The 144,179-nt window shown below is 44.7% G+C and overlaps 1 protein-coding gene across 1 annotated transcript; it reads right to left on the bottom strand.

Annotated features, from left to right (window-relative positions):
* Positions 1-111,425: 111,425 nt before the first annotated feature.
* On the bottom strand, positions 111,426-112,858 carry LOC142503238 (uncharacterized). The gene is made up of 2 exons (XM_075615397.1): positions 112,787-112,858; positions 111,426-112,423 (listed from the first exon to the last, which is right to left on the bottom strand). Exons 1-2 carry the CDS (start codon positions 112,833-112,835, stop codon positions 111,426-111,428), a joined length of 1,047 nt encoding a protein of 348 aa, XP_075471512.1. The 5' UTR covers positions 112,836-112,858.
* Between the last annotated feature and the right edge of the window lie 31,321 nt (positions 112,859-144,179).

The raw sequence follows: 144,179 nt of genomic DNA, 5'->3' as shown, positions 1-144,179 counted from the left end.
ACAGGGAAATCAAATTGTTCTAAAGCTTAATTACATCGATAATTTACAACATTTTACTTCATGCTTGAAAAATGCTATTTTAGTTGTAGTGTAACTATAAAAAGACACATTTGCATTACTAAGTGTTGTACGAATACACTTTTGCTTGGTTAGCGGACACGCACCCTTGGAATGTCCAAGCCAAGTGAGGTGAGTATACAACCTATCTCATCTGTGGGCTTAGTAACTTTGGTGGAGTGATAACTACATGTATCACCATTTAGTAATGCCCCAGGTATGTGTTTTAATTATTCTAATTATGATTAAAACAGCATTCAATCCATTTATTACTGGAGCGCCCAGCACCAGGAATTGCACAAAATGTACCCCTGTAGCCTAGTGATATTGTATATGGTTTTATTTCTTTTTGAATAGCAGTAACTAAATGCCCAGATAATCTAAGTGGTGCTAAGATTCTTTACTGCAATTTTTGGCCCATTCGACCAGATCTAAACGATGCTAAACCTTAGCACGTACTTTGCACATTCACTTGATTAGGCTCCAGATAGCATTAGTGCCGGTACTGGGCAGTAATCTTGTGCTTTGGTTGACATTTCCTTAGTGGCCCAGTGTGTAGCTTCATTGTCAAGGTCATTGTACTTTGTTGCCCATTAAGTGGGCTGTGGTTGATCTGGTCCTTAGCATAGGGATTAATGTAATATACAATACATAGTGCGGGGAAATGTGGATTATTAAGAAGAATGAAAACCTGCTAGAACCTTCTGCAAGATGAATCTCATGTAACATTATGGGATTTCAGTCTGCCATCTAGTGGATAAATTCACTATTTGAAAGTTTGCCCTTTGATACCCAGACTTGAGCGTTATTCATTGAGCTGTGCTAGTACTAATCAGGGCACTGTCACACAGAATTCCCTTTGACCCCAATCTCTCCTATAAATACCGCTGACCGACACGTATCACAGGCGCCTGTTGAAACTACGTGAACTATTTGATGGATATTCCCATTTTTGGGGGGATTATATGTAGGGTCTGGGACCTGAGACTCGGCTCTTTGTGCCTCATTCCTCAAACATTGGAGTGTAAGTTACTGTCGGTATAAATCATCTCCCGTCCATCGAGGCCATACATACGCTGTAATGATGCCGTGCTACCACTTTCCGTGGTGGTTCTTCCACGCAGAGTGCTGGCCTGGTCTGACGTTGTCGTTACACTCCCTCTGGGCCTGTCTGTGTCACTGCTACACATTTCTCTTTCTTGCTGTGTTGGAAGTTGTTTACTTGATAAAAATATTAAAATCCAGTGCTGCAGAACCCCTGAGAGCATGTCCGCCGTGCCCAGGGCAGAGCCGCAGCTCTGCGGGTCCTTTATCTTGGCCTTTTTATACATTTGGCAAATACTACACATGAAGAGTGCAAGGTTTCTCGCTGTAAATAGAACATGAAAGGCAGATATTTACATCATGTTACATAACAGCAATCCCCGACGATGTGCGTCTTCTATTGCAAAGTTTCTTATTGGCTAAGTCAGGGGTTCTCAACTCCAATCCTCAAGATCCCCGAACAGGTCAGGTTTTCAGGATATCCCTGCTTCAGCACAGGTGGCTCAATCTTTGACTGAGCCCCTTCATTGAGCCACCTGTGCTGAAGCAGGCATACCCTGAAAACCTGACCTGTCGGGGGGTGTTGATGAATGAGTTGAGAACAATGGGCTACATTATTGGCTAGGTTATCTCATATTCATCTCCAGCTTTACACACATTCACTACTACCTGAATCTGGATCTTCCATAATTCACTGTTTATTGTGTCTGTTTATAAGCGTGAGGTCCAATAAACAAGTGCAGATGCAAATATCGATGACAATGACGATCACTGCATAGTTCTTTATAATTGTCCCCATCTTCATTTCCCTCCATAAGAAACCAATTTCATCTAAGAAACGTGATACACACAGCATTGTTCATCGCAGGAGTTTAATGGTCTGCCTTTCAATAAATTGCATTTCATCTCTTTTATGCTGCAATGATTCTTAAGAAGGAGCAAAGGATAATAAGACCATGAAACAGAGAGGCACTGGCAGATCACAGCTATTGAAACATAACACAATGGTTAATTATACCTTTTGAATAATACTCACCTACAGTACATTCATTTACCCTGTGCATTCCCTAGAATACCTATCCCTATATTGCTGCTCAAGCATTATAATTACATAGTTTACATGAAAGATGATACATTGCTATACGTTTAGAAACCTGCATTGTCGGCGTAGCCAACTCCAGTCCTCAAGGGCTACCAACAGGTCAGGTTTTCAGGATATCTCTGCAGTCTTTGACTGAGCCACTTGTGCTGAAGCAGGGATATTCTTAAAACCTGACCTGTTGGTGGCCCGTGAGGACTGGAGTTGCCCACCCCTGCCCTAAAGGGAATAAAAAAATAAAAATTCTCACATATGCAAATACAACATCCAATGTCAGTGTGCAACCTTAAAAAAAATCTGAAACGTGTTTATAATTCATTCTGTTACAATCTTCTATATCTAAAATGAGGTTCGAGTCACACGCGTGTGTTTGCCATCCGCTCACTGCCAGACAGCAATTCTTTCTGGACAATGCTAAGATGATCACGGCCAAGTCTCGGTCACGACCTTGTAGTGTAAGTTTGCTGCCACCTATAGATGATGATAAACAATAACCTCAGCTCACTGCATGCACAGGAAAAGATAGAGGGGCAAACGCACAGGTGCGCCAGTTATAACGCCTCATTCTCCAAAATAGGCAGCTGCCAAAAGAAGGATGCACAGCCAGCACTCATTCTGCAAGTGTACCCGGTCTGCGGGCACCAGATCAGTACTCAAACAATGAACAAAAGCTTTCTGTGCAAGACAGGGGTAGCCAACTCCACTCCTCAAGGGCCACCAACCGGGCAGGTTTTTAGGATACCCCTGCTTCAGCACAGGTGACTCAGTTGAAGACTGAACCACTGATTGAGCCACCTCTGCTGAAGTAGGGATATCCTGCAAATTGACCTGTTGGTAGCTCTTGAGGACAAGAGTTGGCCGCCCCTGCTCTAGAGCCAACATACAATTTTCCTTTCGTTCGTCACTTGATAATAGTCTGGTTATGTTATTAAATCAGTGGCTCGGTCCTAACGACTCTGATAATGATACACTCAAGGGAACTTCAGTAAGATACCATCACTGTTTTTAGTTTCTTGACAAAGGTCTAACTTGAGGACCGAAACGTTGAGCACACTTCAACAAATGAGTTTGAATATTTTTCCACCATGTCCTCTGGAGCTCCATCTCTTTCCCATAACTCGGAGCGCCATCTCTTTCCCATAACTCGGAGCGCCATCTCTTTCCCATAACTCGGAGATCATATTGCCCATAAATGCTACTTTCCCTAACGCTATCCTACACTCATGCTGCATTACATTTATAAATCATACTTTATTTGACATTGCATTATTGGTTAACATACAATGTATTTGCATACAATGTATTATACTATTAGTATCTTGGATGCTTTAAAAAAAACGGCATGACTCAATTTAAGCAAAACTATACTCTAAAGTGGGTGAAGAAAAGTTACTGCATTTTTAAGTGTGAACACGTCTAAGGCATTACTCACAGGGGATATATCTTTGTTCTTTGTTTTTTTACAATTCTATTGTTTGTTGTGCTTATTACCATGAATAAATTGTCTTAATTAGAGTTTCATGAAAAGGCCTTATTGCTGGGAATTATACAAAGAAAAGTAATTCCACAATCACAACTACAAAACCAATCAGATTAAGAAAAGCAGAATTTCAAAGCATAATAATAATTAGAAAAATCTCCGGAGGACGTGTGGAGCTAATGAAAACCGAAGAAATCGCCAATAAAGTGTGGATGACACAGATCATTTGGGCTTAATTTACCAAAGTTTGTAACCGCCAGCAAATGAATGGTTAAGGCTGAGACATAAAACTTTTTGAGCGTGTTATCTTCGCGGCATTAGAGGGGATTGCAAAATAAGGATTGGCACATTTTCGGGTTCAAAATCCATCTGGGGAGACACTTGAGGTCTGGTTTAACCAGGACTGTCAGTTTGCATCTAGGATCTGAATCACGGACTGAAACTAAGCAACACACATTGTGCCTGATATTCGGATTCACCCTGGGAGGGGAGGCGAGGTCAAGTGGTTGGAGGAGGGACCCTCTGCTTGAAACACTGCCCTCTCTGGTGCCCTCTCTGGTGCAGTAACCTCAGTTCTGTTGGAGGCTTCCTGTATGGGGCTGGGGCTTCCTGTATGGGGCTGGGGCTTCCTGTATGGGGTGGGGCTGACGATGGGGCTGGCGCTGCCTCATCTATATCGTGGTATCAATCAGTAGAGAAGGTGAGCCGGCATGGCACGCCGGAAGCATTGGAGCTGCAATTAACCCCAGCAGACCCTACAGCTGCACTGGAGGAGGTAGGGAACCCTTCTCCTCATGTCACAGTCCCCCCATGTGATTTTATTGTTCACACATGTCAACCTCTAACATCCCCATGCAACTCTCTCCCATACTATGCCTCTATCTGTGTGTGTGTGTGTGTGTGTGTGTCTGTGTGTGTGTGTGTGTGTGTGTGTGTCTGTGTGTGTGTGTGTCTGTGTGTGTGTGTGTGTGTGTGTGTCTGTGTGTGTGTGTGTCTGTGTGTGCGTGTGTGTGTGTGTCTGTGTGTGTGTGTGTGTCTGTGTGTGTGTGTGTGTGTCTGTGTGTGTGTGTGTGCGTGTGTGTGCGTGTGTGTGCGTGTGTGTGCGTGTGTGTGCGTGTGTGTGCGTGTGTGTGCGTGCGTGTGCGTGCGTGTGCGTGCGTGTGCGTGCGTGTGCGTGCGTGTCTGTGCGTGTCTGTGCGTGTCTGTGCGTGTGTGTGCGTGTGTGTGCGTGTGTGTGCGTGTGATGCCCGGTGGGGATGGGAGGGGGGTGAGAGAACGAAAATCTGCACGCGGAGAGAGCATGAGATCCGTACGCGGAGAGAGCATGAGATCCACACCCGGAGAGAGCATGAGATCCACACGCGGAGAGAGCATGAGATCCACACCCGGAGAGAGCATGAGATCCACACCCGGAGAGAGCATGAGATCCGCACGCGGAGAGAGCATGAGATCCACACCCGGAGAGAGCATGAGATCCACACCCGGAGAGAGCATGAGATCCGCACCTGGAGAGAGCATGAGATCCGCACGCGGAGAGAGCATGAAATCTGCACCCGGAGAGAGCATGAGATCCGCACCCGGAGAGAGCATGAGATCCGCACCCGGAGAGAGCATGAAATCTGCACGTGCAGAGAGCATGAAATCCGCACCCGGAGAGAGCATGAGATCCGCACCCGGAGAGAGCATGAGATCCGCACCTGGAGAGAGCATGAGATCCTCACGTGGAGAGAGCATGAAATCCGCACGTGGAGAGAGCATGAAATCCGCACGTGGAGAGAGCATGAAATCCACACGCGGAGAGAGCATGAGATCCGCACCCGGAGAGAGCATGAGATCCGCAACGGGGAGAGCATGAAATCCACACGCGGAGAGAGCATGAGATCCGCAACGGGGAGAGCATGAAATCCGCATGGGAGAGAGCATGAAATCCGCAATGGGGAGAGCATGAGATCCGCACCCGGAGAGAGCATGAAATCCGCAACGGGGAGAGCATGAGATCCGCATGGGAGAGAGCATGAAATCCGCAACGGGGAGAGCATGAGATCCGCATGGGAGAGTGCATGAGATCCGCACTCGGAGAGAGCATGAGATCCGCACTCGGAGAGAGCATGAGATCCGCACGTGGAGAGAGCATGAGATCCGCACTCGGAGAGAGCATGAGATCCGCACCCGGAGAGAGCATGAGATCCGCACCCAGAGAGGGCATGAGATCCGCACCCGGAGAGTGCATGAGATCCGCATGTGGAGAGAGCATGAAATCCGCAGTGGAGAGAGCATGAGATCTGCATGGGAGAGAGCATGAGGTCCGCATGGGAGAGAGAATGAGATCCGCATGGGAGAGAGCATGAAATCTGAACGTGGAGAGAGCATGAGATCCGCACGTGGAGAGAGCATGAGATCCGCATGGGAGAGAGCATGAGATCCGCATGGGACAGAGCATGAAATCCGCACGTGGAGAGAGCATGAGATCCGCATGGGAGAGAGCATGAGAACCGCATGGGAGAGAGCATGAGATCCGCACCCGGAGAGAGCATGAGATCCGCACCCGGAGAGAGCATGAAATCCGCATGGGAGAGAGCATGAGTTCCGCATGGGAGAAAGCATGAAATCCGCACGTGGAGAGAGCATGAGATCCGCATGGGAGAGAGCATGAGATCCGCACCTGGAGAGAGCATGAGATCCGCACGCGGAGAGAGCATGAAATCTGCACCCGGAGAGAGCATGAGATCCGCACCCGGAGAGAGCATGAGATCCGCACCCGGAGAGAGCATGAAATCTGCTCTTCACTTCACATTTGGTGGTGTGGGGATCTCCACTGTAAGGGAGCACGGGCGCCGTTCGCTCGTATCTCATACCAGGAAGCGGATAGGCGGTGATGTCACGGAGGGGCGTGATTAGGGAGGGACATGAAGTTCTTAGATTTACATACCATAGGCATATGCCGAGTCGCTCTGATGACATCAATTTCATGCGTTTTTGGCACGAAATTCGACATTCATTTTATACTATTACTTATTAAAAGTTACTTTTTCATTATTATCACTACTTCATAACACATTTGAGCAACTGAATGCTGCATACAGTGTTTTCCTTTTTTTACCTATTACTAATGTCTCTTTGCTGCAACATTAGTGCAAAAGATCGGCACCACGTGTATCAAACAAAAAGGAAATACCATTAAAAGCAATAGGAGCGTTTAGCTGGTATATCTAGCGCACTACTTTTGTAAAGGTCTTGCACCAGTTTTGCAGCCAAGAGACTTCTGCAATTGACCCCTTTACGTTCATCCAACAGGAGTGAGCGAAACGCATTAAAAAAGCAGTCACGCTCCATTTTAGCGTCATTGGTTTGGGGTAGAGATTTCTCTTAAATTCTGCGTTTTTGCGAATATTTCATAGATGGTCAAATAGCTGGAAAAAAAATCTCAACAATGTTGCAATATATTAAAAGTCACATGACCCGCATAATACTTTTCATGCAAATGTGTGTGACTTTCTGCAGGAAAAGTGGAGAATTGCGCACATCGCCGGGTTCATATACTTTTATGGCATCTCTTAAAAATGTATATATTTCCACTAAAATGTTATGTCGTCAATTCCCAAATCTCACTCATTGGGGATCCTATTTGCTGCATAATAATAATAATAAAAAACTAAAAAGATATATATTCAGTGTTTACCAGGCTAACAGGCTCATTAAATACACTATAATTATAATAAATATACACTTATTGGCAAGAGTGTTAATGGTAAGTGACAGCCAAATAGTCTGCAAAACATGTTTCATTGAAATGTAGTAAAGTAATAAACACATCATGTTTGCAAAATATTAATTGATATATTATTCCTTCTGATATTTATTCCTCCCTACATTCCAAGCAATCAGTGTAAAGTATGTCAACTTATAATTAGTGAGGAAAAGACTAACCAGTCCTAGTTGCCTGTTTTTTTTTAATTAATTGTTTCCCTTTTAATATGTGCATCAATACAATCCACACAATGATAAGTAATGAGCTAAATTGCCGATCGATCCGTTCTCCTGTGACCGATCGGTAAAGATTCGGCTCAGGGGTTCACCAAATGGCCGTGGGTGCAACAGAAGAGGACCAAAGATGCAAAGTTCTGTGAGGAAGATCATGTGACCAGGCAGTCACTAGATACAATTGGTGCACTGCTAGAGAGAGGGCAGGGCTCAAAAAGGGATGTGCTAGAGCCTGTTTCACAAGAGGAAGGGGATGTGACCTTGTAAATGGTTGATATAGAAACAAAAATGCTTGTTACATTATAATAAATTAAAAATGTCATTCAGAGCTGTTTTTAAAAAAAATGCTACAAGTATTTTCTCAGAACTTATTTATTTAAAAAAAATAAACACATGTAGGATATCACTTGGTCTGCAGCTTTAAAAGGAATCCTACATCTCCCTTCTTTGATTTCACACAAACATCTGCAAATAAATAACCCACAAAATAACAGAAATCTCCTAGAACTCAGAAACCCAGATAAAAGCCCTTTGTTTTTATTTACAAATTCACTGGCAAATTCATAATTTTCTGTTGAACATTTACAAATAAAATTGAAAACAGTCTTACGCCATAAAGCTCCACTGTAAAAGCAGAAATGATGCCAAAATGTAAGGAATATTAACATCCCGGGGCAGTTTCGCAGATTGGCACATTTTCACCTTCAGACATAGAAAAGACGGGGAGATATGTAAGAACCTTTCAAATACCTTGTGATCCAGACAGAACTGCCAGAGGCAAATTACAAATTACACAATGGATTCAAATGCTTCAGGAATCCAGCAGTTTCTAAAAACAGAAAGAAAAGTTAAGTACGGTGCATGAGAGGCTAGGTGGGAAGAACTGGGTTTGCTGTCACTTAATTCGATGTATTGTCCTTTATTTTAGCATTGAGGATATATAGGGCGCACAGCTGTGTTATACCCAGGAGCGTAGCTATAGTCCCGGGGCCGGCGCATTTCTAGCTGCGCCACTGGTCAGACCTACAAGATTTGGATCGCTTTTTTTTAATAAAAATGGAATCACTCAATTTACTAAAATCTCTTAAATATGACGCAAATATGCACATAAATAAGCAAATTGGTGCATTATTATAAAGTTAGTGTCCTGCGGAGAACATGGAAATACCGCTGACACTGTGTCAATGGAAAGAAGAAAAATAATTAGCATTGACGGTAAAGGTATTCAGGCGCTATTCATAATAGGATACCAGGCAGTATAAGGCCGCGCTTACAGTAGCGGCGATGGCGCGCAGCGCCGTCACAAGTACTTGAAGTCTGTTGTGGGTGCCCATAATGGCCGTGACCACGATTGCGCTGCGTAGCAACCTGAAGCTCTGAAGAGAAGGGATTTTATCTTTGGAGAGTGACGGCCGCGTGATGTCAGCATCACGTGAGCGGTTCAGCCAATGAGGACTAATAGCTCACGGCCACGCCTCCGCCATGCCCCCTGTCGCCTCCCAAGTTCTTCTGAAACAAAGTTCAACTATTGCTATAGCGACAGCGACGTGTGATGTCACCGTCGCCGCTAGCATACGCGCGGCCTAATACCACAAAGGCTAATTTCACTGGAAGTAACATCTACTACACACACTAATAATGGTAATTCTCCTGATGCGCACGGTGTTGGCGATGCATCGCTGTATTGGCAGCGGCACTGATAAATGAACCCAGCAATTAACCAATTTGATTAAGAAAAAGCACAACTTCTTCTACCAGCTAAATGATGTGCATAATTGTTAATTTTATTAGGGGATTCATGTTATCTAATGAAAGTCAGCATTTTAAGAGGGCACCGTTAAAAATAATAATGCGAGCGCAGATAAAGACCCGAGGAGATTGTTGCTTCGTTCGGTGAATTTATATTGGGTGTTTTTCATCTATACGTAAAGGTCAATTAACTCCAGCAGCGAAGGGCACGGTAAGTACCAGAGAGATTCTGTATTTTCCAATGTTCCCTGACCCAGTCTCAACTTTTACAGAGAAAAAATACTCAAATCAGAGAGTGTTCTGTTGTGAAACGAATCACGAATTTGGTCGGTCGCTATTTTGATTAAAAATAAATATCAAGTCCGATTAGAAAAAGAAATGAAGCTATAAAGTTAGCTGAGCTGCATATGAAAAAATAGCAGAACCGTCTGTCGATGGGGGGGGGGAGGGTGTCTTTTGGGATTTCCTGTAATATTCTTTGAAAGACGCCATCTTTTCCTGTTCTTATTCATCTTTGCAAAATAGAATTATAAAATATAAAAAAAGCAGCATTCTGCAAATTAGGAAGATGGCTTCAGCACATGGCATCGTAACTAATGTTACTCGCCAATCTATTTACACTACTGTACATGCTAAAAGTGTTTCAAGGATGATTATCTATTACAAAGAGCTCTGTTCTGGGAACGAGCCTTGTGCAGTGTTTAAAGATAAGCCAGGTGGGGAGGTCAGGTTTTTTTACATGACAATATTTCTGCTGTTTTCATCTATTGCCTTGTTCCAGTCTATAAATGACCGTGTTTGTTTTGCCATTTATAAACTGTAATACTTGATGTTTTAAACACACAAATCAGCTGCAGTCGTCCTCAGCTGACCTTCAGCAAAGAAAAGTGGGAATCCATTTCTGAGGAAAGCAAATCAGATAAAGTTAGCCGTTTTCTGGTAGCTGAATAAAACTGCAAATACCTCATCTGTGATTGTGTCTTGAATAAGGTCAGTATAGCGCAAATCATCACATTTCTCCATTATCGTAATCCCACTTTTATAAGAGAAATATTGACATTTATCACCAGAAACAGACAATCAAATGCTTACTGATTTTATTCTTGACTTGGCACTTTTTCTATTCACATTGTGGACTCCCAGTGATTGGATCAAATATAGAACTTACTGGCGCTGTTCTGTTGCTGTTTAGAAGCTATTGGTGCATGTAAAGGTTGGACACTTTCATGTGAGTTTTGGTTTTAATTTAAAAAAAAAATCTGTGTTGTGGTTCTGCCAGAACTCGATTGATTTTGACTTTGGAAAAAAAAGCTGGGGAAAAAACTCAAAATGAGCTTGAATTATTATATTTTTAATTTGAGGTTTTGTGCAAAAGGTCACACATTTTCTGTTCGCACTCCCCAACGTTTGTGCAGTTTATTTGCGAAGTACAGATTTCAAATCCAGCTCCATAAACGCCATTAATCAACATACATTATTTCATTAATGTAGTGGAGACACTCAAGACAAGTTAAATCTGTGATTAGAATGGCCTCTCATTCCTCAAATGTATTAAGAGTGAATACAGTCAATATCAGACTTAGAAATGGTTCCAACCATGTAAATTCTACATATGGTTGGAGTCGTAATCCGTAAGCAGCTATACACAGGCTAGTATCGTACTTTTGGAATATAGAGAATATCACTCAGTATACAGAAGATTATAAGACTTCAGCAGAATCTTGCATGCCAAGGGTGTCAAACTGTAGTCCTCAAGGGCCACCCACAGGCCAGGTTTTATGGATATCCCTGCTTCAGCACAGGTGGCTCAATCACTGGTTGTGCCACTGATTGAGCCACCTGTGCTGACGCAGGGATATCCATAAAACCTGGCCTGTTGGTGGCCCTTGAGGACTGGAGTTTGACACCCCTGTTATATGCTATCCAAACTGATGGGGCTTTTATCTAATACTTGTTTCCACTTTTACCCATTGGATGATTAATTAGGCTGTTAAATTCTTATCTAACTAACGAGTGCTCCCAGGATTTGTAAAGATCTGCACACGGCTCACTATTAATAATATATAACTGCACAAATCCAATTTGTTTTTTTCGTTGTATTGCCTTTAACTGCAGTGATAGAGAATAACCTGTTTGCCTGGAGCTTGAATTACATATCAGATATTTAGCAGGGCCATGTTTCATTAAACCTTCTCACATGTGCGAATTAACCTTTTCTCCAAGTTAGTGATCCAGGTATTACTGGCTCTTGGCATCGTTCGTTCTCCGTCAGCAGTAGTGATATCTGTGCTACTTGTTATACATAAGTGCTAACTGTGTTATTCCTGCCCAGAGGGATCTCATCAACTAAAATCCATCTGCTTATTCACAGGCCCCACATTGGTTATTCATGAAACAAATGCCTATGAAATGTAGTTATAGCCGGTTTCCTCCCTAGTATGTATGGGAGGCCAGAAAGAGGGCCACTTCTGCTGCAAAAGCACAATATGGGTCATTACTTTTGTCAATGTAGACAGTGCAGAGCAGGGGTGGCTAACTCCAGTCCACAAGGGCCACCAACAGGTCAGGTTTTAAGGATATACCTGCTTCAGCACAGGTGGCTCAGTCAACGATATCCTCAAGGATATCCTGAAAACCTGACCTGTTGGTAGCCCTTGAGGACTGGAGCTGGCCACTCCTGGTAGTGGGACCTTCTCATGAAACTTAAGTTTGAGCAGTAAAGTGTCTGAGTTCAAATCATCTTTACTAAAAATGAAACAACAAGCTGTAGTACGTGCCAGAAATTCTGACAGTAACTTGCTCGAGGTCACAGAGGAGCTGACATGGGAAGGGATCTTAAATCAGATTCGTGCCATTGCCCCATGCCCTCTGTTTCTCCTTTATACAATAAGCACATTAGGCAGAAGCCTACAAGTGAAAGTCCTTTGCAGTGGGAAGACGTGGTTGAGCTCAATACCATATCTTCATGCTTTATTATGTTGCGCAAGTCACCGGCGGATGAGAAGGCCAGGGACCTGGAAACCTTATGTACAACACTGTAGATTTATCTGCTTTTAAATATAGGTTAAGCCCGCCATTACCCCTACCTGCCAATGGTATGATGTATTTATGTATGTACAGTTTATTGTACCTGTCCTATATATGTTATGTGTTTAGTATGTAAAACAGTGATGCACAGCTCTGTTCAAGGTGTTGGACGTGCAGGGGTTAACTCTCTCTTGCAAGAGGAGCTGTAATCACATCAGAGTTTGGTATTGTAGGCCTGGACACTGTGATGGATGGATGGATTAGGCCCATTGTTGAGGAACCAGGAAGAAGAAAGCTGTACGCCCTGGGGCTTTATCTGTATTGTATGATTTTGAAGGGGAATGGTGTGGACATTGTCCTGTACCTGCCTACATCCTGTGGACTATGCTAAGGATAGGCATGGCCATATTTGGGCATGCCATTTAGGGTTTCCCGGCCCACCTTCACCCCCTGTAATCTCATGAACCGGGTCTGGGGCCGTGTGCAGAGATCAGGCTATTGTTTTTACCCAGACTGGCTGGCATCACCATGATTGGGACAGGGGTATAAATACTTCTTCTCCCCTGCCTCAAGAGAGTAATTCTGGACTGGATATTCTTGGTGAGGCTGTGTGCTGACAGGGGACTGGCAGAGCCTCTGTAAAGGAAGTTCTGACAGTGAGTCAGCAGAAGGGAACTGAGGAGACCCAATGCTGGGGTTTGGAGCATCCAGTGGAGCTGCGGTCTATGTGTGCAGCGTTAGCCAGAGCTGTTTGGAGTGATGCAACGGCAGGGAAGTTAAAACTGCTAGCTAGTGGAGAGCAAGGCAGTGCTGCCCATACTACCAAGGACAGCGGCACAAGTGGGGAATGCGTATCGGGGTAAGCTTGCGGACTGAGGTCCCCACACCTAGGACATTAGGTTGTTCCCCCAGTTCGATGAGTTTGTTTGTTTGTGTGTTTGTGTGTTTTATGTACTGGAAGTTTGTGGGAACTTTTTCCAATAAATTCATTTTTGATCAACTCTGCAGTTCAGCCTCGTGTAGGGATCCCCGGTGTAATGTCCTGGTCTCCTGGGACAGTATTCTATAGGAGTGTGTCCTTTTTTGTTCTATGTCACTATGTAAATATATCCGAATCTTCTAGTATTTCCATTTTTCTGCAGGCAGACAGGTTGTGGCACATTGCTTTTCTATGCCTCGAAGGTTTTTGAAGTATACAAAGGTTTAATGCAGGGAGATGTCTTATCGCAATGTTATTATGAGCGCTAGGCCAAGAAAAGAAACACAGATTGGGTTTAGAAAAGTCAGTAATTGCAATAACAAAAAAAAAAAAAAACCTCTGTCCAAACCGTTCAAATATTTTTATTATAAAAATGTTTAATATTGCATGATCCAATTATAAAATAAAACAAAACAGATCAATATGTTTTGACTAGAGGGAGAAAATCCGTTTTTAGGTTTTACTGTAAACATATAATTCAGAGACTGTTAAACTTGTTGGTTACATCGTTACATAGAAGATGAGGTTGAAAAAAGAGATGTCCATCAAGTTCAACCTATGCTACATTTAGATGGCAGATACTTATCCTGTATCCGTACTTACAGTATTTTGATCCAGAGGAAGGCAAACAGAAAACCCCAGTGTCACATCATTCAATGATATCTCATAAGGGGAAAAATAAATTCCTTCCTGACTCCAAATATTGGCAATGTGATTTCTCCCTGGATCAACATCCTTCCCATATTTACTTATTTGGTGTATCCCTTTAACCTTTACCTTTCTAAAAAATATGTCCCACTTTTTTTGAAGATATCTATTGTATCTGCCATCACAGTCTCTATGGGTAATGAGTCCCAGATTATAACTGCCCTTACTGTAAAGAACCCTTTTCTTTGTTGCTGGTGAAATCTCCTTTCCTCCAACCTAAAGGGATGACCCTGAGTCCTTTGTACTGCCCGTGGGATGAATAGTTCTTTTGAAAGCTCCTTGTACTGTCCCCAAATATATCTGTATACAGTTATCATATCCCCTCTTAGACTCATCTTTTATAATGTAAACAAATCTAATTTCACTAGCCTCTCCTCATAAATCAGATTATCCATCCCTTTATTAATTTTGTGGCTCTTCGCTGCGCTTTCTCTAGTTCTATAATGTCTTTTTTATGGAGAGGTGCCCAAAACTGTACTCCATATGGTGATCAAAGGTATGAAAGAAAACTGAAAGCACAAGGACAAAGAGAGTCAAATGATGGAAAGGCTCAGAGCCCGATACATTCAAACATGGGCATTAGGTCAAATGAAATGTCCTATATCAGGGGCGGCTAACGCCAGTCCTCAAGGACAACCAACAGGTCAGGTTTTAAGGATATCCCTGCTTCAGCACAGGTGGCTCAATCATTGACTGAGCCACTGATTGAGCGATTTGTGCTGAAGCGGAGGTATCCTTAAATCCCAACCTGTTGGTGGCCCTTGAGGACTGGAGTTGGCTGCCCCTGTCCTACATTAATCACTCCCCAAATCACCAACCACCTCTAGCAGAGTAACACAGGCACAAAACACCCTGGCAGACAAACACGCCCTTAAAATTGCTCTCTTGGTGTTAATTTAAAACAAAGGTGCAAAGACAGTGTATTAGGAATAAAATGCACCCTCCTGATAACGGTGTTGGGCACAGAAAGTCCTGCTGTTGGTACAAGATTAATACAGATTATATTTAATGCACTTGCCAGACTTTATTTATTTCTTAAATGTTTGAAAAGTTTTGTTCAAATAAACCGAACTTTTTTTTATTGATTAGTTTTCAAGGATGACATTTTCGTGTATGAAGTTTCCCACCCGCCCCCCCTTCTAACTTAAAGAGCACAAACCATTTGAAAATCGCCCGTTTTCTTTCTTCCTTTTGCCGCAGTTTCAAATTATAATTGTACATACTGTACACTGTACTGTCGCTGACCGTAAAGATCTGTTGATAAAGTGATTAGGAGGAGAAATAGATTTAGCGTGCATGTGTTTTGCCCACTCCCAGGGACCGCAGACGCTCGCATATCCCCGGTGCAGGATAACAGGTGCTGTTCCTTGGGACACTAGGAGAACCGTGTAATGAAAGCAAAATAAAGTCACGGACCTCTAAATTATCTTCGCTGCTCATGTGCGGGGGGACGGGGAGGATGGGGGGGGCTGGGGGGACGGGGACTGGGAGGATGGGGGGGGCGGGGACTGGGGGGGACGGGGACGATGGACGCCAGGCTTGGATTGAACGCATTTGAGCAGTTTCTATCAAATACAACAACACCGCAAAGAGAAAACAAACAAATAAAATACCCCGCGGGTCTCTGATATGCAGCAGTATGAAGGTTCCGGGGAGCAGGGGAAATAACTAGCAACACAGTATTCAGGTCAATGCGGGTCAGCAGGTTACTCCACACAGCAGGGGGAAGGCTAATAGGCATCTAGAGCCTTGGTGGCCAACTCCAGTCCTCAAAGGCCACCAAGTTTTAAAGATATCCCTGCTTCAGCACAGGTGACTGTCAATTGAGCCACTTGTGCTGAAGCATGGATATCCTTGAAACCTGACCTGTTGGTGGCCCTTGAGGACCGGAGTTGGCCACCCCTTTATTACAGACAAGCAGGGTGCAGCTCTCCTAAAAGCCGAATACTGACCACTTCCTTACACAGGGCTTTGTGTTCCAGTCAGGAGCATTCAGCTTACCTGAAGGCGATTGAACCCATTAGGCTACATACCTGGACTGGAGGATACTCCTAGAATCAGATGGTCTAAGGTCTAATTTCCGACCAGGACCACCTACATTTGCCTGGACCATCTGAGGTGGTTGTTGGTGGCAGGTTCCCATTCCCTGTAGCATTGTGTTCTTTACTATAATTGTTTCCAGCACAGGGTTCTCCCAGAAGACAACCTCCACCAGTCTTACCTACAGGACGTTCTTTTTGCCTCTGGCCCTGGGATTAGACTTCTCTTAGAAGCATAATAGGGCCAATGCCAACTAAAAAGGATGCGGTTATGCCATGCTTGGGTCCCTGTTACTGAATGGCTGGGGACAAAGGAACCTTTCCAACATGGAAGGCTAGGAGATGATCTGCAGGAGGTCCTTGATTCCGGTGCTGTATATTGCATTTTTAGGGGGATTGGTACTTTAATTTATTCAGCACCTTGGTTCCAGCCCCTCGCGGGGGCCAGCACAGTCACAAAGCAGCTTTTAGTAGGAATGTGTGCACCTTTTTCCTCCATCTTTAAACAGGACCTTTTCTTTCATGCTTGTGGAGGGAAAATTCCTCCAAACCTCCACAGGAAGGCCATTGCCATTAGCCTGGCTCAGTATAAAAGATTGAAGAAGGGCAGTTAGGGAGGCTGCATTACACAGAATGTAACTGGTAGCTCCTGCAAGACTGAATTAGTCAGCTTGGAAATGGTCTCCAATATTAAGACCAAGATTAATACATTGCAGGCCTCCAGCAGCAAAGGGGTTAAAAATACAAAAAATATATATTGTACTAGCTGAAATACCAGGCGTTGCCCGTGATTGCTGGGGCGGGGGGCGTGGAGGAGTGGGGAAGGGCAGGGAGGGGGGAGGGGGGAAAGGGCGGGGAGGGGGGAAGGACAGGGAGGGGGGAGGGGGCAAAGGGCAGGGAGGGGGGCGAGGGGGCGAAGGGCAGGGAGGGGGGCGAGGGGGCGAAGGGCAGGGAGGGGGCAAGGGGGCGAAGGGCAGGGAGGGGGGCGAGGGGGCGAAGGGCAGGGAGGGGGGCGAAGGGCAGGGAGGGGGGAGAGGGGGCAAAGGGCAGGGAGGGGAGAGAGGGGGCGAAGGGCAGGGAAGGGGGAGAGGGGGTGAAGGGGGGAGAGGGGTGAAGGGCAGGGAGGGGGGAGAGGGGGCAAAGGGCAGGGAGGGGGGAGAGGGGGCAAAGGGCAGGGACGGGGAGAGGCAGGGAGGGGGGAGAGGCAGGGAGGGGCAGAGAGGGGGCGAAGGGCAGGGAGGGGGCAAAAAGGCGAAAGGCAGGGAAGGGGCAAAGGGCAGGTGAGGGGGCGAAGGGCAGGGAGGGGGCGAAGAGCAGGGAGTGGGCGAAGGGAAGGGAGGGGGCGAAGAGCCGGGAGGGGGAGAAGGGCAGGGAGGGGGCGAAGGGCAGGGAGGGGCGAAGGGCCAAAGAGCAGGGAGGTGGCGAAGGGCAGGGAAGGGGCGAAGGGCCGAAGGGCAGGGAGGGGGTGAAGGGCAGGGAGGGGGCGAAGGGCAGGGAAGGGGCAAAGGGCAGGGAAAGGGCGAAGGGCCGAAGGGCAGGGAGGGGGCGAAGGGCAGGGAGGGGGCGAAGGGGCGAAGGGCAGGGAGGGGGCGAAGGTCAGGGCGAAGGGGCAAAGGGCAGGGAGAGGGCAAAGGGCAGGGAGGGGGCGAAGGGCAGGGAGGGGGCAAAGGGCAGAGAGGGGGCAAAGGGCAGGGAGGGGATGAAGGGCAGGGAGGGGGCAAAGGGCAGGGAGGGGGCGAAGGGCAGGAAAGGGGCAAAGGGCCGAAGGGCAGGGAGGGGGCTAAGGGCAGGGAGGGGGCAAAGGGCAGGGAGGGGGCGAAGGGCAGGGAGGGGGCGAAGGGCAGGGAGGGTGGGGGTGGGGGTGATGGGCAGGGCCAGAGGGGGTGAAGGGCAGGGCCGGGGGGGGTGAAGAGCAGGGCCGGGGGGGGGTGAAGGGCAGGGCCGGGGGGGGTGAAGGACAGGGCCGGGGGGGGGCTGAAGGGCAGGGCCAGGGGGGGGGTGAAGGGCAGGGCCAGGGGGGGTGAATAGCAGGGCCGCGGGGGGTGAAGGGCAGGGCCGGGGGGGGAGGTTGAAGGGCAGGGCCGGGATGTTGCGTGAAAGATCCCTTCTCCTGCGTTTACTTACCTCGCCCCGGGCCGCCCTCCTCCTCCTCGGGTTCCTCAGTGGTCTCCGTTCCCCCCGGTGAGGCAGAGCTGAGACGCTCAGATGAGGAGGTGGTGTGGGCAGCCGGCCCGTACAGCTCCCGACTGAGAGAGCCGGAGGAGCGCTCTCGGGATGGTGAGCTGGGGGCGCGGCCTCTAGGCCTGAAGGTGAGAGCGGAGAGAGCGTGCTCTTGGGAGGGTGGGGGGGAATGGGAGCAGTCTGTGGGAGGAAGCACCGGGGGAGAGGGTGAGTACCGGGGGACAGGGTGAGCGCCGGGGGAGAGGGTGAGCACCGGGGGAGAGGGTGAGCGCCGGGAGAGAGGGTGATATTTGTGAGGTCCCGCGGAGTGGTGATAGGGGGTGGTTCCGTTGTTGCGGGCCAGCACCGGGAAGGGCGGAGGGGTGAGAGGGTGGATGGGCGAAGGTGGGTGGGCAAGGGCGGACAGTCGCTGAAGAGGGCCAGAGGGGGTTTGTGTGTCTGTGTGTCTGTGTGTGACCAGCCAATGAGAGGTGTGCAGGGACGGGCGGGCCAAGGGAGCCATCTCATTGGCCTGAGGCGGAGTGACGAGCCAAAGGTCCAATGTGATTGCCCCTAGACACAGGGAGACACACTACAGACAGGCAGACATACATACAACGGTTTGAGAAATATATATATAGATAGATAAGACGGGCACACTTTATCTGTCTCATGGAGCATGCTATCATAACCTGCGACAACAATGGTTTCCATGATTTGTCTTTAGCGGAGATCTCATTTAAGGCCTGTGCCAGCCAGGCGATTATTTAATGCGATTATCTTGCTCCAGAAATCTGCTTCAGAACACCTGTATGATCCCCGGCTGTTCTGACTTCTCGTCTAAACAAGATAACAGCGAGAGCACATGCAAAAAATAAATATGCAGAGCAGTGTATTAGATGTCTGCTAATGGTACATCATAGAAGAAGTAAATAAATAACTGAATCACTCACATGGGCTTATGTGAGTGCCTCATATCATATAATGGATGATAGGCCTGAGGAAGGATTGTTATCCGAAACGCGTCGTTCAGATCGCAAGAAGTTTTTATCCAGTCCAGTCATTTGCCAGAAGACCCCTGCTTCAGACCTCCGGACGCGGAAGGAATATAAACTCTAAGCAGGAGCCTGACAGCACTATAGATGCAGGCCTATTTCGTTTTTAGTGTAAGTTTTACCCTTTATCATCTCTTAATCACCTGTTTGTGAATAAAGTTGTTACCCCTGACACCATCCCTTCTCCGTCTTCCACTTTATGACTGAGAGAAGCTGAGTGCGAAGTAACCCATCTTGGGCCTATCATCCATTATATGATATGAGGGCACTCACATAAGCCCATGTGAGTGATTCAGTTATTAATTTACTTATTATACTATTTATAAGTCACCCCCCATCACTAAGTTTTGTGACCAACCCCCATTGTTTTCACCCCTCTGTCTGAGGTACCACTGGACAAGATACGCAGCAGGAGTACCAGAGACTATCTGCATATCCTATCTATAAGGGCACTCACATATGCCCGTGTGAGTGAAAAATATATTTATATATACCCATACCCCTAATCAGTTACCCATTACCTGGTTATCTGGGACCAACCCCTGCTGCTCTTACCCTTTCTTTGAGTTATCATTGGAGGAGACGCACAGCAGGGATACCATAGAAGATCTATACACATTGTCTACATATAAGGGCATTCATATACAGGCAGTCCTCGGTTATCCGACACAATGCGTTACTCAAAATGGCGTTGTAAAGTGAAACGTTGTAAAGCGAAACACGCTTTCCCATAGGAACACTGTTTAAATGGAAGGTTCCGTTCCCGAAGGCATTTTTAACACTAAAATACACCAAATATTTTATGCAGGCAATAAGATACGCAGCACACACATCAATTATATAGTGTATATACTGTATTATATATATAATCTAACATAATAAATAATATATTATATAGTATAATATTATATATATACGCTCTTACGACGCTTTGCAACGTTGTTTATGTGAATGTGTATATATATATTATATACACATACACAACGTTGCAAAGCGTCGTAAGAGCGTTGGATAAGCCGTTTTGGCGTTGTAAAAATGAATATAGGTATGCATTGCATAGCGTTGGATAAGCCATTTGTTGTAAAGCGAAGCGTTGTAAAACGAGGACTGCCTGTATGCCTACACACCCTGGGAGGAAGACCTGACGATCAGGAGCTGTGAGTACAGTGGTGACCACATCAGAGATAACCAAACTCTGCAACAGATGTGACTGTCACTCACATTTGGTCGTGTGAGTGTTTGTTTATATGATCATTACTATTACTCCATCCCATTATCCTCACTTCTTCTAGAATGTACCATTAGCAGTGCGCTCGCTGTTATCTTGTTTGCATCTACTATCCGAGGATCCAGGGAGGGTCCTCCTTCAGCTTAGCAGCAACGACAGTTTTGGCCAGTATATTTTCCCACACTTCCGGCCTCTCACTATCGTTCACCTAAGCACTGTATGACTGTGATTTTCACCTTATTGTGCTATTCATTATTATATTTAGGTAGCGCCCCAGTGTCTCCATCTTTCTGACTTCTCATCTGTCTGCTGTTAGAGGATTCCTTCCCTAATTGTAAGCGACATTCTTAAGGTTATCCTTGCTACAGCACTGAGAGACAATCATGATCCCTAACTATCATTAAACCAAGGGATGCTGACACGTTATCCTTTACAGCGTGCATAGAATAAATAGTATTCAAATCCCATTAAATGTGCCATCTCAGAGTCCACACACTATGCAATGGGATATTAATCCTGTCATAACGTTACAACATTTTCCACTACATATATCCATAGAATCACAATGTGTTTATTCATTAAGATGTCGTGCTAAGACTCATATCCAGGATTCAGTGCACATATCATGCAGAGAGTAATTATATCGGACAAACCAATGACTACCAAATTAACACATTAAAAGGCAATTTGGTATTGATAGAATTAACTATAATCATCGCTTATTCCGAGACTGTGTCGTATAACCAAAGAAAAACAAGCAGGAGGCAATATGGTTATGTCTGATTAATCATTTGCAGTTATATTTTGGGGGAGAAAATAAACACACCGCATATATTGCAGTAACTGCAGTATTGGTAATTGGCTGCTAAGTAGTTAGTTGCATGAATGTAAGAAAGGCAGAATAACACAGTATGTGCAGGGTGAGCGCTGTATATGGAGGTGCAGGGTGAGCGCTGTATATGGAGGTGCAGGGTGAGCGCTGTATATGGAGGTGCAGGGTGAGCGCTGTATATGGAGGTGCAGGGTGAGCGCTATATATGGACATGAAGGGTGAGCGCTATATATGGACGTGCAGAGTGAGCGCTGTATATGGAGGTGCAGGGTGAGTGCTGTATATGGAGGTGCAGGGTGAGCGCTGAATATGGACGTGCAGGGTGAGCGCTGTATATGGAGGTGCCAGGTGAGCGCTGTTTGGTGGTGCAGGGTGAGCGCTGTATATGGTGATGCAGGATGAGCGCTGTATATGGTGGTGCAGGGTGAGCGCTGTATATGGTGGTGCAGGGTGAGCGCTGTATATGAACGTGCAGGGTGAGCGCTGTACATGGTGGACGTGCAGGGTGAGCGCTGTATATGGTGGACATGCAGGGTGAGCGCTGTATATGGTGGACGTGCAGGGTGAGCGCTGTATATGGTGGACATGCAGGGTGAGCGCTGTATATGGTGGACGTGCAGGATGAGCGTGTATATGGTGGATGTGCAGGGTGAGCACTGTATATGGTTGACATGCAGGGTGAGCACTGTATATGGTGGATGTGCAGGGTGAGCAGTGTATATGGTGGACGTGCAGGGTGAGCGCTGTATATGGTGGATGTGCAGGGTGAGCACTGTATATGGTGGACATGCAGGATGAGCGCTGTATATGGTGGATGTGCAGGGTGAGCACTGTATATGGTGGACATGCAGGGTGAGCACTGTATATGGTGGACGTGCAGGGTGAGCGCTGTATATGGTGGACGTGCAGGGTGAGCGCTGTATATGGTGGACATGCATGTCTCTACTTGTCAGGCTTCTCGCCTGTTTTCTTAAGGGGAAACTTTCTTATCTTTTTCTATTGACTTTAATATCTTCTCTCTTCTGGACAGGAAATGTCCCACTCTTAGGCTGAGCTTATAGTGCAGGCCACATTGATGGCGACGCGACCGGTGATGTCACCCGTCGCCGTCGCAGAAGTTGTAATTGAGTTTTTGCGATGTCGTTGGCTGCAAGGGGCAATTTTAATTTCATCTCTGGGGACCCCTGTCTGGAGATATTTACCTCTGTAAGGGCGGCTGGTATCTCTGTGAAGTTTAAATGTCCAGGTCATGTTGGCCAATAGGATGCCACTACAAATGATGTCATGGCTTCCTATTGGCTCGCGGGACATTTAAACGTCCCCAATTATGTTACTCACACAGTTCCCTATCTGCATAGATACCGGCACCACTACAGAGGTAAGTATCTCTGAACCCCCCCCCCCCATTAAAACACAATGCAGCTTGTTCTGCTGCCTTAAACCGTGTGCATAAATTCACCACCTTACTTTTTCCAACAGGATTATTAAGATTTAGAAAATATTGTGCTTTATGTTACTTCTGACTTTCCCAGTTCACAGAGAATCACTGTTAACATGCAGTGTTCGACAAACCTATACATTTGCACGCCCCGGGCGAGTGGATTTAACATCGTGGCGAGCTCCTATTGGCCCAAGCAGCACACGTGCGGTACTAGGTGGCAAGTAGATTTTTTTGTTCGGCGAGTAGATTTTTTGGTGATTTGTCGACCACTGTTAACATGAATCCGTTTTCATGTGCCGATGTTGACAATTTATACAGAAGAAGCAGAAGAGTGAGGAGCAAAGGCCAATCACCTGAACCACACAATCCCGTGACCGTACCAGCGTATTTTAAGTTAGCAGCATACAGCTGTTATCTGCAAATAAGGAGGTGCACTAGCAAGCAAACCAGAGGAGTTCTTTTTGTACAAAGAAAGCTTTTAGTTAAAACAACATGGATGTAACATGCTGTGTTTTCCCACCCGGCCGTCTCCAAGGTGTACACCATATTTCATTGTGTTCCTTGTAAGTCTCCTGGAGCAGCTGGGAGACCCAGTGAGAAATATCTGTGTGTGTCTCAATCTATATCACTAAAATATAAGATATATCTTAAAATATCCTGTACCAAGTGCCTGGGCCTCTCTCCATGGTGCTGTCTGTTAGTCGCTGTCTGTAATTACAACTGAATGCTATTTATTCAAATTAAATGCGTTGTTTGTGCTGTTTGTCATTACATTTGTATTGGCCTTTGAAGACGGAGAGGGTTATTCATTAAATGATGATAGTGACGATCAGGACACGACCACACAGAAACGCCCATTGAAGTCAATGTGTGTTTCTGTGCAATAGTGCCCCGATCAGCATCATCGTAGTTTAGTGAGAGCGAGTATAATATGACAGAGGGTGATATATCCCGCTGGTACATCCAGATATCTGACAGGGATGAAATATCACATACCCAGAAGTCCTGAAATAGTCGGTCACGCTCATTACCGAGCACAGAATGATATTTTACAGGCCTGTTTCCCATATGCTCCCGTCAGAAAGCAATGCTGTTTGTATGAAAATGTTTAATGTAAGAATCTTGTTTTGTTATAAATACAGTGACACAGATTTTTGGCATCCGTTTTCCCCCCTGTATTTCACTGGACCCTCCCTTATAATATTCCTGCTTCTCCATCATTCCTACCCCAGTTATCGACTCTTTTTTCCCAGCATGCAAAGAATGACAACTCCACCGCACAGATACCCTCAGGCTACCCACAGAGGGGAAGAAATAGCACAAGGTCAGCTCTAGAAAACAAGAACGAAAACACGAATGCCCTTTATCCTGCTATAATATTCTTCTCTGCAAGTTTCTTTAACCAGTTACACTATATTTATTTTATTGTTTTGCTAGTTATTGCTTCGTTTTGCCTGGTCTAATCTTTCTGTTATACATAATTGCACTGTTATAATTGCTGTTTTCACCTATTTATTATTTATTTAATGAATTCTTAATCAATTGAAAGCTAGTAATCAATATAAAATTATAGATTGCTCTGACAAACGGTGCTGTAGCAAAGTGAATGTGCGTTTTCCTGTTAGCAGTACCTAGCTGTCTTATCAATGCGGTAGCTTTTAATCTGTGCACAATCAGTTTGCTACAATGCAGTTATGGAAATGGCCCTGGTACAGACAACAGCCCCAGATGTATCAAAGGAAACAATCCAATTTCTTCCAGAAAAATTGAGTTAAGCTTTAAACGGGATAAAGAAGATCTTTATCCTGTCACCAATCTGGTGTAATTCCCAGTTGTTCAACCAGCAAACGTTGATAAATAATCTCTGTCTCCCAGGGGGACGTGCAGCTGTGTATAAGGGGTGTAATGGACCATTTTGCCTAAACGTGATGCTTAGTGAGGTGTATTAGACATACATCTTAAGACATTCATGTATTAAGGCCATTGTTGTTGCCATCCTTTTCGCTCCGTGTGCACCAGATGGCACCTGAGTTGGAGTAAACTTTTCTGACTAATGACCCATGTGAAGACATTTGTTTATTAAGATTCCTACCGTGTGTCTAGATGCATTTTTCACGACCTTTATACATAGCTTCACATGAAGACGTCTTAAAATCTCATAGAAACCCTTCTACGGTAGGATGCCTCCTCTCATCCGACTATTTTAATACACTGCACTGTGTGCTCATTTGCATGTCATTACCCAGAATCCTTGGCTCTAGTGGAAGCATTGTACACTAGGAGATAATGGTGAAAAGCTGGACCTGTCTGACACGTGAATTCGCTCACAAGTGATATTTTTATTTGCTGTATTTTATAACAAGAAGAGAGGGGGAAATGAAGGTCCATATCCCTTGCAGCAGTGGAAACACTGTATGCTGGGTGATAATGGTGAAAGGCGGGGTTGCAGACCTGTCTAAGACTTGAATGAGCACACAGTATTATTTTCATTTGCTATATGCTTTACTGTGGAGGTTTTTTTGTCACTTTTTTTTACCCACCATAACTAATGTGCGGTGAAACCTATCCCTGCTTTAAATTGCAGAGCCAGTATAACCAGCCTCACACTGATGAGACCCAAAAGGTTGAAAAGCTGTGCAATGCAGCAAGCATAAGCGTACAGGGGTCCATGTCAAAATGGATTTGAAGCAAAAGGTGGCACTGTGTGCTCATTTTCATGTCATTTCCCAGAATCCCTTGCTGCAGTGGAAGCACTGTATACTGGGTGATAATGGTGAAAGGCAGGGTTGCGGACATGCAAATGAGCACACTAATATTTCCATTTGAGATATATATATATATAAATATATGTATAGCTCAACCCCATTATAACGCGATCCGTTACAACACGACTCCACTTATAACGCGATGCAAGCGTGCCTCCCAATTTCCGTATTTATGAAAAATTTACAACATGATTACTTGTGTCTTAAATACTTTATTGTACAATGCATACAATTGTGCATTATTTCTAACGCGATCTGCTTATAACACGATGTGATACTTTGGACCCCAAGACCAGTGTTATAAGGGGGTTGCGCTGTATATTGTCATTCAAATAAGAAATACTAACTGGATACAACTGATCATATATAGTATGAGAATGGTTGCTATACAATAGTAAAATGTTGACTGTTAAAAAATGTTTTGCTTCTCTGTAGCGCTATTACCTTGATTTCTATGTATTCCCACATCTTAGTTGAATTTATTAAACTCTATATGCGTGCAATAATATAATATTTGCATTCATAGCGGTAGAACTTTAGGGCTTATGGAACTTCATGTCTAAGTTTTCTCTGCAGACAAAAAACAACTGTTGTGCTCCCTCCTGTCCTAAATAAGCCTAATTAAACCAAAATAAAATTTCAGACAATGCCCCCGCTGCCAGCTTACAGCTGAAGCCGTTAACAAGTTTGTGTATTGACCTATAATGGCTTAATAAATATCGAACCACTATGCAACAGAGAATAAGGCATTAGCTTTTCTAGGCAATGAAAAATGAGATGGGGTTTTTTTTGGGAGAAAGCTGCCATTCTGTGTTTTAGTAACACACTAAGAAAGTAAACAGCACAATTGCGGTTATTGCTTAATCAATATATATCTTGCACCTAATAGGGATTACTAGTAGAAATAGGTTTCATCTCCCTAGTACTCTTAGTAAATGGTTGACACAAAATCCACTGATATCAGCACTGACAGAGGAACATTTTAATATAGCCCACATAATTCTGGGTAAAGTACCCAAAACTAAGTCTATCTGTATCAACACAAAGAAACATGTGATGCAATGTATTCTACCAGTGTGAGATTAGTTAATAACGTTCCTTCCATCTGGGGAAGATTGCACAGTATAAGCAAAGAGTGAATACTGCAGCAGCACTTAGAACTTCATACATCCCACTATAATTCTAATGGGTAGCCCGCTGGCTGATACTTTACACCTCATACATCGACCGTGGTCCCTGCAGACGCACTTACCAGAACGCCCTCCTACTGTCTCTGTACGTTCCTCCTACTTACCACTTAGATCGTAAGCTCTTTGGGGCAGGGACTCCTTTTCCTAATGTTATTTTTATGTCTGAAACACTTATTCCCATATTATGTCCTATGTATTTATGCACATACATGGAGCTATATAAGTAAAGCTATACATACATACATACATACGTCATGTAACGTTTCCCTAACACCTCTTAGGCTGAGGCCCCTGTGTCGGCGCTGCACGCGTGTCTGCCAGGCGGCGCGTGCAGCTGTGATCCCTGGTCTGCGGTGAGCTGCAGGGGGAAAGACAGGGGGGGGTTGTGGCGGGAGGCGCGGCCCTGATGTCACCCGGCAAGTTTGCCCTCATTGGATGAACCGCCGGGGGGTGTGGCCACCGCTCCGTCGCAAGTCCTGAACACAGTTTTCCTGTCTTCAGACAAATCTGCTCGCGCAATGCGCGGCCGAGGCAGGTAGTGGGCCCGGCCCCATTGAGGGGCGGTTCTTGACCCTGCAGCGCCCACCATAGTGTGCGGTGCAGCAGGCGCCGGGGACCCGGCCTAATTGTTAGTCACTGAATTAGAAACTGGTGATCAAGGAACAAAGGTTGGAATAACTACAGTACCTTGTTAAATGAACATGAAAATACCCCGAATGATTTCGACACAGTGACGCATAAAGAGCAGGAAACCCTGCCCAGAGTACCGTTACACATTAGAGTGTGGGTTTATGTATGTAGTTATCTTCTAGGAGGCTATACACAGCATTGCGCCACAGATCCACTGAAGTTGGATTGAAGTAAATGTGTTGCTAATCCTGCAATTTGCATGTCCCCAAATAATTCCAGCAATGTAAGGCTGCGCTTATAGTGCTGGCCACGGCGACATTGCGTCAAATCAAATGCATTGACGCCATCGTCGGCGCTTATAGTGCACGCGATGGCGACGGAGCGACAGTGCTACCAAAAATCTGGTAGTCACTGATATTTGATTTTTTCGGCAACGGTCTCCCATTTTGGCCAATCAGGAGCTTCTCCATCCCTCTGCCCTCCCCCTTTATGACGTCACTTGCCTTGTAGCCAGTAACGTAGCCAGTAACGTCGCCTAAATTTGAAATATAACTATTACAATGGACTGTTTATTGATGTATCGAGCCGCACTGTTTATTGATGCATCTCAGTGCAGACACATCTTTCCTTCTGCGCTGTTATTTGACACAGTTTATTTCAGCTGTACAATAATGGTCTGCATCGATATCAGGGGTGGGCAACTCCAGTCCTCAAGGGCTTCCAACAGGCCAGGTTTTAGTTATATCCCTGCTTCAGCACAGGTGGCCCAATCAGTCTTCTACTGAGCCGCTGATTGAGCCACAAGAGCTGAAGCAGGGATATCCTCAAAACCTGACCTGCTGGTGGCCCTTGAGGATTGGAGGATTCCCACCCCATAGCTATATTATTAGACCATAACAGACCACTGTATTAATTAGAACTCTCTGTTACTGCCGTTGATTCATTGTTCCTGCATCCCATGGATGATTCATACAGAAGAACTCTGCCACATTTTCTTGCTGCACCTGCTCAACAGGAATCATCTACATACAATGTATGCAGCATGGCAACACCTTATAATCCCAGGTTGTAAATCTATCTGGAAAAGGCTGTTTTTCATTGTCACCATCCATTTTCTATATACCCCTGGGAATTCAGCCACACAGTAATATAGCTTTTATTGTTCATGAGAGAGGGCTGGAGCATGCTGGGACGGAAGCAAAGGGATCAGTTTCCTGTGCTGGGATTTCTTTGTCAGTTATATGATGCCCGAGTGTATTACACATTTGGCTGCAAAGTTAAACAATCTGACAGACATTTAACCGTGTGTGTATGTTCTTGTTTTGAAATCTTTCTGGGTGTTTTTTTTTTTTTTACATCTCTGCCTGTGGCTGGAATCACATAATCACTGATCGGGTTCCTTGTTAATTAAAGTGGTTCAAATGCAACTTAACTCTTCTGCTGCCCACTTGCGTTTCTGCTATGCAAGCTTATCCCTGAGTAAATACAGGTAAGTTATAGTATACAGGGATATACCATAATAGGTAAACATGGGAAGGATGTCGATCCAGGGTGAAATCTGATTGCTATTCTTTGGAGACAGGAAGAATTTAATTTTCGCCATATGAGAACTCATTAGATGAAATTTCACTGGGGTTTATTTCCCCTTCCTCTTGATCAATATACTGTAAGTACAAATATAGGATAAGTATCTGTCATCTACAATTAGCATAGGTTGAACTTAATGGACGTATGTCTTTTTTCAACTTCATCTACTATGTAATTATGTAACTATGTGTAACGGTATTTCTGGCCCGGCCTGACCCACCCAATCTCACATTGGCCCCTGTGGTCTAACCGGACCCCATTACAGTGTGAATATGCCTGATGGTGCACCTGCTGGCTACAGGACTCCTGAGTCTCCCGCATGATGGTGTGTGGGGAGGACCCGTCAGACAGGCAGCTGAGGTAGTGTGCTGAGTCTCACCTAGTTCCAGTGCAGCGCCTCCACCTCACCAGGGTCCCTGCGTCCGCAAGGGGATGATCCTGGCGAGGAACTCCTCCGTGGTGCTCCTCTCTGTACACTCATTCCAGATAGATACACGAGAGGGTTTCTGGCCGAACTCATCTTTATTGACACGGCAGGGCAACTGCCCTCCACAAGGAGTATCTTCAGCCGCTCATCTCGCCAGTGCTCCCTTTTGATAGGTATATCACCTAGATCAGGGATTCACTATTCCCGCAGGAATCACTGTCCTGTGCCAGGTCCCTGGACACAGCCTCCCATGGAGTTACTATAACATAACTGACACTCTGATATAACTTGAACTCCTTCCTCAGCTCTGACAAGAGCTGGAACTCCTTCCTCAGCAGAACAACTACTAACTTTAGAACACAGTGCTGTGCCTTATGTAAGCTTCTGAGGCTGACACATCTCTGACATCACTAACCATGGAGTCAGAGCATGTGACCAGTCCCAGCCATACACAGAGCACCCCACCAGGGTGTGAGGGAAAACCTCCATGATTACTGCTGGCATGCCCACACTTACCAGGCCTTACTGCCAGCAGGAGAGATGACTGTAGGCATTTTACATGACCGCTACATTCTCCCCCTGGTGAATCCCATCGTCCTCGCTGGGACCTAAATTTGTATACCTCTTTCCAGGAAGCACTGTAACGGAAAACATAATTAACATCACACAAATTTCCTCATAATACAGTACACATGAATACAGTCATCCGCCAGGCCCGCCCCGACCAGCAGCCACAGACCCGCAGGATGCGTCAGTACCCCCTAAAAATAGTGATCTGGGTCAGGTTTCCTCACCTCCCTGTTACCCATATCCAGGACCGTGACATAGTAATGCCTAGGTGACCCTCTCTCTGGCACATAGGTCACTCTATGTTTGTGAACATTTCTCCCTATGCTCCACACTCGCATCAGGGTGTCTATCCTTTCTTCTGCCTTCTTACCTACAATGTCACTCCCCCTATTGACTAAATACAGCTCTATAGTTTCTCGGAGCCACGTTTCCCTATTGTCCTCAATTTCATCCATCAGGGGCTCCGGAACATAGGGATACTCCAACCCATGGGATTTTTTATATTTGACTATTATAGCCCTCTCCGCCCTACTGACCCTGGTCAGATCAGCATTACCTGCCCTCCCAGGTAACACCCATGATAGGGGCTCATCAGGATCGACTGGATCTGACAGTGTGTCGGGACCCATGGGCGCTATGTCTCTACGCTCCAGCTGGAACCACCTCTCCTGTAATTCCCTGTCCCTCTGCTCGGGTGTAAACTCTCCCTCTCTCCACCAGAAATCTACCACGTCCTCCCGCCGGATGAGGAACCGAGTACGGTCCATCCATGCGGAGTACCCCTCAAATAGTGGAGCCCACCACCGGGTCTCCTTAAAGGGATTAGGCCCTGGTTCCCGGTCGTCATCAAATGAAAATACCCCTGACGACCTTGTGGATCGCGGTCTGGACCACCTTGAGGACCCCGGAGCCTTTACTGCCGGTTGGGGTACGGTATTCGCCACCCTCAATTCCCCTCCTCCCCGTGAATCACCTTCCGTAGCTCCACTGAGCTGCCTCTCCCCAGTCCGTTTTTCCTCCCCCCCCAAAGGTATGTCCACAAGTTCCAAGCTGGGCGGTGAACCCGGTGACCGTGTGATAGGGGTAGGGGCATTAGCTAGGGCATGGGGTTGGGTATAGGGGCATGGGACGGGACCCCACGGGGTTACGACCCGCTCCTGGCTGTCCGTAGACTGGTCCAAGGATGATGTCTCACCCTCCTCAGTCCTGAGATCGTCTCTCCATTTTCTGGGCAATACGAGCGGTCGGGGACCTTCCCCCAATCGCCGAAGCGTCGCGGCTTCCCCTTCCTGGGTTCCGCCGTCGCCACCGGAAGTGACGTCCTCCCCGGAACCGGAAGCGTCGCCATCTCGCGTTGGACCCCCATGCGGGATCTCTTCTTCCACGACGACATCCGGTTGCTCCGCCGTCGCCACCGGAAGTGATGCCGTTCCTCCACGTGCGCGTTGGGCCTGGCGCGGCCCTTCCAGCGCTTCGCCGTCTGTTGTGACCAGGTAAGAGATAGGGCTTTTTGGCTTACCCGTCCGCAGAGGTGTAGGCGTCTCTCTCCCATCTCCGCCAGGTCCTGGGATGGCGGGACTCCGTCGGTCGGATCGCCGATCTGCGGGGGACGTCCGGTCACTCACCCCACGGGGCGTCGTTCTTCCCGTCTGTCTTTTCCGCTCCGTTTTTGCTACCGCCAGCTCACGAAGGTCCTCATCAGAGTAGTCCCCTCGCCCCGACCTAGGGGTCGCGGGGCGGGGTGAAAGTCTCTTTGCCCCTGTCGCGGGGTTTAATCCAGCCGCCTCAATGGCTAGTGACCCAGCCGACTTGACCGGCTCCAGTCCCCTGTCTCCGGGACTCGCGCGGTTAATCCACAGCGCGCCCGGGGACTCGGCGGCGCGCCTTGTCACGTCCACCGGGGGGTCAGCAGGCTGTATAGGAATGAATGTGGGCATAGGCCACAGGTACAAAGTCCCGCAATGAGGGCAACGTGCCATCGTATTCACAGTACCTCCGGGCAGCCCGCATTGTAGGCAGAGCCCGACCACCGTCTCAGTATTGGCCACCCTCACCACCCGCACCCCGCCGGGCACTGAGTAGGGCTGGGTGGAGACCATAGTGCCCACAGTGGAGGAGCAGGCCATTCTTTGTACAGGAGTCACTTCCTGCACAGGTCTCTCCTTCTCGGTGGTTCCTCGCAACTGACTGGTGGAAGTTGCTGGATCCGCCACTCCCTGCTTCGGCTCCTCCCTCCTCTGACAGAGTTGGAACCCGCCCCCAGGGGTTGCAATAATGGGCGGGTCCCACAGGGGAATATCATGCCCCTTAATTAAGGCCGCACCTCTCTCAGTCCTGGTGGGCGTGGTCTGCGTTTTCGCGCCAATTTCCTCCCCAGAGCTGGAGTCCTCTCCCGCGGCTAGTTCTGTGCAAGTCCTGCAGCAGCCATTTTTTCTGCGCCTGGCCCATGCGGTTTCCCTAGCAAGCGGGAACCGCCATTTTGATTGGGTTTGGCGCCCAAAAAGTCCATTCGTTCGCTCTCCTCACGGGGTTCTCCCCCAATTATTGCAATGTCCTCACACTCTTCAAAGGTGGCCCCTCGCTGTCCCAAGCAGGATAAAAATGGGGCAGCCACGGCCTTTGCTCCGCTCCAGAGCAAACTCGTTAAGGACAATTCAGCGACAGTCTGCTCTTCAGTGGGTTGCACGCCACGGGTGCCCTCCCCATCAGCCTCTGTCCGCCATTTTACGTTCTCCGCGCCACGCGGATCCTCCACTCTCTCATAACAGTTGTCGTACATGAGGCTCCACTCTGCGGGGCAGCCACCACACCGGTACAATAAAGATTAGCTCAGATGCACCACCACATGTGTACCTTATCTAGGTGTGACCCAGTGTTGCACTACCTCAGGCTAGGCTCACTCTCTCAGTGTCTGCTGTGACTCCTTCCTCCCAGTCTGTGCTCCCTACGGTGAGTGTCTGGAATGGCTAGGTACTCTGGCTGGCTCTGCCATGCAGTACTTGGGGCGTCTACCTGTCTTGGTCAGCCTAGCGCAGACCCTCTCCAGGACTCCTGACCAAGTTAACAGGCTGTCCCTTCTGGCATCCTACCAACTAGCACTGCCTCAAGGTGACTCGGTCAGCTATAGCCCGCTCCAGACCCCTCACTCCCTTCAGGCCCCTAGGTTGTCCCTGCGAACTGACAATATCCCGTCAGCCCCCTGACTACCCCTAGGTCCGTCCCTACTCAGCACAAAGTGGCAGCAGACACTCTCAATGTTTCCAAGTGACCTAGCTAAAAGCCTGTCCTGTTGACGGATCTGATCTCAGCAGCGCCTCCAAATGTAACGGTATTTCTGGCCCGGCCTGACCCACCCAATCTCACATTGGCCCCTGTGGTCTAACCGGACCCCATTACAGTGTGAATATGCCTGATGGTGCACCTGCTGGCTACAGGACTCCTGAGTCTCCCGCATGATGGTGTGTGGGGAGGACCCGTCAGACAGGCAGCTGAGGTAGTGTGCTGAGTCTCACCTAGTTCCAGTGCAGCGCCTCCACCTCACCAGGGTCCCTGCGTCCGCAAGGGGATGATCCTGGCGAGGAACTCCTCCGTGGTGCTCCTCTCTGTACACTCATTCCAGATAGATACACGAGAGGGTTTCTGGCCGAACTCATCTTTATTGACACGGCAGGGCAACTGCCCTCCACAAGGAGTATCTTCAGCCGCTCATCTCGCCAGTGCTCCCTTTTGATAGGTATATCACCTAGATCAGGGATTCACTATTCCCGCAGGAATCACTGTCCTGTGCCAGGTCCCTGGACACAGCCTCCCATGGAGTTACTATAACATAACTGACACTCTGATATAACTTGAACTCCTTCCTCAGCTCTGACAAGAGCTGGAACTCCTTCCTCAGCAGAACAACTACTAACTTTAGAACACAGTGCTGTGCCTTATGTAAGCTTCTGAGGCTGACACATCTCTGACATCACTAACCATGGAGTCAGAGCATGTGACCAGTCCCAGCCATACACAGAGCACCCCACCAGGGTGTGAGGGAAAACCTCCATGATTACTGCTGGCATGCCCACACTTACCAGGCCTTACTGCCAGCAGGAGAGATGACTGTAGGCATTTTACATGACCGCTACATATGTAACTAGGTTACCAATCGAGTACCATAATTAAGAGCATCAGTAATAATGTCATGTCATTTGTTACTTCGTGCTAGTAGGGAACACAATGCTGAACATGGCACGGTATCTTACAGGTACATGCCCTAAAGAGCTTACAATCTAATGACATGTACATTCATGATCTGATCCTCTTTTCTTCCTAATGGAATCTACACATTGGGGATTTACAATGTGTGTCACACACGTCTTCTGTTAACAAGCCAGTGACATCACAAACTGCAGCCAGTGACATCACAAACTGCAGCCAGTGACATCACAACATGCAGCCATTGTGTTAATTCCTTTCCATTATCGTGTGGCATATGGAGATCTATAAAGGGGCCTTCTGATTGGTTGTGCATTGGGGGATCTGCAAAAGACACACAGAAGAAAAGGGGGGAATGACGAGAGACAAAACGCAGAACAAAGAATAGACGAGAAAAGGGGAGTCAGAACATATAGGGGAGGGTGGTGGAGTTGGCAGATACCATGTCATGATATTTGCATATATGATCTTCAAAAAGCTATCCAACTACCTGAGCAGCCTGTTCACTCCTACACTAAGGCTAAGGCCCCGTTGCACGCGTCCGCACGGCTGTCTTGCTTGCCGGCGGCGCGTGCAACTCACTGCACCGCGATCTGCGGTCTGCAGGAAACTTTTTTCGGCGCAGGGGGGGCGTGACCAAACGGGTCGGGTGGGCGGGGCCATGACGAGGGGGGCGCGGCCATGACGTGTGTCCATGTGCTGGAGTGACATATCTCCAGTTTAATCGGGTGCTGTAAAGTCCCGTCCCGTCCACTGGCCCCCCCTCTCCCCTCTCCCCTCTCCCCTCTCAGTTTGCCCTGAAGCGGGGCCCCGTCCCCCAGGCCCTGCATGTAAATGAGTGTGAGGACAGTGTAAATACATGTGTCCCGCTCCCCTCCTCCTCCCTGCTCCCCGAAGCCTCCCCTCCTCCTCCTCTCCTCATTGCCAGGGGTTCCCCCGTGCATCTGCTTACACTGCAGAGAGTCAAAAAAGCCGGCAAAAAAAAAAAACCAGGCCGCCTCCCTACGAGCTCCTTCCCTGCTCACCTCCTCATTGGCTCATACGCGCACCACGTGACGCTCTTCCCCCCCTCTCTCATCCACCCCCCTCTTTCTCTCCCGCCATCCCTCTCTCTTTGCTCTGCTCCCAACCTCTGCTGCTGACCCCCAGCATATGCCGCCTAGTGGTTGCACCGGCTCTGCCCCCCAGCAGTCTGCTTACTCTATCCCATATTGTATTAAAGAAGCTGGAGCCTTACTCCCCTCCCCCTCGTCTGGAAAGATTTAACTGACTCCTTCAATGTCCCTGTAAACATCAGATAATTCAAAACTACAACACTGACCTACTCCGCTTCTTTATTTCATTATTAATAGTAAAGCAAATGGCTGTGTCTTTTTGTGTATTGTTATTTAGAAATAGTCGTGTTAGTCCAGTAATGATAGTGCAGAGTAACTGAGTACTTCAGTATTAAGGGATACCTTTTTATTTGGACTAACCATAGATACTGTATTATAAAACAAGTCTCTCTCTCTCTCTCTCTCTCTCTCTCTCTCTCTCTCTCTCTCTCTCTCTCTCTCTCTCTCTCTCTCTCTCTCTCTCTCTCTCTCTCTCTCTCTCTCTCTCTCTCTCTCTCTCTCTCTCTCTCTCTCCTCAGTTGCTCTGTATTGTTATTGTAATACATAAAAACAATATATTCCCGGTTTCTTCAGTAGTAAAGGGTTTTTTTAAAGAAGGAAAATCAGTAATGGGATTAGTTCTTTACCTAGAAATAATGAACCCTGAAAATGTCTTTGGTTTCCCTCCTGTCCCTGTGGAACTTTGACAAACCTCTAGATGAAATGTTTCTGATTTGGTCTCACTCAACCTATTCATTATAGTGAGTCTTTCCAACACACTTATCCCCCAGTGTTATATATTTTATGGCTTCTATGTTCTCGTTAGCAGTGTGCCTTGATGCCTCAGTATTTATGCTTTACATATTTCCAATATAAATATTTATGTGGAATATTAAGTGCAGTCAATATCAGTCTTCTCCAAACCCAATAAATGTATGATTTACAACAAAATGCTTGTCGTAATGACATAACAAAGTGCTCATTTTTCAGGCCAGGGATGGAAAGCGTAAAAGGCTTGACTAAAATGTCAGGGTAATTCACATATTTACATGAGCATTTTTTGTGCGCTTTTGAGGAGTTTGATAAATGTTTGTGTTTTTGTGACAAAATAAAATATTTAATAATACTTTGTCTATCAATTTGGAGAGAAACTCTAAATTATAAAGTAAATTATAAAGCTATAGGGTGTTTCAGTTCCCTTCGGAGCCATAAAGATACAAACGCAAACTTGTTCTAACTTTAATTTTGGTCAAATTATGTAGATGTTTGCAAGCTACGTTACTTTTTATTGGACAGCATGAAAAATCAGTATTATTATGGTTAGGGGTATTTGTACAGGTCAGTTATGCAAATAATCTGATTTAAACGCCTTGGAATGAAAGGAAACACATTTATATAAACATTATAAGCTTTCTATACTATGAATATTGTGTTGATCCAATGAAATTCTGCAAACAATCTACAATTTTGGCCAGAACCAATAGAGGTAAAATATTACAAAACTAAAAATGTGGAGATGGGGTAACCTTGGTGTCCAACATTAAAAATGCATGATTACCCTGAAGAGTAAATACGTAAAGTTGTCTATAGTTCAGAGCAGTACAACAATAGTCATCATTCATCTGAGATCTTTACCTCAAAGTAAATAAACCTTTATCAGTCATCCGTTGCCAACTGGCTGATAGGCAAGCATGGGAAGCTAGGTCTGATTGGTCAATGCTGTAACAGAGAAAGGATAAGCCACATATGAAAGCCAGTGTTTTCCACCCACCATGGTTCATGGAAACCAACCTGGTGTATCTGAGAAAAAAACCAATAGAGGATTTATTCTGCTTGTTTCAGACATTTTACCCAAAAGTCAAATCAGGATGCAGCATTTACAAGAGACATAAACTTGCTAATATATAATCATTAACTTGTACGGAAAAAAAGCCAGGATAGAAAATATTACAGAGCTAATGTTCCTGCCAACAGAGAAATATCAAGAAGTTGTTAAAAAAAAACACACCATAAAATTATCAGAAGAGATTGTCGCACTCTGGGGAAATTTAGCAAACATAAAGCCAATACCAAGCATTTTGCTTTATCGCTAGGAACACATTCAATTAGAATCAAATCTGAAAAAGTCAGGATTCTTGTCACAGAGCTGGCTGACTGCGTGTGAGTGACTAAAAAACCCATATCCACTGGCCCCCAGTGAACAATTAACTAAATAAACCCTCAACAGTAAGAAATGTTCAAAGAAATGTATTACAGAACTTCCCACATGGAAACTGTTCTGTGTCTGGCGAAGTCCTGCAAGTTCATTGTAACCTTTTACTGCTACATGATGGCAGCTGGAAGGCTCGTTGCATTAGATTCAATATACATGTAGGTGCGGGAAACTTGGTTTCACTAAGAATGATTTACACATGCAGGTGTTCGGGTTTGCAGATCATTACATACATAAAAAGTGTTAACTCTGGGTAAATAATACTAGGGGAGTGTTTTTCGACTGGGGTTCCCAGGGCGTCCCTAAAAGGTTCCCTGCAATTTTCAGATCATTTGAAAATTGTCCCAAATACAGAAGAATTTACAATGCATCTGATCTCAGACGCGCTATTAGAGAGGTTTGGGGTTCCTTACAATGCATCTGATCTCAGACGTGCTACTAGAGAGGGTTGGGGTTCCTTACAATGCATCTGATCTCAGACACGCTATTAGAGAGGGTTGGGGTTCCTTACAATACATCTGATCTCAAATGTGCTATTAGAGAGGGTTGGGGTTCCTTGCAGATTATTTGGGGATGAAGGATAGTGTTGGGGAGGGGTGTAGGGTTGTATGTATTTGGGGAGGAGTAGTGTATGTATTTAAGGATGAGGGGTGGTGTTGTATGTATTTTGTGGGGGAATTATTGTTTGCCGGGTATTATTGTGTGTATTGTCGGGGGGATTATGTGGGCATTGTGGGGGGTAAATAAAGTGTAGATTACAATTAGATTGTAAGCTCCTTGGAGCAGGGACTCCTTTTCCTAAATGTTACATTTATGTCTGAAGCACTTATTCCCATGACCCGTTATCTGTATTTGTTATTTATATGATTGTCACGTGTATTACTACTGTGAAGCGCTATTTACATTAATGGAGCTATATAAATAAAGACATACACACAATACATACATACATTCAATACAAAGTGGGGGGAATTGTATGGGTATTGAGGGGGATTGTGTGTGTGCGTGTGGCCAGGTGGGGAGGCGGGAATGAGTGAGGAGGGGGGGAGAATGAAGGAGCAGGATTGAGTGAGAGGGGGCAATTGAGTGATAGCGGAAGGGGGGAGCGTGAGAAGGGGTGTAAAACAGAGAGTGAGGAAGAAAGGGAAGGGTAAGGGGGAGAGTGAGTGAGCAAGAGAGGGGGGTAAGAGTGGGAGACTGGGGGTGGGAGAGAAATAGATGGGGGGGGGAGCTTCAGAGAAACTCTCATCCCGGGCCCCGGGAAATCTGTCGGTGACCCTGCTAGGGGTACAAATAAGCGATAACTCACTGAAATCCATGTTAATCAGCACTAGCAATGCACTTATGGGGGTGGGAGATATCACATAGGGTTATGTTATAGGATATCTTCGAAAATCCTAATATAATATATTGATATAATCTACAATCTTAATATTATGTATTTTAATCACCTATTCTAGGTTGGCTACCAGTCTTGCATACGAGATCATTTTTAGTAGTCTGACATTACCAGGCATCAGAGTTTAGGGAACTGCGTGTGAGTAAGTAGTTTCTCGTTAATTACTAATTTGCCTGTTCATCTGTATATGCCCCATTAAAAACATCGCTGACATATCGCCGAAGTAAAAAGACCCTTATTCCTTTACCACTGACAACGTGGCTTTGGTATTATAAAGATAATTGATGTTAAACACTGATAACACCATTTTTGAATGCATCAACTTTTATTGAATCTAGTCCTTTGAGCATAGAGACGCACTTCAGCATTCTTACCATCTCTGCAGGAAAGCTCGGGGTACTGTAATAATTGGTGGTCTGTCCATAAACAGGGCTCACTTCTGGTTATTATTGGAACTATATGGGAAGGAAGAGGTGTCCCTTGCTGTTATGGGAGGATCTGCTGACAATTGAATAGGTCGCCCTTTTTAGCTAGAATCTGGTTGCAAATGTGGCCAGAATTATCCACCATCAAAATGCACCTGGATTTCTGGTATATTGTGTCAGACAAAGTCAGTAAGATCAGTTACTGCTATGTGTGCACAGTATGGTTAATTCTGGGTTAATCTACTATGACATTGTGAATATTAGTTAACCCGTGACACTGGTGGCTTCTTGGTTCTTGCATTGTGTTAACAATTTATCCAGTACAGAACGGGTTAATAGCAGTTTTTTTTAACATTTTGGGTAATCAAACTCATTACTCAGTACTTACTGTATTCTTTTTCACCCATCTTGCTCAATTTATTCCTAGATCACCGTTCCCCCAATCTCTTGGATGATCACCGTCAAAAGACAACAAGACTGCAGCTACAGTAGGGTTACCATAAAGCCTTAATTAAAAAAAGAGGACACCAACAGCCGACCGCGCATGTACAAGCGAAGAGCGGCGACAGCGTATGCTGCTAACTATGGATGCTCAGTATTTTAAAACTCATTAAAATGGCATTAAGAGATGAATACATTTTAAAAAAAAGAATATAGTAAGTATTATCTAATACTGCAGAAAAAAAACACATATAGGATATTGCATGGATTGCTCCTGTAATGGGAGAAGCAGGAACTACTGTTTTAAAACAGCTCCTCTCACATGAAATGACCCGTCATCTTGCAGTTTTATAAGTCAGGGTGCCTGCTACAACGATTTGAAAGCACAATATTTAGCCTCAGAGACAGGAATTATTCACAAGCTTTTGCAGACTGATTTTCATACGCTCACTCTTTTTTTGCCCTAGATCACTGGAGCAGTAAATAGAAAAAAAAGAGATTCTCTCTAAACAGCAGAGATCAGTGATGCAAGAAATAGGATGCAGCTCCCAAAAGGAATCTGTGCATTCGTAGCAATTTTAAGAAGCAAATGATAATCACCCAGCTAATTATATTTAATTATCTGTTGTATCAAAACAATAAATAACGGGCGAGCAGAAAACTATTTGCTGATCAGATGTAGAAATAGCTGGAGCGAAGCAAAAAGCAATAAGAAAGTAACACTATTGTTTAATGTTTATACAGTAATTCTGCCATTAACGCCTGTTGCTAAGTTAGGGTTATATAGAGGCCAGGCCGCCATCTTTAGAGATGGGCGAATGTTTTTTGCGAATTTGGATCCGGATCGGATCGGACGGTTCCTTTGATCTGCGGATTTGAGAAAATCAATGTCATAAAGGGCAATTCGCTGATTTTTTATTATTATTACCAATACACGCCACGCATTCCGCGACCCGTGGATGGATTTACAGAATCCGCCAACAAATTGCTGAATCCGCGGATTGGATTCTACAAATCCGACCGCGGGATGTATCCAAAGGCGGATTTTGATGAATCCTCATGGATTGAAAGCGCCCAAATCCGTTTGCGGATTTTACATCGCGAAACGTGTTTTGGGGGTAACATTAGTGAAAAAATCCGGGAAACAGATTTCGGAGGATTCAACCATCTCTAATCATCATCATCATCCATGTTTTAAGTAATAACACGCATCCACTTAAGGGGGCATCACAATACTTTATAGTCAGTTTGAGAACAACTAACATGAAATACAATTATTTTGTTACAGAAGTGTCAGGCAGGAAACGCCAGCGTTATAATAACACATGGTTGCTGTGACAGAGTGAAGTCAACTCCTATCAGTTACGCCTGGGAGACATATGTCTGAGTGCTTCATCCAGCACTCATAAGGGTTAACTCAGGTGGAACTTGGGTAGTCAGGAAGTAAGCTGACACCTGAGAGCCAGAAAGGTAGAAAAGGATCTTGTTACCAGCAGTAACTGACTCCCTCAGACAAGAGCACATGGATAGATGTGCTGCTAGCCAGAAGGATACAACACACTACTTACTGCAGCCAAAGTAAGATTTGTTTCATTTGTTTTCATGACTGCTTAAAAGACTCTGAAGGTTTGGTTATGGTTTAGCCAGCCAGCCTGCTAGATAGGTCTGCTGTGTTAGTCAGTTTTTCTCCCATCGTGGAGCAGGATTTATTTTGTTAAAGGGACAGTGTACCCGCATGTTATGTTACTGTGGAGAAATAAAGCCATTGAACATTTTTCATTATCCTGAAACTACACGTGTGGACTGTTCCCTGACCTCGGCTACAGGCCGTCCTGCCACAGTTGCATTAAATGAAAAGGTTATACTATACATTCAATTTACAAGTGTTTCACATACAGTATGTAACATTTACAGACCAGATTAAAATTGTGCTAGGAGAGGTAGGACAGGCCTGTAATGTGTTGTGTTAGGAGAGGTAGGACAGGCCTGCAATGTGCTGTGTTAGGAGAGGTAGGACAGGCCTGCAATATGCTGTGTTAGGAGAGGTAGGATAGGCCTGCAATGTGCTGTGTTAGGAGAGGTAGGACAGGCCTGCAATGGGCTGTGTTAGGAGAGGTAGGGTAGGCCTGCAATGTGCTATGTTAGGAGAGGTAGGATAGACCTGCAATGTGCTGTGTTAGAGATGTAGGACATGCCTGCAATGTGTTGTGTTAGAAGAGGTAGGACAGGCTGCAATGTGCTGTGTTAGGAGAGGTAGGACAGGCCTGCAATGTGCTGTGTTAGAGAGGTAGGACAGACCTGCAATGTGCTGTGTTAGAGAGGTAGGACAGGCCTGCAATGTGCTGTGTTAGGAGATTTAGGACAGGCCTGCAATGTGCTGTGTTAGGAGAGGCCTGCAATGTGCTGTGTTAGGAGAGGTAGGATAGGCCTACAATGTGCTGTGTTAGGAGAGGTAGGATAGGCATGCAATGTGCTGTGTTAGGAGAGGTAGGATAGGCCTGCAATGTGCTGTGTTAGGGGAGGTAGAATAGGCCTGCAATGTGCTGTGTTAGAAGAGGTAGGATAGGCATGCAATGTGCTGTGTTAGGAGAGGTAGGATAGGCCTGCAATGTGCTGTGTTAGAAGAGGTAGGATAGGCCTGCAATGTGCTGTGTTAGGAGAGGTAGGAGAGGCCTGCAATGTGCTGTGTTAGAGATGTAGGACAGGCCTGCAATGTGCTGTGTTAGGAGAGGTAGGAGAGTCCTGCAATGTGCTGTTAGGAGAGGTAAGATAGGCCTGCAATGTGCTGTGTTAGGAGAGGTAGGATAGGCCTGCAATTTGCTGTGTTAGGAGAGGTAGGATAGGCCTGCAATGTGCTGTGTTAGGAGAGGTAGGATAGGCCTGCAATGTGCTGTGTTAGGAGAGGTAGGATAGGCCTGCAATGTGCTGTGTTAGGAGAGGTAGGATAGGCCTGCAATGTGCTATGTTAGTTCCGGCGCAGGGGCGGGACCTGCACAGGATGCTGCAACAACAGGGGAGAGAGGCGCCTGCTGCAGCGGGGGAGGAAATCTGGGGCCCCGGCAACCGGACAAGGAGCGGTGTCGGGACAGCTGGGGCAAGAGGTCAGGTCCAACTGTCAGCGCCGGTCAGCCTTCGGGTCCGGGACAACTGCCCCGACTCTCCCCCCCTGTCGGCGTCACTGGTCAGACATGCAGGGAGGAGGGGCTGATTAACTCCAGGTGGTCTTTGAAGGGCCTCGTCCTCATGTTTTAAACCCCTTCCCCGCTGGCATGGTGGACAGGGGCGGTGAATACATATTGGGGAGCCTCTCTTAGGGAGACGCCTTTGAGGAAACTCAGGTGTTATGTCCCAGGGATTCTTTGGTAAAAATATCACAACCAAGTAACTCTAAACTGCGTTGGTGAAATCTGTTCTTGGTTTAAATGCTTGGGGTAAAATGTAGACGTACTTGGTGTAAAGTTGATCTAAAACCTGAACAGATATTGTAAAACTTATAGGAATAAGGTGCAGCCATTCCAATAAAGTCATTAAGAGATAATAGTGATCAGACTTTATTGAACGGATTCCGACTTTAGGTTTTACCGATAAACAACAGAAAAACACTGACAACTCATCATCTTGCACTTCTGGCTAAAACCACTAAAAACAAGAAGTGAATAATTATTTCCCATTGAATTCCACCTCTTGTAGCAGCCGCCCACAGGTATTCCTCATAGTAATCACTATATCAACGCAGAGCAGCTTCACATTTAACTACTTTAAAACATAGTGACTTAGTATTTAGTACAATTTGGGGGTTTAAAAATCTTTGGCGCAATTTCAGCTATTAATAACTTTTCTTTGTTGATACAGTAAACATGTTGACTAAGATTTTAAAAAGCAACAACCCCTCCCCCAGCCCCCACCCCACCCCTCTACTTACTCAATTTTTTACTATGTAGGAAAAAGCCTTTACATACAAATTTACACCTGAGGAGAAGGTTGTTCCCCCTCTCCAAAGTGTGCCATGGAAGTATTTGTAAACCTCAGGAGTTCAAAGTGATCAATGTGGGAGATATTTGAATATCACTGCAATGGCTTTCGATGCTAAATGAAACATATCTGTGTGATGATGTCAGAAGTACACAATTACAGAGATGCAAAACCTTCAATGGTATAATATAATCTATATTCCCCAAGAGTAACAATGCCTCCTATTGTATGATTTCCCTCATGTGCTGTGTTTTATAATGATGCTGAGTGCCTCCTGATTCCCAAGTCTGTACCAAGAATAATAACCAATAGATGCCCCTTTCTATGTTGGGGTTAAGTAATTAGAGCTAACGGAGGTACTCAATTATGTTTTTGGGGGTTCCATTCTCTAAACGGAAACCTTTGGCGTTAGGACCCATATCAAGAAGGGTGCTGAGCTTTAGGATATTCTTAACTCCCACTCATTTAAATGGGAGTTAGTGCGTGCTAAAGTATAGCATTCTTTAGTGAATATGGGCCTAAGAAAGGTGTGATATATGCAGTTTTGCTTCATTTTGAGACATGTTGCTTCAGTGGGGTCCGAATGCTGCTTCTCTGAATCATATGTGACCTAGGTTTAAAAAATCAAATCCGACAAGGGTTTTCTTTCTACCACAACATTGTGTCCAGTACTAGGATAGCTTCAAGGTCTGTGTGCTGCACATTTCATTATTCCTGTTGTAAAACCCTGCGGCCCATTTCCAAATGATCAGGGGACTCCCTGGTATTGTGAAATTGGGCTCTGGCTAAAGCCATCTGATTTTAACTTGTTAAAAATAAACTTCTTTTCCCATAAAGTGAAAGCCTGAATGTATCAACTGACATAATAAGAAAGCTAACATTAAATCGGTAGCTGAAGGCAATATAAAATAGCATAAGTATTCCCCTATTAGTCATTTCATGATCCCAGTTGCTTTCCTATGGAAATACTGCAAAGTAATTGTAACAGCTAAACATACAACTATGTACTAAACACTTTGCACCTGTCCAGAAAACCCAGTGGGTTACAAAGTCAGAACAAAATCATGTACAATAATTAAGGATCAGAACTGTGTGAATCTGAGTGCAATTCAAGGCAAAACCAGAGACGGCTCAATTTTCATTTTTTACCCCTTATTTTTTGTTAACCCCCCTCCCCCAAAATTGAATTCCAATAAAACCAAACCACAGACTTTTTTTGAGAACCAACCACCAGTGAGGAGGACGTTCAGGGGGCCCATGCAAATGTGCCAGCTCTGCCGACTGCCAGCGCTGGACGGACTTTCAAATAAGCAGCAGTCCTGTTAAAGCTGCAGTTCAGGCAATATCCTGCGTGTGTGTTGTTTTCATAAATCAGTTCTGTAGTAAGAAAAAATACTTTTAGCATTTTCTGTTTAAAAAAAAACAACTTTGAAAGACCAATTTTCTTGTATTCTATTTTAACAAGCATGCTTGTTCCTATAGCAACGATTTACATTCCCCATATTTAAAGATGTCGCCAAACTGTGCCGATCAATAAACGGAGAACGAATTGAACGGCAACTATGCAGTTTTTTTAGGTAAGTAGAGATTGCCCACATTAAACTATTGAAGTTAAAAAAAAACTAAAAAAAAAAAAAAAAACAGGAGCCTGAACTGCAGCTTTAAGTAAGTAAGTGCTTCAATACAGCCTAGGAACATGCTTCTTTGTTTCCAATTCTAAAAACGTTTATCCTGTTAGAAATGACATTATCTTCACAGATAACACTGGTTTGGAAATGAGAACACATACTGTTCTCTAAAACCCGGCACCATCACACTCCAGTCAGCCTGTGAATGCCACACTAAGTGCTTGTACAAAGTGATTACATTAGTCACAAGCCTGCTGCTGGTTTCGGGTATTACGTTTATATCACCAATTAAACATATCAGTTATACTTCATTGATACTGTTACTCTGAGACTTAATGCAGGGGTCTCCACGGTAGAATGTAATGGACAACGAAACATTATAGAAACAAAATACCTAATGGTAACACGTGCCCCGGGGTAATCAATAAGAATCATTAAGCGAAACAATCCACACAACGCGGCACGCTTCTCGAGCTTTAACACGCAATGTTCAAGGTCTCCTGGCACTTTGTTTATTGACATTTTTGCTCAATTCTGGTGCGAAGTTTCACATTGGAAAGCCAATACCCAACCTCACACCTTGTATTACTGCTGTGAAGCGCTGTGTACATTAATCGCGCTGTATAAATAAAGACATATATACATACACTGATGAGACTGAGAAAAAGGCGTAAATAAAAAACACAATCTGAGGTTATTTTGAAACAGAATAACACGTGAATTTATTCAAGTCAAGTGCACAACGGAGACAGCTTCAAAACAAAAGCTCTCTCTACAATAAACATGGTATGCATATATTTATACCCTAAATCTCCACCCCTTTATGGGGGGGCTTGCACGTCACTAAACATGACCTCATTTTGTAATACATAACAATACTAAAGCTGATGTCATTTTGTAATACATAATAATATTGTATAACTGCCTGTCAGCTAGAAACCATTATGGGGTTAAATGGGATGTGCCTATCCTACCATCTGGCATTTGTGTGAGAACTAGTTTCACTGCAAGAATCTAAGTTTATCTCATGGGTTCTCATAACCTTTAGCCTGTTTACTCTTTCAATTTGAAGCTGATTGGATGAGGAAGGGTCAATAAATTCAGCTAAGAGCGATAACATTCCATTCTCTGCTTCACACATTTGTTTATACAGAAATGTAACACAGAAATTAAGACTCACAGAGACAAGACAAGATGGCGGATTGAAATATTCACACAAAATGGCTTCATCCTAAATGCTGTTATGTTGTTATGCCAGACCCCCTAATATCTCATCTTTGTCAAGACTCAAAAGGTCAAAAAACAGCTGTCCGTGTGTGGGTTTACTGGATCTGCACTTCTTTATCGCAGGCTTTTCTGAAAAAAGCTGTGCAATATGGTAGGCATAAAGCTTATCCATGTTAAAATGGGTAAGAAGCAAAAGGTAACGTACTGTGAGTGCTAATTTGCATGTTATTACCCAGAATCCCTGGCTGCAGTGGAAGCATTATATGCTAAGAGATAATGGGGAAAGGCAGGGTTTTGGACCTGTCTGGGAGGTGGGAATGTGCGCACACGGTGGATTTGTGTGTGGTGAGAAGGGGTGAAATTCTGGTGCAATTAATGGCATTCTGGCAAAATTGATGAAATTAATAAACATTTTGTGGAAATTTAGCAAAATTGCAAGATGTAAGAATTGTATTTATTCATTTTATTTATAACATATGTCACCAGGATGTAATACACTGAGAGTTACCTCTCATTTTCAAGTACGTCCCAGGCACAGAGTTATGATGACAAATACATTAAATGAACTGGGTTATACTTTATAAATAACCGAAGAATTTTACACAGCAAATTTGAAGATATTTGCACATCTCAACTTACAGAGAAACATCTCCACTTCTCCAGTTCTAACTCTGCCACTAGAACGTGGAACTATAATGCAGTCTGAATGAGAACGTGGAACTATAATGCAGTCTGAATGAGAACGTGGAACTATAATGCAGTCTGAATGAGGAGAACGTGGAACTATAATGCAGTCTGAATGAGGAGAACGTGGAACTATAATGCAGTCTGAATGAGGAGCATGTGGAACTATAATGCAGTCTGAATGAGGAGCATGTGGAACTATAATGCAGTCTAAATGAGGAGAATGTGGAACTATAATGCAGTCTGAATGAGGAGAACGTGGAACAATAATGCAGTCTGAATGAGGAAAACGTGGAACAATAATGCAGTCTGAATGAGGAGAACGTGGAACTATAATGCAGTCTGAATGAGGAGAACGTGGAACAATAATGCAGTCTGAATGAGGAAAACGTGGAACAATAATGCAGTCTGAATGAGGAGAACGTGGAACTATAATGCAGTCTGAATGAGGAGAACGTGGAACTATAATGCAGTCTGAATGAGGAGAACGTGGAACTATAATGCAGTCTGAATGAGGAGAACGTGGAACTATAATGCAGTCTGAATGAAGAGAACGTGGAACTATAATGCAGTCTGAATTAGGAGAACGTGGAACTATAATGCAGTCTGAATGAGGAGAACGTGGAACTATAATGCAGTCTGAATGAGGAGAACGTGGAACTATAATGCAGTCTGAATGAGGGGCACGTGGAACTATAATGCAGTCTGAATGAGGAGCACGTGGAACTATAATGCAGTCTGAATGAGGAGAACGTGGAACTATAATGCAGTCTGAATGTGGAGCACGTGACAGAACTGCTGGTGCTTTTCATGAACTGTATTAAAAAAATGAAGAATAACATCTATAGGCTAGCTACATTATTAAAATGACTGGCCATTTAGCAGTCATAGTTCTTTAGTTGTTGTAATCATAAGCCTATAGAAACCTTTATTGTTATAGTATCTTCAATCAGATCCTGCAGTTCCATATATAACTAGGTTAAAAAAAATCTATTAATTTCACTGTTTTTTGCTTTGGTTGGAATCAATTTTCTTTTTAAAAGTAGAAGCAGAGAACGCGGATATTCAATTTTGCGCCATGCTTCCTCAATGGAATTTAATAGAAGCAATATAGTTTTTCAGCATTCCTTTTCATATGTGAAAAGGTTGTAATTACAGCAAAACCATCTAAAAATCATAAAGATGATCGCATGCTCAGATTTTTTCATTCAATGGCTATGAATAAAACCTAAATGTATTTTCAAAATGGATTTTTTTGCCTTTCATTGCTTGGATTGTCATCTTGCTGGGTATCAAATGAACACCTTTTTCCTCGTTTACGTTGCTTTTATATGTGAAAAGGGAGATGTAATATCAGGTATAAGCTTTCAGACCAGATTTTAAGAACAATCAAAAGTAACTTACTGCAGCTACAAAAGGGTAAAGAGAGACAAAAATATAGACATGGTGTGTACTTTTGTCTGCATCAGTCGGTACACTGGGCAGTTCTCCAAGAGAAGTCTGACGTTGGTGCCTTCGAGCAATCTACCAACTTCTGTTACCTCCCCAAATGTAACCCCCCAGCAACACAATTAGCCAAGATTGGAGGCAGGGCAGCCGACAGGTTTCCTGGGGCCCAGGACTAGAATGACTAGAGTCTCTAATGGGGTGTTGAGCAAGGAGAAGGTGTCCACTCTGCCCTCTCAGTGGCCCTGCGGATCCCCTCCTCAGTCACTCTCCCCCTTTATCTTCCACTCTCTACCCTCTCTCTCTCACCCTCCTCTCTGTCTTCCCCCTCCTCGTTCCATTCTACCTTCTCAATCGCTCACTCTGTACCCTCCTCTCTCTCACTTCCCCCCATCTTTCTTTCACTCTCTTACTCTACCTCTTCCCCACCCCCCTGGGCACTACCTGGAGCTGAGGTATGGGGCCTGTCCAAAGGGGGCCCCACTCAGGTGGCCAATGCTGGAAATTGGATCAGACTTCCAAGTTCCCCCTGCCAGCAGACCTGATTGGAGGTAAAATTGAGCAGCAACTGCTTAGATAAACAACCATTTGTTTAAAACAAATGGTGACAAACTCCCCCCCCCCACCCTCCCCCACCTTTCCACCGTGTCCTTAAGCAGATATCTGGCCCCATGGGGCACCCAACCAAAACCAGCCTGTGCTGCCAAGTGCTGCCCAGAACACTGGCTCCTGCAACATCCAAAGACCACCATAGGTATGTCACCTACCGCCTAGCCGATACGGCTACCCTTAGACCAAGTAGCAGGTCAGACATTAATCAGTCACTGTTGGCAGTCACTGCCCATACATTCTTCAAAGCTGCCTCCACAACCCGGGCTATTTAAAGCATTAAATTAGTCCTGTTGCCTCAATCCCCACCACAGCTTCCCCCATAACAACCTGCACTGCCGTATTAACAGAGCAAATATTGGACAGATTACCTTTACAACCATCAGACCAAAAAGGCCACCTGATCCTCCTTGAAACTAGAATGACCAACAACCCAGCCTCCCAACTGGCTAAACATATGTAAAACTCTGTTAATATTCCAGCTATGCCCGAATGCCTTAACAACACAGACACCCCCCATAGCATCATCCCAATATCACCGACCAAATGACTTCCATCCTATACCATGCACCCACCGCTGTGCCACCTTCCCAATCACCGCATGGAAAGTGCATGGAAACACTTGCTGAGCGCTACCCAGAGTTTCAGAAATAAGGAACCTTAGTATTAGGAAACTGCACCCCATACCACTGGCTCTAGCCCCTTAAAAGAGCCACCCATTTGTCTGCCAACATACCATAACAATTCCAGCATTAACCAGATGCTATATGATTATTTAGGCTGCTTACCACTGTTCCTTTTATATACAGTATATATTTATTGTGTATTTTTTTTTACATTTATGCATTTTTTTAAAGTAATTTACCACCACCGTTTAACTTTATCATCAGCTTTTCTGACCACATAAAAGATAGCACAATGTCCTTCAACCATAATTCTCACCATGCCTGCCAACTACCCACCCTACATGCAGACTATGGATGTATGTATGTATGTCTTTATTTATATAGCGCCATTAATGTACGTAGTCCTTCACATCAGTAATACACGTGACAATCATATAAATAACATATACTGTAATACAAATAACACATAAAGGGAAGAAGTGCTTCAGACATAAAAGTAACATTAGGAAAAGGAGTCTCTGCTCCGAAAAGCTTACAATCTAATTGATTGGTAGGAAGAACGTATAGACACAGTAGGAGGACATTCTTGTAAGTGCGTCTGCAAGGGGCCAAGGTTTATGTATGAGGTGTAAATTATCAGCCATGGAGCTACTGATATGCTTCCTTAAGCAAGTGTGTTTTAAAGTGGGTCTTAAAGATGGATAGAGATGGTGCTAGTCGGGTAATGAGGGGAAGGGCATTCCAGAGGTGTGGGGCTGTCTGTGAGAGAGGTTTAAGGCTGAGGGCTTTAGATACAAAAGGGTTAGAGAGAAGACATCCTTGAGCAGAACGCAAGAGTCGGGATGGTGTATAGCGAGAAATTAAGGCTGAGATGTAAGGAGGAATTAGTCATTAGTAATTAGAACCCCCTCTGGCTTATCTGATTAAGCTAACCACCATGAAGACCTTGCACCCTCACACTCATTAAACTGCCCATGTCAGCAATATCCTCAATGCTGCACATTCTGTATATAGCTGAAGCCTATCACCTTTCCCTAATCCAATGCTAGGGCAAGAGTGATGTCCATATGCTACCCGTTGTACTGAGCACCACCTGTTCTCCTGATGTAGCATCCAATTGTTATCTACTTATAGGCTCGTTCCCCTATTTCAGTAATGCTAACTGTCCTTAGCATGCAATACTACCCATCAACCAAATTCCTTTCCATTCCCGATTACCACTGGGAACCCTGAACACTGGTCGAGGTTTATCCTAGGGTATTGAATGCCCATTGCAATCTCCGTATCTGTAACTCCAACCCTGCACTGGGGAGAGGACAATGGGTAGTATGTTGGCACACATACTCCCTCAGACAGAATTAGATTATTATTATAAGCATTCAGATGGAACAATTGAACAGTGTAACGTTATACTACAGTACTCACACAATGTCCCAACTAAGTGACTGCATTTTGTAAATGTACCGCTGGAAAACGTCCTCATACTTATGGTGCTGGAGCCTTGGAGGAACCCAGTGCCACTTTCCCGGGTACTTGATCCTAGGCAGTCTCCCTGCCCCACACCCATGCCTATTCTGCTGCATTGGCCTTTACCCGCCCCCCTAACCCTTCTAAGGAAACACTGAAAACTGAATCGCTCCCACTTTTCAGAAGTGACACCACTGAGAGGTAACATGTCCTACCATTTGTCTCCTGTCCCCCTACATCCTGCCTTTATCATCATAGTAAATGCAAATAAAATGGGAAGGGAGGGACCCTTTACAGCACAGGGGCTGCTGTCAAGCCAACAGAAGCATGCTCCTAACGCAGCCTGAGGCTCACCTTACAGTGCTACTAAACAGATGCCCCTACCACGTTCTCCCATACAAATAAAATTTGCCATAAATCAGGGATGTCCAACTCCAGTCCCCAGGGATCATCAACAGGCCAGGTTTCAAGGATATCCCTGCTTAAGCACAGGTGGCTCAACCAGTGGTTCAGTAGTTGACTGAGCCACCTGTGCTGAAGCAGGCATATTGATGGCGCTCGAGGTTGGGGTTGGTCACCCCTGGCATAAATCCATGACACAGCCAACAAATGATAACCCCACGGTAAATAAACAAAGCACCCATTAAGTTCATATACAAAGCACTTATACATGCCTGGGTGCTGTGGTTGACTTACATCCCCAATGCCCTGCCGCTCCCCTTCTGTTGCCACATGTGTGTAATGTAGCACCAAGGCTGCCAACCATCATATGAGCCAACATCTCAAATAAACCCCCATACTTTTAGGGTTAAAGATAAGAAACACACCGCTGGTCTTACTGAATAAGTGTGACTTATACAGGTTAACATGTCGCATATTGTAAGTAGATAGGACTCCACCCAATGAACTTACCAGTTAAAATTGACTCTCGTATCACACAACAATGGTGACTATTTCTGGAGGAATGTGCACCAATCTATAGTGTACTGTACTATAATAACGCCTTATCCTAGTCCCCAACATGTAAGAGCTGTACATCTAAATGTTACAGTATATCAGAGACACGCGTAAACAGTAGAAAGAAGTGTAGTAGTATTGGAGATTTTTGTGCATCCAAATTTGTAAATTTGGTGCAGGTATAGAAAATAATTATTGCTTCCTGAAAATTCTCCTTTAAATTAGTTAGCACAATATCAGCCTAAAATGAATACGTGAAGAGGCATTCTAAGGACATTGTGGCATCAGCACTCAGTTTGCCATTGTTCGATGGCCATATATGAATGTTAACGCTTTTGTATGTGCATCGACGCCAACAAGAGTTAACTCTTGCACTCCTGACCTACTGTCTTCCTGCTGCCCAAATTTTTCTCCTGTGCTCCCCTGCAGCCTCCAGGGCTACGGAGAGGAACCATACCCAAGCTGAACAACTAAGAAGGCCAAGGACGCCTGCGCATTTTCCTCCCGGGTACATAGTGAGTGGAGACGCACATCTAAGGATGGGGCCAGAGCTGCTCCTGGTTTGTCACCTGCCCCATTCACCGCTACATGAGAAGCGCCCCCCTCCACCCCCATCAGCACCTACCGGAGCTGCCCTTGGAGATCCGAATTGCTCACCAACCAGCCTATGTTAAAGGGCTACTCCTGCTTTCTCCTGGAAAAGAGGAGGCCCTCCCACCCAAAGCCTATCTTTTCTAGGCTACCAACCCCTCGAACTCCAGTAATGGTAAAGGGGAAAAAGGAAGGGGTGGGGAGGCCCGAGAGTATCGACCCGGTGGCCATGCTGATCCTTCCCCTATAGGTCAAGGCAATTTTGTCATATGTTGGAGAAATCGTCACCAAGGGGCTTTTGTCTTATATGCACACAGCCTATAATGCATCTGAATGTTACCCACCAATGTTTTAGAGTTTTATGTTTTGATTCATTCATCTATTAATACAGTACATTTCTGATTCAGACCAAATAAGAGTCCCTCCAAAAGATGCTCGGATCTATTCAGAAGATCCCAGCCAGTCTCGATTTGCCGGTATTATCTCCCATCAGTTATATTCCGGTTTGGCTCAATTCTGTATTATTCTCCATGTGTGTTTAAAGAGTGATAATCTTGTATCTCTATCAGTGAAGGGTGAGTGCCAATTATGAAATAGTCACCATACCTATATACTCCAATGCTTCATAAAGGCTACATTGTGACTGTCTCGTATTTCTTGTGAAAAATAATGCTGAATTTCTAGTCCCATAATATTCTATTAATAAATACAAATAAGAATTTATTTAAGATGAGTTACTTTGCAGCCACAGATAGCACTGTCCGAGTTCCTTTGTTACAAATAATAATGATTATAATATTGCAGGACGGGTGGAATCCAGTTACATCAAACACTGTGTGCTTGAATCTGAAATGACCATTTCAAGAAGGTTTGTGTCAGCAATGTCCTCAGTTCGTCTTGTCCTATCTAATAGTCACCCCTACGCCACCAGATACAATGCAATGTGTTTTTAGTCCTTTTGCACAGTTGTACGTTGGTTAATGCAAAGCAACAGTGTTCCAAAGAGGTTAAACTGTGATTAAAGTTTTCCCAATCCAACTTCAAACCGCACCAGGCAGGCATCGTCATCATCATTGTCAGTGCTTGGAAAGGAGCAGAGTTTTATTAACTCATTAACAATAAATCCTGCGTTAGAGCAGTATGGATCAGATGGGCTTTTTAGAATCAGACACTACATCACTGCTTTATTGTAGAGATAGCTTTAACCAAAACATAAGTGCTTTTTCCACCTTGCTTGACCCCGTATGAAACATGGCTCTCGTATGCGGTAGGAGGGTATTCAATTTAAAGATTCAGTTCTACTTAGCAAGATATAAGAGACTTGCTGATAACATCACTTATCCATTTAACAAGTTCACTACAATTTTCAATGGGTTTTTTTTCCACAATTCAAGATTAGTTTAGTTTAACATTCAACAGCCCAACAACGGAATATAAACTACACATTGCTTTTCTTAGAGAAGAGTGGGGAACTCGCACCAAAATATTGCATCAATTCCAAGGTCGCCGCGATTTCTGAAGCAGTTCTTAGAAAATTCTGAATGGTGGACATATTTAATAGTTTAATTTCCCCAAAATACAAAAGGATTTCATTCTTCAGCATGTGATCAGCATGAGCAAGGAAAACTAAAGGAGATTCTGAAAAATACATTCATTCTGTGACGATTAGGGAAAGAGAGAACTTCTTATCATGTGTTACCAGCTCACAGAAAGCATTGTGCATCAAATGTGTGTTTTTGTATAGTGTCTGAAACCTAAACCTTTGTGCAATGTACAGGGTCAATGTACTTTGTATCACCTTTGCCCTATTTGTATTATCAAGCTGCATGGCGATCCAGTCCACATCTGGTCCCCAGGAATTTCCCATAATGCGGCTGGGGATCGGGCGCTAAAAAATCCGTGCGGAGCCATCCAAATCCGCCATTGGATACAATCCAAACGGATTGATAATAGTCCGATTTCTGGATTCCTCTATCCACGGCTGGATTGTTAAAAATCCACACACAAATTAATCCGCAGAGAGAGAGAGACCCCAAACCCCCCTCCCCCCCCCCCCCCCTCGTCTCCCGCTCCCGCGGATTAATCCGTGTCTGGATTTTTAAACAATTCTACCACGGATTTCGGATTGCTCTGTAAAATAAATAAAAATATCCAAAACTTCAGATTTTCCCATTTGAGCCTGATCCGCAGTCCAATGTAACCTTATCCGCCCCCAAAAAGCCCTTATCTCTAATGGTGAGTGGTAATTTGGAGCACAGAATGGTGCTTAACATATTCTTAAGGAAGAGTTTCATTTCATTGTGTCTTGCCGATACCATTATCCTGTTTAAACCCCCAGTTCCAAACTGAGATAAATCTGTAAGATCTTTGCTGCACATGTAAGAAATCAGAAACAAGTGTTTTGCACATAGCATGAAACAAAGTGAACTATAAATCAATGGCCTTCTGCAAGGGGCAGATTGTCAGCTTGTTACAGTGGCCCATTACCAGTGCTGGATGATCACGGAGGACACTGCTTTGAAGCCACGGTAGCATTTGAAGGTATTTTTGAACCTGAATACTTATGAACATTCTGCATTGACCTGTTTTTTCCATCTATTAGGTTTGATGAAGATGTAGTGCACTACTGTAGATTAGTGTTCATTATTGAAATGAAGATGTACAGCCCTTCCACCATAAAGCATTTTGTTAAAGCTGGGTCACATTAACCCAATAATATAGCCTAATGCAGTAATGCTGTGTAGGGGTGTTCTCCACTGCAGGGTGCAATCACGGGGGGTGCTGTGAGGGAGCGTCCGGAGGTTCAGCGGCGGCCCGATAGCACAGGGCGCCGCCATGTTGTAATGGGCATTGCGCAATACTCATGCGCGACCGGAGGCATGGAGAGAGTTTGCACATGCGCAGTGTAAGCACGCGAACGGCTGGCCAATAACCAGGAGGCTCTGAAGTAAAACTACAATTCCCATGAGCCTCAACAGAGCCACATGACACGAGGGAATGAATAGGAGTGCAGGGATTGCTGGCAGGCAGGAAAGGGAAGCGTGGGGGAGAGACCACGCTAGGAGAGGGCACCGGAGGAGCAAGGGGAGAGGTTGTGTGTGTGCAGGGGTTCAGTGACCCACCTGCGTAGGCCAGATTTCCCCTCAGGCCCCAGTGCAGACCCTGAGTCACCATCAGCTTGTGGTGCTGCAGGGAAAGCCCTAGAGAGAGCGACATTCTATTCCCTTACTGTATTAGCAGGCAGGGACACAGTGTTCTTCCTGAGCTGCTGTGTGCGATCAGTGATTTGGGCTCAAGCTGCTGGACATTTCCAAACTCGTGAGAGACTATGACGGATCCTTTTCGAAGTCTGTTACCGGCTGCTGGAGTTTTCCGGAAGGTATTTAATAAGTGCACCAACACCGGTACCATCAGGCGCTGATCCCGCCTTGGGGGAGGGTACTTTGGGGACACTGGGTTGAGTGACCAAGGGACTGAGTCTATACGGTGTGGGGTGCACGCGGTGGTGGGAAGTGACATTACTCAATGTGGAGACTGGCCAGGCCACTGGTGTATAATTACTGAATATCAGATATTCATGTACTGTGACTATATGTGTTTTATCCCTAATAGGTGTAAGCTAAGGTTTTGCAATTACTTATTAGTAAAAGGTTACAACATTGTGGCTTGTTAGCATTATTCTTACCTAGGGGAATCTTACTTATTGGGGATCCTGGGTAAGTGGAGGCGCTGCCAAGAACATATTGTTACCCCAGGCTCCCAATTAGCGGAGGCCCAAATCTCACTGAGCCAGTAGGTACATACAGCACTAGTAGTCTCTCTATATCAGCAGGAAAGAGGGCTACAGCTGTAAACATGAATTACCTGTGTGTGGAATTGACAAGCAATAGTAACTCCACGAAAACATAGCCCGGTATTTGTAACTGTAGAATGATAATATACATATAGGAGCAGTCGGACTTATCTGTGTAACCTTAAGCAAGTCAGTGTAACCCAGGCCCCAAACTTACATGTATGTTTGTCCACAATATTGGTTTAAAAAAGATTTATTTTGTAAATGTCTGATACAGTGAGGTATATGCATAATTTTCTTGTCTGAAGAGCTTACAGTCTTGATTTGGGTGCCTGAAACCTAGGAAGGTAAGGGGCTATACTTGCTAAATGGTTACTCCACAAGACAGTTAACTCCATGTTAAAATACTCCACAAGACAGTTAACTCCATGTTAAAATACTCATTTTTAATGGGTCAACAGGGGAATCTTGGTACTGGAACAATACGGCATAGTACATATGACCAGGGCTCGACAAATGCACTCACCCTCTCTCGCCTGGGGCGAGTGCATTTTACCCACTGTCGAGTGTTACCGGCTGCGTGAGGTGTCTCCTGACATTTTCCTGCACCTCTCTGTCAAAATTCAGTGTCTCCCCCTGCGTCCCGTTGCCATGGTAACACGGCGTCATTTGATGCCGCGCGGCCATTTTCCCGGGAGGTGCAGGGGGAGACACTGAAGTTGGACAGGTAAATGCAGTTGGACAGGAGACACCGCACCACGCCGCAGCACCCCGCAGCACCCCGCCACCGGTAACACTCGACAGCGGGCAAAATGAGAAGGGTAAGAGATGGAGGGGGTTACAATTAGACAATTTTGGGGGGTTAGGGGAGACCTGTGCCCTATTTTTTTCAGGCGAGTGGCTTTTTTCCCAATTTGTCGAGCCCAGCATTTGACCATGAGTTTTGCTTACACAGAACATATACAATTACACACAATAACATCTTACTTTATTGACTAAGCAGGGGTGGCAAACTCCAGTCCTCAAGGGCCACCAACAGGTCAGGTTTAAAGGATATCCTTGCTACAGCACAGGTGGCTCAATCAGTGGTTCAGTCAATGAGATAAATTTTGGAGTGGGGGGTGAGAGATGGATTGTGAGGTTGGAGGGGGGTGAGAGATGTATTGGGGGATGGCAGGGGGTGAGAAATGGATTGGGGGGATGGGGGGTGAAAGATGGATTGGGGGATGGGAGGGGGTGAGCGATGGGGTGGGAGGGGGTGAGCGATGGGGTGAGGGGGGTGGGAGGGGGTGAGAGATGGATTGGGGGATGGGAGGGTGAGAGATGGATTGGGGGTGGGTGGGGGGGTGAGATGTGGATTGGGGGGTGGGAGATGGAGGGAGAAGGAGACTGAGAGATGAATGGAGGAGCGGGAGAAATGGATGGACGAGGGGAGGAGAGAAAAAGGGGAAAAGAGGGGGGAGTGTGTCTGCGTGTCTGCGTGTGCGTGTGTGTGTAGGGGAGAGAGGAATGTGGGTCCCTCTTCCTTATACTATGCCAACTATGGTAACGCAGGGGAGTGAAGCTCGGAGGGGGAGCAGCAGCCACGCGTGACTCGGAGGGGGGGGCAACAGTCGCGCGTGACTTGGAGGGGGGGCAGCAGTCGCGCCTCTGAGAGTCATTACCGCCGGGTCCGTAGCAATTTTGAAGGTCAGTCATACTGAATTTTGGTGTCCCGAGAACGTATCCCGTATTAAAAATAAATACATTTGGCAACCCTTTACCACACCCTACAATATATATATTTGTGTCAAAAGGAGTGATACTGGGTGTGACCAAATCTATGCAACAACAGACAAAGATTCCCAATGCTACATCCAATATGACAATATGGAAGAATAAATGTCTCAATAGAAAGTTTTTCCATGCGCCTGTGGAAGACTGGTCTACTGAGAAATGTCTCCCTCCATTACAGAGGTAAATGAGAATATTCCCATGTTGTGTTAGGACCTGCATACTGGTCATGCCTTGGCGGGGCTGCATACTGGTCATGCCTTGGCGGGGCTGCATACTGTCGTGCCTTGGCGGGTCTGCTTACTGGTCATGCCTTGGCGGTGCTGCATACTGGTCGTGCCTTGGCGGGGCTGCATACAGGTCATGCCTTGGCGGTGCTGCATACTGGTCGTGCCTAGGCGGGGCTGCATACTGGTCGTGCCTTGGCGGGGCTGCATACTGGTCATGCCTTGGCGGGGCTGCATACTGGTCGTGCCTTGGCGGGGCTGCATACTGGTCGTGCCTTGGCGGGGCTGCATACTGGTCATGCCTTGGCGGGGCTGCATACTGGTCGTGCCTTGGCGGGGCTGCATACTGGTCATGCCTTGGCGGGGCTGCATACTGGTCGTGCCTTGGCGGGGCTGCATACTGGTCATGCCTTGGCGGGGCTGCATACTGGTCGTGCCTTGGCAGTGCTGCATACTGGTCGTGCCTTGGCGGTGCTGCATACTGGTCATGCCTTGGCGGGGCTGCATACTGGTCGTGCCTTGGCGGGGCTGCATACTGGTCATGCCTTGGCGGGGCTGCATACTGGTCGTGCCTTGGCGGTGCTGCATACTGGTCGTGCCTTGGCGGTGCTGCATACTGGTCGTGCCTTGGCGGGGCTGCATTCTGGTCGTGCCTTGGCGGTGCTGCATACTGGTCGTGCCTTGGCGGTGCTGCATACTGGTCGTGCCTTGGCGGGGCTGCATACTGGTCGTGCCTTGGTGGTGCTGCATACTGGTTGTGCCTTGGCGGTGCTGCATACTGGTCGTGCCTTGGCGGGGCTGCATACTGGTCGTGCCTTGGCGGGGCTGCATACTGGTCGTGCCTTGGCGGGGCTGCATACTGGTCGTGCCTTGACCTGGCTGCATACTGGTCATGCCGTGACCTGGCTGCAGGGTTATAGCGCTTTGGCCAAAGAGTTGAACTAAATGACCCTTACTTATGAGAAGATAAGCAGTTAAGTATGTAACTATATATTTTTGTCATATTGGATGAAGCATTCACAATCTTTGTTGTAATCCCAACTCGTGCAGTCAATTCCTTCCATATTTATCTCCCTTACCGTTTCCTTTTCATACACAATTTCTTTCAGTTTCAAGACATCACATCTTTTATTTTTAAGATGAATGTGTATTTGAAAAAGTTTTTTCTAAAACAGAAATACCTTAGAGTATCATAAAGATGATTTCTATACAGACAAACGAGGGGGGAAACGGTTTTTGGCTAAAGATCCACAATAAAGATTTGATGCAGCAAAATAACTTATTCTAACAACACCACCTGTCTGTATACTGATACAGCTTAGCAATATTTATTGTTACTGGACCCTTTAAACGCACCACTTAAATGAGCTACAATACATACTTAGAATATCTATCTCTATTTTGTTTTAATTAGTGTAAACATTTAAATGAGCTTCAGTATATGAACTGTATACTCGCTGTTTGTACGTTTACTTCCGTGTCATAATTAATGTTATAGTATTCATATTGTCTTTTTGTTTTTATATGATGTTTGTTACGGCTATGTAACATAAAACCAAGAGAAACATAAATCAAATTCACAAGGTTTCATGTCTATTCATTCAATGTTCAGTTCGGGGAAACATAATCAAATATCAACACTTTGAACACTACACTAAATACCCCTCTGGCACTGAAGGGGTTACTCCATCACCTGTATAATGTATTATGAATAGTGAATTATTAGAGGATGGCTGGTTGACAACATGACAAATGATAATTGGCATTTATTCATATCATTTGTTTCTCAGATGTTATTTTTGGCTGTGGCATTTTAACCACTTGAAAGTCATTTTTTCAATTATTTTGCCTGCACTTTGGAGTTTATCGATTATCTGTACAAGCAGTGAGATAATTATGTTATCTATCTTGGAACTGTAATTTGTTTTTAATGTATGTGGTAACAGCATCATTTGTTTCCACCGTCATAATTCATCTTTAAACCTTGCCCGTGTAGGAACATGTTTTCATGAACTGCAATTACATCACTCAATGGTTACATTAAGAGGGGGAAGAAATTAAGACTGTCAAGCCCTGAAGAAGACTCTTTATTCTAATTGTCTGTTGCAATAGATTGTATAAATCCAAGATAATGTATTACATTGTCTGCTGCTGTGCTGCTGACCCCTTTTTGGGGTTTTCAAAGTATTTATTTTAGGTTGACAAAATACAGTATATAACACGTTACAATATAAAAGCAAGCATTTTTATTTCAAGAGGGCATAACCTTTTTTTCCCCATAGATGACGTAACACAAAAACAGCCATAATGGGTAATTTAGGGTTTTAAAAGGACTTGTGATTGTGCTAATTGGGGCACTGTCTCATGGAAACTCCTATTAACTTACACAGACATTTCTGTGCAGTTATTCTCTCTGATCGGCACTATTGCACTTTAATGAGTAATGAGTAATTGAGGAAACAATAAGGGGCATTAATTAAGGCCTGTTACAGGGTAACATAACCAATCCAACATTATCTCCCATTCAACTCAATGGATTGGGTGACTTCACCTGCAACAGGCCTTAATGATGAAGGAGGAATGTATCTTTGTGATATGTAGCAGAGTATATTGGGGCAGACCCAGATTTTTGCAGGTGCTACCAATTCACTTTCACGGGTCCCAGGCACCAGGACTCAGTAGCACAGACTCAGTCTTTCCCAGAGCCAATCAGAGAAGGAGAAGCGAGGTTAGGGAAGAGGAGAAGACCAGGGGAGGAGGGGGATTGCTGGACAGAGAGGGGGTAAGGACCAGATCAGAGGCGGAGCAGGGTGGGACAGGAGAAAAGAGAGAAGAGAGATTGTGACTAGAGGTACTGAAGGGGGAGATGGGCAGAGAGAGAGACAAACTTATACAATGTGAATATTTAGCTAATTAGTGTAACCAAAGGCCTTCGCGAATAACATATTTGCGATTTCATGACATGTACATGTAACGGGTATTCCCCCACCCAATCGCATCTAGAGTGTATGTAAGGGGGAACCTTTATGTTACCAGGTGTGGTGCGTATACCTGTAGGTTCACAAGAGGCCTGAGCTTCCGCTTACTGGGAACCTGGGGTGAGTCTTCTGAATCTATCTGGTTTGCAGTGCCTCCACCTGTGTAGGGTTCTAGGAATGTAGAAGGTTGCCTACACAGGACCCACATATATAATAAGTACATACACTGAGATGTATATAACCAGTTTACTGTATATGCAGAATAACCGTAACACTTTACATCAGTATCAGCAACAACCACTGTGTACTTTATAATACTACTCCCCCTAAGGGGTAACTCCACAACATGTAATGTAGTCCCAAGTGTCATTCACTCCACTAGGAGTGTACCTTGCACCCACCACCGTGTACCCCCACACCGTGTCCACAGTCTAACCCCTTTGTCCCGTGGTCAGCGCTGCCACTATGTAAGAATATATAGGTGATTTGTTGGTGCACTTATAAAGGTACCTGCTGAGTGCTCCTGCACTCGGGCCTGCAAGAAACTTCGAAAAGGATCCGCCGCTTGATGATCCCGTCTGCGATCCGGCCCTTCCTTGCACGAGGGTCCCACCCTGGAGATAGTCCTTGTCTCTCTGGGCATAGGCTTGAGCCCAAGCCTCTTCTCGGGGAGCGCAGCGTCCGCTGTGTCCCTAACTAACACTGGTACTAATGTGGCAGGGTCCCTAACCTAGGGCCTGTCCCTGTAGCACCACAAGCTGTGAGGGGCTCAGGACCTAACTGGGGCCTTTGGGGGCTGCTGGCCTAATGCAGTGGGTCACAGACCCCTGCACTCACCTCCTTCCCCTAGCTCTTCCTGGTCCTGACTAACGTGCTTCTCCAGAGCGCAAAATGTATCTAAATCTCCTCTGCAGGGAGATCCTACAGCCCTATTGGTTCCCTGGCGTCACATGGGGTCCCCTAAGGCTCATGGGACTCGTAGTCCCTGCTTAGAGCCCTCTCCTGGTAGGCTAGTGTGCGCGCGCTATCACTGCGCATGCGCAATGCCTCCCAAGAGGCCACCGCACTCAAAACCCTACTGCGCATGCGTGCGCAACCTAAGATGGCGGCGCCCTGCTCCGAGAACCGCTGGGAACCTCCGGAGCGCCGAAGCGCTCCCTGCATAGCCCCCACCCTCCAGAAGTGCCAGCGGGTCTGTCGAGTGACCCCCGGCAGTGGAGGTAACGAAGTGGGGGGGGGGGGGGTCGCGGGGCACAGGGGACCTGGCTACATACAAAATAAGATTACATGTATACTGTGTGTACGAGGTTAACAAGACACAATTTAACAAACAAATATCTTGAAATAAAGCCACCGTTTTATATTTACATCTAAGAGTGTTAAATACAGTCGGTGTATAGAGCAGCTCGCTTACTGTGGATCGTTTGTAATCAACATGCATCCATCCCACTGCAGACCTTTCATTTTTGACACCTCTTTTTAAATATCCCACTAATTCATTAAAGCCTGGGTGTTGAATTTAGACAGTAATATATTTCCTTTCCGAAACTATAGCAAAATGTATTCTGTTCACATATTTAAAATGTCAGCTAGCAGCAGATTCCAATAAAGAAGGAGTGACAGAGATCTTTTACAAAATGAGACGTCTTCCAAGCAATCAGAATCCTGCCAAGAAACTCTTCCTTTGTAACCCCTTCCTGTGCCCAGATCGCCACCCCAGCTGGGCAGCAGTCCGCATTGGTACAACAGAGTGTACTTTTCCCTGTCTTTCCTGATATGTCAGCATTAAAAACCAAACACAATCAATGACACCCTACTGATGATATATTTTCTTGGCTCAATTATCTATATAAGGTGGTGTTGTGATTGTCCTTACACACGCACGTGCATGCACACACTTTGATAGATGAATGTATAAAATCTGTCAATTTCAATTTTGCTCTATGGAAGAATCAACTTAAAATGTTTACATGGATTCCTATTTGGATATAAACACATACGTGTGGGCATGGGGAGGGTGAATATTTGGTTTAGATATCTTATTTCGTTTGATTGCCACCAACTAAAAACATCACCTATGACTGGCTACAGTGTTCACTAGAAGACAAATGACAGACAGGCGCACTAAGGGGCAATATCACTTTAATGTTAAAAATAAACACAATATAAGTACAATATAGGTATAAGGCAAATGGCAATCAAACCTATACAGAATTGACAAATGAAGAATTATTAAAACGAGGGTTAAAAAGGTGACTAACACCAACATAGGGCGGGGGGGGTGAGGCAGGTCAATACCACATCCACGCTAGCACAAAGAAAGGATCCAGAGATGATCTGAGTATATACCCAGCCAGGCAAGTGGAAGTGAAGAGCCCTGAACACCCTCCGCCTTCAAACTCCACAGGAACAATCTCATGTGACCTCTACGCGTTTCGCACATAGTGCTTCGTCAGGAGAACACGTGATGGCGCTGTCCCTGGAGTTAAGTAGAGAACCGCAGCCAATGAATGCCAAATACTTGACAAATGAAAACACTCAAATGCAATCATGCAATCAGATCTCCCAAATGCTGCACGAATAGCCAAAGCCACAATCTCTGATTGAAATTAGACCCTATTAGGGTAACTGTGTCCTGTGTGTTCACTGTGTTTGTTTTTAGTGTTCACTAGAAGCTTATCTATGGGCGTTGGAATTCTTGAGAACCATTATTATATATTTTTAATGAGTACTAGATGGTTTAATTGAACAAAACATTATTACGTGGTATAACTATCTGTCATATATAAGATTAGATGTTTATGTTTGGCAGGCATATAGCAAGGCCCTGTTCAACATGCGATGAGGCTTCCTCCCTCCCATCGCTGGAGAAACCATCAACTCTATCTGAGTGCCTGGGACTGGAATCTTATCCAGCACGGGGAAGCAGCTCCATTTAAGAATAAGGGCCGTCAAAGATTATAGCAAATAAGGCGCTCTTAGTTCAACTACTGTAGTCCGGGAATCTACGCCAGCTGCCACATGCGCTGTTATTCTTTCATCATCCTAATTGCTCACTTGTGCTCCGTTATCATTTATAACAATGTGCCGTGTTGCAATGGCCAGTGGGCTTGTCATATTTGTAATGTTCCTGCTTCACAGTCCCAACCCGACATAATGGTAATTGGGTCCTCGGTAATGGTACTTCATCAAATATGGGAAGTTGGTTCAAATAAAGAGCGTCCTTGACCGTGGATCGTTCATTTCTTACAGCATTTTCCCCTGCATGCAGAAGTTCATGATCCAGCAGCAATGCGAGGAAGCCAATGCGGCCAGAATACTGTAGGTCAAGATATATATGTCAGCAGAGAGGTATAGCTGCAGGAAGATTAACTCTATTAAAACAATATTGATTACAGAACTGGCACAACATGCACTGGGAGATGAAGAGCCTACAGCTACTCGAGGCTTGTGTTTTCCAACTGGGTACATCAATGCAAGAGCAGGAGAAATGCTATTAAAGAACTCGGGAAGCCTGCAGGGGGTGAAACATGAGTTGTTTATAATACAAAAAAAAAAAGAACGTTGGTGCTTCAGTGGATACAATGTATAGTACTGACCTTAGGAAAGGAGGAGTTCCTCCAGTGCAAAGTGAAGCTAATAAGGAGCAGTAGAGAAACCTTTCAGATGTAAAGTGAACTACTGATTAGATTTCAAGAAGAAAAATAAGATGGGGAAAGATGTGGTCTCCAGTCGCGTGTTTTACATTACAGGGGCCAAGCTCACGAAATGAAGAGAGAAGCAGAGGAGCTTTGGAGAATTCTTCTACTAAGCAGTTTATTCACTACACATGATAGGCTTAAAAGAATGACTTAGAGCTGCAAATAGACTTGATTTCTCAGTCTCTCTGAAATAAACCTGAAGAATTATTACATTAGTTAAAGCAATTCTAGGAGGTATTTTATTTTAAAAGAACGAATTTATATATTAATGCAACAACAAAAAAATAGACTGTAAGAATAAATGAAGTGGGTGAATGTCAGTGGGGTGACACAAAAGCTAATATTAACCATTTCACTGCCAGAGGGGCCTGCAAAACATTTTAAATCCACATTTATGAAAAGGGTTATTCTGTATTATATGTTACAAAGAATCTCCAGATAACCTTTACTTCTACATGTACTGCACAAGTTGGAAGGTTCATGCATATTTAGTACATGAAAATATTTGTTTTTTTATTTGAACAACACTCTGCAGCCGGGACAATTTGGGGGCCCTCCGGGACTGTACAAGAAGCTGGGCTCGACCCAATATCTATGCTCTGTCAATACTCTGTCCTGAACCCTGTAAAAGCTGCCAGCAGGCCTGGCAGGGCTTTCTCACAGTGACGGGCTTACGTTGGTAATTGAGCTGTGTAGTGAAATGTTTCCGTATGATTTCATAAAGAATTCCTGTTCTGAGAGGTGCTACTGCACATTGCAGGAGTGTTAACGCAGGAGATTGGAGAACCCAAAATATTTACATGTCATTTATTGCATTACAAACAAACAGAGAGATTACAATGAAATCAGTCCATTCCCCTGGTGCTTGATGCTTCTAGCAGTGAACAGGTGAGGAGTTCTCCTCCTATTTCAATGAGTAATAATGAGCTTGAGCCCATTTTGACCAGTTCAGGGCATGATGCTTCATAAATTAAATAGATCCATCTGGGAAATTTCCTTGAAAGATCAAAGGGAAAAGAAATCAAATTAATATATCTATATTATAGTCACTCCATTTTTGTCAGCATTGAGCCTTTAGCGTTGCAGCCATTACCATGGCAATGTGGGATGTGCAGCCACCCTGTTCTGTACAATTGGGATCAATATGGAAAGATACAGTAACGTCTGGATATCAATCAGATTGTTTCTTAGTAGCAAAGACATTATTCAAATGCCCTACTGTAAATGTGTGTCCAATTTAATAAACGTTTCCTTGTTTAATTGGTTGGGGAAGGTTAATATTAGCTCAAAAACCAAGCAATTACGAAGATGCTTAAATGGGGAGAAAATTGATACTTATAAAGCTGGAGATTTGGTAAATACCATGATCACAGACCGTATGCTTCAGGTTACTCCCCCACTAACCCACACCCTATCGTGCTTGCTGATACAAAAGATTCTGATTACCATTGATAAGCAGGATGCTTTGAAACAAAGTTCTCAGACTGCAAGCTGAGGTAGTACTAGTAAAAGAAAGAAACCACCGGCGTACTAGTTCTTGCTGGCACGTTGATACCTTGATGCAGGTGACACACTGCAGATACTGTACAGGACACAATATATTCCTTTTTGGGGTAATGTAGCCATTTGTGGCAGTTGACACATCCCAGTGGAATGTCACCAAGTGCTGCCACTTTGCTTAAGGGAAGGTACTTAGTGTGTGTGAAGCCTCGAACGTTGAGCCCAGTTAAACCAGCACCAGCGCTTTGTAGTTTATGTCCTTGGGTTGTGCGCCATCAACTGAATCTAGATTAGTTCTTCAAAGCGGCAATCCAAGGCGGCGGATTTTATAGTAAATTAATTTTTTTATGTAGGGTTGAAGCAGGGGGTCTCCGGAGCTGAACCCCATTCATTTCATCTCCGGGGACCCCCCGCTTCCAGAGCAGCTCTCCTCGGCTGCCAGGGTTCACAATATGTCCGCTCTTCAGGTATTTCCCAGCCTGGCTAGCTATTGGCCCATGTGATGCGGGAGCTTCCTCAGCAGGAGCAGCTACTGGCACCTACTTCAGAGGTAGGTATCTCCGGAATTAGGGGATCCTATATAAGGGTTTGTGGGCGCAGTGACCTCACGTTGTCAGCGCCCCCACTCTACACGAGGACACTTTCCTGTATTCCAGCCTCTACCTCAGCTAAGCAGCATTACTGTTAACTTTACGAGTTGGCTTGCGTTTCTTCTTGGTAGGAAGCTGGCAGTTACATCATTACCAGTGTGGTAACAGATTGGATTTTCTGTGGTTTGATTATCCACTCCCCCATCAGAGCCACAGTGTTTGTATTACCTATTGCATTATCAGCTGTTATTAAGGGGCTGTATGAAGGGGTATTTGTGTCCACACTTGGTATTACTACCAGGGATTTTGTCTATGTGTGTGTTACTAGTGTCATTAGACCATGAGGCACAACCTACTGATATCCCCCTTAACCATTTCAGGGTGCTTCAGTTTTTTTCAAACACATATCAACCTGTTTTATGAGGTTACACTACATAGTATACATATACTACATATATAGATATCATTGTCCCCTGGGACTATCTCTAAGCAATTCCTATGTTACGTCTGATTTTGTCAGGGTAGTTTAAGAGATGTTATTATTACCATAACTCTCTTCTAATATTAGGTACACATCACATCAGGCTTCTTAGGGTGCTATAGTAAATTAGTATAGTCCATATAGACACTTCTCCAAATGAGTATAATATTACTCTAGGATGCACTAATTACCATCACTATATTGACTGTCCCCTTATTGTGGCCGTAGTTCTAGGGATTACTAGGACATTAGACTATCTGTACTTTAGTTGATAGGTCATAGTGGTTATCATCCCGCGGTGACAGTATATAGGACCTGTGGCTCTGTTGTCCTTTTCCTGGATTGGCCAATTCGAGCCAATCTGACAAGCGGTTATCTCACTGCATGCATTTTGAGGTTAAAGGATTTTTATATAACATAGCCACCTTTATTTGGCGAATCTCTTATCGCCAGGTGGGCTTATGTTTTTGTGTCTAGTGTTCCCATTTATATTATCGGTCCAAGGACCTATTACATTTGTCGTTTCAATTTAATTCATAGCACTCGTGTGTTAGGGATTCTAGCACTTCCAATCAACTCCTATATCTGTACAGCTCAATTGGGGACACAATTAGATTCATATGTGATAGACGAGTGCATGCTACAGGGACTCTTTCTCTGAGCCCACTTTCCCCATGTCTCCCTTCCTTTCCCCTCCCCCTCCCCTTTCAGGAGTTCAGCTCAGTTATTTTTGTGTTTATTAATATTTTCCCTAGTGCACCCATCACTTTCTTCTGTATGGAGGCTGAGTGGGTTCTCTCTATTCTATTATAGTCCTATATACTGTGTATGTATGTATGTATATATATATAAATATATATATATATATATATATATATATGATACGAACCAATCCAAAGACCAGTAAAGAGACAGCACACCGCACGGGGTTAATCCAAAAATCTATATTCACAACATGAAATACACGTAAGCCAACGTTTCGGTCCCACAGAGAGACCTTCCTCAGGGCCGTGCAACCCACAAGTGCAAGTGACCACACATATATACCCTCACCCAAACAAAGGGAACCAATCACCAACATGCAATCAGACAGAATATGCAACATAGCTGTGCTCCGTGCCCCCTCCCCTATTACCTGATTATCCAAATAACTCATCATGACATGAGAGTAGGCACTTAAACTATTAGGAGAAAGACACCCTTTAGACACTGGTCCCAGGGTCTACTGCCCTTGCGGGGGAAGGTCGCGCGCCGCGCATCTGCAGTGGGCCAAAACATATGGCCCAAAACATGTGGACACCCTGGCAGCGGACATGGATACCAACTGGCTGGATAAGATGCAGAATACCATTGATGCCTATAGGGCAAATTTAATCAAGTTTAAGAAGGAGAAGCTCCGGCAGGTGACTGCGGACTACAAGGAGCGCAACGTCTACCGATGGCTCCTGGGGCTGGGTGAGACGAAGAGCGGTAGAAGCGGTCCACAGCGACGATACCAGCCTCGGTCTAGGCGGGGTGATGCCGCCAGGATGGGCTACACGACCAGTGATACTGATGCATCAGATGCCCCGGACAACACCTCCATGGAGCCTTTTTTAGGTCCGGGCGATGGCGGTCGAGCGAGAACTCTCCCGCAGGGCACAACGCGCACAGACCCACCAGGAGAGGTGGCCGGAGATCGGCGGTATCCCGTGCGCGAAGGAAAAGCGACAAGGGGCACCAGGCAAGCGAGACGGTGATCTACAATCTATCGGACCACTCACTGACACCGGCAGAGGTTAGCATTTTACAGAAAGGCTTATCATTTGTGCCAACCCATATGCAGGATTCCTTTGACTGGGAGGTTGATATGTACAGACTGCACAGACAATTGAAGTTAAAGGATTTCTTCTCTAAGAATATTGATATTAACTCTTTTGGAGACATTACCCCTAATCCATTTAAGACCAGGAGCACCTTTGACCCGCACTCACTGAACCCCAACATAGCTGCATTTATGAACTTGGTGACGAAAGACACACGGAAAATTCTGAAGAATCATAAGACCAGCTTTTTTAATACATCGAGAGAGGAGAGAGCTGCCCTGAAAATGCTACGGGAGAACAAGGGGATTATAGTGAGAGCAGCAGACAAGGGTGGAGGGATTGTGGTTTTAAATTATCAATACTATAAGCAGGAGATTGAGCAACAGCTTGCAGTTGTACATCATTATAGACGCCTCCCGGGGGATCCGACGATAGCCTACAAGAAGGAGATTGATGGCATCATCCGATTGGGCTTGAATAATGCCTGGATCACAGAAGAAACCAGTAAATTCCTGACTCAGGACCACCCTGTGATGCCAGTATTATACACACTACCCAAAGTACACAAATCTATAGTCGCACCACCGGGCAGACCCATCATCTCGGCCCGTGGGTCGCTGTGCCATCCCCTCTCGCAATTTGTGGACTTCTATCTACAGCCACTGGTGGCTGGAATGGGTTCATACATCAAGGACACCACGGACTTTATTGAGCAGCTCAGCCATCTTTCCGTTAACACAGCAGAATGTATTCTTGCTACGCTAGATGTGTCCAGCCTGTACACCAACATTCCCCATGCAGGGGGCCTAGAAGCAGTACGCACAAAATTGGAAGAACAGGGAGTCGAACAGGGTCCACCAGTTGACTTCCTCATGTTGCTCATTGAGGTCATCCTCCATAAGAACTTCTTTAAATTTGAGAAACACTACTACTTGCAACTTACGGGCACTGCCATGGGCTCAAATATGGCACCGTCGTACGCTAATCTGTTTATGGATTTGTATGAACGGTTGCACATATTAACTGACACCACGCATGGACGGCATATCGTCAAATACCTTCGCTATATTGACGACATCTTCATTCTGTGGACAGGCAGTGAAGAGGAGCTGCTGACATTTGTTTCTGATTTAAACAAAATCCCCTCCACAATCCGTTTTACCCTCAACCACAGCTACCAGGAAATCGCTTTTTTAGACACCATAGTGTACAAAATTGGAGGCACGCTGGCTACTAGAATATACCAGAAGAGTACAGACAAGAACTCCCTTCTTTGTGCAGCCAGCCACCATCCTGTACCACTCAAGAGGGGTCTCCCATACTCCCAGCTTCTCCGAGTGAAAAGAATCACCACTGATCCAGAAGAATCCCAAAGGGCCTTGGCCCAAATGGCCGCACGCTTCCGGGAGAGGGGCTATTCGGCCAAGGACATCAATTTTGCCTTGCAAAAGGTTGGACAGGTTGATAGGGGTGAACTATTGACACCTTCGACAGGCGGACCGGTGAGCAATAGGCTCAATATAGTCAGTACATTCAGTACTGCTACCAACAGCATTAAGCGCTGCATTCGGGGCAATTGGCGCATCCTGGAGAATGACGAGAGGATTGGTGCATATGCTAGAGAGCCACCTCTATTCTGCTTTCGTCGGGGACCAAACATTGGTGACATGGTCACTGGATCTGACCCAATAGACAAATATGCCACACCCACCACTTGGTTAGCCAAAAAACCTGGTTCGTACCGCTGTCATGGCTGTACCAACTGCAACTATATGCAGCTGGGCCCTAGCTACAATCACCCGCATAGTGGCGCACCGATTAAAATCAAACAACAACTGAACTGTGAGTCTAAATTCGTGGTGTACCTTATTAAGTGTCCTTGTGGATTGCTGTACATCGGGAAGACTGTAAGGATGCTGAAAGAACGCATGGCCATGCACCGTTCAAACATCAGAAAAGCCCTACTGAGTGATGCCTCTGATGTAGACCTGAAGTGCCTACCTGTGGCTAGACATTTCAAGGAAAAAAGGCATACACTGGCCACACTTCGTTGTATGCCTATTCTGCAGGTTCCAGTCCCCCCCCCGTGGGGGTGACAGGGGCAGGACTTTGCTTAAACAGGAAGCAAGGCTTATCTATGAACTAAGAACTATGACACCTGGTGGCCTAAATGAGGAACTTTCACTTAGCTGCTTTTTGTAGCAGTCTCCCTGCTTTCACTTGACTTTGCATTATGCCTTTTTTATGTTTGTCACTCATACTCTGTTGCATCACTCCCTCTGCACTTTTGCACTTCCTTTGTCCTTATATACTATGGTGATGCTATGCGCTCCTTGTGCTCTATACCTCTACCTGTCCCCCTGTGGTTCACCTTAACGCTCTGTGTATTACTATTCTGTTTAGCCCATTATTACTGTCAGTGTGTGGGTAACTGTGCACCGAGGCGGTTTTTCAGACTGCGCATGTGCGTTTTGCGCTGCCGGCGTCCCTGGTGGCCAGGGAGAGTCAATGAGGCGTCTGCTCACAGCTGTGATGCGCGGCGTACTCTCCTTGCTGGCGCTCAGGCAGTCAATATGTTTTGGCCCACTGCAGATGCGCGGCGCGCGACCTTCCCCCGCAAGGGCAGTAGACCCTGGGACCAGTGTCTAAAGGGTGTCTTTATCCTAATAGTTTAAGTGCCTACTCTCATGTCATGATGAGTTATTTGGATAATCAGGTAATAGGGGAGGGGGCACGGAGCACAGCTATGTTGCATATTCTGTCTGATTGCATGTTGGTGATTGGTTCCCTTTGTTTGCATTGCACTATGGGTGAGGGTATATATGTGTGGTCACTTGCACTTGTGGGTTGCACGGCCCTGAGGAAGGTCTCTCTGTGGGACCGAAACGTTGGCTTACGTGTATTTCATGTTGTGAATATAGATTTTTGGATTAACCCCATGCGGTGTGCTGTCTCTTTACTGGTCTTTGGATTGGTTCGTATCATACTTATTTTCTATGGGACTAGCATCTGCTATTATAACCTTTTCTACTGCAGTGTGCTGACTGACCTTCATGTGTATATATATATATATATATATTGTATACAGTGTATATATATGGGTATATATATACTTGAAAAATGTGCAGTCTTGATTGCTCATTTAAGTTCTTGGGGCAGAAAATGAATTAAACCTCTGGTCATGTAGAGGACACCACTGCATGCATTTAAAGTACTATAAATAGTAAATAGTTATTAAGAATTTAAAGGGGAATTAGACTAAGTATAATTTGCGAGAGGACTTGTGTGATCACAAGTGACCAAGGAAAGAGTTAAGAGTTGTGTATTCTGCTGGTATATGGCGGTAGGCTCAATACTAAAGCACATACAAATTACCCCCGTTTGATCAATGAGAATCTCTGGCATTTCCTTTCCAACATCTAATTCATTTTGTATTAGGCAAACACTTAAGATGTAATCCAATCTTAAACCCATGCATTATATCCGTAAAGAAGAAGCTTTCAATGTGCTTCTATTCTTCTGAGTTAATCTTGGGGCTTGGAAATGACATCAGACATGTCCCCTTTATCTCTTCTCTTTCAACAAGTTTCCCGTTGAGCTCCTCAGGTTTCCTTATTGGAGTCCAACAAGGATCACACCTTCTTCAGCACTTGCATATGAACTGGTCCGTGCAGATGCTAACCAATGATCACACTTTGCACGAGCAAGCAATGCAAACCCTCAGGTGCCTTAAGCCAGGGGTAGCCAACTCCAGTTCTCAATAGCTACCAACAGGTCAGGTTTTCAGGATATCCCTGCTTCAGCACAGGTGGCTAAGTCTTTGACCGACGCAGGGATATGCTAAAAACCTGACCTGTTGGTAACTCTTGAGGACTGGAGTTGAGAGCCCCTGCCCGAAATAGTCCAAGAACATCCAGTACATGGGAACATGAATCAGCTGCGGTTTTGTTTCCATTAATATAATGGTTTTCCCACATAATGTTAAAATATGAGGAAGAGGAAAGAGTAACTATTCGCAAAACATATATATACCTGTTCCTTCAATTTGTGGGTGATCAGAATCTAAGGAAAAGCAATCTCCGAGGCTGCAGTGACTTCCGCCGAAGATTGGCTCAGTTAAGTGACAATATAAGAGTAGACGGATAATGTTCACGGGCAGAGAGGGACAACTTACAAGAGTGTTTTCTGAATTGGATATCACTCTTTAAACTTGAGGTAATGATTTAATTTGGGGTTATAGCATTGGATTTCATAACGATACAGCAATTGAATGCTGCATTCCCACACAACTGGCCCGGAAATAACCTTTTATAAAGAATTGAACAGTCTAATTGGCTTCGTTAAACACATCTAGCAGATCTTATAGCAAGGGTCTGGCTGTTTCCAACTTTTTGGAGATTTATTAGAAATGTAAAATTTTGGGGGGCTCTGAATAGGAAAGTGTTTGTCAGTCATATGTTTTCTTTCCCCTAATCCCACCCTGTCCTTAAGGGAGGACCAATAAAGACAGGGGGAGGTGGGGGCTTGCCTATATCACAGTGACATCACACAGTGACATCACACAGTGACATCACACAGTGACATCACACAGTGACATCACACAGTGACATCTCCACTCACCCCGTTTACAAACTAACATTACAAAATGATTAGAAATACTTATAGATGTCAGATTGAATAAGGGGCATCGATCCCCCAGGTGCAGCCCCAAGAAGATGCCACAGCAATGACTTCACTTTGGTCCTGGGTTGGGCTGCTGCTTCATTGAGCAATTTCTTCTGTTCATTGAACGGAGCTCATAATGTTAGGCCAAGTGTAACTTTCAATTAACTAAAGTGTCCATGTGTTAAAAACTCTCCCCCAACAAAAATATTGCTGCCATTCACTTTCTCATAGAGTTCTCACTCCCTCAAAAAACAACAACACATTCAGTGCATATGTAATGTGGTTAAGGGCGCTGCTGGTAAGTATTTCTAATCCTAGTAGAAAGTTGGTGTATCAATAAAATAAAATAATTATCATTGGTCTGAGTTAGGGCTACGTATCTTATAATTTAATAGTAAGAAGTGTTTTTTAAGGCTTAAAGTGTGAAGACAGAGATACCCAATACCATCATTGCTGTATATATATCACCCACAAACCAAAAAGAAAATCATTCTTTAACAGGCATATTTTTTTAGCGGAATTGTGTTTTTTTCATAGAAAGACCCTTTTTGTTTCCTTTTTAACATCCCTGTAATTTGGTGCGAGATAGAAAGATGACTTGCAGTTACACCTTGTCACGTACTCTCGTTTTCCATTTGATGTGTGAACCCACATTTTTCTCTTCAATCAGAGAGGATAAATTGCTAAACTAAAAGGTCATCAATGCTGGTGCTCAGAGCTGGAGTCTCATTCCAGGGACGTGCATGGCCACACACTAGTTAGTAATGATACTAACTAGAACTATATAACCAGTACAGGTTATTGCTTAGGTTTTCATTGCCGTGGGGCGGTCTAGGACAATGTCCGCCGGCGTTTAGTCGCCACTTACCTCGCCACCGGGACATCTCTCTGCTGGCTGCTTTGTGCCAAGCTAAGATCCTAACCGTACCCTAAAAACCCCTAATCTTAGCCCCTAATACCAACACCACCCCTTACCCTAACAAAAATTAACCCCTTACCCTAATCCCCAACACTAAAAAGCTTAATCCATTACCCTAAACCACTCACCTACCGTTAAAAGCCTAGCCCCTTACTCTAAAGCCCCTATCCTTAACCCCATACCCCAACTGCTAAATTAACCCATAAATGAACTCACCTTGGAGTGTCCAGTGGCGGAGCGGCTGTGGCGGAGGGACCCTCTGTGGCCAAACGCCGACAGAGACATGGTTGCGGTGAGATGGCCGTGGCCAAATACAGATTCTGCCTTGACCTACATTCCTTCTAAGGTAATATCCTCTCTTCTCCCCGGCACGAGGCAGACCCCTCCCCGGCACGAGGCAGACCCCTCCCCAACCTTCTATAAAGGCCTAACACCTGTAAACCTTTCTGCGAGACACACACTGCAATGCTGGGTTCTCATGTTTACAAGTTCAATTAGTTTGATGATTCGTGATGAAAAATGCAGCAAACTGAATGAAAGTGAATTGTCCCAAACTGTATACAGGCATACCCCGGTTTAAGGACACTCACTTTAAGTACACTCGCGAGTAAGTACATCTCGCTCAATAGGCAAACGGCAGCTCACGCATGCGCCTGTCAGCACGTCCTGAACAGCAATACCAGCTCCCTACCTGTACCGAAGCTGTGCGCAAGTGGGGAGACTATAGAGCCTGTTACACATGCGTTATTCACATCCGTTATGCACGTATATGACGATTGCAGTACAGTACATGCATCGATAAGTGGGGAAAGGTGGTGCTTCACTTTAAGTACATTTTCGCTTTACATACATGCTCCGGTCCCATTGCGTACGTTAATGCGGGGTATGCCTGTATGCAAAGCCTGGCACAATTGCCTCCTATCCCTCTGATTCTTTATGTGAAACAATGTAACTGCCTTTCTATGCTTTCTGCAGAGATTCTAATGTTTCTTTTCATCCACAGAGACCTGTCCCCATATTTTTGGTGACTGAATAAAAGGCTTGTGTATATACTCATGTACTTGAATTGATTTGTAATGTTGTTATTGTTTTTGTTGGATCTTTAGAAGTAGCCATGGGCTATTCAAATCATTGTATTCACATATCTAAATGTGCAGCACATTATGCTCCTTATCTGGCTGGGTTCTGCAGTGTCACTTTGTTGTGTTTCAAACGTAACATTCACTTCTGTCCCTAGGTAAACATGAAAATGTAATTTGTGTCTCTGTGATCTGCATGAAAGTGCCTCCATCAGCTTCTGTCATTTTCCTGGGAATAAATTGATAGTATTTGTTGTGGTTTATTATAGGAGGTATCCAATGAACCAACGAAGGTCATTTTGGCAGAATTGCACCCTTGTGGCTCATGCTGTTCCTTTTATTATTTCCCTGGAATAATTATGCAGGCAGAATCTTTGTTTAAGTTAGTCACATTGTAAGGAGGCGCAGACATGAATTTATAATGAATCCTTTGGTCTGCGTAGGACTTTGAAAGAAGTTTGAAGCAATAAGTAGCACCTTGTCGTTAACCCAGGGGGCTCAACTCCAGTCCACAAGCCCCACGCACAGGTCAGGATATCCCAGCTACAGCACACGTGGCTCAATCAGAGGCTTAGGTCAGGTCCCCGCTGACTACTGCAGCGCCCGCTGTGGCAGACGCTGGAGGGACAAGAGCCGCCCCACAAGAGAATTGAGATCAGGACTCGCGACGAAACGCGATGCCACGCCCCACAGTGGTTCAGCCAATGAGGGCAAAACTGGCAGGTGATGTCATGGCCGCACCCCTCGTCACACCGCCCCCCCCCCCTTTCTTTCCCGCTGCAGCTCACTGCAGACCGGTGGACTCGGCAGCATGCGCCGCCAGCCTGACAGACGCGCATGCAGCGCAGGCAGCGGGGCCGTAGCCTCAGTCTTTGACTGAGCTTCTGATTGAGCCACCTGTACTAAAGCAGGGACTGATTGAGCCACCTGTGCTGAGGAAGGGACTGATTGAGCCACCTGTGCTGAAGCAGGGATATCCTGAAACCCTGACCTGTTCGGGGGGCTTGAGGACTTAAGTTGAGCAGTTATTTCCAAGAGCAAGTGTAGGACTTACATTTATGATTATTGGCGATGCAATTTATAGATAGTTAATGATGTTTGTCCAGAAGAAGGTGTTGTATAATTTATGGCATTAAATTATTACATGTCATTGTAAATAAAAACTGTTACTAGACTTATCAGAAGTATTTACTCATCATCCAATGAATGCACTCTTTTTATTGTGAAGAGAAAAATGAGGCATTGAATTAGGTGATTTTTTTCTCAAATAAAAAACTCCATAAACTTTGGCAAAAATGTTAGAAGTTGAAAAATGGCACAAAATATTTAACAATGTCCTGCTCATTTAAAATTTTTTTTTCCCAAAACAAGATCAAATCCAGCCAATTTTCAGTAAAACCAAAACAAAAAAACATTGTAGAACCATAAGTGAAAGTGTCCGCCCCTCGTGCAAACTTATAGTTGTATTATTTGTCCTGTGAACGTGTTGATTTATCATAGTTTGTGATGTTCACGTGCATACAGTACAAATAAGAGACTTAAAAGCTCTTCAATTAAACATGACGCTTGTAATACCATTTAGTGGATCCCCACTAGAGTTTATCCCAGGGGACGTTACAGTGTACAGAGGTGTTGGGGTTCTGAGTTATGATCTTATTCATAGTTATGACTAGAAGTATCAAGTATTCAAGTTATGACTAGAAGTATCTTAATCCTACTTCATACTAAAATCTGTCATTTGCAGCTGGACCCCCAGATACCATAGAATCTGCTCTAACACCAGCAAAAGGGACGTACACCTTAAATCACTTCTAAATGCCTTCACGGGCCATGGTCACTCAGCCCGCCGTATAGACAGAGAATTGGAACAAGAGAAACAGGTCCCAAGAGAAAGATTACCCCAGCACAAATTAAAATGGAAGACTAATACATTTTAGCCGTCCAGTAACATACAACCCCATTCTCACCCAACTTAAAGGTACAGTATCAGCTGAATACATCTGTGCTCTTTGGGAACGAAAGACTAAAAACTATTTTCCCACAACTGTCCATGTTAGCCCACAAGCCGCCTCCCAAACTCTCCAACATGCTCGTCAGAAACAAGTTGGCATCTAACCAGAATACAGAAATGAAGGGAACACAGCTCTGCAACCAAAATAAATACAAAACATATTTGTATAGAGACCACCATCCCCCATGGCTCAGAACAGGAAGATCAATATACAAAGCATCTTAGCTTTATTTATTCTCAAAGGATATCTTTACAAATAGACAAAAGAGAAGAACCCGGGAACTCCCTACATAGTTTAGCTCCACTCCTGTTATGACTTTAGGATATATACTGTATGCTTCCTTCCAACTGTCCTGCCACAGCACACTTCAAGAAGAAACTGCAATTTGCTCCACTAAAATGTATTAAAACCTACATCAAAACTACGTTTCTCCAGGATCAATGTGGCTACTAGAACTTTTAATTACATTCAAATATAGGAGGTGTATTTACTTGGTTGCATTTCAGGTATTGGACCAGGCCCCCTTTTGAATTGATGTCTGTTATACCCCATATATTTTGGGCCCTCCCTGGGATCCTGGCCGGTTCTGTGTAGCTAACGACTATACCCCATTCCTGATTGGGAACTATTACTTCCCTACTAGTTGAGGAGAATACGTAGTTGGACCCGTCTGTAGAGCTGGTCAGCTGACACCCGGGAGCCTTCTGCTTATGACCCACTGTAGCATGTCTGTCTCCTCCTCTTTGGTACCTGTACGTTTCCATTGGTGATCTTGTTGGGATCCTTACTATAAAAGGCAATGTCCCGATCTGTAACATAACAAACAAGGCTGGCCTGATCTCTCCTAGTACTTCATTAACATAATCCATATCTACTCTCCCAAGGCTCCTCTCATCTTGTCCTCCAGGAACCTAACCTTCCAGAACCTTCCCCCTATCCTATATACTCCCCGGTGATTTCAGTATCCCCATGGCAACACAGGGTGGGGCTCAACATATGCTATTCTGCTATTAACCCTTTGCCGCAAAACGGTAACCCCATTGAGGGGGTGTTACGTGTACTTCAGCCATTTACCCCCACTAAAAACAATAGTACAGTATGCACTGTAATACAAGAGACGATAAAAATAACCGCAGATAAAAGAGCCACAAAAAAGAAAATGTCCCTTGTGATAACCAACCCTATCTCACGGCTTCAAATCCCTTTTGTTAAATATTTCCCAGCATTCCTGTGTTCGCTTTTGTTAAATGCCTTAGTGATTCAATTTTTAGGGATTTTGAAAGTCAAGTAAATTGCAAACCACAATGTTCTTTTTTATTATAAGTTAAAGAAAATAAGCTTTGTTTATCCTTACATTATTGGCACGTGTTTTGTAGAAGCAAAAGGGGACTCATGTAAGATGCCTTAGATCTTAGATGATTCCTCGTGGATTGTCGGCAATCTCTCAAAGACATGATGTGCATTTAATACATCACACTGTCTTATAATGTCATGCAGGGATATATTCCTATGTGGGCATTGAATGCGACTGCATGGATCTTTAATGGGGTGTTTCCTTCAAGAGTGCAGATGTGACTTGATTCATACAGTCGAGTTTAGGCGGATGACCCAAAGTTAAAAGAGATATTTAATGATTGGCAACTAATGTTTTGGAGCGCTGCCGCGACTGAGCTCCTCGTTGGGAGGAAGGAATCCGCGCTTTTTTTTTTTGTAATTTGAATTTAAATATATAAATTGGTCTTTTGGTGCATGACACAACGGCCCTACCCATCGAGAATCGGAATCGATTATCCCCTGAATCCTTTCTTTAATGAAATACAAGCTGCCAGTGTACAGTGACCGATGCATGATGCTGGAGGTCTGGAGTTGACCCCTCCGTACACTTAAACCTCACTCCGTACCAAATAAGATTCAGGACAACTAAATGGGGTCAAATGGCCACAACTTTATTAGTGAACATACCATAAGCAGTGTCGGGTATTTATATATCGGACGAGCAGGAGATATACCCCCAGCCAATTTCGAAGGCCATCACAAAACTGGCCACCCTAGCCACAGCCCCGCAACACCTTCCCCACCTTATTTCCAACTGGATAACTGATCCATCCTTCCCAAGTGCAATCTGATCACTACCCCCAATGCCATAAGCCGGGCAATAATATTGTCTAAAATGTGCCTGTCCTCCCACAAAACAAGGAGCTTTTTCCATCCCATACTGCAAACCCATGTTAAAAATATCCAGGGCAATGTCTGAAATATGAATACTATCCTCCCTGTTAAACCCTGATCCATCCCCTTCCAAAACTTTGAGCCTTAATGCTACTCCCCCAAGCTTTTAGCAAATGTGGCCACCCATTTATTTAGTCTCCTTTGCTCCTTGCCATACCTGCATTGCCAATGTTTTGGACCAAATCAAAATTGTTGAACTAAAAGCCAGATAAATCTATGCTAGATCTTTTCTCATTGCAAAAAAACACATTTTTAACCTTTGTGTTTCCCTCACCCTGCAAAACGAGAACAGCCGGTTCTGCTAAAGACCTCTTCATCCATAATTCTTCCGGAAGTGTCTCAGCCCAGCGTATCCCCAATAGACCCAACCATGATAGCTCCGTCAAGTGGGCCCTCAGACCCAGTTTCTTCCTGTATGCCCCTCAAGTCACCCTCTCCTTGGCCCAATAGATGTAGGAGTAACTGCATAGCCAAACTCTCCTGGGGAAATGACTTAGACAAACATAGGGCATGGATAACATTTAGCCCACCTCCCAGTCTTTCCGAATATAACTCCTAAATCACTGCAACTCCCACCTCTCAGTCTTCCTTATTACCTCTTCCCCAGACTAGCAGCCCCTATGCTGAATGAGGGGGATGTGAACCCCGCCGCGGTGATGCCTAAATGCTGCAATATTTTCTGACAAGCCTTTGTAAACTGAAACCGTGTGAGGGAGACCCCATCCATATAAAGGAAAAACAGACCCCTGACATCTTTTCTAATAGCTACATAAGCCCTCACCAGGGTCACTGGGCTGATCTTCTACTGGTCAACCCCAGCTAACGAAACCAAAACCCTGCTGATCCGTCTTGACTCTTCTAATTAAAAACTTCACTGCAGCCCCAGCAGCCCCAGCCACCAAAACCTCGTCCCACCATAAGCCCCCTAGTTTTGCCCTTGAGCCCAAAAACAACTCCCCAATTGTTAGAGCGCAGTAGAACGCTAATGTACAGGTAGCCCTAAATAATGCGACCTCAAAACTTGAAAAGCACCCTAGCAACCGCCTCTTGTCCCCGGATGGTGAAACCCTTTTCCAACCTGAAAGCATCCGCTTAACTATAAAAATATTTGTGACATCCCTCAGACCGAATAACTTACTGGAAAGAAAATATTCCCAACAATTTCCTTTCCATTGAACTCGGAGACAGCCCTTGCTCTGCCGGCCACCACAGGTATGCCATCGTGCCCCCAACCCAGTTCTCTTCCAACCCTGCTGAGAACTTGCACTACTCCATCCAGGCCCACAAATATGATGCCCAGGTTATTGGGTCCAAGTACTCCCCGATTAGGACCAACACCTCCCCAAACCCAGGCTCCATAGTTGACTCGGGCATACTGCATGTGGACCCCTTCTTTGGATAAAACTCTCCAAGCGCTTATCACTGATTCCCCAAGTTTGATGCTAAGACTAGCTACCCTCCTTCCCCCGAACCTGGCTGCACTGACACCCCACTTAGTTCCCCCTCTGCACCATATTCTTCAACTATCTTAAGTGCTAATATTACTAATATACTTGAATTCACTCACACCTTCTCTTTATATTCTGCTGGATAACATTTTATATATATAGATTATATTTAAAACTGGCATCGTTAGGTTAACCCATTGTCTACTGGAATCTGTTAGTTTGCAGTGTGTTGTTCACCAGGAGGTCGAGTCAGTAAAAGCAAAACATTTTGAAGGGTCCTTCAAGGTGAGAAGAGTGATGGAGAAGGAGGAGCTGTATGCATCCTTCTTCATATTGAGGTGCCGCATGTTGGTGTTCCATGAATAATTGTAAGAAGTGGTTACATAGTTACATAGTTATAACTAAGTGGCGTCAACCTTTAAATAATTAGTTACAAAAAGTTCACACAATTTCATCAATCTGTTTAAAGTCAACAATAGCACAGTGATGCTACCCCCAGTGATGCTACCCCCAGTGATGCTACCCCCAGTGATGCTACCCCAAGTACCCCCAGTGATGCTACCCCCAGTGATGCCACCCCCAGTGATGCTACCCCAAGTACCCCCAGTGATACTACCCCCAGTGATACTACCCCCCAGTGATACTACCCCCAGTGATGCTACCCCCAGTGATGCTACCCCAGTGATGCTACCCCCAGTGATGCTACCCCCAGTGAAGCTACCCCCAGTGATGCTACCCCAGTGATGCTACCCGCAGTGATGCTACCCCCAGTGATGCTACCCCAGTGATGCTACCCCCAGTGATGCTGCCCTCAGTGATGCTACCCCCAGTGATGCTGCAGGTATTGTTCTGTAGAACTCAGCATACAAATGGAAAGTAAGGATCCTGTGAGTATTCACACACATTTTAAATTGTTGTGTTTTTAGAGCAATTAAATATATTTCGCTTGGCTTGAAAATGTCTTATATTGTGCTGTTTCTATGGAAATAAATGTTGATAGAGTTTCATGTAATTTCTGATATAGCAGATTTCTGTATAATAACGAAGTGCTGGCTATAGGGGCTGGTAATAAGAGACTGTGCAGCCGGGTACCGCTTCTGGGCAGAAACAAGAACACAGTCCCAGCACAATACAAATCACATCGTTGTGCAAGGGCATCGGAAATACCAGAGTAAAAGAAAACAATATTTAATGTTTATTCAGAGTGAATAGTGAGTACTGCTCGAGTACATGGGAAGTAATGCGCTGCTATCTCATCAGGGACTCAAGAGGTTAAAGTGTATTAAAAATATCCACTGTATATAAGAAGCACAGCTTTCTGAAACCGTATTAAAATGTGAAGTTACAGAGCCTTATTCACTAAGCAGCACGCTCATTACGTCACTTTCCAGGACAGCTTGCTAAATATGGACCTTACTGCCCATTCTATACTTCTGCCACTGAGGGGGTCATGAGGAGTATAGTTGCTAAATACTGTAGTATAGCCCAATATGATCCCTCCCAAAAACATTCCTGACTTTTTTTTTACTAAACAGACATATGCTTAAACAAATCTCGCTGCAGTTTGTTTCTGGGAAACAAAGAATCTATTTCTTACCAATTACTGGATCCTTATCACACTGTGTGCACACACACACACACACATACACAAACACACACATACACACAATACTTATTTATTTATAAAATGTTTTACCAGGAAGTAATACAGTGAGAGTTACCGCTCGTTCTGAAGTATGTCTTGGGCACAGAGTTATGATGACAAATAATTGATGGTTACAAATACATAGTTACATTAGGTGAACAGGGCTATACATTATATACAAGACATTGCATGCACAGTTAGAGATACAATATGTTATAGGCGTATGTAAATTAATACCTGAACACGCTATACCAGGGGGGGCCAACTCCAGTCCTCAAAGGCCACCACCAGGCCAGGTATTGGGGATATTTATTTATTTATAAAATATTTTACCAGGAAGTAATACATTGAGAGTTACCTCTCGTTTCCAAGTATGTCCTGGGCACAGAGTTAAGACAAATAATACATGGTTACAAATACAGTTACATAGATGAGCAGGGTATACATTATATCCCTGCTTCAGCATAGGAGAGAGAGAGAGACAGAGAGACATGGAGAGAGAGACAGGTTGTGGTATATATTTTAATGCACGTGGTTGTGTGTATATATATGGAAGTGGTAGTGCTGTGTGCTGGGTGATAATGGTGAAAGGCGGGTTGCAGACCTGTCTAAGACATGCAAATGAGCATACAGTAATATTTCCATTTGATTATATATACACATATACATATATATGTATATATATATATATATATATATATATATATATATATATATATATATATTTATAACGGAAATAGCCGTGTTAGTCCAGTTGCGATAGAGCAGAATAAATGAGTTCTTCAGTATTAGGTGATACCTTTTTTATTTGGACAAACAATTTATGTCATAGGACAAGCTTTCAAGAGTTTTCCTCTCTTCTTCAGGTCAGCAATACTGAAAGGCAGGATTGCAGACCTGTCTAAGACATGCAAATGAACATACAGTAATATTTACAGTTGCTATATATATATATATATATATATATATATATATATATATATATATACACACAACAACAAAAAACATATGAAGTAGCGCCTATACTATAACCTGATATTATAACTATAGATATAATGAGGAATTAATCTGTTAAAGGCTAATCAGTTTTACCTAGTGGGGTGGTAAAAATCTACTGCTGAAAGCATATATATATATATAACTTTACTCTCAATGATTACAGACCTAGATTAAAAAAACATATCAACAATAAATATTTGACGGTAGAAAAATAAAAATATAACCATGTAGAGAACAAAGTCCTGCTCCAATGTAAATACACCTGGATTCTTGCAGCCCGTTTTGAAAGGATCACCAATTTGATTAATTAAAAAATTTTGATATTAAATTTAAAATCTTTTTATAAATTTGGTTAAATATGTGTAGATGAATTAAATTTAATTTTATCATTGATAGTATTGTTTTTTGTCCATTACTATTATTCTTTGTCCAGTTTTAACTGGGTCCTCTTAGAAGCAAAGTATTTGTGTCATATACAATTGATTGTTATGTATATGTGCTCATTTATCCAATTAGTGGTAATAATTCCCTATATATTCTGAGAAGAGACACCTAGTGGGTATCCCCTGATGAAGTCATCGTAGATGACGAAACGTGTAGGGCGTGGCCTAAATCTGCGGCTGTCGTTCACATTCTGAACTTTGCTGGTGCTGGACTGGAGCTCCTGTGTCTCCCGCGTTTCCCGTGAGCAAGGCAGGACTGACTGCAATTTACAATTGACTGTGGGAACCCTTGGCTATCTGTACCTAGAGGATAAAGAAATATAGTGCGCAGCTAATAAACCATTTAACCACGACCCACTTAAGTGATATAGTGTAATTAGTGAAAAGATAATTACAACCCTTATTCCTTAGGGTGTAAATACATACAGACTCTGTAAATACAGTGGCAGCTGCAGCTGTTAAATGGTCAGGGTGGCTCAGCACTCCGACAGCACTACAGACAGAAAACACAAAAAAACAGCGCAAACTGCATAGTGAAATATATCAAATATTATTATTCCATAAAAAAGGGTAAGTATTAGGCGTACATTAAGTAGATAGAACAAGCGCATTGAGTGCTAAAAGCACAATGAGTTACCACTCAGCAACAGGCGTCAGGCAACCCTGGATATCGCAGCAATGGAGATTCATGAGGTCATCAACACGTCCTCGGTACACGATCCTGCAGAAATCGAGTCGATCCGGTGGAGCTGTCTCTTTCGGAGGTAAATTCCTCCCAGCTGTGTCGGCAAGCGTGTTCCCGTCGGGCTTCCGGGTCGCGTCTAGATGACGTCACGGCGACATGCGTCAGTGTCCTCGTGGTACACGTTGATCGTGCAATAAGTCTAGTATGTACCAGAGTCCCGGTGCACCCAATCAATGGGGATAAAAGGTCGCAGCGCCAACAGTTCAATAAGCCACCAGGCAGTATAGCACAAATAGCAAAGGCTAAAATTGAACAATAAAATCAACTAATCCTACACGTTTCGTAGCTCACGCTACTTCATCAGGGAATAGTTTGACAATGAATTCTGTCTGCATTAAGTACAACTCCCTCTGTCCATATTGGACAATGATTAAGTGATAGCCACCAATCGGACTAATAATAGGAAGTGGGTGGAAAAGAGGAGGAGTTACCCAAGCAGACCAGCAACTCACTGACAATCAAACACATTAAACAGATTATTTTATTGACATAAAAAGATATAAGCCTAAAATAAAAAGAGAACAATGTTAATAACAAAATCTTAATCTATAAAATGGCAGACAAATTTACACATAGAAAAATAAATATATAAAAAATAGTAATAAAATACCAAAAACATGATCAAACTAGAGAGAGAGAGACAAACTCCTAATGAATCAATACAGAGCCCAGACATCTATGTCCTCATTTAGCCCCTTAGGGGACATTGTATTTAGCTTAAATATCCAAAAATGTTTTAGTCCCCAGTGACATTGGCAGGAGTGTTATTAATAAAACCCCCATTAATTGGTTAAGTGGTAAACCTAGCGGCAAACATATCTGTGGGAAGTGTTCCATTTGCAAGTATATGCATCCAGATAGGATACAGATAATTTTGAAAAGCAACAACGAAATATTTTCAGTGGATGACTTTATACTCTGTACGTCAATGTTTGTGGTTTATGTGATTTAATGTGGATGTGGTTTACAGTATGTAGGCAGGACTAAGCGCTGCCTAAAAATCAGCATTCAGGAGCACATCAAAAACATCAGAAGGGGATATGAGAAACATAGCGTTTCCAGACACTTTTTGTTACATCATAGGAAAGATCCTTCAGGTCTGAGATTTAGGGGTATCCAACATATACCTTGTGAAAGGAGGAAAGTGATAGAGTTAAGAAACTCTACAAGCTGATCTGCTTGGGTAACTCCTCCTCTTTTCCACCCACTTCCTATTATTAGTCCGATTGGTGGCTATCACTTAATCATTGTCCAATACGGACAGAGGGAGTTGTACTTAATGCAGACAGAATTCATTGTCAAACTATTCCCTGATGAAGTTGCGTGAGCTACGAAACGCATAGGATTAGTTGATTTTATTGTTCAATTTTAGCCTTTGCTATTTGTGCTATACTGCCTGGTGGCTTATTGAACTGTTGGTGCTGCAACCTTCTATCCCCATTGATTGGGTGCACCGGGACTCTGGTACATACTGGACTTATTGCACGATCAACGTGTACCACGAGGACACTGACGCATGTCGCCGTGACGCCATCTAGACGCGACCCGGAAGTCCGATGGGAACACGCTTGCCAACACTGCTGGGAGGATATATATATATACACACACTTCAGATCACCAGGTTTCTATTTAGAAAACACTGATACAAAATGAAATCTTAAGAAAATATATTTATAAATTCTTGAGATCCTGTGTATAACTTGATCTTGGAAGAATTATCATAATGGTACCACATCCACAAGACACCTTCAACCCTAGAAGAACAATGGGTGCCGTGTAACTTTGCACTATCTCAGGATTGTACTCTCTTTGTTACTTTTATTTGTTTCATATTAATATGGGGGATAGCTTTACCACGTTTATCAGTTTTCCTTAATCTCTGAATACATGTGCCCATTTGTGTATGTCAACTGGGGTTCCTAGGAGCCCTTTGGTGGAACTTGGCATCCTTGAAGGATTCTCTGCAATTTTCAGGTAATTTTAACATTTTACCAAATAGAGAAGAAGGTACAATGCATCTGATCTCAGACGCGCTATTAGAGAGGGTTGGGGATCCTTACAATGCATCTGATCTCAGACGCGCTATTAGAGAGGCTTGGGGTTCCTTACAATGCATCTGATCTCAAACGCTATTAGAGAGGGTTGGGGTTCCTTACAATGCAGATGATCTCAGACGCTATTAGAGAGGGTGGGGGTTCCTTACAATGCAGCTGATCTCAGATGCGCTATTAGAGAGGGTTGGGGTTCCTTACAATGCATCTGATCTCAGACGCGCTGTTAGAGAGGGCTGTGGTTCCTTACAATGCATCTGATCACAGATGCGCTTTTAGAGAGGGTTGGGGTTCCTTATAATGCATCTGATCTCAGACGCGCTGTTAGAGAGGGTTGGGGTTCCTTACAATGCATCTGTCTCAGACGCGCTATTAGAGAGGGTTAGGGTTCCTTACAATGCATCTGATCTCAGACGCGCTATTAGAGAGGGTTGGGGTTCCTTACAATGCATCTGATCTCAGACGCCCTATTAGAGTGGGTTGGGGTTCCTTACAATGCATCTGATCTCAGACGCGCTGTTAGAGAGGGTTGGGGTTCCTTACAATGCATCTGATCTCAGACGCGCTATTAGAGAGGGTTGGGGTTCCTTACAATGCATCTGATCTCAGACGCGCTATTAGAGAGGGTTGGGGTTCCTTACAATGCATCTGATCTCAGACGCCCTATTAGAGTGGGTTGGGGTTCCTTACAATGCATCTGATCTCAGACGCCCTATTAGAGAGGGTTGGGGTTCCTTACAATGCATCTGATCTCAGACGCCCTATTAGAGAGGATGTGTATAACAGAATTACGTTTATAACAGCAGGCGGGTCCTTTCTCCTTATACAGAAATGACCTTCCACTCTTCACACTACTTTTGCTGTAAAGTTCTAAGTTGTGCCTCTTCTCAGTGATATTAGCAGGGCATGTCTGTGATAGAGATAAATCTGCAGGAGACCTTTCTCACTGCAAACTCCCAGGGTAATAACTGTCACTTGGACCATTGGTTTGCTTGTTAGAAGAATGGCTTATAAACAGTGTGACATGATGCATTTTCTCTCCTTTATGAAATCTCATCATATCTTCTGGTAATATAACTGCACACTGCTCAATGACCCTCCACATGTCACTTGCAGTTATTGTCCTACTTCAAATAACTGGCTAGGTTAACCCATCATCTACTGGATTGCCCCAGCTTGCAGTGTGGTGCTCGCCTGCAGGAAAGTGAGTTAAACACAAGACAGGAGTTTTTATTTTTTATTTCAATCCCACAGTCGACTTAAAAAGGTTGAACATGCATATTTCTAGAACCAAGAGGATACTAGGAGAGACAGAGTCTGACTGCACATTGGTATCTATGCTTTACTGTGAACTATGTCAGTTATTCTATTGATTTGTAAGTAGGGCCATATTTGAGAGTGTCCCTCTCTCTGACGAAGCGCCGAACTAGGCGTGAAACGCGTTAGAGTGCTCTACCTCCTGTATGCCATGCTGTTTTTTTCATTAAATTGTTTTTAAACCAAGTTCCAGTATTATAGCTCTCTGTGTTACCTGTTCCTGCTTGCTGCTGTGCTCCGTTTTTTCCTCTTCACATTTAATTTGTATTAAGGCGCTTACAGCTCAACACTTTTAGTAAATCTGAGCCACTGTGCATTAGTAAAATATTGTGCATGATATGATGGGGTCTACCATCCCACCCCCCAATTCAATGTGCTACAAAGAAAATCCTTAACTCCATTAGGAATGCATTACTTTCCAGTTATAGAGTATAATTACAGTATATGGAAGTTAATCTCATTGACTATGTGAAAATATTTTCTCACCACAGTGAAGTTTCAGGTTCCAAGACTGGCCTTAGAAATAGATTTCAGAGTCATTTACATGAGTGTTTCTGAACATCAATGCGTAATTATCTATAATGTACTTTGTGTCAATTTTGCCTTCGGTTTGTCTGCAGTGACTATAAGTAGCAAAAGCAGACGACATCACAGGTGGTGTTACTTGATGCACAGCGTAAGGTTGGTATTTTTCCATTTTAGTTTGTCTTGATGTCATTTTCTCCACCCATTGAGCCTATTAAACCTCCAGCCTGAGCTGCCGGAAACTTGCACTTGTAGTCTGGGTTAGAAGCTTATGTTAGGTGCATTAAAACCTGATAAAAAGGTGCGCTAAGGAAAGTGAATAACACGATTTTAATATAGTCTGTTGGATAAACAGGCACTGCCGTGTGAAGATAACTGCATAGGGCTTATGCACTGAGCGTTGCAAACAGCTTTTTCAACGCAAAATTGGTGCATTTCAGACTCAATTTCAATTGCACCTGTGTGCGCCTATGTACAGAGCTAAAATGTTTCCTTCTGCGCCAGCACACACAAGGGGACTGCGCTAGTCGAACAGATGTAATGGCATGTACCACAAAACATCATTTCTGTGCGCCACAAAACCGATTAAAACGTGCGTCAAAATCATTTTCAGGGATGCAATAAAAATTTGAAATAATATATTAGTACAAAACCCCCAAGTGTTTAGGAACAGTAATCAGAGGCCATGAATCGTTGTACAGAAAAACTTATTTTGAGACTGCTCCGACTCTGCTCCAGAATTGCACCATCTTATACTATATATTTCTGAAAGCATTGTATGTTTCTCTGTCTGTACTGTGTTCCCTGTCCCTAGCGGCAATCTCATTGGTCCCTTGGCCCGCCCGCCCCCGCACACCTCTCATTGGCCTCACACACTCACCGCCCGCCCCCGCACACCTCTCATTGGCCTCACACACTCACACCACTGCTTCAGGCCCCCTTGGCCCGCCCCCGCACACCTCTCATTGACCTCACACACTCACACCACTGCTTCAGGCCCCCATGCAGCTCACCTTCCCCCCTCCCGGTGGCCATCACTCTCCCCCGTCACCCGGACCGCAGCTCACCTTCCCCCCTCCCGGTGGCCGTCACTACAGGCCCCGCACCTTCCCCCCTCCCGGTGGTCGTCGCTCCCGTCACACGGACAGGCCCTGCACCTTCCCTGCGTTTCCCGGCGGCTCTGCAGAGAGGGGGCGCGTGCGCAGTGCTCCCCGGACGGGAGGAGGGAGAGCAGAGAAGGGCCAGGCGAGTGACAATCGGAGGAGCGCCGGAGAGACGAGCGGTGCTGTGAGTCCTGGCAGAGGTGAGGGGCCTTTGTGTGTGCATGGGGAGAGGGGTGGGACAGTGTGTGTGGGACACCGTGTGTGAGTGTGGGGGGAGGGACAGTGTGTGTGTGGGGGAGGGGGGAACAGTGTGTGTGTGGGGGGGAGGGACAGTGTGTGTGTGTGGGGGAGGGGGGAACAGTGTGTGTGTGGGGGGGAGGGACAGTGTGTGTGTGGGGGAGGGGGGACAGTGTGTGTGTGGGGGAGGGGGGGGACAGTGTGTGTGTGGGGGGGGACAGTGTGTGTGGGGGAGAAGGGGACAGTGTGTGTGTGGGGGTGGGGGAGGGGGGACAGTGTGTGTGTGGGGGAGGGGGAGACAGTGTGTGTGTGGGGGAGGGGGGGCAGTGTGTGTGTGGGGGAGCGGGGGGACAGTGTGTGTGTGTGTGTGTGTGAGGGGGGGCAGTGTGTGGGGGAGGGGGGACATTGTGTGTGTGGGGGAGGGGGAGACAGTGTGTGTGTGTGGGGGGGATGGGGGGCAGTGTGTGGGGGAGGGGGGACAGTGTGTGTGTGTGTGGGGGGGGGGGGACAGTGTGACTCCCGGGAAACGCCGGGTCTCTCAGCTAGTACGCAATATATGTACCAAGCTTGCTGCTGCAGTTTCTTACATTACATTCATTTCTTGAGATTTAGATTTATAAACAAGTTAACGTTACCTCACATCTGACAAGTTTTGTGGCGCAGATTGAATGGAGAAAAGTGGCGCACAGAGGCGTGAAGGAGACCCTATAATCTGGGCGCCATATAAATCCAACTCAGTGTCTGCGGTGCCCAGGACAGTGTCTGCGGAGCCCAGGACAGTCTCTGCGGTGCCCAGGACAGTGTCTGCGGTGCCCAGGACAGTGTCTGCGGAGCCCAGGACAGTGTCTGCGGAGCCCAGGACAGTGTCTGCGGAGCCCAGGACAGTTTCTGCGGTGCCCAGGACAGTGTCTGCGGTGCCCTGGACAGTGTCTGCGGTGCCCATGACAGTCTCTGCGGTGCCCAGGACAGTGTCTGCGGTGCCCAGGACAGTGTCTGCGGTGCCCACGACAGTGTCTGCGGAGCCCAGGACAGTCTCTGCGGTGCCCAGGACAGTGTCTGCGGTGCCCAGGACACTCTCTGCGGTGCCCGGGACAGTCTGCGGTGCCCAGGACAGTGTCTGCGGTGCCCAGGACAGTGTCTGCGGTGCCCGGGACAGTCTCTGTTGTGCCCGGGACAGTATTTGCCACGTTGGAGCTGCGGGGGATCGGTGCTACTGGTTAATTCTTCGGTGCCGTGACCATATGACCACGGCACAGAAGAAGACAGGCTTGCTACACATGTAAGGATGGGCAGCTTCTTATGTTCAAAGTCCAAACTTCGCAGTGCGTTCGGAAGTTTGAGTTGAGCCGAGCGAAATTCGAGCGAAAACCGTAGAAAAGCTCATCTTATTCATTATTAATCCTTTCATTTGAATAAACTGGGCAAACGTTTGAGTTTGCGAAAGCATGAACAGGTGGACTTTTGCCAAAAAAAGTTCAAAGGTTAAATATTGAGCAAAAATATTAAATATGTTCTTGCTTATTTCAAGCTACGGTACATCATTTTTTTAAACCCCAAAAAACAAAACCAATCAAGTTCCAGCAAAACCAGCACACTAAAATAGTTTCAAACTAAAAACTACACCTCAGTGACACTCACACAGCCTACAGTAAGTATGAACCGGTCAGGACGTGGGATGGACCTAATTAGGCAGCCGTGTGATGGAGATCCCTTTTTGGCCGAGCCATAAAGTGGCACTGCGGCTTTAAACAGCAGAATTTTTTGGAAATAAAGTGTATTTTTCTCAACAGACATTAATGTGATGGAAAACAATGGCTTCCCGAGAGCGATTGTGAGAGTGTTATAAATCACAGTTCTGGTTTTATAAAGCTTATTCAAGTCTCCCTTTGATAAATTAATTCAACTTGCATTATTTTATTTTTTTTTGCAGTTTCCATTAAAATGAGAAGACCCCTTTACTAAAAATGCCACATTTATCATATGGGTGATGCATGTTCTGTGCACCTGTCAGCAGGGTGTATAAGTGAACCAATGCAGGAGTCCTGCCAGTTACATGTGCTCACACTGTGTACTGGGGAGGTGCAGGAGATCTGCTATTACCTGGCGGCAGCTTTGCTGTACTTGAGATGTATTCTTTTTAACCTCGTTCCAAACATTGCTCTGGATCCATTAGGTTTTAGTTAATAGGTGATTTATTTCTTATTTGAAGTAGCTATATATTTTAGCTTTTCATCTCCTCATCAAACACTGGTTGATTCGCTAAAATCTGCAGATGTTAATCTACTTGTTAATTAAAAAGTATTCTTCTATGTGATGATGCTAGTTATGTTTTACACAAGCTCAGAAGTGGAACAATTGTTTGACCAGTACGACGGTCATTCTTTTCTGTATGCGAATGATAAATGACTGAATTTCGAACATTTCATGCACTACACCTGGGCGCTCAACTCCTGTCCCCAAACTCCCCCCCCCCTCCACCTCCCAACAGGTCAGGTTTTCAGGATATCCCAGCTTCAGCACAGGTTGCTCCATCAGTGGCCCAGTTGAAGACTGAGCCACTGATTGAGCCCTCTGTGCTGAAGCAGGGACTGATTAAGCCCCCTCTGCTAACGCAGGGATATCCTGAAAACCTGACCTGTTGGTGGGGTCTTCAGGACTGGAGTTGAGCTCCCCTGCTCTGCACGGCAATAATAACATACATACCAATTTACATTATAGAACGCTTGCAGACTGCATGTATTGACAAATAGCCTCAGTAAATATGTGTAATGGCTGGGGACATTATCCAAGGTAAGGATATTGCATAAAAACACACGGACCGCTTTAGCCACTGAAGAATGGGAACATTAAGACTTACAGTAGCATCTTCCTTCTCACCCGCACTTGATCCACCTTTAAGTTTTAGCCTTAAGGAGACTTCTGGCTTTCCGCCTGCATTAATAACCTCATGCGGCCTGCAAGTTGTAGGTACTAGGCAGAAGTTAGAAAAGCACAGAGTACATAAAACTTGCACCTATCGAGCAGGTAATGTAACAAACAACTGTGGTCTACATCCTCAGAAATCCGTTATATATTTTACCAGTATGTTACCTCCATTTAACGTATCGATACCCTTAACGCGTATCCACATAGGCGATTTGCGTTACGATGCCCTCACGTTAAGAAGAAACATATTGCATTGATAAATTTTAACGCCCGTTAGGCTTGCTCATATGCAAATCATATGCTAATGAGCCGATAACATAACATCATATCCTCAAACCTCTGTTAATGTTAGCGCCTGTGAACAACGCTACGATAATTAGGTCCCATTGAAACCTGCCGTTATTCACATCCAGGTCATGATTATTATATACTGCTTGCAGCCTTTGCTCTTAAGCAGAAATGCTTTTAAGTAGAAATCTTTAAAGTAGTATGGAAGTTTAAAAAAGGAAGTTCAAAAAGAAGTGGAAAAAGTGGACACAATCTACTGCTTCTGATTCCTGCATTTGAACTACGCTGGAAAGGAGGTTATCATCCCACACTGCACATCTCAACACATTACTATTGCTGTGATGCCGCCTTTACTTTTTATATTTGCTGTAACCTCACTTATTATCAAATTATGCACTTCCTTCCACCAGCCTCATCATGTCTCTAACTCTATTCATATTTCACCATCTCTCCTTACTTCACCACTTCTCAGTTCACATGATCTACTCTCTTACCTGCGCCCTCTGTCACCATACAGCTATACCTCCTGCACTAAAACACACACCTACAAATCATCCTCACACATTCTCTTTCTGTCCATGCTTCTCCTCCTTGCTTCTCGGGATATCTCTCCCAATCCTGGTCCCTGCCTTATTTCTAGTTGTTCTCGTCCTCGCCTTCCACATGCAACTTCTACTCCTTCTGGTGTAAACCCCTTCAACCTCATACCCATCCCCTGCCACCCTCCCTCCTCTCTCCCTTTCTCCTGTGCCCTTTGGAATGCTCGCTCCCTCTCTAACAAGTTCCTCTCTGTGCATGACTTCTTTCTCTCTCACTCCCTGCTTCTCTTTGCTATAACTGAGACCTGGCTCACTCAGTCTGACTCTGCTCTGGAAGCTGCCCTCTCCTATGGTGGCCTTTCCTTCTCCCACATTCGACGCCCTGGTGGCAGGGGTGGAGGCGTGGGGCTCCTGCTCTCCTCTCTCTGCCGTTACAGAACAGTTTCTATTCCCCCCTCTCTTGCTTTTCCCTCCTTCGAGGCTCACACAGTCCAGATCTTCTCTCCTCTCCCGGTCCATGTAGCGGTCATCTATCGCCCACCTACCTCTACTCATCCCCCTTCTGCCTTTCTCTCTCACTTTGAATCCTGGCTCTCTTTCTTTCTCTCCTCAGACTCCCCTGTTCTTCTCCTTGGGGACTTCAATTGCCACATTGATGACCCCTCTCTCTCTTGGGCTTCCCGCTTTCTTTCTCTAACCTCTTCTTTTGGCCTTCAACAGTGGACTGCAGCCAGCACCCACAAGGATGGCCACTGCTTAGACCTGGTTTTCACTAAAAACTTCTCTCTCTCCGACTTCTCCATTTCCCCTTTTCCTCTCTCCGACCATCACCTCATCTCATTTTCTCTCTGTCGCTTCTCTCCATCTCCATCTCCATCTCGCCCTCGTTTTTGCAGAAACCTGCGCTCTATTAACCTACCAGCTCTTGATTCCACTTTACGCTCCTCCCTCTCCTCTCTCAGTTCTGCTTCAGACCCTGACAACCTGGTCAGGAACTACAACTCTGCCTTATCTTCCTCTCTTGATCTTCATGCCCCACTTTCTCTCTGCCGTCCTCGCCCTTCTAACCCCAGACCCTGGCTAAACTCCCACACACGCATGCTGCGTTCCTCCACTCGTTCCTCTGAACGCCTCTGGAGGAAATCTCATACGCTCGCAGACTTCATTCACTACAAATTTATGCTATCCTGTTTCAACTCTGCCCTCTTTCAGGCTAAACAAACCTACTTTTCATCACTAATCAACACACACAAGTCTAACCCACGCCGTCTCTTTTCTGTCTTTGACTCTCTACTCAGACCACCCTCAGCTGCCTCCTCTTCTTCCTCCATCTCACCTCAGGACTTTGCTGACTTTTTTAAGAAAAAGGTGGAGTCCATACGGCAGAACATCCCATCTGTTGCCTCCTCCCATCCCACAATGCTTCCCAACTCTCCTCCTGTCTTTCTTGACTCTTTTTCTGCTATCTCGGAGGAGGATATATCACTGCTGATCTCCTCTTCTCCCTCTACCACTTGGCCTCTTGATCCCATTCCCTTCCATCTCCTAAAACCTCTTGCTCCTTCTATAATCCCTATGCTCACACAGATCTTTAACTCTTCCCTCTACTCTGGTACCTTTCCTTCATCCTTCAAGCATGCAACCGTTATACCATTACTCAAAAACAGCAAGCTTGACCCTACCTGTCCTTCTAACTATCGACATGTCTCCCTCCTGCCTTTTGCCTCCAAACTCCTTGAACGTCTTGTATTCTCTCGATTGCTACACTTTCTCAACACCTATTCTGTACTAGACCCTCTACAATCTGGCTTCCGCACTGCTCACTCTACTGAAACAGCCCTCACTAAAATAACTGACGACCTCCACGCTGCCAAAGACAGAGGTCATTACACTCTGCTCATATTACTCGACCTCTCTGCAGTATTCGACACCGTGGACCACCCTCTTCTCCTTCACATTCTCCATACTCTTGGTATTCGGAACAAAGCTTTATCCTGGATCTCCTCTTACCTCTCCCATCGTACCTTCAGTGTCTCTTTTGCTAACACCTCCTCCTCCTCTATTGATCTCTCTGTGGGGGTACCCCAGGGCTCTGTCCTGGGACCCCTTCTCTTTTCTCTCTACACACTCTCTCTAGGTGACCTAATCACATCTTTTGGGTTTAAATATCACCTCTATGCTGACGACACACAAATTTACCTTTCAACCCCTGACCTTACACCTGCTATACAGACCAAAGTTTCTGAATGCCTCTCTGGAATATCATCCTGGATGGCCATCCGCCGACTGAAACTTAACATGACAAAAACAGAGCTCCTTATACTACCTCCCAAACCTGGCCCTACTACATCCTTCCACATTGCTATTGGAAATACGATCATTCACCCAGTAGCCCAAGCACGCTGCCTAGGGGTCACACTTGATTCCTCTCTCTCATTCTCCTCTCATATTCAAAACGTTTCTAAAACTTGTCGCTTTTTCCTCCGCAATATCACAAAGATACGCCCTTTCCTCTGTTACTCAACTGCTAAAACTCTGACTCAAGCCCTCATTCTCTCACGTCTCGATTACTGCAACCTCCTGCTGTCCGGCCTTCCTACCTCTCACCTGTCTCCCCTACAATCTATCCTAAACACTGCTGCCAGAATCACTCTACTCTTTCCTAAATCTGTCTCCGCACCTCCCCTCCTGAAATCCCTCTCCTGGCTTCCGATTAAATCGCGTATCTCACACTCAATTCTACTGCTCACTTTTAAAGCTTTACATTCTTCTGCCCCTCCTTACATCTCAGCCCTAATTTCTCACTATACACCATCACGACTCTTGCGTTCTTCTCAAGGATGTCTTCTTTCTACCCCCTTTGTATCTAAAGCTCTCTCCCGCCTTCAACCTTTCTCACTTTCTGCCCCACACCTCTGGAATGCCCTTCCCCTCAATACCCGACTAGCCCCCTCGCTATCCACCTTTAAGACCCACCTTAAGACACATCTGCTTAAAGAAGCATATGAGTAGCACTGGATAATCATGGACACATGACACAAAGCTTGGCCCCCTGCAGACGCACTTACTAGTATTCCCTCCTACTGTCTCTGTACGTTCTCCCTACCTACCAATTAGATTGTAAGCTCCTCGGAGCAGGGACTCCTTCCTTAATGTTACTTTTACAATATGTCTGAAGCACTTATTCCCATGATCTGTTATTTATATTTGTTATTTATATGACAGACATGTATTACTACTGTGAAGTGCTATGTACATTTATGGCGCTATACAAATAAAGACATACATACATATTCTCGTTATTTCTGGGAATAGCTTACAAGCAGTGGACTGAGTATACTGCAGAACTTAACCCTTTCATTACAAAAAGTTACACGTCATACAAAGATATATGTTATGGATCATATAAATATCTGGAACCATAAACAATAGTATGGTCTTTAGTGATTAACGTGACTGTAGGATATGTTTAGGTGACCAAATATGGTACATAATCTTTACTATATTACAGTAAGTATGGATGTACTATAATGTTTATCCATATAAAGAACGGGAATACAAAAGAATCCCTGTTATAAGCACTCTTGATGAACCTCTATAATAATAATTAACTTTTAATAATGTACAATTAAAATACACGAAGGAAGGATACTATAAATAACAGAAGCTTTAAGTAACGCAAATGTATAACGCGTCTGACGCATGCATTAATAATGTTAACGTGATTCTAATGCGCATGTGCAGTGGATTAGTTAATGCGTCTATGCAATGAAAATCACGCTACTAATTTAACTAACGGGGCGCTCTTTTTGCATGTCATTAGCTTTGTGGATACCCATTGAACTGAGGGAAAATATTAGTGAAAATGTAATGGACGTCTAAGGATCTTCCTCTGTATCCGTTACGATCCTCAGTCTGCCTTCCATTCACCGGTAGGGTGGAATAAACGGAGAATTTATAGATCGCTAGACAAGTAATTGCCACTTCCATATTCTGCTAGCAATGAGCATGAGGTTACAATTGCAGACTCGATAGAAGCAAATCTTTGAGGTGGCCCAAGCCTGGGCGAGAAAGAAGAAGTTTAGGGGATTAGTCGATATGAAAAGGCTGACATAAATGGGCAATTTTGTCTGAAAATGACCTGAACGGCCACTTAGGCTGATATAGAATAAGACACACACTGCCCCTTGTAACCTCACTACAAAATACAGTATATATTTGTGTCAAAAAAGTGAGCTACTGAGAGTGTGACCTCAAGTAATATAACAAAAGACAAAAAGCCTAAGTGTTACATCCAATATTACAAATTATATAGTTAAATACGTATCTATTTTTCTTTTCATAAGTGATGTACTGTAGAATTAATTCTGACTTTCCCATTCTTCTGTGGCTAAAACTGTCCTTGTATTTTTCTGCAATATCCTCACCTTTAAAATCATCCCCAGCCAATACTGTACAAATGTTTACTGAGGCCACTAGCTGCTTGTCAATAGTCTTTATTTATCATCTCCTTTTTTTGTCCATGCTGTAAATCAAAAAGGTAAATATGGCTCCAAATAAAATGTTTATTTTTCCTGCTGCTCTTTTCTTCTGCATGTCAGGAGCAATCATGTGTTATAATAAATGCACTTGCACATCCCCACCAGCATATCTGTTGTTTGTTGCTACGGGTGGTTCCAGTATAACAGCTGTGGTACATCCCTGGTTATAGAAAGGGGCGAATGTATCAAAATTCCTCCAGCAAATGGTTTGACAAATTGTTGTTAATACTCGCACCACCGATGAATATTTATCTGCACAAGAGACCTGAAAATATCGGTTTTGCTGGAGAGGGGGAGACAGAAGTGTCCTATTTTATTAGAGTCCCAAGTGTTACGGTATATCCCCTAAAACACACCCTTAGACAACATGTGTGTACAGAAAATGGGCACCCCTGGTTACCTGTGAGATATGCTAATAGGATATGCAAATAACTCTCCTCTCTTCCTCCCTCCTTCTCTCTCTCTCTCCTCTGTCTTTCTCTCTCTCTCCCTCCTTTCTTCCCCATCTCTTTCTCTCCTTTTTTCTCTCTCTCTGTCCCCTTTCTCACTTTCTTCCCCTTGTTTCTCTCCCTCTCTTTCTCTCTCTCCCCCTTCTCTTTGCCCGCTCTCTCCCTCTTCTACCCCTTGTCTCTCTCCCTATCTCTTTATCTCCCCCTTTTTTCTCTCTCTGCCCTCTCTCTCCCTTCCCCCCGCCTGTCTCTCTCCCCCCTCTCAGTCCCTCGTCCCAGCGAGCAGCGGCCACCGGCGGAAATTGCAGAAATTTCCTGAATTTTTTTAAGGCTTTTAAAAGTTTTTTATTAGTTATATAAATCAAAGTTTTTTTGATCAATTCCCAAATATTTGCAGTTGCTAATTAACGCCATATTCAACGCAAATTTCAATATTGACGAATAATCTCTACTAGTTATAGATGTAGTCTATTTTGTTAATATAGCCCTGTGTATTTTATTATATATATATATTGTTTTTTATTTATATTTATTTACTTTTGTGCTACAATTACAACTCCTACAATAGGGAGAAAAGTACTTTGGGTAATTGTTTGACATATTAGTGCACATTTCAACCCTTCGCTGTTGGGAGATCAGATTCATATTGGGGTAAAACATTCAAAAAGGCAGCGTTTTGCATTATTGTATTTATTTTTGCCCAGAGGATAAATGTCACATTAGGACACGGGCTCTCAACTCCAGTCCCCAAGGCCCCCAACAGGTCCGGTTTTCAGGATGCCCCTGCTTTAGCACAGGTGATGCAGTCTTCCACTGAGCCACGGATTGAGCCACCTGGGCTGAAGTTGGGATATCCTTAAAACCAGAGCTGTTGGGGGATCCTGGGGACTGGAGTTGAGCCCCCCGCAACTAGGACATACACAACTTTCAATGTTTGTTTCCCTGATAAAACATTTTATAATAAAGAAGAACAAGTAGCGTTTTAGTGGCGCAGTTTTAGGATCAGTCCAAGACGGTGAATTCTTTAGCTATTTTTTGTATATAGCATTGAATGAGGGGGTCTCCGGAGCTGAACCCCCATTCATTTCAGCTCCGGGGACCGAGACACTTACCTGTGAATTAGGTGCCTGTAGCTTCTCCAGCTGAGCAAGCAGAGGCTTTAAAGTTTAACACTCCCGTATCACATGCGCCAATAGGAAACCGCACCGATGACATCACAGCTTTCTATTGGCCCCGCAGGGCCCGAGATCGTTAAACAGCGGACATATCGTGAACCCTGGTAGCTGAGGAGAGCGGTTACTGGTAAGTATCTCCAGAAGCAGGGGGTCCCCGGAGCTGAAATGAATGGGGTTCAGTTCCACAGACCCCCTGCTACTGCAGTTTCGGCTTGCCTCTTTAAGGCACGTTCTATAGTACCGGGCGCATGCTACGCCTTGCGCGCGCGCGGATTTTTAGTTGGCTGACGTCAGTAAGGCTTCCTATATATGTGCCGCGCGCGCACAGCAGGGAGAAGGGAGCTGACAGACAGCGGCGAAGATGAAGAAATTCATCTTTTTGTGCCGCTGCCTGCGCTCAAATGTATGTATTGGTGTGTATGTGTGAATGCATGTATGCATGTATGCATGTGTGCGTGTGCGTGTGCGTGTGTGTGTCTGTATAGAACGGCCCTAAGAGAAGGTAGCAGCGCTGTGTTGTGTGCAGCAAATGAGACACATTTATCAGCCTGGTTAACACACAGAATGGGAAACATAATTCCTTTTATTTCAATGGATAGCAATATTACAGCAACATCTGCTGGCACAACATGAGTATTAATGCTATTATTAGTCGTCTGCTCCCTGATTATTACCTGTGAGCTCGAATCTAACTACAAGGTCCACTAAAACAGAAGTCAATTTCACAGCTTCATTGTCTTTCGCTGCATTTTAATACAAACGCCCTCTCCGGAAGCCTCTTTCAGGGATTATGAAGATCCCCAAGTTATTCCTCATTATCGGGCTTCAATTTCCACTCTAATTCCCTGCAGATAAAGAGAAAACTCGGCCTGGAGAAGGCTGCACGGGAGGACAGTGTCATTCTATTTTATTGCATGCTGTGGAAAATGAAAGGTACTGTATGTCAGAGAAATATGAATCACCCATAAAACTCATTTTATACGGCACTGAGTGGTGATTGTTATAAATACACTGGGTTAGATGGATTTTTAAACCTTTTAACCCTTTGCTGCTGTGAAAAGTGCATTGCATTCCCCTTCAGCAGTGAAGAGACTCATTATAAAACTGTGTAGGTCACACTGAAAAATATAGGTGTGAAATACTGTGGCCATAAAGCGAGAATCCAGCCACCTTCACATTTAGTAGATTGCACCCTTTCTGTTATTTTAATGCAGTACAGGAATAATCCCATGACACCTAACACAGGGAGGGTCAACTCCGAAAAACACTGTGTTTCCCTGTGTGCGCATCAGCATGTGAATAAAGGATAAGGTATAAGCGTTTGTGTGGCATGATATCCTGGAGAGTACCTGCATCTTCTCCTGCATCGCCTCTAATCCCTGCTACTCTGTTTTATACAAGCACTGATTTATTCATGCCCCCTTTAATGCTACTGTACAAAGACTGTAACTTAATGATTTAAAGGGCTCTACGTATCAAACACAAAATGTAGGTATTATTTTGTCGCAACGCGTTGAAATATACCTGCACCAGGCTGCGTCTATGTATTAATCTTAGGCCGAGTCCATAGAAGAACAGGCCGTGCTGATGCGTGCGGACGCTCAGCGCTGAGCCCCTGCATCCTCAATGAGGATGCCTTGAGAGGGGGCTCACGCGAGCGTCTGCAGGCGTGCTGACGAGATGGAGGTTTCAGCCGAGCGCCAAGCTGTTTTTCAATGCGCAGTCGGCTGAAAACCTCCAATCACAGCACAGCAGTGTCGACGTCGCAGGCGATTGGCCCAGCGAAGTCACTGCCCCGCCTCCAACCACCTCCCCCCGGCTCCGATCGCGCCCGCTGGCTCGCCTGTATGTGCATGAAATCGCCCAGATTTCAGCAGGCGAGCGTCAGCGTCAGCGCGGCTCGGATCACCTCACCCCTCTATGGCCCGGGCCTTAGTTGTGCCAGGTTTGTCTCTGCCTGTCTGCGAGGAGATGGGGGATTTATTTAGCAAGTGGGAGGGGTCAGGGGCGGGGCTACACGTGCTTTGATATATAGTTCTTTGATGTGGAAATAAATGGAGCTTAGAAACTAGCCAATGGGGTGACAAGAAATGAACTATCACCAATTGAGGTCACGAATGGTATTTTTCAAATGACAGTGATGCTGGAGTTAGCAGCCAAGGGCAAAACTAAGGCAGTACAGCAAGGAACACAGTAACAGAAAGCCATACAGAATAACACCGTCCAGAATGTGCAAAAAGAGCTATACACTGAGGGAATACTGGTACAGTATGTAGGGAAGAAACTAAAATCGAGTAAGGGGCCATTCAATACACAGGGCACACAGAGTACCATCAGCACCACACAATATCATTAAATAAATGGCAACGTGAGGCAAAGGGACTACCTAGCCTAGTGCCTTACCAGGGGAAAAGAACTTTGTAATGCAAATGAAGACAGATACAGGCTGTTGGATGAGGGGAGTAGCATTTATTCACAAGCCCAGCTGGACCCCTTCCATCAGTACTGTAATAAGACAAAGGGCCTCATGCAGTAAGCGTTGATAAGGGAAATATGGCCATGTTATAGCCAAAATTGGGTTTGAGATTCAGTAAGCGCCGATAAGTGCTTCATATCGCCAGGTTTCGGAGCCGATAATTTGGTTATGGCCAGTCGCCTGCCGATAAGCCTGTTTTCGACACTGATCGCCACTTTTTTAAATCGGCTGGATTCAACAAAAAAAAACAGCTTATCGGGGCTGATCGGCACTACGAAATTGAGATGTTATGGCCGATTTCTCCCGCCAACTAAAGTTGGCAGTTTGGACGGGAGAACGATCGCTAAGGCTGCCGGAACGGCACTTAGAAAAAAAACATCTTCTGTACATCAATGGAAGTCAATGGAGCGGGGACGTATAACAGTATAGTACTGTTTACGTTTCATTGCTCACAATACAAGGGGGATTTGCATTACAGTGTGGGGGCATTCCCTGCATTGTGTCACAGCTGATGTGTCTTATTTGCATAACATTCGACTTTTACATGTTTTCAGCATTTGCGGGTCACATTACTCATCATGTGATGATGTGGCAAGGGAAAATACTATACTACACTCTTAAAGGAGAACCTCACATCATATCACACATTTTACTCAACTCAGCGACAATTATTTACATGATGTCACACATGTCACACATGTCACTCATACACAGTATATTCATCTTCCTTTACATTACACAATGCTTGTAATGTGACACGCATCTTTAAACGTTCATGTACATCTGTCTTCTCATGTTTACATATACTTTTGGGTCCTCCCTATTTTCATGACGTCACTTATTGGACGCTCAATCACATTGCATGTTTACATTGTAACCGTTGCATTACAAGCACTTCAACCTAACTTATACACACATGTACAGTAATTCATCATTGGGACACCTTGTAAACTCATTCTATACCAACTATCCTCCTTACACAAATGCATGCATATGCACACGACTATTCATTGTTGCCAACATGTCACAATAACATGGATAATTACACATGTTACACAAAACTTTTCCCACGTCAATCTCAGCCTTTTTGTCTCATTACATGACTGACTCTTGCGTTCACAAGTGTTACATGCATTGCACATGCAACTATTTATTTGCAAGCAATCTTTGTACAAAGCTTCATGTCACATCATTGCCAAATATCATCATTCCCTGCAGAATACACACAACAAATACTTAGAACAACAAGTGCACACAGCTTGCCACAGAAGTACTTTATTATGGTAATGTAACACCTTGCATTTTACTATGTCACCTGACATCATCACATACCTATTTAAAGGACGCACATTACCTGCTCATTCACAGCTACTCATTTCAAAATGTTGCGAATGTTTAGGAGACGGAGGAACATTCTTTTCTATGACATGCTTGATGATGAAGACAATCATATAGGGCAAGGGAGGGACACACCGAGGGACAGTGACAGTGACGCGGATACGACAGGGACAGGGAGAGGGACAGGCCGAGGGACAGGTAGAGGGACAGGAGATCAGAGGAGAAGACAGAGGAGACAACTTGTGCCTCGTCCGCGTCTGTACAGGGAGAGAACCCTGTTAGATGGGATGAGTGAGGAGGAGATTGTAAGTCGCTATCGTTTGAGTTCAGCAGCAATCTTAGCTCTTTATGAGGAGATAAGGGGGGATTTAGATTTTTTCACAGCCAGAGGTCGTGCAGTCCCTGGGCTTGTTAAAATGCTGTGCTCATTACATTATCTTGCTTCCGCGTCATACCAGACAACTGTGGGCATAGTGGGCGGGGTCTCGCAATCTACATTCTCGCGGGCCTTGACCCAGTTTCTCTATGCACTCAATAGACGCGCTAGGAATTATATTCATTTTCCTACAGAGGCGACAGAGTGGCTGGAAGTCAGGACTGGCTTTTATAATATAGCAGGGATACCATGTGTGCTGGGTGCAATCGATTGCACACATGTTGCTTTGATTGCACCTAGTCAGAGTGAGCATGTGTACCGCAATCGGAAGCACTACCATTCACTCAATGTACAGGTGGTATGTGATGCCACGATGAGGATAATGCATGTGGTACCCAAGTTCCCTGGTTCCAGTCACGATTCCTCTATCCTGAGGAACTCTTCAGTCTTCCATGCGTTCGAAGAGGGACATTTTGAACCTGGTTGGCTGCTGGGTGAGTACATATTTACATGTTCTAACACAAAACACATGTTGATTTAGGAATGTTGGCATTGTACAATTTGATCACTAATGTCAGCTTATGTGTGCTCCATTCATTATAGGTGACTCAGGATACGGAATTAGGCCGTGGCTCTTGACTCCGGTGCTAAACCCTCAAACTGAAGCAGAGGACAGGTACAATGCAGCCCATATATCTACAAGATCTGTTATAGAGAGGACATTTGGCCTACTCAAGACCAGGTTTAGGTGTCTGGACAGAACTGGTGGGGCTCTTCTATACAAGCCTCAAAAAGTGTCTGATATTATCCTTGCCTGTTGCATTTTGCACAATGTTGCACTCAGGCACAATGTACAGTCAGACCTAGCTGAGGCTTTGGTAGACGAGCATCCCACCCATGTAGCTGCTGAAAATGAACAAACAGCCAGTGGTGGCCAGACACGACAGAATCTCATCAATTCATTTTTTTCTTGTAAGTACAAACTCATATGTTCCTAGTACTACTTTTATAGTTTAATTATGTTATATTAACAATAATGTTTCTTTATATAACCTTCTGTTAGGACACAGATGAATATGGGTTGCACACCTTTCTTTTCTCTGCTGTGTGCACAAAGGGATGTGGCACCGGTATGTTATTGTTGCACAGGTTATATAATCCCTCTTCAATTGTACTTTAGTTGTGTGTATGTGAATACAACTTGGGTAACAAAGCAATAATATTTTAGCATTGTGTTATTCCTTATGCTAAGACAAAACACATATTATGCCCATAATCATTCATGCTTCTAGTATGCTTACATACAATGTTATTGGTGCAGTGTAACATGTACATCCATATGATGTGTACACCAGGCTGATTTACATTTTGAATGTCATGAAATATACATGGTGTTGTACATTTAACACCAAATACACACTTTGCTGTGTTGTTTACGGTACTGAAGATGGCATGTCAATGTTTGCAATTTATATATTGTTCCTTTGCATTATAGGTATATCTCCAGTATGACTGATCATGGTATGTATATTTGCTGACATCTCTCATAAGATGTGGCTACCTCAATCTTCCTATAATTATTGGAACTAAAAACCCAACATATTGGTTTAAACACAAATGTTACATATATGTACTTTCTGTATCATGTATATGCATTTAGCTACTCTTGAGCTTTCATGTGCATTGTATTACAAAATGATTACTCACATTTCATCACATTTTATGTATGTTTCCTTATAATTTCCATTAATGTAATATAGAGGTGGTTGGAGAAAAGGGGATAACTGTACTTATTTGTTTACTTACGGGAGCACATTCATCACTAGCATAGACACACTTTTTAAGACAACTGTTTGTGTCTCTATCAATTGGTGTAGGATCCATGTATAACACCGACAAATGATAACACCAGCTTTATTATGGTAGCTTATATCATCATATTGACTATACTATGTATTTCTAAACGATTAATAAACACAGTAAACTATAGTTAGTTAGGTTAATGAAATATACACAGAAACGTACTTCATAACATGATGGTGATGTCATATTCAGAACATCATGCATTGGAGGGGACCATAACATCTGGCCAGTAACATTATTTGCTACAGTCCCAAACCATTTTATCTACATACCCATGTAACAAGAGATTTTAAAAATAAATGGCTACTTGGTTGTAAGTGTCCTTTACATTGGGAGAAGGAGTGGCTCAGTGAGTAAAGACACACACTGGCACTGATAGTTTGAAGCAGGGGAGTCTGGTTCAATTCCCGGTGTGGGCTCCTTGTGACCTTTGCCAAGTCACTTTATCTCCCTGTGCCTCATGCGGCAAAAAAACATTTGTACGTTCCACGGGCCAGGGACCTCAGGCTGAAACATGTGTCTGTAAATCGCTGCGTACAACTAGCAGCCCTATACATGAACATGCTCATATTATTATTATTATTGTTACATAGTTTCGACAGTCATACGTTCCATTACATATTAGAATACACAAATGTGTTAGCAGAGTGGGAATGGTTGTTATATATAAAACACACCATGTCATAAAATGTTAGTAGTCATTAAAGAACACTCAATAAAAATTCATGAGGCACTCTTTTGCAACATCATTATGTTAATTAAGTGCTTATGCAATATAGGCATAAGGGTATCACATTTTTAATTGTTTGTTAATAAGCGCTGCAAGCAATATAAAATTAGTTCCATATGTAGTATAGTAGTCGGTGGCTCCTCCTCACAATCATCTCATATAAAGGTAGACTCTTCTGAAATCATACATTGATCCGATTGTATCTTCCCCGACATCTCTGAAATACAGCAAACACATGATGGTCAAAGATGGCACCTTACTAGATATGCATCCGTGACAACGCGTTACGCAGCTCTATATGATTGTGTACATACACACGTCAGTCACTTATATGTTAGAAGTAAAACTGTTCATCAGTATGTAATGTTTCTTTAAATTTGTAGCAGGCATAACTATGTATAAGAAGTGAACGTTGCCTGTATACTGAAAGATGTGCGCGCACATCTTTGTGTGCGCACGCACTTCACGCTTGGCTCCACTAACTGTTAGCGCATGCGCAAAACAAAGCGTACGTTGTGCGTTCAATACATGTTGAAAATACCAGTAAACATAACATCTTTATTTCAAATACAATGAAGACGAAACTACATTCGTTCTAAACGAGTACATCTGTATTCTTTTTAAACAGACGTGTTTGAACAGAAAGCACGGCCGATAACACAATGCGCAAATGCAATACGTGTGACGTCATGTTAAGCCAGCGTGAAACGCACGCTAACACTCCTCCCACTCAATTAACATTCGGCTAACGCCCAGGGTACGCCTACAAACACTGAGCCGCACGCATCACACACTGCAGTTACCGTTACTATAACAAAACATGACAGCCAATAGGCTTTGAGGCGCGCACGTCGCTTGGGGGCGGGACTTACATCACTAATCCTTTTTAAGGACGCCTTGGCCCATGACAAGGGTCCCACGTCATACGTGGTGGACCCGGTTTTCAATGTTGTAGATGTTGCATGATAACAAAACAGGTATGTGTTAGAGTAATGGTAAAATGTTGCTAATATGTTTAAAGGGATAGGAAAGTACGTATATTTATTCCGTCAGCAATGTGTACTACTCTTTCAGGTCCTACTATATTGTATTAGGAAACAATTTGTTTGTGATCGCTACATGTTATGCAGTCTGCAATGTTACGCTGTATCCACGCATTGAAAGTGAAAATGGTGGTTACAAAAAAAAAAAAATTTAAACGCAGAGTCAACGCATAACGATTGTTATATTTACCATTCTTCTAGAATTAACTCTTCGCCTGGCTGCAACTGGTCGCTCCAGAAATGCAAGCCATTTTCATCCACGCTTAACCCAACCGCTGAATCCAGTATGGCACATATCTCCTCCAGGATGCGCTCATAGGAATCGCCACTGCTTTCTTCAAATAATTGGTCGGGAGGTAGGTTCATTTCTTCCGGTTCCCATTCCAATGCAATTTCAGCTGAAAGGCTTGGTACATAATCATAGTACTTTTGTTCTTGTACAATGTGGGTTTCAGGAATGGAGGCTGCAGATATTGCAGCACGTATCGATTCAAACGGATCAGTAGTAGCGGATACATTGCTATTGCCATTAGGAATAAATATGCCTTTCACGACAATATAAGTGCCGTCTTTCAGGAGAAATTGTTTTTCCGGGGCAATCTTCCAGAAACCATAGGTGTGTTGTAGCTTATCCTGGTCACGTTCAAAAAAGTCATTACTTGATAAAGTGAATCTTATTGAGGAATTAAAATTCCGTGCATGCTTACGGTCTTGGTAATAAGGATATTTTGCTCGAATGAAATCATCGATTTGGCGTGTGCTTGCTTTCTGTCCGCGACTGTTCAAGATGGCTTCACAGATCATGTACTTATACCCTAAAAGGGGATTAATATTGTTAACGAATTCATCAGCCATGTCTGAGTAGCACAAAAGCTGTGTGCAGGTCTGTGTTATTTGCTCATCAAAATGAATGTGCTGAATGGCTAACAAACTCCTGTTTTTCCTTGTCAAGGTCAACAAAAGTAACTACTTTGACTCCTTATTTCAAACGCCAATTGGATTTGTTTGTCTAATTGGGTTAACAGTTGTGGTTCGTGATATGGGACTGTGGGAGAAACATTTCTCCTTCTTTTATCTCGTTTGTGAAAAACATCCCTAGACTGTGAATGCGTTCACATAGTGTTTTTTTGAAAACTAACAAAGACCAGTGTGTGAAAATATTTCTTAGCCAGGCATATCAGTAAAAACACACCTGCAAAAAGAAATGTTTTTTCCCCGCTTACATTTCTGTGTGTATGTGAAAGTCTGGTTAACTCCCTGTCTGCATGAGTTTAAATACGTGTGTATATATATATATATATATATATATATATATATATATATATATATATATATAAATATATCTCTTATAAAAATATATATATATTTATATATAATATTTTTTTTTTTTTTATATTGCAGGAGTACACACAACATTGATGGCATTAAGTATACCTTGTATGAAACCTATTTAAATGGTGAGAAACATGATTGAATGAAGTAATAAACATTTGTTTAAGCACAATACTGTTAGAGTCTCATACTTAGGATATTTCTCAAACATTAGGCCTGTATTATTAAAATAGTGTGCTTTCACAAGGAAGCATGAAGTGTATTAGTTTGTGTATACCAGTTTATATAGTACTATATATATATATATATATATATATATATATATATATATATATATATATATATATATATATATATATATACACACACATATATACATATATATACACACATATATACATATATATACACACATATATACATATATATATATATATATACACATATATACATATATATATACACATATATACATATATATATACACATATATACATATATATATATATATACACACACACACTCACACTCACACTCACACTCACTCAGTGTGTGTGTGTGTGTGTGTGTGTGTGTGTGTATATATATTATTATACATTCTGAGATGTTATAGAAACGAACACACAACTGATTAAAGGACAAAATTACAATGGCCAAGCAAGGCAAAGGTAAGTAATAATTTACACATAATCCTGCTGTACACGTACAAGAAAGATGTTTGCACTTACTTAGGTGTTTTAATAATTGCATGTGACTAATATGCATATGCAATTCTTACATCAATTAACACACCCAAATGCAATGTTTTGCTGCAAAGTCAATGGCAGCTTCTCTAAACTTAGCAACTGGCTCCTGGTGGACCATTACTGAACAGACGATTACAACATAAATATTTATAACACAATTAATTATGAGTGTTAACATTTCCAAAACTTCACGTGTACAAGAACATAGTTGAAAGTTTGGAAACAACACAGTCTTCAGCATACATACAATAGTAATTAGATAATCTGAAGTCAACAAAACAAGGCCAAACACATATTTTCTGAATTATAACATTTATTTTTTTTGTTCCTTTTGCGAGCGAGTAACAGGCCTGCTTGTTGTCTCTTGAATTTTCCTTTTTCTTTTGCCACCAACTTTAGGCACAACAGAGCCACTTTGAGTGGCCTCTGGCACTTCACGGGCAGGGCTTGTGGCCAGTGACTGTTCACCTACGGGGCTTGTGGCCAGTGACTCACCTACAGGGCTTGTGGCCAGTGACTCACCTACAGGGCTTTTGGGCAGTGATTCACCTACAGGGCTTTTGGGCAGCGACTCACCTACAGGGCTTTTGGGCAGCGATTCACCTACAGGGCTTTTGGGCAGCGACTCACCTACAGGGCTTTTGGGTAGTGACTGTTCACGGACAGGGCTTGTGCCCAGTGACACATGTGAGCAAGTTGGTAGACACTGCACAAGTGATGGTTGGTCTGTTTCATGTGTGTCTTGTTTTGTTTTTGTCGCCTCCTTTGTAGGTGTCTGCTGCTGAATTTGTACAGATGGCAGCGGTAGGATGTCATCAGGAACCTGCACAGCAATGTCTGCTACTTGACCGGTAACATTTGGGCCTGGTGAATGAATATCAGATGAATGTGGTGAAAACTGACCTGCATGAACAGATCCTGGCTGGGAGGTGTTGAATTGTGGTACATTAGTCATTCTCCAGTAATTAGCTTGTGTTTGCTGAACAACTAATGCTTCGAATGAGGTGTTGATTTTTTGCAACTGTTTAGGCACTTCAATGAAGACTCTGTGGAGATGTGCCAATTGTGATACTGTTTCTTCCTGCAGTCCAATCATCCTTTCCAGCACTGTCATCATGTCTGAATGGCGACGATTTTCTGCGTCCACTATTTTTCCCTCTGAAGCTACAATTGCATCGTATGTGGAAGTTGATGGACGATTTGGCGGTACAACAGTTTCTATTGGCACCTCTTCATGGTCACATGATTGTATTTCAGTCTCTTCTGTGGCGTCATCCTCATCATACTCATCATCCTCATCACCATGATGTTCTAAAAAGAAATGTACACATTATTAAATGGCATGTTAATGTATGCTGTGTTACTATGTAATTGTACTGTGTCCTAAGTAACACCTAACATGTTAGCATACGTTTTATAACCTCATTAAAAACTACCTTGACTTACGAATAATGTTTGGACTCAGTATGAAATATGAATGAATGAAAAGTTGCTCTAAACTCAGAAGTCCTACATGATAATTAACATCACTAACACAATACATGTTGCCTTACACTTAATTTTCACAGACACTAAGTAATCCTATTTAAAGAAGATGTGCAAAACAAATAATGCACATGACAACATAACATATAGAAGAGCACATATTATATGGCCAGCAAATGATACACTCACCTTCTAGTAGTGTTGAGCTGGCTGACCCAGGTGAAGACACTTGTTCCATCTCAGGTGACACATGTCCTCCAGGGGCAACTATATATAACAATAACATAAGTTTTACATTTACATGTGTAAATATTGAACAAACACTTATTGTATGTTCTGTATTTATGATTAACTAACAACATCAGTTCCTTAACCGAAAATGTGTGTGAAAGTGAACATAAATAGTTGTAATAACACTGTACATGCCTGTGTACTTAGAATTTTTGAGTTCCCTAACATACAACATACTATGTTTCTGCAGTAATGCGTGAGGATAAATAGATTAAATGAGTACATAAAAATCATATGTTGTGTAGTGATATCAGTATCATAATGTACATAACTATCATGAGATGACCATTCACAATGGTTATCATGAAGGTGGTCATATTGCAAAAAGTGTTGTTTTTGGTAGAGGATATGTGTGGTACATTAATCGAAGATGTGGCACACCTGAATGTGGCTGTGACTCAACAAGACAACACATGCAGTGTGTGATAATGTGTCTTTCATAGTAGTTCAACTATAGATATGAGTGAACTAATGTGTGACGTACGCTTTGATAAGTAATGAGTTGTTGGGGCATTTAGTAGCTAGAGTTAAGCTTTCAAATGAGTGTGATTAACTTCAGTTGTGCTATTCAGGTTGTAAGAAAGGTATTCCCTTCCCCAAAAAGCCTAATCAGCCACACCTTTCAATGACTTGAAACAGGTGCAAATGGTGTGAACTAAGTTGACCGTGAAATGAGGCTGTAATTAGTGTGTGTGCTGAACCCCACCCCCTCTGTTGAAGTGTATGCTGTGATGAGATATTAATTGCAGCTGCTTTAACACAATGGTAGATGAGCTAAGTAGTCATCTGCAGTGTTTAAGTTATGAAAACAATGACATAACATATGATACGTGTGCCTCATTATGCTGTCTGTATATGACATAAAGCAAAAATGGACCTTTTCATAAGCAACTATAGATGTGTTAGTGCCAGTGATGTTTGTAGGCCGTTACATGCAATTTCTTTGATGCATGCTTAAAATAGGCAGTAATGTCATGTTTGTCGGAGTAAAATCAATAAAATACACAATAATATGATACATATTTCTGTTCTGTACCTGTAGCTACTAATAATTTCTCATGAACATGTGTTACACATGTGTACTACCCTGTTGTTCCCCATCTTCGCCCACCATCAATTGCTTCCACTGCAGCTATGCATTTTGGGAATTCACATGTAAATGAGCACGCAATGGCACGTGCTATATTAGTTACTGCTTTTAGTAGGACTACTACATATATGTCTATTTTGAGATATATATATACAGAATCAGACATATACATATATAGATGCAGGTATGCTTATATTGTGAAGACAGTATAAAAAGCAGTGTAAATATGCAAAATAACTGTAAGCAACGACACGCCTAGTACAGTAATATTTATCACCTGCTGGAAATTGTGACGGATAAATTCCAATGTCACGGTCACCAGCCAAGCCTTCCACGACGACGGTAAGTAATTTTGGCCGAAGCAGCTCCTCCAATGGAGTCAATATGAGACGTTGTGGTGTGGGCCCACCTCCAGTGCCAGTAGCATGCACGCGTTGGTCTTGTATTTTCTTTTTCAATTTGGACCTAATATCATCAAATCTTTTCCGACAATGATACTTGTCCCTGACACTATTCCCACAGGCATTGACACCAATGACTATTGTGTCCCACATTTCTTTTTTGCTTGCTGCACTTGTCCGCCCTTGAAAAACATATAAAAGATATGAGGTAAATGAATAATAATATAAGCACCAGTTTCCTACACTGCTAGCTGTTCCAAGAGATAGCAAACATGCTGTTTTATGTGTAATATGTGCAGCACATGAGCATTCACTACTAAACCTATACATGTAAGCAAGGTTGCATTCATATTGTATGCAGTTCTGGCAAATTGACCGCCTGTGTTTATTTGTCCTTGTAAGGCATGATAAAAAGCTGTGTTTCCACACTAATGAACATAGAAAGATATTGTGTACCCATATTTGCATATGAACAAAACTCAGATGACCTAGGATCACATGTATTTGAATAATAAATGTAAAGTTACACTTACCTACTAAATGTCCATAGAGACTGTCATAGTGCTCCAGAATGCCAGTGACAAGAGCCCTATTTTCCTGGTCATTGAAGCGAGGATTACGTGGCTTCTCCACACGTTTTTTCCGAGCAGGTTTAGGGTCAGAGCTTGGCTGGTGCTGACTGGACTCTCCTTCTTCCAATGGAAGAGCCTCCAAAAGCTGGCCACCAGCAAGCACGCCACCACCAGACACCCCATCAGCAACTGCGCCACCAGCAGCACTCCCAGCACCAGCACTCCCACTCCTAGCACCAGCACTCACACTCCTAGCACCAGCACTCACACTCCTAGCACCAGCACTCACACTCCTAGCACCAGCACTCACACTCCTAGCACCAGCACTCCCACTCCCAGCAACAGCACTCCCACTCCCAGCAACAGCACTCCCACTCCCAGCAACAGCACTCCCACTCCCAGCAACAGCACTCCCACTCCCAGCAACAGCACTCCCACTCCCAGCAACAGCACTCCCACTCCCAGCAACAGCACTCCCACTCCCAGCAACAGCACTCCCACTCCCAGCAACAGCACTCCCACTCCCAGCAACAGCACTCCCACTCCCAGCAACACCACTCGGTGCACCAGCAACATCACTCCCCTGAACAGTACGTTCACTCCGACGCGTACTCCCACGAGTAGCAATCCCACTCCCACCAGCATCACTCTTCCCACGCTTTGCGGGCATACTTCCAGCACTCACAAAAAACAGACAAGAAATGTACAGGCAATCACACGAAACACTTCCACATATAAAACAAGACAAAGATGTAAACAAAACAACAAAGGACAAAGCTCACCCAATACACAACAAGTCTCTCAGTCAATATGCAAATCTTCAATCGTCCAGCTCTGTGCGTCTCTCTCTCTCTCTCACTCCCAACAACACAGAGAATGATTAGCAGTACACGTTGCCTTTAAATATGGCGCGCAATCAAAAACATGCTTGTTTCGCCTGATTCAGCAAGATTTGTGATTGTGCAACCTAACAGCACCCCGCCACGCACGCCGATACACCTGTGTGTGATCGGCTCATCATCGTGAGAGTGGGCGGATTTGTTTTCTGGTTGATTTTGAATGTATTCGGCACTTACTGCATACGGAGAGGGAAAAACGCCAATAACATGACTAATCGATAAGCTTGCCGATTTCACATAATCGTCGCTTACTGCATGAGGCCCAAAGTCTTCTAATATAGTTAATTAACAAAATTCTGATGTGACCTGCAATGTTGCATGGATCCGACCCCACTGGTAAAACAGGGTTAAACAGTCCTCAGTTTTGCATCCTAGCAAATAGTTAATCCAACAGTCATCCATCTCAATCAGATGTCAATAGCTTTTGATACCAAACCAAATAAGAAAAAGCCGCAATACAGTAGACACCCTATGTAAAGGCATTTAGAATCACTGGTCTTAATGCAAAGCAATAAATCATGGAGCCTGATGTAGAAATTACTTGGAGCATACTTTAATATTTAATGTGGCCCAAGAAAAATGACATGGGTAAAACTAAGCAAGCTTAATTAGGTGTAATTGAAAGCCGTATTCAAATACATTTGTATCATTTTTTGGAATGAATTGGTGTGGGTTTGTTTAATGATTCTCGGCTGTAATGGGTTTACTTTCAATTTCACTTATTAATGTTTCTGTTTACGAAAAGCCATATGACAGCCACCATGGTGCTTTCTCTCACTAATTAACACTCCTGATCTCAAATTAATTCAGTGTGAAATCTTCACTGCCTTTCATAGTATTCCTACATTTAATATATGCCGGGAAGCGTGGTATAGTGGTTAAAGTGTTGCTTGTTCCATTGCACAAGTGTGTGGGCTACAATAGATTCCATCCTTATCCACGCACATTTATTCTGTAACTTATCTCCCTTTGCCACGGTTAATTTACATGAAATGATGAAATAATATAATTGCTTAATTCTTTCTTACATTTACAGTTTTTTTCCTCGTTAATTTTTTTTTTTTAAACAACATGATTTCCACAAGAAGTTCTATTTATAAAAACCCTTCCTTAGAAGTACGGTATATTTCCAGTTTTCACTATTACCTGTTTCACGCTGTAAGAGGGGTGAGAAGAGGTCAACCCATCCACTTTGTATTACTCTTTTCTTGATGGTAACAACCAAACACATTCAAGCCCCTCTGAGGACCCCAAATAAAGTGTCCCAATGGAACCGTTTGCTGGAAACGCAACGTTTAGTGGAGGTATTTTGAAAAAGCTTCTTTAAAAAAATCCATTTATCAAAGTGGTATATGGTATCTGATGAAGGTCCCTGAGAGGCTCGAAAGCTTGTAGCATATCAACTACTTGTTGGTCCAATAAAAGGAATCATACTCCTACTCCTTCTCTCTCTCCTTTGTTACTTTATGAAAGTAACTAACACTTCTTTTACCAAACGTGCATTAGCTCATGATCTATTTATTTTATTTATTTATTTATCAAATGTGTTACCAGGAAGTAATACACTGAGAGTTACCTCTCTTTTTCAAATATGTCCTGGCCACAGAGCTATAATGACAAATACATAGTTACATTAAGTAAACAGGGTTATACATTATATACAGTACAAGACATTGCATTCACAGTTAAAGATAATATATACAGCTTAACCCCATTATAGCGTGACCCGTTATAACGCGGTTTTCACGTGGCTCCCGTTTACATTTTTTTTGCACACACTGCACACACTGCACACACTCCCAGCACTCACTGCACACACTCCCAGCACTCACTGTACACTGCACACACTCCCAGCACTCACTGCACACACTCACTGCACAGACTCTCACTGCACACACTCTCACTGAAGACTGCACACTGCACACACTCTCACTGCACACACTCCCAGCACTCACTGCACACTGCACACAGCACATAGCACACTCTCACAGCACACTCACAGCACACACTCTCAATGCAAACTGCACACTGCACACACTCACTGCACACACACTCACTGCACACACTCTCACTGCACACACTCTCACTGCACACTGCACACACTCTCACTGCACACTGCACACTCTCACTGCAAACACTCCCAGCACTCACTGCACACTGCTCACAGCACACAGCACACTCTCACAGCACACAGCACTCACAGCACACTCTCACAGCACACAGCACTCACAGCACTCGCACAGCACTCACAGCACACTACACTCACACCTCCCACTTCTCTCTCCCTACCTTTGGTGTCGCCTGCTGAGATCGGAGCGGAGCTGGCATCAGGAGGAGGGGTGGTGTCGGGAGGGGGGGGGTGTCGGGAGGAGGGGGGTGGTGTGGATGCCGGTAGGGGGGGTGAGTGAGGAGCAGGCTGGGACTCAGAGGGCCATGTGGGCTAGACCCAAAACTGATTATGCCGTGGAGGGCTGGTAGGTGTGGGGGCCTCGGGGGGGGAGGAAGTGGATGCCGGTGGAGGAGGATGGATGCCGGTGGTGGGAGGTAAGAAGCAGGTTACGGCTGGACTCGGAGGGCCACTGCGGGGGGACGTGTAGGGCTTCCGGCCATCTCTTCCTTCCTTCCCTCCTTACTCCCTCCCGATCGGGGGCGTGGCTGCCATTTTTTTTAAAAATTAGCGCGACCCTGGTTCTAGCGTGGTCGGATCGGGTGGCCCCCGAGGTCCGCACTATAACGGGGTTGAGCTGTATATATATTATAGGCGTATGTAACAGTTACATACCAGATTCAAATGTGAGACAGCTTTAGTTTTGAAAGAACTTAGACAGGTGGCGGCTGTGAGAGTCTCCGGTAGGTTGTTCCAGTTTTGGGGTGCACGGTAAGAGAAGGAGGGGCGGCCGGACACTTTGCTGAGCCTTGGGACCATGAACAGTCTTTTGAAGTCAGATCTCAGGGGATAAGCCTGTGACGGGAGCTTTGTGACAGGCTATAATACTACACCACCAAAGATATAACTGGGTTGAACTGGACGAGACTTAGATATGATAAAATATAATTTATTCCTTGAAAAAGGTGAACACACGAGATATACAAATAACAGACAAAATATGGACACTTACTTAAAGGTTAGGACAAGAAAAGCCATCAGGATACAGGATGGGCCATTTCTTCCATAATTCAGTTTCAGATGAAGACATCACAGCAATACATGAAGATCATGAAGACACATGAAGACATTTGAGTAAGGGCTGACACTGGGTTAAATACCATTTCAAACCCATCTCTTAACCCTAGATGCCGAGTTGGCTAGAAAAAATCTCTTTGAAGCAGATTTTGGCTTCCATTGTAAGTGTGAAGAATCACACTTAGAAATACACAGTTCCTTGGTTCCTGCCCCCAGTATAAACAATTAGGGCAGTTACCTTTTGATCACTGGCCTATGCTAATTCTTGCAGGATGCCCTTCCTGCCTTATTTAACATAGCAGATGGAGTCTGCATTTTTCAGAGCAGATCCAAAATTCCCATATACACTGTAAATAACTTCATAACTTCAGTTCAGTAGTACTTACTGGCACGTGAGACATGTTAATACATTCTGTCATGCATGACGCTCCCAATGAGACTAAATACTACCATGTAATACTAAAATTAAGAGAGATATTAATATCTGGCTCTTAGTACCGGCTAAACATCATGTGTCTGTAATCCTTATGTGCAAATCAGTCCCACGAATACACATATGTAGCTTTTAGCACATTCAACCGAGGACATCTCATAATATTCTTATATTTAATAAGGTCACTCATTCTGTAGCCCCACTCCTAAATCAGGGGCATTTGGCCAGTCTACCAAATGGAGTGTCTGGCAGGATACTATGGTTTGTAAGTATGAGTTTTAACACTCACAAACCACTCCAGCTTCCTAAACATTTGGTTGCATTCCTTAGTAGGCAGGCATCTTTGAGGGTAACTTAAACAAAGGGCTATAATCACTATTCAACTATTAACCCTTGCCCTCCCGGATGGATCCCAGTGTTTGTGTGGTGCAGTCACTGGAACAGAAACAATACATTTTTACAAGGGAATAAACAGTTGGATGGCTGAAGCAAGGCAAAACCACATTACTGGACCCCAGTCCAGTTAACCCCTTGCTTCCCAGGTGAGAGTAGAGGGTGGCCAAATGGGGTGTAACCCCTTTAATCCCGGGCCAAATCCCCTCTCTCTTGACAATAAGTGCTGCATGTGGTAGGGGTGACGAGCTTGTTCAGACAGATGGGTAGCTTGCCCAGAAAGTATTTGAGGTAGAGCTGTAGCCAAACTTCCTGTCTTTAATGCCACTGCCACATGCAGGCGTGACACCGAAGGATTAGCGCAGGCAGGGTGTCCCATTAAAAAGCATGGCCCCCTGCCGCTGCATCATGGCAGACACTGCTCCTAGCGCCGCGGACAATAAATTGCTACATCTGTATGAATCTCTGCTTTGGCAGCAGAGCGATTAAACCAGCGCTCTTATGTACAGAAGGAAGAACTTGTACACAGTGCAGAAGACAAACATACTGTATATATATATATACATACTTTGTACACGTTACTTTTGGTGCCCCAACCACATTAGCCACTGCTGTGTTTATATAAAAGATTGCCCATTGATTTTGTTGCTGTCTGAACTGTCAACCGTTATCTGCTGTTTGTGCAGCCGTTTGCAAACTTGTGTTAGCTTTGTTATGTCGTATTTTAGGACAACTTGTTTAATGTTATAAGGGTTTTTCCAGAGTGCAGCCCCTAATAATAAGCCGAAACCCAAGGACGTTACCTGAATGTATGCTGCATTAAATGATATGAAATGCAGATGGTGTGTTTGACTCGCAGTTAGATGTACAGTATAAGGAAGGATAGAAGGACACCTTTTCCCTGGGGGCATTATGTGAAAGAAAGCAAGAAAAAATGTTGCTTCCAGCTGTTTCAATGAGCCTTAAATTTTCCTTTATCGTCATCTAAGACCAGCAAATTGGAGCTCACTAGAGTTAATTCATCATGCTCAATAGTAACCTAATTGGAATAATGGAAAAGGAAATGTATCTAGAGGCGCCTAGAATGACAATTAATACAAAAAGGATATATGAAAACCAAGCCTGTTGGTTGATGGAACGTACAGTAGCTCCTCACGATGTGCTTTAAAAGAAAGAAAAAGCACAACACATAGCGTAATACTACCCAGGAGAACACCTGATGGTGACTAAACCCTAAGCTGCACAGTATACAAATACAGTAAAATTTATATAAAAACACCTCCTGATGAAGTACTTGGTACGAAACGCGTAGAGGTCACGACAGGTCATCCTGCGCGTGTATGCTGGTAAGCTGAGACGGAGCCTGCAGGAGACAGCAGCGTTTTTTTCCATCTCCACGGTGCTGAGATCTGGATTCTGTGCAGCCACCGCGAGTCTGCTGACTGTCTCAGTGTGAGTGTCCGTTTCCCCTTGCCAGTGCCCAACCTTATGGCGGTTTCTATACAAATCTGTTGATAGGTTGTTTTCATGTTTGTTTTTTTCTTTCATGTGTTTTTATATAAATTTTACTGTATTTGTATACTGTGCAGCTTAGGGTTTAGTCACCATCAGGTGTTCTCCTGGGTAGTACTTAGCCGTCCAGCTGCCCAGCTGTTCTGAGGTGGGGTTGGATCCCCTCAGAGTTTGTGTGTATTTTTAATAAATTACCTTCCACTAATCCCTGGTGCGCATTTGTGCATTTTTTATTATCTTGTATTTCAGGGTGCCCTCCCCCCTTTTTAAGGGGGGTTCACCTAGATTTGAGAGTTTCTGGGGAGACGCTTTATGTACATGCTGCAAAGGGATCATCCACACCATCATACAGCACGAGCGCTGAATATCCTGTTTTTTCTACCTACATAGCGTAATACTGCAGATGATAGGACAAACAACACTTAAGACAACATATAACAGCTGAGAAACAGTTAGGTGAAATTACACAATAAAAGCATTTAATAACAATTAATAATAATTCATAGTACACATGGACATAATAATATGGACAGGTTAAAATGAAATAATGATTGAAGTGCTCCGCAGCACTGATGGTGACAGTTGCAATGCCCACTCACCAGATGGAATAAGTAAGCAGGCGGTGGATAATTTTGAGAGTATTCCCTCTCGATTCAGTAAGCTGCTTCCTGCTGGCGGGCGTCTCCGTTGATGCGTGTGTGTCGGTCTGCATGCAGGATCTCCCGCGGCACACTGGGAAGGACGCCCTAATGGTTAGGAACGCCGCATGCAATGCTCCTCGGCACCGCCGCCTCACCTCGAGGCGGAGGCCAGCGGGGGGGCTTCCGCCCTGCAGGAGGGACCCCACACATACCCCGTGCTGCTCACTCCCCCTCCACATGCCCCGTGCTGCTCACTCCCCCTCCACATGCCCCGTGCTGCTCACTCTCCCTCCCCCCTCTACATGCCCCGTGCTGCTCACTCCCCCTCCACCCTCCACATGCCCCGTGCTGCTCACTCCCCCTCCACATGCCCCGTGCTGCTCACTCCCCCTCCACATGCCCCATGCTTCTCACTCCCCCTCCCCCCTCCACATGCCCCGTGCTGCTCACTCCCCCTCCACATGCCCCGTGCTGCTCACTCCCCCTCCCCCCTCCACATGCCCCGTGCTGCTCACTCCCCCTCCACATGCCCCGTGCTGCTCACCCCCCCTCCACATGCCCCGTGCTGCTCTCCCTCCCTCCACATGCCCCGTGCTGCTCTCCCCCCTCCCCCCTCCACATGCCCCGTGCTGCTCTCCCTGCAGCTTCCCCCCCCTCCACATGCCCTCTGTCCGGCTCCCGTCCGATCCCTGCCCCTCCGTACCAGATGACTGCAGGGTCCGTCTCCCGGCCTGCATGAGGAAGATGCTGCCGACTGCAAGGTAAGCAGCCCCCCCCCCCCACACACATTCCTTCATCTCCAGCCTGATCCCTCTGTACACACACTAATATTTATATATATATATATATACACACACACACATACACATATACACATACACACACACATGTACACACACACATGTAGACACACAGATGTACACACACATGTAGACACACACACACACACCTATACAGACACCTATACAGACACACGTATACACACAGACACACGTATACACACAGACACACGTATACACACAGACACACGTATACACACAGACACACGTATACACACAGACACACGTATACACACAGACACACGTATACACACAGACACACGTATACACACAGACACACGTATACACACAGACACACGTATACACACAGACACACGTATACACACACACACACGTATATACACACACGTATACACACACACACGTAGGCACACGTATACACACACACACACACACGTATACACACACATGTAGACACACACACACGCACACACACGTATACACAAACACGTATACACACAGGCACACGTTGACACACGTATACACGCAGACACGCAGACACACGTATACACGCAGGCACACGTAGACACGCAGACACGCAGACACATGTAGACACGCAGACACACGTAGACACGTAGACACACGTAGACACGCAGACACACGTAGACATGTAGACACGCAGACACACATAGACACGCAGACACACGCAGACACGCAGACACACGTAGACACGCAGACACGCGTAGACACGCAGACACACGTAGACACGCAGACACACGTGTACACACACGTACACACACACGTAGACACACACATGTACATGCAGACACGTACACACACACACATGGAGTCATACACACACACATGTACACACACACACGTATACACACACACGTACGTATATACACACGTATACATACACATCATGTATACACGCACACATGTATACACACACACACACACACACACACGTATACACACACATGTATACACACACACATGTATACACACACACACACAATGTATACTGTGACAGAAACCAGGGGTTGGTAATAAACTCCATATACAGGGCTCCCAGGATACTGAACAGTTTCTGTCCTGTCTAAGCTGAACAGGGCAGCCTCGTGGTACAGGCACTCCATTCCACAGTTTGTCTGCTGCCTGTTTTCTGTCACCTGTCATGCTGATTAGAGTTCAGGTATATAAGACCTGTTTCCTGTTTCCTCTGAGCCCCGCCCAAGAGCCTGGAAGGCTGCTGAACTGCAGAGGGGTGAGAAAGCCTCTTTCCCAAATCGCTTCATTCATTCTGTTAGTTTGTCTAAAGACTGCAAAGGTACTTATTTTGTTGGTGGAAGTGGACAAGCCACTTCCAACTCTGAGTCAGGGACATCTAAGTTTAAGTTATCGCTCAGACGAGCAGCTTTTTGTTTGGCTTTGTTTTCTGTTTAAACTGTGGCAGTGTCAGTGCCTGGGACTGAATAAACCAGGCATAGCCTGTTTAAAGGAACAGTACGTGACGTCTCATCATTTAACCTACCCTAAAAGACCGTGTTCTAACAGTCCCGGACAGACGGCGGAGCCCCGGAGTAAGCCGTTTGTCACATATGGTGGAGAATGCGGGCAGAACACTGAAAGGTCTGGGGGTTAAAGATCTTTAAAAAAAAAAAAAAAGAAGGTTTTTTTTTCTCTCTCTCCAAACAAGATGGAAGACGTGGTGAGTGCGCTGGTACGCAATGTCGCTGTCCAGAAAGACGCGAATGAAGCCCAGCAACAGGCGAGTGAAACCCAGCGACAGCTGTTAATAGCCCAGCAAGAGACTAATGCAAACCAGCAAGAGACAAACCGCCTGCTGAGAGAGGAGCAAAAGCGGTTCGCTCAGGGCTTACAGCAGGAACTCGAGATCCTGAGGGGGACTATCAGTAACCTTCCACTGGCAGAGGCAGCCCCAGTTCCGAAAATGACCAGGGCAAGCCACTACCTTCAGAAGATGGGACCCTCGGATGATGTGGAAGCCTATCTTCTCACGTTTGAACGCACGGCACAGAGAGAGGGATGGCCAGAAGCTGAGTGGGCTGGTCTAATCGCACCCTTCCTAAGCGGCGAACCCCAGAAGGCTTACTTTGATCTAGAGCCAGCCGAAGCTAACGTCTATGCAAAATTGAAGTTCGAGATCCTCGCCCGCCTCGGCGTAACCACGGCTGTTCGTGCCCAAAGGTTTCACGCATGGTCCTTCACGATGGATAAAGCCACCCGAAGCCAGATGTATGACCTCATCCACCTCGCCCGGAAGTGGCTACAACCCGAGATCAACTCAGCAAGCCACATCGTGGAACGGTTGGTCATGGACCAGTTCTTGAGGAAACTTCCCTCTGCCTTACGCCGTTGGGTCAGTCGGAGTGACCCCCACAATGCGGATGAGCTTGTGGCCCTTGTAGAAAGGTACAGTGCAGCAGAAGAGCACCCGCAACCCACAGTCGTGGAGCAACCCCACTATCCGAGGTTCCAGGACTCTTCCAGAGACGGTAAAAGGGTACCGGGGTTAAGGGGCGCTGAAGAGCGGCGACCACCTTCACGCCGCTCCAGCAACAGTGGTTCGCACACTAAGGGCAATAGCCAACATGGGGAGCCGGGAAAAGGCTCTAAGTGGGACACAGACTATGTACCTAAATGTGTAAATTGTCATGAGAGGGGCCACACAGCAAAAATCTGCCCACTAAATGATGAGCCCATGCAATGCAACAGCGTGGAACCTTATTCGCTGTTGTCCCAATGTATGGGCCCTAGCCCAGAGGACCCCTTGAATAACCATCTGTGGGCATTTGTAAAGGTTAATGATAAGAGGGTTCGGGCACTTCTTGACTCTGGGAGTATGGTCACACTAGTGTCCGAATACCTATTGCCCATTAAGAAGAAACAGGTAAACAGTTCACAAAGAGTGGCAATTTGTTGTATACATGGGGATAATCATGAATATTCCACTGTTGATGTTTTTTTTGAAACAGAATTTGGTTCTTTAGATTTCAAGGTGGGTGTTGTACCCAAACTGGCACATGATGTGTTAATAGGGACCGACTTTCCCCATTTTCTAAAAATGTGGTCCCCAGCTCAGAATAGCGCCCAGAGTTCAATAGCAGACCATAACGAAGTGTTAGAAGAAACAAATCCTTTCCCTTTTTCAGAAATGGAGGTTGACAAGGGCCCAAATAAGAAGGGGGGAAAGGAGGAGTGCTGTGAAATTCCCTTCCCCATCACTACTTTGGTAGGGAATACCCCAAATCAAGATGTTGATCAGGCACTTACCACCCCAGTACAGGATAAGACCCTCGCTGACCTAGAGGTCAGTCCTGGGAGTTTTAAGAAGGCCCAGTGGGAGGACCCCACATTAGCGGTAGCAAGGGGAAATATACGGGACCAGAATAGTACTCATGGCCAACCAGATAGGTCACTTGCTTACCCCTACTTCGAGGTAGAGAACGACCTAGTATATCGGGTTGATAAAAGAAAATCAGTTACAACTAAACAATTGTTGGTACCACGGACATTCCGTAACGTAGTATTACACCTCGCACATAGTCATCCATTGGGGGGACACCTAGGGGTGGAAAAGACAAAAGAAAAGGTTCTCCGAAGCTTTTATTGGCCTGGGGTTCTGGCAGAAATTACAAACTATTGTTCCTCATGCCCAGAATGTCAGATCACCGCCCCGTTCAAGGCATACCGCAGCCCATTGGTACCCCTTCCCATAATAGAGGTACCATTTGACCGGATTGCTATGGATCTAGTAGGACCCCTAATAAAGTCTGCTAGGGGACATCAGCATATATTGGTAATATTAGATTATGCTACCCGATATCCGGAGGCAGTTCCCCTACGTAGCACCTCTGCTAAAAACATAGCAAAAGAGTTAGTACTTCTGTTTTCCCGGGTCGGAATTCCTAAAGAGATCTTATCTGACCAGGGAACACCATTTATGTCCCAAGTAACAAAAGAGCTATGTAAACTCCTAAAAATCAAGCATCTCAGAACCTCAGTCTATCATCCACAAACAGATGGTTTAGTGGAAAGGTTCAATAAAACCTTAAAGAGCATGTTACGCCGGGCGGTCGATAAGGATGGGAAAAACTGGGACTGTTTGTTACCATACCTGTTATTTGCCATTAGGGAAGTTCCCCAGTCATCCACAGGCTTCTCCCCGTTTGAACTATTGTATGGCCGACATCCAAGGGGCTTACTGGATATAGCCAAAGAAACTTGGGAACACGAGGTTACCCCTTACAGAAGTGTAATAGAGCATGTTGCCCAAATGCAGGACCGCATTGCTGCAGTCCTACCCATAGTGAGGGAACACATGGAGAAAGCTCAAGAAGCACAAAGGAATACGTATAATAAGGGTGCTAGGGTCAGAATTTTTTTTCCAGGTGATAGGGTACTAGTTCTGGTTCCCACCGTGGAGAGTAAATTCCTTGCTAAATGGCATGGGCCATATGAGGTCTTGGAAAGAGTGGGAGAAGTAAATTATAGGGTAAGGCAGCCAGGTAGGAGGAAACCTGAGCAAATTTACCATATAAACCTACTCAAGCCCTGGAAAGATAGAGAGGTCTTGTTAACCCTAGTACCCCCAGGTCCGTCAGAGAATCAAGAAACTGACCCAGAGGTTAGCATAGCTGAAACACTGTCCGTGCATCAGAAACGAGAGGTCCAGAGTTTAGTGAGAAGGAACAAAGAAATCTTCTCTACACAGCCAGGTAAAACTAACGTAATTAAACATGACATAGTCTCTGAACCGGGGGTCCGAGTTAACCTTAAACCGTACCGAATCCCAGAGGCCAAGAGAGAGGCTATAAGTTTAGAGGTTAAAAAAATGCTAAAACTAGGCGTAATTGAGGAATCCCAAAGTGGGTGGAACAGCCCTATAGTTTTAGTCCCAAAGCCAGACGGTACAACAAGGTTTTGTAATGACTACCGGAAACTAAACGCGGTGTCAAAATTTGATACTTATCCTATGCCCAGGGTGGATGAACTTGTAGAGAGACTGGGCAAAGCCCGATATCTCACAACCCTAGACCTAACAAAAGGGTACTGGCAGGTTCCCCTCACAGAAAGGGCAAAAGAAAAAACAGCCTTCTCAACCCCAGACGGCCTCTTTCAATATAAGGTGCTGCCTTTTGGCTTACATGGAGCTCCCGCCACATTCCAAAGAATGATGGATAAAATTTTAAAACCACATGTTCGGTACGCTGCCGCCTACCTGGATGATGTGGTAATCCATAGTGAAGATTGGCAGTCCCACCTTCCAAAGGTCCAAGCTGTGCTCGACGCAGTTCGGTCTGCTGGACTAACTGCTAACCCCGCTAAATGCACTATTGGTCTGGAGGAGGCCAAGTATCTGGGGTATTCTATTGGTAGAGGGTTACTCAAACCACAAACACTCAAAGTAGAGGCGATACAAAATTGGCCAAGGCCAGTCACAAAAAAACAAGTAAGGACCTTTTTGGGGTTAATTGGCTACTATAGGAGGTTTATTCCCAATTTTGCAACTAAGGCAACCCCACTAACCGACCTCACAAAAGCAAGAGGACCGCTAATGGTAAAGTGGTCCCCCGAAGCCGAACAGGCCTTTAGAAGCCTGAAAGAAGCTCTCTGTGCCCAACCAGTGTTGGTCACACCTGACTTCTCCAAAGAGTTCGTAGTCCAAACCGACGCATCTGAGGTAGGGCTGGGGGCGGTACTCTCCCAGGAGTCTCAAGGGGAGGAGCACCCCATCCTTTATTTAAGTAGGAAACTAAATCCCCAGGAGAAAAATTACTCCATAGTCGAGAAAGAGTGTCTCGCAATAAAGTGGGCTGTAGAGACACTCAAGTATTATCTGTTGGGGAGAAAGTTCCGATTGGTCACAGATCATGCACCCCTTACCTGGATGTGTCAAAATAGGGAGAAGAACGCTAGGGTGACCAGGTGGTTCCTAAGCCTACAGCCCTTTAAATTTTCTGTGGAACACAGGTCGGGGCACAAACATGGCAATGCCGACGGGTTGTCAAGGATGCACTCCCTAATATCCATGGTCGCTCACCCCTCGAGGTCTGAGCTGGGGGGGAGGATATGTGACAGAAACCAGGGGTTGGTAATAAACTCCATATACAGGGCTCCCAGGATACTGAACAGTTTCTGTCCTGTCTAAGCTGAACAGGGCAGCCTCGTGGTACAGGCACTCCATTCCACAGTTTGTCTGCTGCCTGTTTTCTGTCACCTGTCATGCTGATTAGAGTTCAGGTATATAAGACCTGTTTCCTGTTTCCTCTGAGCCCCGCCCAAGAGCCTGGAAGGCTGCTGAACTGCAGAGGGGTGAGAAAGCCTCTTTCCCAAATCGCTTCATTCATTCTGTTAGTTTGTCTAAAGACTGCAAAGGTACTTATTTTGTTGGTGGAAGTGGACAAGCCACTTCCAACTCTGAGTCAGGGACATCTAAGTTTAAGTTATCGCTCAGACGAGCAGCTTTTTGTTTGGCTTTGTTTTCTGTTTAAACTGTGGCAGTCTCAGTGCCTGGGACTGAATAAACCAGGCATAGCCTGTTTAAAGGAACAGTACGTGACGTCTCATCATTTAACCTACCCTAAAAGACCGTGTTCTAACAGTCCCGGACAGACGGCGGAGCCCCGGAGTAAGCCGTTTGTCACAATACACACACACATGTATACACACACACAATCTATACACACACACAATCTATACACACACACAATCTATACACACACACATACGTGTATACACACACACACACACACACGTATACACACACACAAACATGTATACACACACATGTAAAAACACACATGTATACACACACAAATGTACACACACACAAACGTAGACATATACACACACACACACATGTATACACACACTTATACACACACACACACATACAATGTATACACACAAACATGTATACACACATGTATACACACACACACACGTGTGTATACACACACACACACTATCCCCAGCACCACCACATCAGCACACCGGTATCCCATGCCCCCCCAGCCCACTGGCATTCTCGGCTCCCCACCATTCCCAGCCCCCATCAACACCATCAGCACCCACACATTGGCACCTTCGCACCTCCCCCATCGGCACACCCACATCCGCACCCCCACATCAGCAACAAACCCTCCCAAATCAGCACACCGATACAATCACCATCAGTACAGCCACAGCAGCAATACCACCGCACACCGCCATGGGCCGCGTGGACCACTCCCCACCCAAATGCCACCCCCACACAACAAACATCCCGGGCAACGCCGGGGCTCTCAGCTAGTATTTACTAAAACTAATGAAACTCTACTAACTGGACCTACAAAATGCAGGTAACTGGGATTGAATATGCCCGCTACGCATAAATGACTTCTCTTTGCAGATACCTTTTCTAAGAGGAGACATCGAGGCGTTATGATAACGTAACTGCATTGTAGACTGCTCTGGAAGAGAAGCGGGTAAGCATCATGTTGCTTTAGTACCTTTAAAGACATGAAGGCCCATGTTTACTCAGCGGTGCTATGCAATAGTACACCTTTTGGTGTAGGAAGACAAATAAAGGCAATGGGCTGTAACATGTCTTCCTGTAACATGTCTTCCTGTAACATGTCTTCTTGCCCCGACAGGTGCACACTTAGTAAACATGTTCTGAAGTTACTGCCTTCAATGATAACGACCTCAGTGGGGGTTTTCCTCCAGTGTCATTATTCTAAGTGTTCTCTTGGCATTAAAAGGGTGCTTTTGTTGTTGTTCAGATATATGATTAAAAGTCCGGATTATCATTAAAACGTGAGAGTGTTGCATGATTCTGTTTGAGCTGTGGAAAAAAAAAAACATTCAATATTTGAACTCGGAATAAAAAAAAAATGTAATGTTTCATCTGAAACACATTCCACGTAGAAGCGTTCTCAGTATGTTAGTATCATGTCATTGCTTTAAGTAAAACTGCTGCTGGTGTACTTTCTTAAAACACTGTAACAGGGTTTGTAATCAATATTGTCATTGCAGTAAGAGCATTTCTTTGCATACAGGCACATTACATGACATCATAATGATAGATAGACATGCAGCACATACATTAACACTGAGTGCCATATTCAATATGTGAAGAGAGAATAATAATGTGCCTGTTTTCTCTGGTTTCAATTGATGGTTTTAAGTGATTAATATATGCTAAATGTAATTTTTCCTTGTTTGTGTCTAAAAGACGCAAGAAATTAAACATCTCCTGTTTAAAAGAAGGGCGAGATACAGTTTCTACTTAATGAAAACAGCAGGAATGGGAAACAATTCAAACATTCCAAACCAATGCACCCAAAAATATACAATTACAGCTGGTGTCCTCTTTTGAGCAAATAATACATTTTGTAGTGTGCAGCATTGTTTAACATTATGAACAAGTGTTCTCTCTAAACTGATACCCGTCCTATCGTTTATGTAAAACATATATGTGTCAGGTAACCTATAACAGCAACAATGGAAATAAGTTGATTGCACCCGTGGGCACATACTTCCTGTACATTTCAATAACACAATACGAAGATTATTATGTACGCCTGACGTTTTATGCTTGCATCTCTGTTTTTATTGATTTGTTTACACCTCATTTACTAGAAAATTGGCTAAACATGCAGGGAACTGTTTACAACTCATTGTAATGCCTTTCTTGTTATTCATCTAAAGCTTTTGTTTAGAATGCAATAGAATTGGTTTGAATAAATCTCATATAATTTAAACTGGGTGTGATGCTTCAAGTCCCGTTATAGATGAAAGTTACAGTTTCTGGGTTTTTTCTTAGAACCTCCTCCAGTTTGGATTATATTGCTCGAGACTTTTGGAATAACCAATAAATTACCAAGCACAAATCTTTACTCTTTACTCTCGTATGTATATACATGAGTTTATACATTAATTCATTCTTCAAGAAGAATCTGAATCGAAAATGGATGTGGAGTGGAGTCAATGGAATCAAGAATGAAATTGACTATACCCTAGCTAACACAACACACATTTGGAAGAATGCACAGGGCTTACCTGTTTTGACACGAGGAGTGATCACCGATTGGCTCGCTGCAAATTACACCTTAATGAGAAGTTAGAAAGAAGAAAACTGATTAAAAAGAAGACAAAAAACATCAACATCAAGAATCTCAAGAATAACAGCAGAAAACTAGAGCTGAAAAATCACTTGAACTTGCTCAAAATGCATGGGGACACTTTAGCAAACAATTATGAAGAACTTATGAAGATTGTAGTTGAAAGCGCAGAAAAGAACTGGAGGAATCGCTAACAAAAAACAGGATACGGAAATATCAGATGAGACAAAGCAGTTACTGAGAAGATGACAAAAAATAAAGCAATCCCAAGATGCAACAACAAAAATTGAATACACAGCCATTGTTGGACAAAGATGGTACTTTACTGGATTTCAAGGTTAATTAAAAGAACAGGGTGGTGACCAAAAGACCAGGATGGTGACCAAAAGACCAGGATGGTGACCAAAAGACCAGGATGGTGACCAAAAGACCAAACAGGATGGTGACCAAAAGACCAGGATGGTGACCAAAAGAACAAACAGGATGGTGACCAAAAGACCAGGATGGTGACCAAAAGACCTGGATGGTGACCAAAAGACTAAGATGGTGACCAAAAGACCAACCAGGATGGTGACCAAAAGACCAACCAGGATAGTAACCAAAAGACCAGGATGGTGACCAAAAGACCAACCAGGATGGTAACCAAAAGACCAGGATGGTGATCAAAAGACCAACCAGGATTGTGACCAAAAGACCAACCAGGATGGTGACCAAAAGACCAACCAGGATGGTGACCAAAAGACCAGGATGGTGACCAAAAGACCGGCCAGGATGGTGACCAAAAGACCAGGATGGTGACCAAAAGACCAACAAGGATGGTGATCAAAAGTATACAACAAGCGACAGAGAAGCCCAATGCTACATAAAATATGCCAAAAATACACAGTAAAATACTTATACATTCTCTTGGAAATGGGTTGTGTAGTTTAACCCTTTGGCCAAAACATCGTAAGCCTGCAAGCCACGTCAAGGCAGACCCAGTTTGCAGGTCCTAACACTACCAGATAAAATAGTAATATACCTTTATTAGAATTAAAATTCTCATGTACCTCTATTAGGAGGGAGAAAGACCAACATTGGACCTATATCCAGCAGAATGAAAAAGACCGGCTGACTTGGGAAGTGGGAAGGGGCGGGCTTAAACCTTGGGAAGGAGGAGCCACTAACCTCCAACAGCTGAGACCAGCTGAAAATAAGTTAACAAACAACACACAGAACCCCAGCAAGCTCATTTTAGGCACCCCAGAGCCCCCACAAAATATATATGTATTTAAGTGTCAAAAAGGAGAGCTACTGAGCATGGCAAATGTATACAACAAGCGACAGAGTAGCTCAATGCTACATCCAATATGACAAAAATACACAGTAAAATACTTATATATTCTCTTGAAATAGGGTCATTTAGTTTAACCCTTTGTTTAAAGCATCGTAAGCCTGCAAGCCAAGTCAAGGCAGACCCAGTTTGCAGGTCCAAACACTTCCAGATACAATACTAATATACCTCTATTAGAATTAAAATTCTCATGTACCTCTATTAGGAGGGAGAAAGACCAACATTGGACCTATATACAGTAAAATGAAAAAAACCTGCTGACTTGGGAAGTGGGGAGGGGCGGGCTTAAACCCTGGGAAAGAGGAGCCACTAACCTCCAACAGCTGAGACCAGCTGAAAAAAAGTTAACAAACAACACACAGAACCCCAGCAAGCTAATTTTAGGAACCCCTATGCTGCGGGGGAAGGCCGGAAGCTGCGGTGGGTGGCAGTGCTGCAGGGGATCCCGATGCTGCAGGGGGTGGCCCGATGCTGCGGGGGGCCTGTCGGCAGGTCACAGCAGTTGCTGCCGACCCCGCTGCAGGCACCAGTTCCACGATGCTGCTCCCATGTGCGCCGGGCCTCGCTCTCACGCCGGCGCGCTAGAATCTTAGCCCAGCTGACTTATGGTGCTGCCCACAGGGAGACCCGGCACAGCGGGTTTTTTTTGTTTGTTTTTTTATTAACTGGCTCGGCCGCGCAGGGGGCCTGTGCGGCCGGCCCCCCTGACTCACGGGGCCCGGGCCGCCAGTACCTTCTGTCCCCCCCTGTTGGTGGGCCTGGCCAGGTCACACGTAATCGCCATGACACAGGGGGAAAGGGGGCTACATATATAATATAGGTTAGCAGAGAGATGCCATCATCTGACCTGGCTATCTCTACCCTAAACTAGAAAAGAGTACACGGTAAACACCAGCCAATCAGTTCCAGTTGGGTAGGTTACCTGTTGTGGGTGCTTTGTATATAGGTTGACATATAAAGATATTACCATCTCACCCCTGTCTACTCTCTACTAGTATACTAGCCAGTCTGTGCCAGCTAAATTGTAGATGAGGTTTGGGTTGGCACTGTTACGTTACCTGTGTTGGGTATATACTAGGTTGGCATATAGACACCCCCATCTGAGCTGTCTTTACTCTCTACTAGGTTACAGGGAATCAGTTCCAGTTGTGTTACCACTGTTAGGTTACCTGTGTTAGGTGTGTGTCAGGGTGGCATTTAGTTACTACCATCTGACCTGTGTCTACTCTCTACTAAAATACCAGCCAATTAGTGCCAGCTGGGTTAACATTAGTAGGTTACATGTGTTGGGTATATACTAGGTTGGCATAAATATACCACCATCTGACCTATGTCAACTCTCACTAGTATACCAGTCAATCAGTGCCAGTTGGGTTAACACCAAACGGTTACCTGTGATGGTTATAAGCTAGGTTGGCGTACAGATATCCCCATCAGAGTGTATATATATATATATATTATCTACTATATATTTCTGAAAGTATTGTATGTATGTATGTTTCCCTGGTGTGTTCCCTGTCCCTAGCGGCAATGTCATTGGTCCCTTTGCCTGCCCGCCCCCGCACATCTCTCATTGGCCTCACACACTCACACCACTGCTTCAGGCCCCCTTGGCCCGCACCCGCACACCTCTCATTGGCCTCATACACTCACACCACCCCCTTGGCCCGCCCCCCACACCTCTCATTGGCCTCACACACACACACCACTGTTTCAAGGCCCCCTTGGCCCGCCCCCGCACACCTCACCACTGCCTCACTCTCCCAGCCCTCACTGAGCTTTGGGAACGCACCTAACTCTCACTGCTCTGGGAGACGACGCTTCACAGCTCTCATCTCTCTACGCACTAAACCCTCTCACCTCTCAACGCACTAAACCCTCACTTGCTGCTACCACCAAAAGGAATCAGGTACAGACTCTCTATATATATTGTGTAAGCACCTGAAAACCGCAGGACACAACACAACTCACCTTCAGCCTCATGAGACACACTCCTTCACCAGACAAACAAAGCCCTCCTGTAGCACGCCAAACACTCACAAAACACTCCCGTCGCCCACAACAATACCCCCCCCCAACAACTAACACCTCCCGTAGGACAAAATAAAATCCCTCCGGAACCAACACAACTCTCCTTCAGCCTCATGCGACACACTGCTTCACCGGAAAAATAAAGCCTTCCTGACGGCCCCAAAAAAATTTATACACCGTTTGCAAACACTCCGGTGGCACACAAACCCCCCCACAAACACCCCCACACCCCCCCCCACAAACACCCCCCCCCCAAAATAGGCCAAACAACACTCCACGTAGCCCACTCCCGTTACCACAACCCGCCTGCCATCTCCAATGCGACACACTGCTTCACCCGAAAAATAAAGCCTTCCTGACGGCCCCAAATACATTTATATACCGTTCGCTAACACTCCGGTGACACACAACCCCCCCCCCCCCCACAAACACGCCCCCCACCAATACAACCCCCCCCACCCCACCCCCCCACAAACCCCACACACCCCCACAAACCCCACACAATCCCCCCCACCAACACAAACCCCCAAACCCCCCCCCCCCCACCACCACAAAGCCCCCCCCCCACGACTCACCTTCAGCCTCATGCGACACACTGCTTCACCGGAAAAATTAAGACTTCCTGTCGACCCCAAAAACATTTATATACCCTTTGCAAACACTCCGGTTGCACACAACCCCTCCACCCCCCCTCCCCCCACAAACCCCAACCCCCCACAAACCCCCGCCCCCTGCAAACCCCCCCCTCCCCCACAAACCCCACCACCAATCCACCCCCCCAACAACCCCACACACCCCCTTCCACGTAGCCCACACACCCCCCCCCCCCATGTACACCACCCCCACACGTAGACCACCCAACACCCCCCCCCCCCCACGTACACCAAGACCCCCCCACCCACGTAACACACCCTAACCACACCACTAACATCTACAACACTAACTCAACAACACCTCCCCTAAGACGCAACAACCCCCCGTCCGGAGCCAACACACCTCACCTTCATCCTCCTGCCACATCAATGCTTCACAATATAATATAGCACTGAATTCAATTCCACAACACGTCCTGCTTGCAAAATAAATATCAACTCACACTGTGACATACACATAAACACACACACAACACTCACCCACACACCCAACACCCACCACAACACCATCACACACACGCCAGGCACACACACACACCCTGACCAACACCACACGCCATCAGACACACCACCCACCGCGTACACACACACACCCTCAGCCACTACCCACGTACACACACACACACTCACGCACGCAACACGGACTGACACACAACCAAAACTCCTTGTGCTAATACGCCACACAAAACAAGACTTCTACACACAACTACCTACCCCACACAACACACACACAACAACACACAACGGACGCTGCGCCATATTCAGCACACCTCACAAAAACAACACCTCAACACACACCCTCACACACCATAAAACACATCAACACACCCTCGCACCAGGAAATACACCTCCCCTTCAACATCTTCACAACAACACTACACTGAACACAATGCACATTTACACGTCTGCCCAACACCTCCCCTTGCACCACAACCAAACACCACCACAAACTTGCACTACAACACACAACATCCAATGGCAACACACCTCATACAACAATTCACCTCTTCCGTGCAATAACAACTATTCAAAACACATTTACTATTGAGACGTGTGTCATTTCTTCCACAACCACACATAACACTCACAGACATCCACACAACACTCACACAACGCTCAGTCAGTCACACAACACTCACATCACACACACAAAACAACACTCACTCACACACACACACACACAACACTCCTGTGCTGAGACACCACACACACAACACAAAAGTTTACACTACCCTACCTCCACAACAAACACTCCCTTGCAAACACAACTTACCTTCAACTTCCTGCCACACACACTACACTCAACATAATGCACATTAACACATCTATGCCACACCCTCCCCTTGCGCCTGAAACACCACACTACCCCCCCCTACAACGCAAACACACACACACGAAAACACCCCCTCAACACTCAACACACCTCACACAGACAATCGCCTCTTCACTTACAAAAATAATTAAACACACTATCCACGTTTACCAGGATGGGAAGACACAATAATTAGGTCTCAATCTACTATATATTTCTGAAAGCATTGTATGTATGTATGTTTCACTGTGTTCCCTGTCCATAGCGGCAATCTCATTGGTCCCTTGGCCCGCCCGCCCCCGCACACCTCTCATTGGCCTCACACACTCACACCACCCCCTTGGCCCGCCCCCCACACCTCTCATTGGCCTGAGGCGGAGTGACGGGCCAGAGGTCCAAAAAAAAACCACACACACACAACACACACCTCTCTCTGTCCTCTCCCCCCCCCCATCACACTCACCTCCCCCCTCCCCGGTGCTCAACTCACCTCCCCTCCACTCCACTCACCTCCGCTCCACTCACCTCCCTCCCGCTCCACTCTCTCCCGCTCCACTCACCTCCCTCCCGCTCCACTCATCTCCCTCTCGCTGCACTCCCACTCCACTCACCTCCCTCGACCTCCCTCCCGCTCCACTCACCTCCCTCCACCTCCCTCCCTCTCCACTCACCTCCCTCCCGCTCCACTCCCTCCCGCCCAACTCACCTCCCGCTCCACTCACCTCCCTCCCGCTCCACTCCTGCTCCACTCCCTCACGCTCCACTCACCTCCCGCTCCACTCACCTCCCGCTCCACTCACCTCGCTCCCGCTCCACTCACCTCCCTCTCAGGTGCGGGGACAGGCAGTGGGCAGGGCAGCCTGCCGCTGCCACGCGGCACCTAAGATGGCGGCGGACGGAAGGAGCCCCTTCCTCCCTCGCGGACTAACATGGCGGCGGACGGAAGGAGATGTGACGTGTGTGTCTGTGTCACTGTGTGTGTGTGACACTGTGTGTGTGTGACACTGTGTGACACTGTGTGTGTGTGTGTGTGTGTGTGTGTGTGTGTGTGTGTGTGTGTGTGTGTGTGTGTGTGTGTGTGTGTGTGTGTGTCACTGTGTGTGAACACTTTGTGTGTGTGTGTTACACTGTGTGTGTGTGTCCCCACTGTCACCCCCCCTCCTGTCCACTCTCCCCCCCTCCTGTCCACTCTCCCCCCCTCCTGTCCACTCTCCTCCCCCTCCTGTCCACTGTCACCCCCCTCCTGTCCACTGTCACCCCCCTCCTGTCCACTCTCCCCCCCCCTCCTGTCCACTCTCCTCCCCCTCCTGTCCACTGTCCCCGCCTCCTGTCCCCCCTCCTGTCCACTGTCCCCCCCTTCTGTCCACTGTCCCCCCCTCCTGTCCACTGTCCCCCCCCTCCTGTCCACTGTCCCCATCCTCTCCTGTCCACTGTCCCCGTCCCCTCTTGTCCACTGTCCCCGTCCCTCCCCTCCTCCTGTCCACTGTCCCTCCCCCCACCTTTTCCTAGCTGCAAATTTAACTCACGGGCAACGCTGGGTCTCTCAGCTAGTATATATATATATATATATATATATATATATATATATATATATATAAATATATATGCAAATGTAAATACATTTGTATGCTCATCTGCATGTCTTAGGCAGGTCTGCAACCCCGCCTTTCACCATATATCACCCAGCACACAGCACTTCCACTGCAGCAAGGGAGTCTGGGAAATGACATGCAAATGAGCACACAGTGCCACTTTTTGCTTCAAAAACCATTTTTAACATGGTTCCCTATAGGGAAATATATATATAAATATGTTTATACCAATGTAAGCAGCACTTTAGAGCGTTATGATAAAGACAGATTACCTGTGTTGGGTATACCCTAGGTTGGCACACAGAAGGCACCATCTGATCTGTGTCTAATCTTTACTATTATGCCAGTCAATCAGTGCCAGTTGAGTGAATTTAACACATTACCATTTACCACTCTTTATAGTTTATCTCTGTGGCATTCAAGCTACATCCCTTCCTTGTTAAACTTCTAGTATGTAAGTAAAGTATTATTGTCAAAGGTCAATTTGGGGCATTTTGTATCTGGGTCAGGCAGCATTTCTAAGGCAATTTCAGAATCTTTGGCTATCCGGAATGACATGTAACTACTCCAGTTTTCTCTGACAAAGACGATGCAATGTTAATCCTTTATTATTTTGTGTTCAGTTACATTAATTGTTTTTAGAATGTTATAGTTATTTTAAGCATTATTTCATACTTTAGAATTTTATTTTAGCATTTTACTGCTTATTTTGATTTATTTTTGGCCATAATTTGGTAAAAAAGCCGAAATTAAACAAATTGAAAAGAAGAAACAAATATAAAACATGAAAAAAATTTACAACTAAAAGCAAAACACCAATGAAAGTGCCCATTCCTCTTAATTATATACTAGATACTGTAACTGTTACAGTGCATCTTACTGCTTTTTGCAATCATTTCACATTTTTATAGGATATTCGGTTTCACTGTTTGAAAATCCCCAGTTAATTTCCAGAAGACTAAAAATGTACCTGTGGTGGAAGATAAGAAGAAAAAAAGTATTATTTTATGTAGAATATGTTTTGTCAGGAAAGATATACAAATTAAACATCCCACCCAAAGGGAAATTACCTTCGTAGTTAGAAATTCTGCAGAATTGGGGGTTTAACATTTCCCTGATTATTACCCCTTAGGTCAGGGGCGGCCAACTCCAGTCTTCAAGGGCCACCAACAGGTTGGGTCTCAGGATATCCCTGCTTCAGCACAGGTGGCTCAGTTAATGGCACGGTTGAAGACTGCATAACCTGTGCTGAAGCAAGGATATACTGACCTGTTGAGGACTGGAGTTATCACCCATGCCTTATATAATGATGGACGCTGTAATCTACTTATATTTCTTACGTCCTAGCAAGGATAGTTTCCCAATTATAGATGCAAACTTTATGATGCCAATTCCAAATGTTACCTATATACCATCATTCACAAAAAGGTTATATATGAGCAGGAAATTAAATAGATATAAAAGATAGGAAGCAGTTCAGAAAACGAGGTACTTGTTAAAACAATTCCTCAAAGCAATCATATGTTTTCTTGTTACATTAATCTGCAGACTTGAATGTATTTTTTTTTTTATTCTGAAGAACATCAGATAATTAATTAGGTAGAATGAACAATCTAAGGACAGATGATATTGATTAATTCCAACTAAATGTCTTCTGGATACTTTACAACAGCCCTTTTTCATCTATTGTTTTTCTGAAAATCCCTCTTTTTGGGTCATTTATCAATTAGAGAAAGTGAAAGTCTTTGTAATAGAAATGGCCCAGCAACTCTAACAAGTCCTTGTTTTTAAAGTATCTCTTGCTGGTTCGTATCCTCCGCTGATCCGGGAGTCTCAAAGCTGGATCCAAAAGTTTAAATAACAAAAAAGTGAAAGAGGCACTTAGGAGTCAAAAGTGTAAAAAGCGTGCTCTGTATTCGCATAATACACAACCATGGATGTTACCTGATCGGATTATGTAACTATAGAGGAAGCTTTTTACACTTTTGCCTCCTTCATTTTCTTGTTACTGTAATTAGAAAAAGTGACAATTGCAGCAAAAATCAAGCAGAATGCTTGAAATCTTATTGGCTGATTAAAGATGGGCACAAAAGTAAAAAAAAAAAAATCATAATTTTTACAAAATCCAAACAAATTGAGTTTTGGCTAAACCAAAACCAAAACATATTTAAGAACCAAAACATGAACATGTTTTACAAACAAAAGACCAGTTGAAGTGCCCACCAGTGATTGTAAGCTCCTTGGCACAGGTTAACACGATGGGGGAATTTAGATCCCAGCTTATTTTAATACTGACACTAATATTCGCTGGGTACTGGTCAATTTCCCAAAGCTTTTCTTCTAAATATCTCCAGAACCAAGGGGTCTACAGATGTGGATCAAGTGAGGTTCTAATACAAGAACTCACCCAGATCCAATAATTGAAAAAAAAGCATATATTTGTAGGTGAGTGTTCTCCGCCTCCCATGGCAGATAAATGCATCAAGACTCTTTGTAAGGCTGCGCCCATACTTAGCGTGAACGCGTGTGTGGTACGAACAAAAGATCGTGCCTCTGTGAGGCAGGCCATAGAGAGTGCGACCGCGATGAAGCGTGGCCGCGCATCCGATTTCCGAGTAGACAAACTAATTTGATTTTGGCCGGGTCATGTGAGCAGTTCAGCCAATGAGGGCAAACCAGCTCCATGATGTCACGGATACGCCTGCCCCTAGGCCACAAAGCGCCTCTGCGACAGGCGCGAGTGGTGCCACGTGCTCTGACGCGTGTGCGCCCAGTATAGCCTCAGTCTAAACCCTTCAGTACTGGAGAGGCCAGTAACACATTGCGGAGCAATAATACGAGTAATGTGTTACTGCCGGACCCTCCAGCACAGAAGGGGAACTATATTTGTGAGAAGGGCGTAAGTAACTGTAGCCCTAGTAAGAAATAGGGCTATAGTTATATCCTCCTCGTGGTATAATCCCTGGTAAGATGGGTTTCCCCCACTTCAAGCACTGCCCTGAGTGGTGGAGATAGGTCACCTGACCCTGTGTCAAAGCAAGAGACACAGGGGCGGTGCCTGCTGAGATCATAAAAGAGCAGTGCATTTCCTATTTAGTGTGTGTTCTGTCAGTCTGACAGTAGTGATAGTGAGTTAGGAGGAGAGGAGTGATCAGCTCATGAGTAGAGCTGATCTAGCTACAGTTAGTGAGGTGGAACCAAATATCTCTCACCCTGCGTAGGGGGTGAGGGAAGAGCTAGCCCCACTCTGGATGCCTTTGGTCCAGAGTGGTGGCAGGGAACATCACAAGGGAGAACAGTTAGTGGACCCTGTACCAACTGTACCTGCCGGCTGCTGCTGCCCAAGAGAATAAAGAGACTGCTGCTTTTAAAGATAATCCTTGTCTGAGACTGGAATCTCTCATCCCTGTGGGGAATCTCTGTGGTAAGGATTCCACCCCGCATTCCTGGGGCTTACTATAGATGGAGGCGCTGCACCATTGAACCAGAACGAATGCATCCACCCCAGTAACCTGTTCCTGTTATCCCCCATGTCATCACGGGAGACTCAGGCCCCTCCTGTTGCCAGCAGGTATGCACCACACAGAGACACCTAGCCAGACCCCAGAACACCTTAGGGGACTCGATCTGTGATTAAGGGGGGGAAGATGGTCTAGATAACAGTATATGCATCTAAAGCAAGGATTCTCAACTCCGTCCACAAGACCTCCCAACAGGTCAGGTTTTAAGGACATCCCTGCTCAGCACAGGTGACTCATTTGAAGAGCCTGCTTCAGCCCAGGTGACTCAGTTGAAGAGCCTGTTTGAGCATGTGGCTCAGCTGAAGAGCCTGCTTCAGCACAGGTGACTCAGTTGAAGAGCCTGCATCAGCATGTGGCTCAGTTGAAGAGCCTGCTTCAGCACTAGTGGCTCAATAAGTCCTTGCTTCAGTGGCTCAGTAGATTGAGCCACCTGTGCTGAAGCAGGGATATCCTGAAAACCTGACCTGTTGGTGGCCCTTGAAGACTGGAGTTGATAACCCCTGCTCTAAACAGTTACTGAGTTGGCTGCATTTTCTGTACCAAAATGAAAGTGGCAATCCAGAGTTTCTGTGTTACGGGTTATCAATAATAATTGTTGCTAAGTACGTTATCATGAAAGGATTCAAACCCTTATGGGCACAGCAGGGTGAGACCACTGCGTTCAAGTTTGAAGCATATTAATATTCTGTAAAACAGCCAGCTCCAACTCACAGAGCTCTGAGATTGATAGCCACAAGCTAAAAGGGTTCTTTAATTAAATTTCTTCTGAAAAATCATCTAAGCTATTACAACTTTGTTAATGTCTCCTTCTGCGGGACTCAGGGAACATTGCAGGATGGGAAGGTGTAGTATTTATAGCATTAAAGGAAGAAAACTCTGACATACATCAGCAGCAGCAGCAGCAGCAATGCAGTGGGTGCCTGTATAAGAAAGTTCACATAGCAAACGTATGAAGTGCTGAAGTTGCCCTACTGCATCGTGATTGTCCAAATATTCCCATTGACTTATTCGGGAGTTTTCAGTACCAGGGCTTATTGAATTAGCCTCTTTGGGGAGTATTCATTAAACGGCGATAGTGCAGACTGGGGCACTATCGCACGCAAACTCAGATCAACTGGAGCTAATGTGTGATAGGGCCCCAATAGGCACTGTTGAAGTTTAATAAATAACCCTCTTACTGTAGTTACAAGCTGGTGAAGCTGTTATCTGAGAGATCTTCTAGTTCCCACACTCCCATTCGCTCACTTCCATCCGCAGGTGAAGGACTCCTAACAGTTCCCAGAATCCCTGTGACTTCCTTTGAGGCCCGAGCTCTTAGCCACGCTGCTCCCAATCTTTGGAACAGTCTGCCTCGTACAGTTCGAGAGGCCCTCTCTGGGAATCTATAAACACAGGCTCAAGACCTACCTGCTTACACTGGCAATTAATTATTGACCCACAACCTGTCCGGCATTTAATAGCTACAGCACCATGCCAGCCTGTACAGTATATTTCCTTGTGTTTAGTCTCTTTTAAAACCTTAAATGTGTTCTTTTTTCTGAAGTGCATTGAGACCCATTTTGGAGAAAAGCGCTATATGAAGTTATTATTAAAGTTTTTATTAGTAAGATTCATCTGCTCCTAGTCAAAGCTGCCAATTTTCACTTTCAAGCAGGGACGGGCTTTGTGTTGAAGATAAGACTTCGCCATATTTCCCCATAGAAACTGTCAGTAAAGTCGTGTGAATCTCTTCCAATTTTGTAAAATTGTTCAAGGTCTTTTTTAAATTTCGCAAACATTTTGTCAGAATTCACCAAATAAAAATACCATTT

The sequence above is a fragment of the Ascaphus truei genome, chromosome 9 (genome assembly GCF_040206685.1).
Source record: "Ascaphus truei isolate aAscTru1 chromosome 9, aAscTru1.hap1, whole genome shotgun sequence".
In the NCBI taxonomy this organism is placed as follows: Eukaryota; Metazoa; Chordata; class Amphibia; order Anura; family Ascaphidae; genus Ascaphus; species Ascaphus truei.
Note: the sequence above shows the minus strand (reverse complement) of the source record. Positions and strands in the feature narration are given on the sequence as shown.

Bases quoted from the DNA above. Each gene is read 5' to 3' on its own strand.
- LOC142503238 (XM_075615397.1), bottom strand. From the start codon at position 112,835: ATGGAACAAGTGTCTTCACCTGGGTCAGCCAGCTCAACACTACTAGAA. The intron at 112,424-112,786 runs GTGAGTGTATCA...ATTTCTTTTTAG, and splicing joins CAGCTCAACACTACTAGAAG to AACATCATGGTGATGAGGAT.